The sequence below is a fragment of the Leptodactylus fuscus genome, chromosome 3, assembly GCF_031893055.1.
Source record: "Leptodactylus fuscus isolate aLepFus1 chromosome 3, aLepFus1.hap2, whole genome shotgun sequence".
NCBI lineage: Eukaryota > Metazoa > Chordata > Amphibia > Anura > Leptodactylidae > Leptodactylus > Leptodactylus fuscus.
In genome coordinates, this window is record NC_134267.1 from 109,002,520 (window position 1) to 109,142,424 (window position 139,905).

The window sequence follows — 139,905 nt, forward strand, 5'->3', positions numbered from 1 at the left end:
TATTGTGACTATCAATATATTATGTTATATAATGCTTATCTCAAAGAATAAAACATTAATAGATCAGTTTCAGCAAATTGAAGAGCTTTGATTTGGGGCTGTACTGATATTGCTCAGTCTGTATTCACAATCTACATGAAATCGTACAAAGATAGCAAGAAATAATAATAATACTACATTTTATTTATATAGCACCAACATATTCCGAAGCACTTTACAAATTGTAGGGTTCAAGTACAGACAAAAAAGATACATTACAAAGCAATAGTCACTTCACACAATGAGACTGAGGGCCCTGCTTGCAAGAGCTTACAATCTAAGAGATGGAGGGGGTGACACAAGAGGTAGCAGGGGTGACACAGGAGGGTACATTGCTTATACAGTGGTCCAGACATTTTTGTGAGTTTACTTTAATTACACATAAATAAAACTATATGAGCCGTCACCAGTCAGTGTCCTTTAATGTGCAGATGGTGCCTGGACATATAAAGTTCCATCATATCCTGTGGGGTCATGCAGGAGTGTGAACAGAGGAGGGTTTGTTTTAGGGATTCTAACTGGAAGGTTTTACATTAGGAGTTATGATAGGCCTGTCTGAAAAGATGTGTCTTTGGGAGGTTCTGATGATAGAGGATGTTAGTCTTCGGTCAGTGTTGGGTGATAGACAGAGATGAGGTAGAAAATGTAGGGAGGTACAGTATTATAGAGAGCCTTGAGGATGAGGGTGATAAGTTTATATTGTATTCTAAAATGAATAGGCAGCCAATGTAGTGACTGGCACAGACCCGAGGCATCGCTGTAGCATCTAGACAGATAGATAAGCCTGGCCGCTGCATTCAGGATAGATTGTAGAGGGGATAGTTTAGTAAGGGAAGACCGATTAGAAGGAAGTTAAGACTAGAGTGAATCAGGGTGACAATAAATGTCTTTAATGTATCTGTGGTAAGGAAAGGGTGGATTCTGGAGAAATGTACATGTATAATGAAAGATTATAAACCATTAATAAAACTTGTGTCCAAAGATGGACTATCCTTATGTCTTGTTAACACTTCGTTCAGACCTATTGGATTGAGGGTATTCAGTTTATAAATCCAGTACATCTCTGTTCTCCTCAAAGCGTCAAATCTATTATTATGAGTTATGGTGCTGTGATCTATTGGAATAACAGTGAAATCTTTGAAACTGCATATCTGGAGACACTATGTTGAAGATACCCATTAATGGGGTTAGATCGGGGTTTATTTTTTCTTTTTCTCTCGGACTCATGATGGTTCGCCCTACATATTGGAGTCTGCAGGGACATTCAAGAACTTAGATGACATAAGAAAATGAGCAATTGAGTTGGTTTCTAACACTGAAGGTTTCACCTGTAGAGCGGCTTTTTACATGTATTACAGAATGTTTAATACAAGCGCAACACTTACATTTCATATGATTGCATTTATAACTTCCTTTTCGGAGACTAAGTTTTTAGGTTTTTCTTGGATCTTAGTTTACTGGGAACTAGTAGATATTTTAAAGTGCTGGCTCTCCTAAAGGTGATCCCTGGTTATTTAGGTAAAATCATCTGTAAGTCTTGATCTTTCAGCAGAATGGGCTAATATTTCTGTAGGACTGAACGTCTCTCTCCATGGGCCCACTATCAGTAGTGATGAAATTGTGCTTGTATTGTGTAGTCGCTTCTTTCCATTTGGGGATAAGGCAGTCAATTCGAGTTAGTTTTTTAATTTGGCTGTTTCGGTTAGTTCTTTTCCTGAAACCATTTTGTCAGTATGTTGCTATGAGACAGAAAGTTGCTGTCTTTTGTACAGATGTACTGAACCCTTTTGAACTGACTTAAGGGCACGTTCTGTTTCTATTTTTTGTATTGCAAGCTGTGGAAGTCCAACAAGATATTCCAATCATTTTTTTGGGAAAAAGTCAGTGTAGAACTGATTGTTTACCCCTGCAAGGGTGAGGGGTGAGATTGAAATAGTCAATTTCTCTGGCATTGGATTTCTCCATGAATTTAATGCCCCAGCTTCCCATTCAGTTAATGTGTTAATTCTACAGATAATTCTTGTGGGCCGTTCCATTTGAAGATGCGATAATTGATGTATCTTTTGTAGTGTATGAGTTTCAGTAACCATGTCATATTCACTACTAAATTCTGAATCCCAAATGGCCTTTCTGCAAAAAGAATTCATACCCATAAGTATACAATTCATACTGGAGCATAATGTATATCACTTTGGAAATGAGATATACATTCAAACTCGGGGGACAGCAATGGGAACTAGATTTGCCCCGACTATACAAATCTTTTTATAGGCAAAAACAATTTTACAGGTTGGACAAAAACCATTCCAGTAAAATCTGCCCTCCAAAAGCCAAATGCCATTCTTTGTTTTCTTCTGAGCTACACAGTGAGCCCATACAACATTTTATGACCACATATGGAGTATTGCTCAATAAAGGAGACAATGTACAGTATAATATTGTAGTGTGCTTTTTATTTTACTACTAGCCTTTGCCCGTGACTTTGTCTGCGAGTTGTTGGAGTGGATGATCCGCCTATATTCAGCTGCCGTTGATGGTTTGCCTGCTCCAGCGTTTCGGTAGCTCTTAAGCTGTCCTGCTGCTGAACTTGTTCCTCGCACTGTTCCTGTGATTGTTCCGGCATCTCAGCAGCTCGCTGGGACGCCATATAATGAGTGTGTTGTTGGCATCGATGATCCGCCTGCTCCGGCGTTTCAGCAGTTGTTAAGCTTGTCTGCCGCTGAACTCGTTCGTCGCGCTGTCCCCGTGATTGTTCCGGCATCTCAGCAGCTAGCTTGGGCTCCTTATAATGAGTGTGTTGTTGGCGCTGATGATCTTCCTCAACTCTGCTTGAGGAGAACTCTGTTGAGTTCTGGCTACCTTCATAGCTCTCATTGTTTTAGAATTTTGCTACAAATTAGAGTTTCTTTTTCCCGGCGTGTTTAAAAGTAGCAAACTGCCAATTTGGATTAAAGGTGTTTTCCCATCCAGTGTGTCAGCACTGCCTGGAGCAGATCAGATAATATGCAAATACATGTATACAATGGACTCAGGGTTATCTGTGTGTTTACATAGAGAGATAACAGACCTGACTTTATCAGAAGCTGAGATAAGCTGCTGCAAGAGCAGTGTAATATAGTATGGGAATATAAATTCATAACAGTCATGAAGCCATGTCATTTACTGGCATAAAAAGTAGTGTTTATGTTAATCGAGGTTACAAACTATCTATGTGTCAAATTTCATTCAAATCCATTCAGCGTTTTTTGTGTGATTGAGGAACAAACACAAACTTTCATATTTATAATAGTAGGATCCATTGTGAATTTAAAAATTGCTGGATAAAGCAATGTATTATTGGTAAAAAAAAAATGTAATTTTCAGTTATAAACAGCTGTGGAATCAAATATCAGTCAAAAATCAATACCCCTAGATAAGAGTAGTGTAGTTTCCAAAATGTGGTCTCTTTATTAGGAGCGTTTTTGATATCCCAAGGCCTCTGCAAATCTGAAATGGAACTTGAAAACAATCTAATGAAATGAAGGCCCTAAAATCAAAAAGGTGCTCCTTCATTTCTGGTGGCACACACAAATTGGATATCCCCATGTGCATATAAGTTCCAACTATCCAAAAATAGCATTAAATATCCTGTACGGTGAACGCTGTAAAAAGATAAAAAAGATACCACAATGCGCAAATTAACGTATTTTGGTCACTTTGCTTTCCCAAAAAAATAACAATAAAAAGTGATCACAAAGTCCTACATACCACACAATGGTACCAATGAAAAGTACAACTTCTCCTGCAAAATAAAGAGCCCTGATATATCTCCGTCAACAGTATAGTTAAAAAGTTATAGATGTCAAAACTGTGACCCCAGGAGGTCAAACTTACAATGCATGCCTATTGGTGTGAGGCTGAGGCTCGTATAAACTTGCATTTTGGCTTCCTGTTCATATAGGAAACACTTTGTGGAGAAAAGAGTTGCATATCGAGGAGACCACATAACTTCACAATAATGCTCAAAGTTATTTAAAGCTATTCAATAGCATTATGCTGCACACAGGCTCATTTTCCAATGGAGTAACAACAATTTTTTTTTCACTGGATTGCTTCTTCAAAGTGTTAAGAGAAACCTTCCTTCGACTGGACTGGGGTCACGATGTTTGGAGCCTTAAACACCAGCATTATAAGTACATGCTGATGGTTTAAGGAGGCAATAGGTTCTCTTTAAAATGTAAAGTTCCCCATAAAGAAGGGGGTTTTTTTCCAGGTATTTTTTTATATACATTTTTAAATGTTGCAGTCCAAAATGTAGTTGAGCTTGACTGCCCACATTTCATCACTTGCCATGTTTGTTTGCACATTCTCTTTAATAAATACATGTGCCATGTATTGTAACTGCAGTTGTATCTAGGGAATTAGTGTAACTGCAGCCTTTGTGGCAAAGAGAAACCGCTTCTGACAGTACGGATACTAGATCTCACCAGGGAAAAACCCTACATTCGAGCAGTCTCAGTCACTGAAAATATGTCTTTTTCACATAAACATTGAGATAATGGCTTGAAAACCTGGCAGGAATTTACAGCATTGGCCACAGAGAGATACATTTACATTTCTCAGTTTAAGAAAGCATCCAACCAATACAACAGGTGAGATAAATTATATTTTTCATATTTGTTTTGAATGCCCTTGCAAGAACTAAACAAGGGTAATTGTATTTTATCGAATGTCAAACAGATTAAAAAAAGACAGACATTGTTAGTCACTGTCCCATATAGAGGTCGTTGAGAGAATTTAAGAAGCCTGGCTAGGGAGGAGTGAGGACGTACGCTGCCTCAGCTCCTGCCCTAGCCTCTGGATTAGTGCGGTTATCGCACTGACCGGCGCCTTCTCACCTGCCAGACGCATGGGCAAATCCCGGCGGAACACGCAAAGGTCCTCTTCAACCCCTCCCGGGGCCCTCAGAGATTCTTCTATTGAGCGGTTCCTGCAGTTCCCGCCTTCAGCTGTTGCGGCCTCTGGCGCGACTCTCAAAATGGCGGCCACCGCCTGCAGGTGATTCAGTAGCTGCTTCCAGCCCACAGACGGCCCTGGCTCTCCCTCCGGTGATAGGCACCGACTCTGGCTCTTCTCCCAGTCCTCAGACCCCATGGTTGCTCAGTTTAGCAGGCTGCCACGTGTCTGCACCCTCCCCCCTGTCAACAGGTGGCTCTGACTCTGCATGGCCGTCTCTCCCTCCGTCTTCTGCAGTTCCTCCGGCATCGCCCTGCTCAGAACTCTCCTCAACTGTTCTCCTGCAGTGGAGGTAGGTCATATACATCATCCTCCAGCTTTACCTCCCCCTGGATGCCCTTGCATCGCTGCCCCACTCAGGCACTCAGACCCTGGTGCCTCCTACTGCTCTTCCTGGCACAATGGACTCTTGCCCTGGCCCTGCACTTGGCCCTGTGGGTTCTTCTGCATCCTCCTAGCATGTTGCAATGTGTCTCTGCTCTCCTACCACCCAGCTGACACCTGCTGCGGGCTCATGTTCCTCAGGTAACTCCTCCTGGCACGGGTCCTCCTATTACTGATATTCCTGCATGTGTGCGTGCTCCCTGGGGCGATGCTGTCTCTGCTGCCTTCATTACTGATACCCTCATCGAGCTTCGCCGCCTTAGCGCTCATCTGGTGGATGTTCCTACTAAGTCTGACATGGAGGAGTATGTCTCTCAGCTGGAACAGTCCTACAAATCTGAACTCTCTGCGGTCCGCTCTGCTGTCCAACAATTGAAGGAAAAGTGGATGGTCTGGAATCTTCTTCTGCCTCCCAAGGTGCCCAGCTTACTGCACCTCTCACACCCAGCAGCTGCAGTACTTGACGAATCTTCTTGACGACCTGGAGAACCGCAACAGGCAGAACAACATCAGGGTGAGAGGTCTCTCTGAATACATTGAGCCCCAGCTACTCTGTGCCTCATCTTCAACTCTCTGCTGGGCGTCCCCCCAGATTCTCCAATTGAACTTGATCGTGCACACCGCTCTTTGGGCCCGCGCCCTCCTGACTCCTCAAACTCCAGAGATGTCATCTGTAGGGTCCACAGATACCAGCTGAAAGAGGCTATTATGCGCAAGGTGGTTCGGGAGTCTCACCTAGTCATGTTTCAGGAGACTGCTATTCAATTGCTCCCGGACTTGTCCTGCCTCACCCTGGCCAAGCGGAGGGCCTTGAAGCCACTCCTGGATATTCTAGTTCAGCATCAAGTACCATACTCTTTGGGCTTTCCAGGTGCGTCATAATGGCCGCTTGATATCCCTCTCTCATTCGAATGAGCTCCCATCATTTCCTGCTGCCCTGGGACTCCCTTCCGTTCCTGCTCTCTCCTGGCCCCGTTCTCTGGTGCTCTTCCCTCAGCTTCCCTCATGCTGTTTTTGTTTTTCATTGCGTGGTCTGGAGGTACGGGCGGGGTTATGGCTCCTCTGTTGAAAAGCCCGTTCCCCACCGGGGTCTCCACGCTGCTTTGTAGTGTGGGTTTTGGCACTTTCTCTGCCATCTTCCCCACCTTCCTTAATTGGAGATTATTTCTCCACCCCACTTGGTTGGTTTATTATTTCCTGTTTATATTTCTTTCTTTATTGCCACTTGTGTCTAGTCAGTGCCACACCTCCCATGAGGCGACCTGAAGCGAGCACTTCAGGCGGCGCTATGTCAGGGCCCCAGGGAGGGCGGCATTTTTTATTACCTAAGCCAGTCCAGGACAAGCTGTCCTGGACTGGCTTAGCACCGAGCGGTGGATTGGGGAGACCACTGAAGCAGCGCTGCTCTAGCAGCCTAACCTCACGCTCAGGCAGAGAGCAGGTCATCTCCGTGCCTGCTCTCTGCCTGCGAACGCCGCTAAGCCCCGCCCCTTCGCTTAGCCCCACCCCCTCCACTCAGCCCCGCCCGCTCCGCTCAGCCCCCTCCTCCCGGGGGGGGGGGGCTTTCTGTCGTTCACCTCGGGCGGCGAAAGGGAAGGTTCACCCCTGTGTCTAGTTCGTTTTTGTCTTTGTCCTCCCTTCGTTCCCTTTTGTTCTACCCCCTCTGTTTCTTTCCTTTGTGTTCTGTTTTCTTTTCCCTTTGAACATGTCCTCTCTTAACTTCTCTACGTTGAATGTCAGGGGCCTTAATGTTCCCCAAAAGCGTAGCCAAATTCTTTATCAGTTGCATAAGAAGTGCTCTTATATCCTTATCTTGCAGGAGACCATTTCAAGAAGGACCATGTGCCTGACATTCATAGTCATTACTACCCTCTCTAGTTCCACAGCGCCAACCCGCGCCCTCCAAGTACAAGGGGGTTTCCATTGCCCTCCACTGTTCTGTACAACACAAGGTACTGGACACCCTGATTGATCCTGAAGGTAGATATGTTTTCCTTAAACTGCGCATTGCGGACACTGTCCTCACTGTTGCTGGTTGTTATCTACCGAACGAGAACCAGCTAGCGTATTGTAAATCCCTGATCGGCAGGCTAGCAGACTTTTGTGAGAGCGTGGTAGTTCTAGGGGGTGACTTTAACTTTGTCCTGGATCCTCTAGTAGATTCCTCTCCCTCCTGACCCCCCCATGCCCCTGCTTAGTTGCGCCGTCTGGCATCCGCTCTTCACCACTCCCAGTTGGTTGATATCTGGCATATCCTGCATTCACAGGGTAGAAATTACACATATCACTCTCCAGCCCACAACTCCTATAGCCGCATAGATTTCTTTCTGACCAGTCACCATACTCTTTCCTGGTCTCCTGTTATCCGTATCAACTCGTCCCTTTGGTCGGATCATGCGCCTGTGTACCTGTCCTTAAAGGTTCCGGGCTTGGCTCGCCGCCCCTTTACGTGGAGGCTGAATGAAAGTTTACTAAAAGATTCCGCCTGTAAGGCTGCCATCGATATGGCCATCGGGAACTTTCTTCTCACCCACGCCCATGACTCTACCGCCCTCCCATTGCAATGGGAGGCCTTGAAGTGTGTGGTGCAGGGGATCTTGATCAACACAGCTCGTGCCTGAAGAAGGAACGTGCTGCCTGGGTCGCTGATCGCCTCCAGCTTATTCATTAATTGGAGTCTTCCCACAAACGCACCAGATCCCAGACAACCCTCACCGAGTTAATTAACGCACGGGAGGAGCTTTGCTCCTTTCTTGATGAAATGTATGTGCGGACTAGGGACCGAGTTAGAAAGCATTACTAAGAGTGTGCAAACAAGTGTGGTCGTTACCTGTCGCACCGTCTCCACTCGCGTGATTCTCTCTCATATATCCTTCGACTGCAAAACGCGGCGGGTCTGATGCTCCATAACCCCACGGATATCGTTGCGGAATGTCAGTCTTCTATAATGACCTATATAATATCCAGGGCCACTATGCGGACTTAGCTACTTCGGCTGTCTGCGACAAGATCTGGAAATATATCACTGACACGCCCCTTCCTACTCTCTCGAGCGCTGGTAGGGCGGCACTCGAGGTGCCTTTTTCTCTGGAGGAACTCTCCCTCACCCCTGTAACCTCCTTGCCCCTGTAATGACGCACGTTTTCAATAGCGTTGATGATTCGGCATCGTTTGCCTCTCCGCCCTGATCACAGTACTCCCCAAACCAGGTAAAGACTCTGCCATCCCGGCTAGTTATCGCCCGATATCCCTTATTAACATCGACGTCAAAATCTTTGCCAAATTGCTCGCGAATCAACTGTCCCCTCTTATGCCAGCCTTGGTTCACAACGACCAAGTCGGTTTCATTCTTGGTCGCGGGATAATGTGTGCACCACACATCCACCAATTCGCCTTTCTATTTGCTCTCGGTTGATGCCGAAAAGGCGTTTGACCGGGTCCACTGGAGTTTTCTTCGAGAAACCCTTCGTCAGGTGGAGGTGGGCCCCGGCTTCCTAAGTAAAGTATTCGCTCTTTATGGGGATGCTACGGCCAGGTCAGGGCCAATGGGGTCCTCTCAGACTCTTTTTTGGTTAGGAATGGCACTCGCCAGGGTTCCCCCTGTTGCCATTGCTTTATGCCCTAGTTATGGAGCATCTTGCCGTGGCGATCCGGCGCTGTCTGGAGATCCATGGTCTGTAGATGAGTTCCCGCATGGTTAAGGCGGCGCTATATGCGGACGATCTCCTTCTGTATATCTCACAACCGCGAGTGTCGTTCCCAGCCATCCTCCGTGAGTTTTCTCGTTTTGGCAAACGTACTAATTTTAAAGTTCATTTTTCCAAGACAGAAGCCCTTAACGTTTCCCTCCCTCTGGCAGAGGTCACTCTCCTCGCGCGTGACTTTTCATTCCGTTGGCAGTCTGCATTGTTCAAATACCTCGGGGTACATATCCCCCCCCCCCCGACCCTTCCCACCTATTTCGACTTAACTACCTTCCGCTCCTTGACAAGGTTTCCTCCGATTTACGTACTTACAGCGCTAAGTCTTTATCCTGGTTCAGCTGTATTCACGCCCTCAAAATGGACATTCTCCCACGGTTCTTGTACCTGTTTCAAACTCTCCCCATTCCAGGGGCAACATGGTGGCTCAGTGGTTAGCTCTGCAGCCTTGCAGTGCTGGAGTCCTTGATTCAAATCCTGCCAGGAACAAGATCTGCAAGAAGTTTGTATGTTCTCCCTGTTTTTGCTTGGATTTCTTCCCATTCTACAAAGACATGCTGATTGGGAAAAAAAAGTACATTGTGATCCCTATATGGGCTCACAATCTGCATAAAAAAAACTCCCCATTCTGCTATTGCGTGATTATCTTAAATGGGTCCAATCGTTGTTTGGGAAGTTTGTGTGGGGTGCCTCGTGGAGTAGACTCTCACTTGACGCAAGCAGAGGAGGGGAGTGGGCTTGCCTGATATTAGGTTATATTACCATTCCTCGGTGTTACTTCGTTTATTTGACTGGCGATTCCAACGCAGTGATAAACAGTGAGTCTCCATAGAAATCGACCTGATTTTGCCCTCGCTTTCCTTCTTATCGTGGATCCCGCCGCACTTCTGGCCTAAGTTTCCTGGCCACTCCATCCTCTCCCTGCATTTCCTTAAGGTCTGGGATCTGGTATGTTCTAACAGGAGGCTAGCTCGAGTTCCGGGCCCTTTGACTCATTTCTTTGATAACCCTATGTTTCCCCCAGGTCAGTCAGTAGCTAAATTTCTCTGCTGGGGTAAGGGTGATGATATTCACCTCCAGCAGGTTGTTTGTGACTCTTCCCTCCTCCCCTTCGCCCAGTTGTGACTGCAACAGTGCAGTGGTCAGCTTGTCACAGTAACAGTGGTTTTTATGTATGTGTCACCTCCTCTGGGTCTCTGATCATTATTCTCTGGGGTCTGAAAAGTAATAATAATAATAGTTTTTGGGAACGTAATACCATGTGCAGGGGCCCCTGTAGGCCATAATACCGTGTGCAGGGGCCTCTGTAGGCCATAATACCGTGTGCAGGGGCCTCTGTGGGCCATAATACCATGTAGAGGAGCCGTTTTGATACCATTATAGCATTTGCAAATGGGGTGTTATACTGTGTTGGGGCCCTCAAATCAAAAGTTTGCTGGGGGTACAGTCATTGCTAGTTACACCCCTGATAAGGGGTCATTAAGAAGGGGGAATTTTATATAATAAGGGGCATCATTTATATGGAGGGTCATAAGGGGAGCAGCATTTATGTCAGGGGAAATCAGTGGCACAATATAAGGGGGCAATTTATTAAAGGGGTTGTCCAGGACAACCTCTTTTCTAACCCCTTCCCGACATGCTCCGTAATAGTACGGCGCATGTCGGGTCTGTAACTATGGCGACCGCCCGGGAGCTGGGCGGCCGCCATAGCCGCCGGGTGTCTATTGCTTTAAGCAGTAGACAACCGGCTCTAATGCCTCCGATTGGTCCCCGGACCGATCGGAGGCATTAACCCCTCCGGCGCCGCGGTCAAAGGCGCCGGAGGCGCCATTTTCCTGGCGGCGCATGGGCGCCGCCATTTTGCCCGGGATCGCCGGCTCCTGGAGCATGCTCCAGGGCCGACCCCCCGTTGCCATGACAGCCGGGAGCCTGAACAAGGCTCCCAGGCTTGTCTGCAAATCCTCTCTTTTGCAGGCTGGTCTATGCAGCCTGCAAAAGAAAGGATGATTTTTTGCAATGCATTAGCATTGTAATGCATTGCATTAGTGATCAGACCCCCTGGGGTTCAACACCCCTAGGGGATCTAATAAATGCAAAAAAAAAAAGTAAAAAAAATATAAAAAGTATTAAAAGTTCAAATCACCCCCCTTTCCCTAGAACACATATAAAAGTAGTTAAAAACTGTGAAACATATACATGTTAGGTATCCCCGCGTCCGAAATCGCCCGCTCTACAAATCTATAAAAATATTTTTCCTGTTCGGTAAATGCCGTAGCGGGAAAAATAGTCGAAAGGGCCAAACCGCCGTTTTTTCACTGTTTTGATTCTGATAAAAATTTGAATAAAAAGTGATCAAAGCAATAACATTTCCCGAAAATGGTAGAACTAAAAAGTACACCCGGCCCCGCAAAAAAAAAACGCCCTATGCATCCCCGTACACTTACGTATAAAAAAGTTTTGATTCTGATAAAAATTTGAATAAAAAGTGATCAAAGCAATAACATTTCCCGAAAATGGTAGAACTAAAAAGTACACCTGGCCCCGCAAAAAAAAATGCCCTATGCATCCCCGTACACTTACGTATAAAAAAGTTACGGCCGTCGGAATATGGTGACTTTTAGAAAAAAAAAAAATTTAACACAGTTTTGGAATTTTTTTTAGGGGTAAAAATGTAAATAAAACCATATAAATTTGGTATCCCTGGAACCGTACCAAAACACAGAATATAGGGGACATGTCATTTTGGCTGCACAGTGAACGCCGTAAAACCAAAGCCCGTAAGAAAGTCGCAGAAATGCAATTTTTCTTCAAATCCACCCCATTCTGAATTTTTTTCCTGCTTCCCAGTACATTATATAGAATAATTAATGGTAGCATCATGAAGAAAAATTTGTCCCGCAAAAATTAAGACCTCATATGGCTCTGGGAGCGGAGAAATAAAAAAGTTATGGGGTTTAGAAGGAGGGGAGTCAAAAACGAAAATCAAAAAATGCCATCGGCGGGAAGGGGTTAATGTGAGACTAAGGCAAGTGATAATAAAAAAAAAAAAAAAAAAGAAACAGCAGCAGGGCTTGAATGCAATGGGAGACAACGGGGCACATTCGATGGTCTCATATTAAAAAAGTAGTTATTCTGGACAACCCTTTTAAGGCCCCACAAAGTGGAAATGCAGCTTTTTTTTGTTGAAGATTTTGCTACGTTTTTTTGAGCCAGGAGTGGACTTAGCAGAAGGTAGAAGTATAAGAACTTCCCATAGATTTTCCATTCTTTTGTAGCCATTCTTGGCTTTGACTCAAAAAAACACAACAAAATCTGCAACAGAAAAAGCTGCATTTCCGCAACGTGGGGCCCTAGCCTTAAGGTGGTATTTTATTAAAGGGGCTTTCCAGGTCAGGCACCTGGAAAAGAGAGGAGCCAAAGATGTCTGTGTTGCAAACTTTACAGAGACAAGTCATGGCTGTAAGAAGTGACCATGGTGGTCCAAAAGACATCAGCTGTAAGTCACCAAATGCTACTGCATTGTATTCTCCTAAATGATCCCAGAGTATAGTAATCAGAGGCCCAGGGATGGTAATTAAAAATAACAAACACTCATACTCACCTTGGCTCACCTTTCCTGGGCATCCTTGCTCCATCCTACTATCTTCAGAAACTTCGGCCCTCTTCAGATGTCACTACTGAGGCCTTTGATTGGGTCTCAGTGGTCATGTGGAGCGCACGGATGTCATTACTCCACGGCACCCCATGTGACCACTGGGACCTAATCACAGGCCTCAGTCACATGACGGAAAAGCACTGGAGAGGTGAATATATGTGTTTATTATTTTCCATCACCTCCACTGGGATGCCATTTATTGGAAAGGAACCTCGAAAATATGCCAAGGCCTCTTTCCATACAACAGTAGGTATAGTGGTCAGGGAACCAGGCTTTCCCCGACCGCTATCAAGGTGATTCGGGGCCCCGGCCATCTCCAGCTGACCACAGGCCAGGGGTTGCAACCACAATCTGGGCATGTCGCTTGGTAGATGGACGAACCTACACTCTCATTCACTTTGTTGAGAATGCCAATGCTATTCAAGAAAATTGGAAAGGAAATTAAATTTAGCACTGAAAGGAGTACCTAGTGAAAATTAGAGTAAAACACACTGCAAGTCACGGTCAGCTTGGATTTTTGCAGTGACAATGGCAGTTTTTCTGTATTTAAACACTATTTAAAAATTCTTAACAATAGAATTTAGCAATGAAAGGGTGGCCAGCTACATAAAAATTAGAGAAAACACTTTATCACAATCAGCTTGGAGTTTTAGAGTGACAATGGCAGTTTTTCTGCACACAAAAAATAAAATCTATTGCAAAAATAACTTTAACAAAACGAGATTTTACACTCAAAAGGAGACTTGTTTTGTTAAAATAATATAAGACTCTTTTTGGACAGTTTATCACTAATGGCAGATTGAGCACAGTGGACAATACAGTCATAGTAAAGTGCAGAGCTCATCCCCCCAACTCTCCTGTGCAAGGGAGTAATTACCGGAGTAGCAGTGGGGTCTTTTCAGACCCCCGAGTATAATGATCAGAGGCCCAGGAGAAGTGAGGGAACATAAAAGACACTGTTACTTACGTCTCCTGGCTCCAGGCAGGCTTCAGGACTACATGTGTGACATCCCTGATGTCACATGGCAAGGGTTTGTGTCCTTATTCGTTGTGATGCAAGCCCGGGTCAAGTGACGTCCCGTGCGTCATTGAAGATGGCCAACATCAGCAGGGACTACACCGGAGCCTGGGAGAGGTAAGTAACAATGTTTTTTATGTTTGTATCCTCCCCTAGGTCTCTGATTATTATACTCTGGGGTCTGAATAATTGTTCATGGGGTCCACAATGGGGCATAATACAGTGTGCAAGGGCCACTATATAGAGTAATACTGTGCGCAGGGGCCACTATGGGGCATAATACTGAGTGCGGGGGCCACTATGGGGCATAATACTGTGTGCAGGGGTCACTATGGGCAATAATACTGTGTGCAGGGGACACTATGGGACATAATACTGTGTGCAGGGGCCACTATGGGGCATAATACTGTGTGCAGGGGCCACTATGGGACATAATACTGTGTGCAGGGGCCACTATGGGGCATAATACTGTGTGCAGGGGTCACTATGGGCAATAATACTGTGTGCAGGGGCCACTATGGGGCATAATACTGTGTGCAGGGGCCACTATGGGGCATAATACTGTGTGCAGGGGTCACTATGGGCAATAATACTGTGTGCAGGGGACACTATGGGGCATAATACTGTGTGCAGGGGCCACTATGGGGCATAATACTGTGTGCAGGGGCCACTATGGGGCATAATACTGTGTGCAGGGGTCACTATGGGCAATAATACTGTGTGCAGGGGTCACTATGGGCAATAATACTGTGTGCAGGGGCCACTATGGGGCATAATACTGTGTGCAGGGGCCACTATGGGGCATAATACTGTGTGCAGGGGCCACTATGGGGCATAATACTGTGTGCAGGGGTCACTATGGGCAATAATACTGTGTGCAGGGGACACTATGGGGCATAATACTGTGTGCAGGGGCCACTATGGGGCATAATACTGTGTGCAGGGGCCACTATGGGCAATAATACTGTGTGCAGGGGCCACTATGGGGCATAATACTGTGTGCAGGGGCCACTATGGGGCATAATACTGTGTGCTGGGGCCACTATGGGGCATAATACTGTGTGCAGGGGTCACTATGGGCAATAATACTGTGTGCAGGGGACACTATGGGGCATAATACTGTGTGCAGGGGCCACTATGGGGCATAATACTGTGTGCAGGGGCCACTATGGGGCATAATACTGTGTGCAGGGGCCACTATGGGGCATAATACTGTGTGCAGGGGTCACTATGGGCAATAATACTGTGTGCAGGGGCCACTATGGGCAATATTACTGTGTGCAGGGGCCACTATGGGGCATAATACTGTGTGCAGGGGTCACTATGGGCAATAATACTGTGTGCAGGGGTCACTATGGGCAATAATACTGTGTGCAGGGGCCACTATGGGGCATAATACTGTGTGCAGGGGCCACTATGGGGCATAATACTGTGTGCAGGGGCCACTATGGGGCATAATACTGTGTGCAGGGGTCACTATGGGCAATAATACTGTGTGCAGGGGACACTATGGGGCATAATACTGTGTGCAGGGGCCACTATGGGGCATAATACTGTGTGCAGGGGCCACTATGGGCAATAATACTGTGTGCAGGGGCCACTATGGGGCATAATACTGTGTGCAGGGGCCACTATGGGGCATAATACTGTGTGCTGGGGCCACTATGGGGCATAATACTGTGTGCAGGGGTCACTATGGGCAATAATACTGTGTGCAGGGGACACTATGGGGCATAATACTGTGTGCAGGGGCCACTATGGGGCATAATACTGTGTGCAGGGGCCACTATGGGGCATAATACTGTGTGCAGGGGCCACTATGGGGCATAATACTGTGTGCAGGGGTCACTATGGGCAATAATACTGTGTGCAGGGGCCACTATGGGCAATATTACTGTGTGCAGGGGCCACTATGGGGCATAATACTGTGTGCTGGGGCCACTATGGGAAATAATACTGTGTGCAGGGGCCACTATGGGGCATAATACTGTGTGCAGGGGCCACTATGGGGCATAATACTGTGTGCTGGGGCCACTATGGGAAATAATACTGTGTGCAGGGGCCACTATGGAGCATAATACTGTGTGCAGGAATGCGGAGATGGGGGTCAGTTAGTCAGAGTCTTCGGCAAGGGGGAGGAGCCATGTCAAAAATTCGTGACGGGGCCCTACCATTCCTAGTTACACCACTGCTCCTGTGATTTTATTGCCTGTCTAGAATTGATTAAATCTAACTTAACTATACCCCAGAGTCATCCTCTCTTACAATTCATTACTACTATTTCAATGTTGTTATTGTTTTTTTCCTACTATAACTATTAGATATGAGCCAGTACTATTCGAAATGGCAGTTTCGAATAGCACGCACCCATAGGAATGAATGGACGCAGCCGGCACGCAGGGGATTAAGCGGCAGGCCGCCGGCCCCGTCTGTGTGCCGGCTGGCTCCATTCATTGCTATGGGTGCGTGCTATTCGAAACTGCCATTAGGAATATTACTCGCTCATCTCTAATAACTACACTGGAATTGCTTTAGCTGCACTGAGTGGTTTACCCTTGTTTGCTATATCATAAAATGGCTCTTCTGTTTCCTGCTCAGTATCCTATATGCTGTTCCATTCACTATGTATGATTGTCTGAGATGTCAGGTGATGTCAGAAGCCCGTCTAGGTCACAGAAATCATGTCATCCTCCTCTGCGTGTTACATGTGGCAACAGCCATTTTAGTTAGTCTGAGATGAATCTCAAAAATTTTGCTTTTGTCAGAAACTGAAACCTTTGGAAATGTTGAATAAAAACCATTATGCTTATCTCTAGTCCTAGTTCTAGATTAGACTGGGAAATATCTTGGTAGCAGTGGCAAAGCGGACCCAAACAGTCAGAGACAGTGACACAGCGGCTAATGAAAAATAGCTTTTGCCCTATTGTGTTTATTTTTTAAAAACAAAAAACAAATAAAATACAGCCCTGAGCTCAGGCAAAACAAAAAACTTGCTCATCTGAGCACTAACTAAACACAGTTGTTCCTCACTATTTGAGTGCCCTCCTACCAGTCACTCAGGTAAGCAAAATAAATGTAAACAATAGGAGTATGTTCACAAGGCGGAAACCTTTTCCGTCATGTGACTGTTCCGCGCAGCTACCGGCGACAGGATGCCGATGCAGGGCACCGAATGAATGGGCCTAATCAGGATTGAGTCTCGAGCCGCGGACGCTGCGACTAACCCAGCCACGGAATCCGCAGGAACATAGGGCATGTCACTTATTTTATCTGCTAGCTGAAAAAAATCTATTCCGTGTCAAAATCCGCCTCCAAAAAACTCTGTGTGAACATACCCTAACAGGTATTCTCACCTAAAAGTCAGGGCTTTCAGACAGACCCAGTCACTTCCTTTTCCTCCCAGGATCTGCCCTGAAGTGCAGGCTCTGCAGCCTTTTATGGCCCAGGAATGAGCCCAGGACCCACACCTGGGCTGAGGCCTACTGAATAGGAGAACCTGACCACACATAGGTGAGGAACCTGGGGGAGATATATCAACCTAATAATACCCTGCCTGTCATCTTCTCACACTACGCTCTTTTATGGCTCGAATCCTGTTCACTATCTCCTCCAAAGTCTTTGGATGGCATCCCACATCCCAGGCAGTGGTTTTGAGTTGTCTCACCCAATGTGAAATGCTATTTCTATGTGGAGCACATTTACCAAATTTATTCTCAAAGTTTTGTACTGTCACAATATTCTTGCAAATTCCAACATGCAAAAATCTTTTTCTTGCTTTGATGTCACCATCTTATGTGACACTGTGTAAGCGCCTTTCACATTTGTCTCTTGAAAAATGATAGCAGTGCTGTAATTGGATGCAATAAGCCAGTTTTGCTTTGATTTTCAGTCACTGGCCATTTCCCACTGATGTTACTTTAGCTACAAGACGCTGTTTAAACCACCATGTACATTAACTACCAGATTTCTGAAGAAACGCCCAATATTGCTTTCTTCTCTCACCCGACCTTCTATATATTTAATGTAGGTGCATCTATTGCCATCATAATATGATGAACACCTGTAAGAAATGTAAATGACATCACAAATAAATCTGAAATATTAATATGGAAAGCATGTTTAGTGTCCTAGATTCTAAAAATAACCAAAATGCTAAGGAATAGTACTTTACCCACACATTCAAAAATATGGAAGCTAAACTAAAGCTGGATACGCCAACAGATAGCAGGCTATGATATATGTAACTCCTTAATAATTCCCTGAAAATGGTCATGAAAGATCTACATCTAGGTAAACACCGATTTTAAGAGATTTTAAAGAGGACCTTTCACCATCTGGGGCACATGAGGTTTAATACACCGCTAGAAAGCCGACAGTGCGCTGAACTCAGCTTTCCCAATCTGTGCCCCCGCTGAAGAGCTATCGGTGCCGGTACCATAGCTCTTCACTGTCAGAAGGGCGTTTCTGACAGTCAGTCAGAAGCACCATTCCTCACAGCAGCGTCTATAGCGCTGTACTGTGAGAGCGGTGAGGGACACCTCCTCCCCTCCTGATAGTGCTCATCCATAGACGAGTACTGGGGGGTGTTCCTCAGCGCTCAGCGTCATAGCTGGGCGGTAAGGAATGCCCCCTCTCACAGTACAGTGCTATAGACGCTTTCAGCACACTGTCAGCTTTCAGTCCACTGTCGGTTTTCTAGCGGTGTATGCCCAGATGGTGAAAGGTCCTCTTTAACATTTGTAACATTTGTATATACACAATATATTCATGTAGAATTTTTTCTTCCTTTTAAACTTCTCGGCACACAAAAGAAACATGAAGAGGAAGAGGGAATTCGTTGAAGAGGAGAGGTACGTACAAGAGTCTATATCACTAAATCAATTCATGGGGTTGCCTCAGACTGTAAAGACAGGTATAATGTTATTCCAGAAACAGTGCCACACTTGTCCATAGTTCGTGTCTAGTATAGCAGCTCGAACCCAGTCACATAAATAGAGCTTAGCTGAAATATCAGACTCATCCCATCATTACTGTAACCAGTGATTTGCTGGACGGCATCTCAGAGCATTTTTTGTGATGTTCGGAAACACCAGAAACAGGGTTCAGTGAACATCTGGGAAGCCTATGGAACCTTTACTAAATGCCCCTATAAAGCACATTTAGCTATTTGGGGATGGAAAACCCCTTTAATTTATGTATGTTTACAACACAGCAGCACCTCATATACACAGCAGCACCTTTTCCACTTAATCTTTAGGCCAGCCCATGGGGTTCCGTAACTACAGATCTACCTGAAATGCTTGTACATACTAGTGATGCCTCTGTACAGTTCTAGATTTTTCCCTTAGAAGAAATAAATATTGGGGTTGAGCCAATCTTGACTTTTCAGGATCGATTTTAAAATCCGATTTCCGATCATTTTTCCTTCGAACCCGATCTCGATCCCAATTCCAATCCCAATGGGATTTTTTTTATTAATCGGAGATCCGATTTTAAAAGCAATCCTATTCACTGTACAGCATGGAATCTAACAATTGAACGCTTTAATTGTTAGAATCCACGCTGTGTTATTTTTTTAATCCTCTGGCTACTTAGTCCTCCCTGGTGTCCACTTACCTGCAGAGATGGCTGCTCGGGTGCCCGGTGTTCTTCTTCGCCTCGCTGCCGCTCCACGCTGCTCTTCTCGCCTCGCTGCCTCCTAGGTTAGGAGAGTGTGGGCGCCCTGTACCCACCCACACTCTCCTAAGCCACAAGCCCCACCTTCCTAGCTCTTTAAACACTAACCTGGGAGGCAGTAGCAGCGAGGCGAGAAGAGCAGTGTGGAGCGGCAGCGAGGTGAAGAAGAAAACCAGGCACTGCAGACCAGCCATCTCTGGAGGTAAGTAGCTACTAGAGATGTTAGTTTAGTCTCCCATTAGAATGAATGGAGGCAGCCGGTGTGCAGGGGGTTAAGGCTGTGTGCCGGCTGCTTCCATTCATTCCTATGGAACCGCAGTGGAGCCTTCACACTGAGTATACACTCTGCTCAGAATGAGTGGAGCGTATACTCAGTGTGAAGGCTAAGCAAAGCATTGTGGGAAATAGTACCGATCACGATCCCACCTAAAAAGATCGCTTAACCCTAATAAAAATCCTTCTAAGGCATACAATCTCCTTAATATGTATAGTACCTATCTCTTCTATCACAGTTCACAGCCTATCTCCCAGCCGGCCCAGTCTGCCACCCTGGAGCCCAAGAAGAGGAAGACGGATGACGACATCCTGCGTAAAGAAGAACCGACTGAGTTCTACAGACTCCTGTGTAAAATATTTTGTCCACAACAGACAGGAAGTATATTGTATCACACAGTATTGTGCATTTAAGGGGTTATCCTGATAGAAAAATAATAATTTTATTGTCCATACATCACTATTGGCCCCACTCCAGATTTGATTTAGTTTTTGTTGTTTAGGATACTGAAGAGGTAAATTCCCTAATGATCTAGGATAGTGAGACACTGGTGGGTCTTGTAATGCAGGGGTTATTGGCAACTCTCTGGGAGGTCTAGGGCAGTGCAGGGGTTATTTATAACTCATATTCCCTGGGTTGTTTTTTTTTTTTTTTTGGCCATACCTTCTGTAGATGAATACTCTGTCTACTGAAACTGAAGTTAGAGGGGAATACTCTCAGGAGGTCCTGGTGTCTCATATATAGCATAGATTTCATTCTTTTCTTTTTTTTTTTTTTTTCTTTTTTAAATGTAGATTGTGAGTCCCATATAGGGCTCACAATGTACATTTTTCCCTATCAGTATGTCTTTGGAATATGGGATGGAAATCCATGCAAACATGGGGAGAACATACAAACTCCATGCAGATGGTTTTACAGTCCTATGAAAAAGTTTGGGCACCCCTATTAATCTTAATCATTTTTTGTTCTAAATATTTTGGTGTTTGCAACAGCCATTTCAGTTTGATATATCTAATAACTGATGGACACAGTAATATTTCAGGATTGAAATGAGGTTTATTGTACTAACAGAAAATGTGCAATATGCATTAAACCAAAATTTGACCGGTGCAAAAGTATGGGCACCCTTATCATTTTATTGATTTGAATTCCCCTAACTACTTTTTACTGACTTACTGAAGCACAAAATTGGTTTTGTAACCTCAGTGAGCTTTGAACTTCATAGCCAGATGTATCCAATCATAAGAAAAGGTATTTAAGGTGGCCAATTGCAAGTTGATCTCCCATTTGAATCTCCTCTGAAGAGTGGCATCATGGGCTACTCAAAACAACTCTCAAATGATCTGAAAACAAAGATTGTTCAACATAGTTGTTCAGGGGAAGGATACAAAAAGTTGTCTCAGAGATTTAACCTGTCAGTTTCCACTGTGAGGAACATAGTAAGGAAATGGAAGACCACAGGGACAGTTCTTGTTAAGCCCAGAAGTGGCAGGCCAAGAAAAATATCAGAAAGGCAGAGAAGAAGAATGGTGAGAACAGTCAAGGACAATCCACAGACCACCTCCAAAGAGCTGCAGCATCATCTTGCTGCAGATGGTGTCACTGTGCATCGGTCAACTATACAGCGCACTTTGCACAAGGAGAAGCTGTATGGGAGAGTGATGAGAAAGAAGCCGTTTCTGCACGTACGCCACAAATAGAGTTGCCTGAGGGATGAAAAAGCACATTTGGACAAGGCAGCTTCATTTTGGAAACAAAAATTGAGTTGTTTGGTTATAAAAAAAGGCGTTATGCATGGCGTCCAAAAAGAAACAGCATTCCAAGAAAAACACATGCTACCCACTGTAAAATTTGGTGGAGGTTCCATCATGCTTTGGGGCTGTGTGGCCAATGCCGGCATCGGGAATCTTGTTAAAGTTGAGAGTCGCATGGATTCCACTCAGTATCAGCAGATTCTTGAGAATAATGTTCAAGAATCAGTGACGAAGTTGAAGTTACGCCGGGGATGGATATTTCAGCAAGACAATGATCCAAAACACCGCTCCAAATCCTCAGGCATTCATGCAGAGGAACAATTACAATGTTCTGGAATGGCCATCCCAGTCCCCAGACCTGAATATCATTGAACATCTGTGGGATGATTTGAAGCGGGCTGTCCATGCTCGGCGACCATCTAACTTAACTGAACTTGAATTGTTTGTCCAAAATACCTTTATCCAGGATCCAGGAACTGATTAAAAGCTACAGGAAGCGACTAGAGGCTGTTATCTTTGCAAAAGGAGGATCTACTAAATATTAATGTCACTTTTCTGTTGAGGTGCCCATACTTTTGCACCGGTCAAATTTTGGTTTAATGCATATTGCACATTTTCTGTTAGTACAATAAACCTCATTTCAATCCTGAAATATTACTGTGTCCATCAGTTATTAGATATATCAAACTGAAATGGCTGTTATAAACACCAAAATATTTAGAACTAAAAATGATTAAGATTAATAGGGGTGCCCAAACTTTTTCATAGGACTGTATGTCCTTGGCGGGATTTGAACACCAGGACTCCAGCCACTGAGCCACCATGTGGCCCCTGATTTAATTCTTTTTTATGTTGCAGTAATGTCAAATGCAAATATCATGTGAAGCTAGCCTTAATCTTTTGCACATACAGCACTCTACACTCCGTAGTTGCTATATTATATAACTATATTTAGGAATCATAGATGCATCCACCGTTGCAGTCCAGCTTCTCAAGTTAACCTCATTCTTCTTTCTCACGCGAAGTCTTCACATATTGTTTCTTTCATGGCCAGTTTTCATATTTCTCATTACTCAAATGATTTGCAGATGACATTTCATTTATTTTTCACTAGATTCTAGATTTAGCCATATTTTCATAGGATATATGAAATTACAATGAAATAAAAATATTGAAAACTGTATCAAAATCTGGTGCCTGAGATAACATAATGGGGTACATTTATTAAGACTGCCATAGAAGGGATGATGAATTCCCCCATTTGGTGCTTCTAGGCATGCTAGACACTTTCCTCTACCCTACACTACCAATGGCCAGCATACATGCACATCAAACATTTGCTCGCAAAATGGGTACACGTCCTGAGGTAGGTGTGATATTTACAATAAAATTCTACACATTTTCTCTCTACACTTCTTGCAGGTTCTCAGCTTTCTTAGTAAATAGGCGGAAGTGAATACCTATGTGCGCCTCATTCATTTCTGACTTATGAGAGAGGACACCACTGCACAAACCACATTTGACAGGACGGAAGAGGTGAAGAAGTGGCTGCGAGCTCTTATGACTGTAGAGATAAACAAAGTGTTCTTCTAACCCAAATCAACAATATTTTACATATATAGAATGTATGTCTTATTACAATATTCCACCACATTCCCATATCACGGTGTAATAAAACAAGTATACAGTTATGGTTTATTGTGTGTTTTGTTGGCAGATAAATCTGGTGGTGCAGACGAAGATTACTATTAGGTGGAGGAGGGGAAGATGTAGAAGGCAGCAGCAGTGTCTCTCCCCCCCCCCCCCCTCTAATAATATTAAATTCACAATCACTTAGGAAGAGATTATCCCAATGATGAATTTTCTGTCTGCTGATTGAAAGGCGGTCTAATATTCCTGTAGCACGACTACATATGCATACATAATAATCTCCCAGGCTCCCCGTCTACATGTAGACAACAACTGCATGCCAATAGCACAAACCTCTTTGTATGTACATGTGAACTGCTCGCTATAAGCGTGCTAGTCTAGGAATATATATTTGGGTGTCATGTTTGCGGTGTAGAGCACTTGGCTGCTGCATTATGAGGACAAAGAGATGTTACAGTCTGGTTTCTATGGCAACAGAAGGAGATGTATTTAGAACCCAAATTCTTTATAATAGCCAAAATGTTGTGATGTGTGTATGTGTATTGAGTGTTGTGGGGGATTGTGATGCAGAAAATGTCAGCCAGTGATGCCAGTGCAGAGCAGGGAGGGGGCATTCTGTCTGTGGATCTGCACTACATTTCTACTTTTCTAGAGTGACATTTTTTGGCTGAGCAGTTTAGAGGAAGGGACACAACACACAGGCCCCGTTTTGTGCATGTAAAATGTGTGTGTTCTGTACAAGTCAGTGGTTGGCTGCTTTTCCGGACATGATGTGGTTGAATCTGTCATCGTAATGGAAATTCATTGCTGTAGCTATGGTAAATGGAGTTTTCTGCCTGTGCTGAATGCATTAGTCTAATGAGATGTTTGCAGCTGGAGAGCTGAGCTGCTGGAGGAGACTTCCAGCTTGAGAGCAGACAGGGAGAAGATGGCTCTGCTGTATGTGCATGCCCTGGCAGACAGCTGTCCTCCCTGTCACAACACCCTGTGAAGGCACTGACAACTGCTCTGCAAGAAGGCAAAGGTAAGGAAGATCTGCTGGCTGGCATGCCCTTCTGCCATGCCACCATTTGTGTAGATACCAGAGCTGCAGCTCTACACATGCACTGTGCAATGTGGATTTGTGTAGATAGGGATAGACAGTAAACATATCTGTCCTCTAGTTACAGATGATGGCTATGACATATTTACATGGGATTTTCTTAGCAGAATGAAATGGAGTAAGCAATGCAGTACATGTTATTCTGAAGAGTTTACACAGATTCATATACCTCTTCTACCACAATATACTACACATATAGTCTGTATATATACATGTATACTATTAGCATTAGGGTACTGTATACAAGCTAGCATTTGTAACTCTGTATTTATGGTAGTAGTAAAAATAATAACAGATCCCTAATCTTATATAGTTCTTATTGTAAATATTATATATAGTGATGTGCAGTAGTAATAATAGAGACCATTAGCAGCCATGTGTCATGTATACATTTGCTGCAGAGACTGTATTCTTTATATTGCTTCTGGAAATACATTTGTGAGTGCACTGTCATGGGAAGGCTCCAGTTCTTCCAGGTGAATGAGCTTGTAAACTGACCAGCCTGAGCTGTAATAGTAGCACTTTGCACAGTCACTTCTACTAGCAAGTGTCAGACTCATGTTAGAGCTGCATGGTTAGTCCTGTAATAGACAGAATGGCTCTCCCTGGACATGGCCTTTTAAGGGGATTGTATATCCTGCTGGTCATTTGATTGTTTCCTTGTGGACTTCAGTGTAATCTCTACTAATACAGCTTTACTATCAGCTCCGTGCTTTCATAAAGCCATGCAGAGTGGGCTATGTTTAACCCCTTCAGAGTGTCACACAGCTGTAACCGCATCTGCTTTTACATGGTTACTTCCATGCACATTATAATAAGAGAAGTTTGGGGATATCTTGGTCAGATTCATCATTGTGTTTGTTATGGAAGTTACCTTTTAAGATTGACTGAACTTCTGAGCAATGGTAGTAGAAGAGAATGAAAATGTTATTGAAGGTAAAGAAGTAACCAAGTCATGAAAGTGTTAATGTACATTTTCATATTTACAAATGTGTATATGGAATTAAATCCAATGTGTCTGTTTGCTATATATATATATATATATATATATATATATATATATATATATATATATATATATATATATGCAAATAAGCATCCATAGATGCATTGGTCTCTCTGTTTAGATTCCGAAATGACTAAGCCGCTCCAGGATTGTTGTCCTTGCTTGTGGCACTTGGCTGTATATTACAAATGCGTATAATATAAACTGAATATGCAAACTCACATCTAGTAACCTAGCAACGTAAATAGCATAATGTCATCCTGGTAGTAATGTGCTTCATACAAGCACGTATAGAGCAAGATGGATTTCACTCATTCATTGTCAACAATGAGCTTTTGTATTTTTAGTACAATATGTTTTACAGCGATTGTTATGAGATTTCATAGCTGAATCCACAACCCACAAGACTTGCGTTTCATGACAGGTTTTATATTTATTAGCTCCCTACTATAGGAATATTTTCTATCAATGCCTATTTGTTGTCCTGGGTATAGACAGCAGGTGCCATTGAGGCCTATTCGTATTCCCATCTATACTGCCCATTCCCTTGTGTTGGTTTCTAATAGGCCATTGTGATTTCCACATATAATAAGATTTATGAGATGGCTGCTCTTATTTTTTGTTTTTGGTGTTAGACGCTGTATATGGTCTTCTGAGGGTAGTGAGGCGTAGCAGCAGGGTTCTCTCTTCTAACCACAACCTTTTCCATTTGGACAGCCACATTCTGCAGTGCTTTCCTCCGGTGACAATATTACTTCTCCCCCTCCTTCCTGTCAAGAGGAAGAACAGAGGAGCCTGGCTGATATACAAAGGAAGACCTCAGTTAGCCTCTCCTGTGTACTCAGATCACCAGCCTCATTTGTAATGTCTAACATGTTAATATTTCTTTTTAATTGCCTTTTTGCTTTTGGGTACGGACATGTTTGGGGATAGACAGTCACCACAGGCAGGAGACATATCTGTTCTTCGCTGATGGGTAAGACATATTTACATGTGATTTTCTTAGCAGAATGAAACAGAGTAAGCAATGCAGTATATGTTATTCTGAAGTCTTATATGGAGGACTTTTCTCTCCACCGATTTCAGTATAAAAACGGAGGACACCCTGCGGACCCCATTATAGTGTATAATGTCCGCCAGTAACCGCTGTATTAGGAGACTGGCACAAGTGTGAAGCTTTTGCAGGGTAGATATTTCAGTGCTATTTCCATATGCCATAATATTGTGATTGGTGGGATATGACATCTAGGACCCCTGTATATTTTTAAAGTGAAGGGACTGACTGTATAGAGTTTATTCCTTACACCACGCTGTGCAAGGAACAGCAGCACAGATTTGTTTACGTAAATGGGGTTGTGTTGCAGTTTAACATTGGGGCTCTTTCACTAAGGACTATTGAGGATCATACTATTTGGACCCGATCAGGATGTGATGCCATATATCTTGTTTGTAGGTATGAACTGCCACACTGCCATATTGTATCATACATAGGAAATTTTGCAATTCTGAACTTTAGAAAAGCAGTGACTCCTCTGGGAGCTGTACTGGTCGTAACAGTTAGGGCTAGTTGACACAGAGCTTTTTGCAGGTTTGAAGCAGAATCCGTGTCAAAATCCGCCTGCAAAAAAGGCTCCCATTCATTTGAATGGGGGCCACTCACTTTTTTTTTCCCGTTTGCATTTTTTTTCCACTAACGGGAAAAAGAAGTGAGATGCCCCTTCTTTCCACGGCTGAGAGAGCCACGGCGTTCATGGCACGAGACTTCCTTCTCATTAGGCCCATTCATTTCGGCCTAATAAGGAGCGGAATGCCGCAAATGAATACCGGTGCACTGCAATGGCATCCCGTTGCGGCTAGCCGTGTGGAGGGTCACAGGGTGGAATTTGGTTTCCACCATGTGAACATACACTTATTGTCTACTAACATCTACACTTGCACCATCCTCACATTCTTACATTGAAAGGAGAGGCCTAAGCACAGCTGATCTCTGGCAGCCCCAGTAAGCAGCTGATTTTACTGGGGGAATCTAAGGTCATTACCATCCATGTAAAACCAGGGTAGCTAAAGTCTGCCAGAATTATAGGTTTCATATAGAACAGCTCCATGTACTAACTCCTAGAAAGGGAGCCTTGAGTGGATGATGTAACATATTAGGACAGAAAATCTCCAAATATCCTATATACCCTAATACAGACCTCTGGTCTAAAAAGCAGACCCTCAGTTCTCCTTACAAGATCTAATAGCAAACAGGAATGTGGCAGGAAAAGTGGAGAAAGCACACAAACTGCTTGCAGCACTGCAAGGCTACAGAGCTAGTCATTGGGTTAGAGAGGACCTTTCACCAGGTCTACAAAGCCCAATAATAGGTTCTGTACAAGAAGCACTCCCCCCCCCCCCTTCAAATATGAGAGCAGGTATGGTATGGGGCCTGCAGCCAGCTGGAGATAGCCAGGGCCCTGCAGCACCATGATAGTGATGGGGAAAGCCTGGTTCTCCGACCGCTGCACATATAGTCTTTTCAGGGCTCTTTTGACCTGCGATTGAGGTCACATCTCTCAGGGGTCACTTTTTGGCCTGTGATTATGCCCAATCAGTCTCGTGGGGTGCGCCAGCGTAATTACATCATCATGCCCATGTGACCACTGAGGCTCAATAACAGGACCTCTGGGGAACGTGACTTCAATCACAGGCAGAGGAGGACTGAAGAAGATGCCAAAATAACTAGTTAGAACAAGGATGCCCAGGAAAAGTGAGTAGAAGTGTTTATTATTTGTAATCGCTTCCCCTGAGCCTCCGATTATTATACACTGGGGTCTGAGAAGACCTCAGTGTATAATAATAGCATTAGGCCACTGTGGAGCATATTATACCTTGTGGGGAACTTATTGTGGGGAACATATTATACCTTGTGGGCCACTTTGGAGCATATTATAATGTGTGGGGAGCATATTGTACTGTGTGGGGGGGGCATTGTGGAGCATATTGTACTGTTTGGGGAGCATAATGTACTGTGGGGGAGCATAGTGTACTGTATGGGGACTATTATGGAGGAGCATATGGTACTGTGTGGGGATCACTGTGAGGGTAGCATGTTGTACTGTGTGGGAGTATATTCTACTGTATGGGGCCACTGTGGGGAGCATATTGTACTGTGTGGGGCATGTTAGAAGAAGAAAGTCTGTGTCACATGTATGTGCCTCCATCACGTGACTGGTGTGTCCTCATTAACATAGGCAAATTCCACTGCAGGGTCACTGTCAATGTGGCCCTGCACCTGTTGCAAAACTACAATTCCCATCATGCTTGATCAGACTGGGATGACGGGAGCTGTAGTTTGGTAACAGCTGCAGAGCCACACAGGTTGTGCAAAACTGCTGTCCCATACAAGAGTGTTGCACAACCTGTGGCCCTCCAGCAGCAAATTCTGTCATAACAGTGTCAACAGCAGATCACCTTTTTTTTTTACCCTATTTTCCTCCTCTAAAACCTAGGAGCCTCTTATGGTTTGGTGTGTCTTTTGTTCTAAAAATGATGGTAATCACTTTTATAATAATGCAAAAATGGGCATATTAGCCAAATTTGAATGACATGCATCACACACTGAAAAACCTGGTGTTACCGCCCACTTGGCTAGTATACTTTACTTTGAAAGGGCATTGAAGGGTCTTATATCTTTGGAATGTCTGAATGCATTTGGATAAAACACACAAAATGCTCAAGGTGACACTACCTATCAGATGATGCATGTCACAAAGGTTTTCAGACCTGGTGAGGGGTCCTCTTTATTACCTGCACGATTTTTTAGGTAAACTGTTTAAAGTGGGGGCCCCATGTGATGTGAATGCTGCGGTTTGGCCATGGCGGAAACGGCACAGAAAGAAACTTAGCATTTTACAGTCACTGCAAGGTGGATGGGATTCTAGAAAATCCCATCCGCACACTACGGAAAAGTACACATAGTGGACACGCTGCAGTTTACAAAATCATTGGCGTTTTGGAAATCACAGCTTGTCAGTTGTACCTACAGAAACGACAGCGGTTTCCCTATAGGTATAATAGGAACAAAAAAAACTTTCTGTGAAAAGTGCTGCGTGAAAAAACATGATGCGTTGCTGCTGCAGTTGTTTCTGCAGCATTTTTTTCCTGCAGTGTTTTGTTTTCGCTACATGGGACCTTAGCCTAAAATTGTGTGACCAATGGCCACCTTAGGTGGGCGGGGGCTTTGTCCATGTTTAGCAGCCCCTCTGCAGGTTCTTAAACTTAGAGATATTAACAAAGGGAGGAAGGATGTTGTACAGGTAGTAGGGGACACAGGGCAGATCACATTTTCTTATATTACAAAAGTAAACAAACAAGACAAAAAATCGTCTGCCATGTTTTTATACATTCTAGTGAATGGTAACGGACGCAGAGAGTGGGGCTCCATCCGTGTTCGTTATTCCACTACCGTTCATGGCCGTGGCTGTCGTCCTATGACGGATGACAGCAACGGACTGTAATAATGGTAGTGTTACGATAGCCGTACAAAGTAGAATATTTCTCTATGAGCATTGAACCTGGTCTTTTGCTATAGTCTGACAAATTCACACTATAATTTATAGCAATGGTCAAAGCTGCCATATCAGTTAGATGCAATTATTATTTAACCTGTATTAATAATTTATGATTTATATCAGCACTGCAATGTACATTTGTACATAGCGATTGGGGTTGGGTAATAGCAATGCTTTATATTACTAGGCTGGGAATAATATCCATGGCAATCTACCAGTGCAGATAAAGGCAGAGCTCAGACTCGCATTCAGATCATTCATTTTCTGGACATCCGTCTGATTGGATTCTTTTATCTCTATGTAAACACGGCCTAAGATGAACGCCCTCAGTTCCATATTGTAAATATTGTTTAGGAATAGTAGGAGACGTTCATGATACCGGCAGCTTCAAGGGATGTGCTAAGGGATTTCTCCATCCCCACCTTCTGTGTGAGTTACACATGAAGCTGTGCTATTTTATGATTTGCAACTCTTTGGACTAAATGTATGGAAAGGTATCAAGTATTATCCCTGTTTGCCAACCCTGCAGACAGTGCAGTATACTGAGGTACAGTTCATATTCTGGAGAAGTGAGAATACAAAGGCCTTGTCAGTGCACATGATACAATCCTATATAAACATGTGTGTTCATATATCTAATGTCATCTATCATTGTCTGTCTATCCTGATCCAAAGACTAGTGCCTGCTGTCCACCCAGGGGTTTCCGTCCTAATCCCCAGACAAACTGGATAGGGGACGGCTTGCTGGTGGTCAGTTTTAAAGCAAACCACCAGTGTCCGTATGCAGCCTCTCCGCCTGGTAACTTTTTTTTTTTTTTGCATGGACACAAAGTTGAATATGCAAGACTTTGTGTCCATGCAAAAAAACAACAAAAAAACTGGACATTATTTTTTCAGTCCGTTGTTCATACTGACTGAACAATGTAGTGTAAGAGGAGCCTAAGAAAAGATGATTCAGAAGGATTTCATAAGGACCGCAAATGTTAGCAAAATGGACACGCCTGGCGAGAGCCCCTTCAGAGAAGCTTTATTTTGGGGGTCTCAACCATATATAAAACGGTTGCTTATTGACTTATATGTATGTGCGTTAATTAACATCTGACACCTAGGAACTAAAGGAGCGGTGGAAAGTGTGGATGAGATAGTTACACATTGAATGCTCACATTTGGCGCAGTGCTATTTGTGGTACAGACTTGTTATATCAGTTGTGTGTAATGCCTTTGTAGAACGTGTCATAGACATATCTTCTAGGCGTCCTTGTGACTCTAGGAAGGCCGTGTCACAGGTTTGCATGATGACACATGTTTCCATAGCAACAGCCTGAATGCAGCGACAGTCACTTCTCATTCATGGACGTGTTACTCAGCGCACACTCTGTTTAGGGATTTTAGTGACAGATCAGTTCACTTCCTTATCTCTGGCATGGTCAGACTGACAGATCTGTGTCCTGTATGGAGTATATGCTGCTGGAATACCAGTCTCGGTGTTGATGTTACCGATCACTAAAATTAGGATCTTGCATATACAGCTTGTCCACTTAGATGCTGCCAACTTTGTTTGTACTCTAAATAGTACATTAGACCAAACTGTGTAGGATGAATTAATATGTTTTATTTTCAGGAGACTTACTATGGTTTGTTATGGGACTATGCAAGGGAAACATATCCTCTAAGCTGCAGTGTTCAATGTTACTCGAGTGGGGAACCTAAGGCTGTTCTTTGCCTTTAACCCTCATAAGAAGGGTCACAGGTTACCTGCAGGTGAGACAGAAGCATAGATAGGAACGTTGCCCAGGTATCTCCAGGAAACCAACAAGGCAAGAGATGGAAATGCAGTCAGATGCTGGCCTGAGGTCAGTACCAGTGGAAAGACAACAAAATCCAAAGGCGCTGAAGGTAGAAGAATCCAGAAAAAGATTCCATTAGGGCCAGAAACAAAACAATATCAGGCTGATATGGTAGAATCCAAGAGAATATACAGTATTTCTAGGCAAGGAAGGCATGGCTGAGTTCCCTTTCAGTAATCTACCTGGTTGACATCAGCATAGAGTTCCGGTTGTCATGGCAACCAGACGTTCCAGGAGAGCCACCACTAGAACAACTAGAGTAGCTGAGCTGTGGCTGGAAGCAAAGCCACATAGCACTGAATCTTAGGATACATGCACACGATGCAGATTCTACGTGCAGATTTGTGTGCTGAGAATCTACAGCTTGATACGACAACATTTAGATCAATAAGATTTTCTTAATCTCCTGTACACATTGCTGATTTTTTTTTTCTGTGCAAAAATGACAGCATGTGCATATTAAAATCTGCAGCATAACAATTCATTTCGCAGATTTTCAGTTCAGATTCCATATATTCAAATGAGAGGGGTGAAATTATCAACAAAATCCACATTAAATCCTAGACAATATTCATATGCAGATTTGGTGTGGATTTCCGCCACGTAGACTTACGTGTGCATGTACCATTAGGGGGTTAAGAGTCAGATTGTTGACGGAAGGAACAATGGAGGGCAGCTGGGTCCGGCAATGGAACTCAGAGCGGTGTGTAATCGTTGTTTCAATATGACGCTTTTAATTTTAAAGGAGGCCACCCAATTCTATCGCCTGAAAACCAGACCTCTACCAGGGAGATGTAATATTACATGGCACCCATGGCTTAAAAAAGACACAAGTCCATCTAGTATATTCAGTGTTGATCAAAAGGAAGGCAACAATTCCTATGAAACAGACCCCAATTACCCCATACCCCTTCATAAGTCCAAATATGGCTTTCACAATACATTCTTAGGTCAACATTCTTTTTCATTTGTATAGGAGTCAAGGTTCAAGTAATGTGACCTGGCCACTGCACAATATACACAGCCATTAGCTTCTCGTTCCAAATAACATGTGGAGAGCCACTGATCAGTGTGGGTGCCAGGTGGCAGACTAAGATCAGTGCATTAATATCTGGTCTTGGATAACCTTGGGCAGTACAGTGGCTCATTTGCTTTGCAGCGGTGGCTTGAACACAGCTAAGGACAATACTAATGGGAAAGTTAGATTGTGAGCCATACTTGTGAAAGTGCGTCATATCAATACCTTTAAAGTGCTGCAGAATTTATTCGTGATATGTAAGTGAAAGGAAGTCTACCACTTCCCTCAGGCATATTCAGCTTTCACCACCAAATTACAGTGATTAACAATATACCTTTGTTATGTATTTCACTTTTGTAAATTTGGAGAAAAACATCTTTGAAGTTGTATGCAGTTGATGCACTTGGGATGGCCTTTAGTTCCCTTAAGTACTCAGGCCCCTACCTTCTTGTACCTGCACCACCCTACCCTGTGCTGTGGGAGTTGTTCCTACTCTCTGTGACAGGGGAAGGCAACCTTCAGCACTCCAGCTGTTGTCAAACTACAACTCTCAACATGCATACTTGTGCTGCTGTTCCTGGAACTCCCATGAAAGTGAATGGAGCATGTTGGGAGTTGTAGTTTCTCAGCAGCTGGAGTGCCGAAGGTTGCGCTGACCCTTGCTCTATGACAGTGCACCAAACGTCTCTTTTTGATAAGACTTCAAATTTCAAATAGATTTCTCCAAATCTACAAAAGTGGCATACATACATAACAAAGGTATGACTGTGATGTACTCTTTAGGGCTAGTTCACATGTAGTTATTTGGTCCAAATTTTGATGTCGGAAGCCACATCAGAATCCGGACCAAAATGCGCCTGCTGCGGATTCTGACAGTCGTGGCTTTCTGCTTCGGGCTAGGCCCAAATGAATGGGCCTAGTCCGGAGGGATTGTCTTGACACGTCGAGATAGGGCAGGTTGCGCTATAGACGCTGCTTTGAGAGCTCCGATACTGGCACAATAGCTCTTCACCTGGGGCACAGAACGTGAAAGCTGATAGTGCGCTGAATTCAGTGCACTGTCGACTTTCTAGCGATATATTACATTGCATGTGCCCCAGGTGGTGAAAGGTCCTCTTTAAAACAGGAGCCACTTTTTCCTGCAAAATCTCTCTCCTGTATGATATAGGGAAGCACAAGCAAGGGACCCATCTCTAATATCTAAATAACCTAAAAAAGGAATATGAACCTGGACTGTCTTGTTACGACGACACCTTTATTTTGGATTTCAAATTTTAATTTATACTTCAGTCAGTCAATGTAAATTTGGCATCTTTATATTATATCTTCATTATCTTTTGCTGTTTTATACTCTTATTTTTTAGTTGGTTTTATATTGTTCATTGTAGGAAACCTGCCTGTTACTATCTGAAAACCATAAAACAACTACTATTAAGAAATCTTCTATCCTTTTAATATATTTTTATGGAAGACTAAGGCTAAGTTCACACAGGAGTTTTTTGGTCAGGATTTTGATGTGGAATCCGCATCAAAATCCTGCTCAGAAAACCACCTCTCATTCACATCAATGGGAGCTGGTTAATTCCTTTTTCCGCGAACTTTTTTTTCCCGCTCACGGAAAAAAGAAGCATCATGCCCTTTCTTCAGGCTGAATCAGCCGTGGAAGTCCACCTCGTGACACTCCCTCCCAACTAGGCCCACTCATTTGGGCCTAATCCGGAGCGGAAAGCCCCGACTGGATGCCGGTGCACTGTATGCACTGCATCGGCATCCAGTCTTGGCTAGCCGTTTTTTGGACCGGATCCTGAGGCGGCTGGTCCAAAAAACTCCTGTGTGAGCCCGGCCTAAGGGTCAGTGCACACAGAGTTTTTTGGCGCTGATTTTGACACTGAATCTGCCTCAAAATCAGCCTCTAAAAAAAGCCTCCCAATAGAACTAAAGGTAAGTTCACACGAGGTTTTTTGATCAGGGTTTTGAGGCCGTATTGAAATCAATGGGAGCCGCTCAGGTCTTTTTTTCCAGGAGCCGTTTCTTCCGGCTCCCAGAAAAAAGAAGCAAGGTGCTCATTCTTCAGGCTGAGTCGCCTCACGGTTTCGACCTGAAGACACTCCCTCCTCCGGACTAGACCCATTCATTGGCCCTAATCCGGAGCAGAGTGTGCAGCTGGATGCTGGTGCAGTGCACAAGCTTTCAGTTGCAGCTACCTGGTTTTTGGATCAGAACCTGAGGCGGCCCCCGCCTCAGGTTCCGATCCAAAAACCTCGTGTGAACTTACCCTAAGACTTTTCAAGGAAGTAATCTGATATTCGGTCTTACTGATTTATTAAAAGTGTTTTCCAATGAAAGACATACATGTATCCACAAGATATGCAATAAATATCTGATGGATTCAGGTCCCACCTCTGGAACCTGCACATGTCTGTACAATGTCCCCCCCCCCACCCTCCGTGGCCTGCTACTTTCCCAGCCCCAACTCACTTAAAAGACAGTCAGCTATGGTTGGTCTGTACAGAAACATCGTAATACTGAGCTTCATTGTTTCTGTAACGCCCACAGAAGTGAATGCCAGTTATGGAAATTCAAATTCACTATTACTATTACTATGACCATAGCTAAACAGTCTTCTCAGCTAGGATGTGACCAAGTAAGTAACAGGACATGAAAACTTGGGGGCTCATTTTAGAGACCACATCTACCTATTTATTCAGTGGATATGCTACAAATTCTTTATTGGGAAAAACTCTAGTGCCTCAAAGGGGTTCTGTAAATTTCTGTAATGCCATAAATCTGGAAACCCCTTTGTTATATTCCAATTCCTCACCGTTTTCACAATCTTTGTCGTCACTCAGTGTAAACATTATTGTTCACATCCAGAGGCTGAAAGCGTCCACAACTCCTAATATTTTGCACAGCTGACACTTTGTTTCAGTTGTTTCTGGAATGATACCATTAGAGATGAGCGAACAGTAAAATGTTCGAGATTCGATATTCGTTTCGAGTAGCCCCTCAATATTCGACTACTCAAATCGAATATCGAACCCTATTATAGTCTATGGGGGGAAAATGCTCGTTTCAGGGGTAGGCAACGTTCGATCAAATTATACTTACCAAGTCTACGAGTGAGGGTCGGGCTGGATCCTCCGAGAAGTCTTCTCCGTGCAGCGTCCCCGGAGCATCTTCCAGCTCTGAATTCACTCTGCCAGGCATCGGGCCTGGGCAGAGCTGACTGCACATGCCCGCACTACAAGCGGGCATGCGCAGTCGGCTCTGCCCAGGCCCGATGCCTGGCAGAGTGAATTCAGAGCCGGAAGATGCCGCGGGGAAGCTGCACGGAGAAGACTTCTAAAGGTAGGAGAAGAACCAGTGTTGATTGGCCGACTGTATAGCATTCGGCCAATCAATGCTGGTTCTGCATCGAACTTTTCCATTCGAATAGCGAGTGGTGCTCGATTGAGTATGAGTATTTCGAATACCATAGTATTCGATCGAATACCTACTCAATCGAATACTACTCGCTCATCTCTAGATACCATCCATTTATAGCTCTTACATAGCGGTCTTGTTAGTCATTTTGTCAGTTTTTTGTTATACTTACAGTTTGTCTTATATATATATATATATATATATATATATATATATATATATATATATATAATTGTTTGAACACGTCAGACAATAATTGGTCAGTCTTGTGATCTGAATGTTCACATGTTAATAGCAAGGCCATAAGGCATCAGCAGCACCTTGCTTGTTGACACCATCCAGATAACAACCTGTTTTTCATTAATGCAAAGAAAAAATACTTGAAACAACAATAAAAGACCAAACAAATACTAAACAGTCCATGGATTTTATAGATTCTAACTATATAGCCAATTTTGGGAAAAGGCCCCACTTTGTGGAAAAGCAGCGTTTTTTGTTGCAGATTTTGCTGCAGTTTTTTTTAGCTAATGTCATAAGTGGATTTATGTTTGAACAGTAATGTCTAATCACAGGGTTCCCCAAAAATCACAAGAACACAATTGTGGCCACTTTACGGAAATCAAGGGTGAGGGTGAGAAAGTATTATTGTCTTTGGGAGACACAAACAGCTAAAGCTGCCCATACACCATCAAAAACTGTCAGACAAATGATAGCTGTTCCTTCTGACTCTCCTAAATACATCTATGCTTAAAGGGGCTCTATCAGCAAAATCATGCTGATAGAGCCCCACATATGCGTGAATAGCCTTTAAAAAGGCTATTCAGGCACCGTAAATGTTATATTAAACTACCCCCCCCCCCCCCCCCCCCGTTTTAAAATAATACCCTAAAAAAGAATGTGATCAACTTACCCATCGTGCACGGTGGGCGGGCATTCAGGGTCCGCCGTCTTCTTCATCCACGCCTCTTCTTCCTCCGATGTCCTCCGGTCCTGTCCTCCTCCGGCGCTCGTGAGCTGACACTGATATAAAAAAAATGGCCTGGGCGCATGCGCAGTAGCATGCGGCTTCTACTACGGCTACTGTGCATGAGCCCAGGCCATTTTTTTTTTTTAGCAATATCAGTTCGCGAGCGCCGGAGGAAGACGGGACCCGAGGACATCGCAGGAAGAGGAGGTGTGGATGAAGAAGACGGCGCACCCTGAATGCCCGCCCACCGTGCATGATGGGTAAGTTGATCACATTCTTTTTTAGGGTTTTGCTGATAGAGCCCCTTTAAGATATTCGAGTAAGGTGCCGTCAGACACTTCTGGCAGTAGCTTATCTCCACACAGAACAAAAGAAGTAGGCAATAAAATTCAGCAAGCCAAATCTTTACTTTCCCTAATGTAATTTGTGGAAGGAAAGCCCCTATTCACATTCATAATTGTTGGTTGGCAATTTCCTGTAATGTGAATGGAGGCTTTAAGTTAGCATTCAGAGACCTATAATGGCTATGTGCCTTAGTCATCCTAATGCAGGGGTCACCAGTCTTTGGCACTGTAGCTGCTGCAAATTACATCTCTCAGGATGCTCCATTGACTTTTATAGGAATTCCATGAAAAGTTGAGTGAGTAGTACATGCTGGGAGTTGTAGTTTTGCTATGACTCCCAACCATCCCGGATTCTGCAGGACAGTCCTGGATTGTGGGTCCAGTCCTGCGGTCCTGGTCAGTATGTCCCGGATTCAATTCATCTGTGTCTGAAAAAGACAAAGATGAGTTGAATACATGGTGAGCACGAGCCATCCGCAGATAACTCTTGCTTCACCACTGTGACGTCACTCACATCGCGCCTGCTGCTCCCTGAACAGTCCGGGAGAAGACAGAGCAGCAGTGGAGCGAGTAGGGGTAAGTATCAGTGTTTTTATTATATTAAACTTTGGGGACATTTGGGGAGAGATAAAGGGACATTAAATTGGGAGCAGATGAAAGTTGGATATTAAACTGTGGTCAGATGAAAGGGGTGAATTAAATTGGTGGTAGATGAAGGGGGACATTATATTGGTGGCAAATGAAGGATGCATTAAGCTGGTTATGGAGAGGGACATAAACTGGTAGCAGATGAAGGGGGACATTAAACTGGAGGCAGATGGAGGGGGAAGATATAAAATTGGTGGCAGATGAAGGAGTAAATTAAACTGTGGACAGATGGAGAGGAGGACATTAAACTGGGGACAGTTGAAGGAGTGGACATTAAACAAGGGGGGGGGGCAGATGGAGAGTGACATCCAACTGAGGGAAACTGGACAAAGACATTAAACTGTGGGGGTAGCTGGAGGGGGACATGTCTCCCTCTAGTTGCCCCCAGTTTAATGTTTTTATTTTACATATCCCCAGGCTGTCCAACAAATTCCTGGGCAACGCCTTTAAGTCCATTTAAACATTGTGTTACAATAGACACATTTTTACTATTTTATTTTTTTTATTAGATGTATGCAGGAGCTGCAATAGCAGTGTGTGCTGAGATACAGAATCTTTGCTTTGATGGCATTAAGATTCATGGACTTTAGTAATACTTATAAATGGCAGCAATAACTTCTAGTAATTGCAGCTGATGAAGATGTTTCTTTAATATAGTCAGCTTGCAGTCCAATAAATCATCGCTTTAACATTTTTTTTTATCAGCTTGTATTTTGTTGACTCAACAGAGACTAGGAAACTGATAAATAAGCACATTAAACTTCTGCCACCTGCTGAAGTCCGCATGCTGTTATAAAAATGAAAATATATTAATTACAGAATATTTGTCTACAATGAGTTTGTTGCTACTGTTCAAGCTCACTTCTCCCCCACATTCTGTAGGTTCTTTTCAACTGCAAATTTTTAGCAATTTAGCCGTTTCTACAGAATTGGGGCTTAATTATCAAAACTGTCCTTGTCTGTAAGAGTAGGTTCACACTACCGTTATTAATGTCCGTTGCTTTCATCCATCATAAGGTGAGAGCGACAGACATTGATTGTGGAATGCTTATGGAGCCTCTTCTGTCTGGTGTCCATCTTCTTTTACTCCCATGTAAAAAGCTTTCTTCTGTCATGTTTTTTACTTCTCTTCTGTAACAAAAGTAAACAAAGCTTTTATCATATAGTTTATATTAGAGTCAGTGGGAATAGACAAACTGGAGGATGCTCTGTCTGTGTTTGTCTTTCTATTGCTGTAAAAGTCTGACGCTTTCATCCTGTGATGGATGAGAGCAATGGATTTCCACAACAGTACTGTGAATGTCTCTTAACAGCCAATCAGAGCTTAAAGGGGTTGTCCAGGTAAAAATGTTATGTTTTAAATAGGCCAGGGGAGCTAAAAATTTTTTTGATAAAATCATACTCACTATTGCTACGGTGCCTCCTAGCGCGGTCAGACACCTAGTTCTTCCACTGATCAGGTGTTCTTAGCAGGAAACAGACAGCTTAACCCTATATTCACACAAGAGTGAAAATCGGCTGCATTACTTTGAAATTCTGTGAATGGGGGCTATTCATATGACTTATATTTTGGCGGTCGATTGTCACAGACTGTCAAAATATAGGTCATGCTCTATTTTGGTCTGTTTTCACGAATCCCTTCATTACGACCCTCATTTCCAAAACACACGTGAAAAATGGATGTTTTTCACAGGCAGTTTGTACCACGGTCGTGTGAATGTCAGCTAGCTCATTCAAGTGAATGGGAGCTACTCTGCAGGAACCTGAATCTGGAGCTTAGAGAAAATTAACTATGCTGTGATTGGTTGCTATGGGTAACAAGGACAGCTTTCTAGCCAGTCTGGAAAAATGAGGCACACTTATATTTTGTAAAACCTCTTTGTTATAATGGCATAAAAGAGAGACTAGAGGTGTTAACACACCTTAGATAGCTGTCATCTGACAACTGTCCTACCAAATATATGCATGCGTCTGGTGGTGGCTTACCTCCTTTTAAAATTAAGGATCAGACATGTTGAAATCCAAGTCTTCTTTCCCCCCATGCCTGCCATCATGAGTGAGTCAAGACAATCCCATATATATCAGATGGATGGCTGGCCGTGCCAAAGCTGGCAGATGTTGCCAACATTTGTCTAGTATATACAGTATATGGCCACCTTACATCTACATTCTATCATATCTCTATTTATTGTGTCATCAAAGTTGTCATTGTGAGAAGCTAGTTATCAGATATTTATAAAAGCCAGAAATCTAGCCATGCACTATGGATGTTACATAGCTAAAAATACTGTAATAAACCATTTTCTGCTGTTTGTTGGCACTCTTGACAGATACCAAGTAAAAGCAGAAATCTGTTAAAGAATTGACTTGAAACGTTGGATTTTTTTTTTTTCAGCCATTGTTAGGTGGTCTATATGAAAGTTCTTTTTATTCTAAACAACAGATCCATATGTCATCAATGGAAGGCGGGATTAGGCCACAGATCAAAGCAGAGAATGTTTAGTGATTTGTTAATTTAAAGGGGTTGTCCCATGAAAAGCATCCTATCTATACTGCTAGTTTATGTGGATTTAAGACTTTTCCTAAATACATTGCTTTATCAAAACTGCTTTGTTTGGCCGCTAGGCTTATCTGCTCAGTTCCCAGGTGAGGAAGCTCCCTGCTCTCAGGGAGGGAGGGAGGGACTGAGTGCTCAGCAGCAGCTCTGAGCTGTTTCTGTCTGACAAGTAACGGAGCTCCTCAGATAGGGGAGGGGGGAAGTGAGAGCTCCAGCATTTCTGATTCTGGTTTAATTGAATTTTGCTGATAAGGGCTGAGATAAGGAGTCCGTTACCTCTGTATTAGAGATGAGCGAACACTGTTCGGATCAGCTGATCCAAACAGCACGCTCCTATAGAAATGAATGGAAGCACCTGGCACGCAGACTTTGCCGGCGGCCGGCCGCTTAACCCCCCGCATGCTGGCCACTTCCATTCATTTCTATGGGAGCGTGCTGTGAGCGTGCTGTTCGGAACGGCTGTTCCGAACAGTGTTCACTCATCTCTACTCTGTATGTAATTGACTCAAATCCAGCTCTGCTACATCAGCTTCTACATCAGCTTCATACTGTGGTAATGCATTTACAACCAATCCATCATTACTGACTGCAAACATAGCAGATAGCGGAGCAAGTGAAACCCCGCCCACCAATGTGCTGAGAAAACCAGGAAGTAAAGAGAGCACACAGCCTGTAGATTGGTGAACAAGGGTTATGGGAATACCCCTTTAATGTGTGAAGTTGTAATCCAAAATTACCTCTTTATCAATGACGACTTCCAGTTCACTCAGAAAACCGTCACTAGTGTATGGCAAGCTTAGCTACAGCAGTAACAGTACAACAGTAACTCTTTTGGATACTGAGTAAGGTCAGGTAGATGCTCTGCTGGAGGAAATTCCACAATGACACTCTCACGGTGCAAGAGGACACACTTGGGAAGGAATCCTGGCCCCTTACAGTGCATCTCAGCAGCTTACAGTCTAGGGTCTTTCCTATGAGGATGTCCAGCAGTTCACTGTATGTGTACCTTCGGGTGACAAATATCTGAGCTGTTTTGTTTGTACATGGCTCATACTAAACATTAGTTTATACAAGCGTCTGAACTGTTTATTTTTCACCAAATAATTCAGAGAAGACCAACTGTGTGATCTACTATGACATATTCACCCAGGTCATGGCTTGTATCTTTCTGGTAAGTAAAACCAGCTGTATTTAGCATGTTGATTCGTGCCAGTACATGGACACCTTTCCGTACCTCCTACGATTTGTTAGAAATCTATGTATGCTATGTCCAGTTATATAAACAACATAAATGAGTCATTTGTCAGTGATGCTATTTGCGTCATTGAGTATTACTATGGAGTAACAACTTCATAATGATGATACAGGCCGCGTCGCCCATAGGCAACCTGTATGACAAAGCAGATTGAATCTATACTGAAAGAATATAGCACATTGTACTACACACTGTCAGCTTTGCCGGTATGTGCCCCAGTTGCAGAGATATCAGAAGCGCCGCAGCAAAAGATGCCGCGTATTAAGGTTCCTGCAAAGTGGATGGGATTTTGGCTAATCCCATGCACAAATTACAGAAAAAAAAATCTGCAGCGGAATTGCTGTGATTTCAAAAACTGTCGCAGCATGTCAATTATACCTACGGAAACACTGACAGTTTCCATATAGGTATTATAGGGACATCATTTCTGAAGAGGAAAATTCTGCACTTTCTGTGAGAAGTGCTGCAGAAAAAATACAATGCGTTTCAGCCACAGTCTTTTCCACAAAGCCTTTTGGCTGCGGCTCGCTATGTGGGGCTAAGGGGGTTATCTACCTTTGAAAAATTCATAGCCCGTTATTATAATAAGCAGTCCATTTTAGATTGGGAGGAGTCTGGCTGTAAGGAACCTGGCAGACCTGCTGTTTCCCTGGCATGTGGCTCCTGGCATTGTTTACATACTAGGCGCTGCAGTGCTCACTTGCACTGAAGTTGCATTGAAGTTTATGGGACACTGCTGAAGTACCCACAACTGCATATATCAAAATATGGTGATGCACTGCAATACAAGCAAAATACAGTCAGACCCACACTGATCTAAAATTGATGGCCTGTCTTATCAATAGGTCATCAATTTTGATAAGATGGATAACCTCTTTAAATATTTATAAGGGCGGCCATGGCATACCTTTTAGTGAGTCCAGTAATGTACAATAAATTCTTACTATGCTCTCTACCTGTAGATATGTGTACTTGACCACTTTAGTGGTCCACATCATCCAAGTTGTGATTGCAGATCTACAAGTACGTTAAAAGTCTCTATTGTAACATCTCTGCTTGTAAATAGAATTGTCCATGGTCTATCACTTTGCAAGATTTTGATGCTGAATTTTCTTATATATTATTTTGGACACCAATATGGCTGCCATTACCGTTTTCAAGGGGTGGCTTGGAATGTTGATTTGGGAAACCCTGCAAAACTGGGAAGATTTGCCATTAAAAAATCTAGACTCGCTCTCCCAAAACAGATTTATTGTAAAAAAAAAAAAAAAGAAGTTAAATGTTCCAACAGAATATTCAACAAACTGACACAAGGGAACAATCCAAGGAATATTATTTTCAGGAATACTGTTGTAGTCAGGGATAACAGGGATCCAGTTATTCAGATTTGTCTAGAAATCGCCTTTCCTTCTATCTCTTCCAATAGACATAGACTTGATATAGATGAGACATTGTATTAGGTCTGATTTTCAACTCTCTAATGCATATTGATTTTTTTACTGGAATAAAGACCTTGCCAGACAGAGGAGCTCTTGCTTGGAAGCATTTTTTCCAGCCTGTGTTATTTATTGAAGAATATATAGGGCTGTACTTGTATATCCACCTCATAGTAAATCAGCTGTAGATTCATGTTGAACGATTGTGGCAGAATAAATCCACAGCTTATTCCAGCAAGGAGCTAATATAGTTTGTATCCACTGTATCTAGCATATGTCATACTGCATAAGAGGTGCCACTGTCTGCGTGCACATAGATCACAGGACAGGAACAATACTTTAATATCGTGTTGCAGTTTTGTTTTTGTTTTTTTTTTTTTTTTTTTTAAAGTTTCAAAAACCACATGAATAAAAATGTATCGCCTGAAGATAGGTCATGTTGCTTTTTTTTTTTTTTTACTCTACCTGAAAAAGTCAGCTAGCGGACAAAACTGCTACTGACTGTCATTGAAATGAATGGGAGACCTTTTTTTTAAGGCGGATTTTGCTTCAAAATAAGCCTGCAAAAAACTCTGTGTGAACATACCCTAAGGCCCGGTTCACATCTGCGTTTGGGTCATTCCGTTCCCCTCATGAAAAATATGGAGAAAAAAGCAGCACTGCAAGCAGCACTTTTCTCTCACATTTTTCATGCGGAAACCACACGAACCCCATTATAGTCTATGGGGTCGCGGGTTTCCTAAGGTGACCACTTTATTATGTGGATTAGGTTTCTATTCAGGAGGTCCCCAAGCGGACCCCAGAACAGAAACCCATGCGCAGATGTGAATTGGGCCTTATTCAGTCTATTATATCAGTGTTTAAATATAAAAAAAAACCAAACCTGTATATCTGCCTGTAAGTAAGCTGAGTCATGTCAACACATAGTAATCATGTGGTTGGTAAATTGGCACTTTTTAGATCATTTTGACTTTTGATTATAAAAACCATCTCAAACATTTGTGCTCCGCATGCTGAATACACTGACTGTAATTTTTCCTCTCTTTCATATACTCTTTTTAGTTTTTAGATGCAGTCATGTACCTTAGAATGCATAAGAATTCTATATTATTAATACAATTCACATCAATATTTTGTATTGCTATGTAAGCCACATAACTCCTAACCAGTTAAATGGGGTTATATGAGAGGTTAAAAAAAAAAAAAAAAAAAAAAGAGTAGTCACAAACGTTCTAAATGTTCACACCTGCGTTCAGGTTTCCATCCTTCAGGTCCTCTTGGGGACCCAGAAACCCTATCCACTTAAAAAGTGGTTACGTTATTATGTGTTCCACTGGTTTTCTGCCAAAAACACCGGAGAGATAAGTCCTGCTTGTGCCTAGCGTAACCTATTCAATCACTTGAGGATCCAGTCTAGATGCAAGACTTGGTGATGCTATCTCCACTGTTTAAGAGCGCCTGATAAATTAACATGTGGTAAATCACATTTTTGGCGTATATTGTGACTTTTTGCATTCTTTATCTGCCCTGTACTTTATTTGTGAAGCATTTGCACCTTTTTATCCAGATTTTATGTTGCCCTTGCCACTGTGGCTTTTTGTCTTGAAAATGGGTGCGGCCTACATGGAGATCTATTCACACTGTATTTCTGACTTGTGCCTTTTCAAAAAAGGCGCAAAAAATGGTGCAAATGCACTCGAGTACATGGACAGTGTAAAAAAAAATAGTCAAATCAGACAGTATTATAAAGGGGCAGTTGCTCCTTTTAGAACAAAAAAAAAGGTTAAAGTGTACATGGCTTATAAAGGTGAATCTTTTGATAGGCGCATCTAAACCAACTCATGTTCATAGCATTTAACAATAAGGTGATTTCAATGTATCTATTCAGATGGCCATTTTGTTTTGTTTTTTTACCTTATGGATGCAAAATGGTCAGTTTTTCTTTTTTTTTTTTCTTTTTTTAGGCCATGTTTTCCAGTGTTTGTATTCAAATAACCTACGTGTTTACACGTTCATGTCTGCAGATACCGCATACAGATTACCACAAATTTTTGGGGTGCACCTGTACTTGCAACTTGAAACGATATCAGCCTGGTTCCCTGACCACTATACCTATTGTGGCCACCCACACCTATTGTGTGGGGGCCACTGTGACCATATGATACTGTGTGTGGGCCACTGTGAGTGTATAATAGTGTGGGGGGGCCACTGTGGAGCATATAATACTGTGTGGGGGCCACTGTGGATCATACAATACTGTGTGTGGGTCACTGTGAGCATATAATACTGTCTGGGGGCACTGTGAGCAATTAATACTCTGTGAAGACCACTGTGGGCATATAGTACTGTGTATGGGCCACTGTGCAGCATATAATAATGTGTGTGGGCCACTGTAGAGCACAAAATACTGTGTGGAGCCACTGTTGATCATATAATACTGTGTGGGGACCACTGCGGAGCATATAATATTGTGTGAGGGGACCACTGCAGAGCATATAATACTGTGTGAGGGGACACTGCAAAGCATATAATACTGTGTCTGGCCTGCTGCGGAGAATATAATACTGAGTGGGGGCCAATGTGGAGCATGTAATACTGTGTGGGGGAAACTCTGGAGCATATAATATTGTGTGTGGAGCATATTATATTGTCCCAGTATGTGCTGCTCACTCACCATATTCCTGATGACTGCAGTTGTGGGTATTACAGCTGTTTCCCTTTCTAGTTTCTGAGATATTGGTGCAACACTTGTAACTGTCACTATCAAGAATTTGCTCTAGAGAGGGGGTAAGAGGCCCCGGAGAAATGTTTGCATCGGGGCCCACAAGAACTTAGTTACGCCACTGCCAGTATGCCTCAGGGTCATTTCCACTACCATACACTTACAATTTGAGAATATTTGGTAGTAAGCCCAGATTGTTATCAGTGAGAAAAAAATCTGGGATAACCATAGGCTACTCTCTTGCTAAGGAAGTCCAGGAGTTACCTTCACATTAACATTTCTTATGTTGTTATAACAACGTGATAAATGATTCAGGGAACCCAGACCATTTTAACCCTACATTACCAGCGTACCCACATGATCATCTTTGAGACTCATATCATACTGAGCTGCACAGTATAACAGCTTCTCAAGCAATTGTGTCTACCCACACAACTTGTGATTGTAAAATTGTACAGCTAGTAACATTCTGCCTCATCTACATCTGGATTGTGTCTATGGAAGTAATAATGATCATATTCTATTGACCTTCTCACTAAAAGTCTAGTTACAGATGATACTTTATAAAGCAACACTTGAAACAAATAGTTAATTCTAAATTGCCTACTAATGCACAGGAATAGATTGACTGTGTCCTAATTACACGCAAGGCATTGACATGTAGTAGCCGACTCAGCAATGTGTCAGATGCGGTAGTTTTCTAGAAATACTGGCAGCAATAGATCACTGCAAGACACACCATTATTACAAGCCTGTGTCGTGGCTGACCTATTTGAATGGTAAAATAATAGCAGCAATTAAATTAAAATCCACTGGGAACTGGTGTCCATTTTTACACCTCCTCCATCACCTCCTATTTATTGCAGTGTCCCCAAAGTATATTATATGGAGTCACCAATAAAGGATCTGCCCATCACCAAGTTCCATCAAAATTCAACATTAATAGTTTATTCTGACCTATGTAAATGCAATGAATAAATCATACCCAGCAGACGGCTGTATGGCAGCACTGTATGATAGTGGATATTTTCCCTTAGAGGTCAGTAGTGTCCGTTGCTATTGTTCGTTCCAAGATTTTATCAATGGACACTAGCAGAACCGTCACAAACCCATTAAAATTTAATTTCAGTGGGATTTTATCTTGTGTCCATTAGTGACTGTTAGTGTCCGTTTTTTGCCAAATCCTCATGTCTACTATTTTTTGCGGACAAAAAATCAAACATGCAGGACTTTTGTGCCTGTGAAAAAAAACGGCTTCATGATGGACGTCAAGCATCCGTTATTTTTTAACATCAAAGTCTATAGGTAATGGGGATCTGTTTTTTTTTTTCTGCGCATGCTCAGAGAGCAGAAACCAAAAAAAAAAAGAAGCAAAAACCAGACAGTATATAAACTGATACTTCGGGACACTGCTGTTAGGCGTGAATAGCTGTTAGGCTGGATAAATACATAGTGTTTTGCAGTGAATATAAGATCAGAACAATTGTAGCCACATGTTAGGAAGTGATTAAGAAGGGATTCTACGTAGATACCATATTTGTTTGTGGTGTTTTGTTGAGGTTTCATGAACCAGCTTCTCTGTAGGACTTGAAAACCAGAAAAAATGCGTTGCTATTCAAAAGTGCTTGTAAAAACACTGGACATTTATAGCCATGCCGTATGGTAAAGTTTTCTTTCTAATTGGGGTCCATTCACACGGAGTAATGTGGCACTGATTCTGCCACAATAACTCGCAGCAGAATCAGCGCTGATAAAAAGCCTCCCATTGATTTCAATGTGTTCCGTGCGGAAGACAAAACCCATTGAACTCAATGGGAGTCTTTTTTTATCAGCGCTGATTCTGCCACAAGTTATCGTGGCAGAATCAGCGCCACTTTACTCTGGGTGAATGGGGACCCTAATATGTTCACAATCTAATGGAATTAGAGGCATGTGTAGGTACAGAAGTAGTCTAGAAGTTTCCATTTTTGGCTTTTTACAATTCCGAGCCTCAGTGGTTGAACCAAGAAATCATTTTTATCCCTTAATAAATTTGTCACATCTTATTCCAGTGTACTTTAGATTAAGACAAGGCATACAAAGCATCAGTCTTAATAATTTCCACCATTTTCATTGTCCAAAATAATAGCGTTTCATAAAAAGAAAACTACATAAATTGTGAATTTCTTACTTTGCAGACAGGTTATTATTTACATATGTAAAAGGACAATTGTGTTATTTTTCTCCACAAAACCTTGTGTGTATCTGATTATCTGCAAATGCAAGGAAAGAATATCTGGTCCAAGGAAAGAATAAATTGAAAGCAGCAGCATATCCTAGTCAAACAATGGCGCACGTAGTATAGAGTGAGGCGTGACAAGACATATTTAAAGACGGTAATAGAAAAGAGATGAAGGCTCTGTCTGCTATTGTGCTTATAAATTTAATAGGAGGCACTGAAAGGAATCTCCTCACTCAATAGCTCATCAGTATACATTCTGCATGCCTTCATTTGGAAGTAGCCATATTGATTTCCTGGGATTTATAGAAACAGGTTATGTAAAGCTTTTCCAATGATGGTTTTGGAGCACTAGACCTCACTATACTCACTTCTTTACTCTTCTTGCTTAAAACGGACATGAAGAAATGCAGAGTTTTCTTGTCACATTTGCTGAAATAATTCTAAAGATTACATGTGATGGTTAGAAATATCATATAGATTGTATACTAACATACAGGTTGTATAGCTAGGTGAATGCAGTCTAGTCTGTAGATAGCATGGTGTAAAAGCAGAAGGAGCTGAGCAGATATAGTTTTGTTGGGAAAAGCTTTAGAGTCATTCATTGAAATTCCTGATATTTATTTAGGAACGTCAAGTGATATAACTATAGAGGGCGCAAAGCTTTCTGTTGTTGTGTCTAGGTGGAGGGCTGAAATGCTTCCACTGTTTGGTACTATAAATAACGTGATAGTTAAGGAGCCCTGCTTTAGGGCATTTGAGCGCCTGATTTTTGGGATCTTTTGAGCTCATGATTTTCAGTTTACTAGTTCACTTCTTACCTCATAACATAACAAAATATTGGTCAAATAGGACATGTTTATTTTTAATATGTCTATTTTTCAGCACGGTCATTTGTACATTAAAGGGGTTGTCCCATCACAAGGATCCTATCTATACTGCTTATTAATGTGGATGTAAGACTTTTCCTAAATACACTGCTTCAGCAAAACTGCTTTGTTTGTCCACTATATTACTTTATTCAATTCATTGTTGACACAGCCCTTGACTTATCTGCTCAAAAGTCAAGTGATGTATCTGCTGCTCTCAGGGGGGAGGGAGGAGGGGCAAAGTGCACGGGTGCGAGCCTGTGTTTTTAGCTATTCCTGTGTCTACACCACGTGACCTAGGTCCTGCACTCAGAAAGGGGAGAGGAGCTGCATTCATTTCTGAACTCCCAGTTATCAGGCTAGCTAACTCATTTGTGTTCATTATGGCAAAGACAGGCAGTCTCTGTATGTAACAAAGAATGGAGTTGCTGCCTGTACTTCATAGTCCAATATGGGTGGGCGGAGCTACACGTGCATTTGGGGGCGGAGCTAAACGGCAGGTTGCATGTGAAACCCCGCCCACCAAATGATGCAAGAAACCAGGAAGAAAGAAGATTTTACAGCAGTGAAGACTGATGAGTATGTGAGGTGGGAATACCCCTTTAAAGGGATTCTTTCATTAGAATCTCTTTTTTAACTAAGTACATGTCAGAATAGCCTTAAGAAAGGTTATTCTTCTCTTACCTTTATTATTCTGATCCGCGTCGCCATTCCTGAGAAATTTCTTCTTTCTTCCATATGTAAATGAATTTTCAGATAGCTCAGGAGGGGGGGGGGGGTCACTGACATCTCCATCTTCTTCACCTCTGCCTCTTCTTCCTAGTCACCGTTGCATCTTCATCCGAAAGGATGGGCTTTAAAGCCGACCGCTGGCAAGCCATCCCCTGTCCAGTTTGCCCGGGGTTTAGGACAGAAACCTCTGGACAGACAGCTGTGGTACTGTGAATGCCCCCTTCATAGCGGAATTGCCAATTTAGAGCCATTTCTGTACCTCCCGTTATTCCAAAGTAATACTTCTTCATCTCAGGAAACCTAGACTCTTTAGTAGAAACATGTCTCGTACTGTAATAGATTATGCATGAATTATTGGTATAGGCAAAGACGTAATGCTTGTGTAGGCTATGTAGCCATTGCACCCAGACCACTACATTACTACAGATATTGCATTGGCTTCCAAGAGTTTACACAAACTAATTAAACATTTTCAATTTTCATTTTCAAATTTTGTAACATTTTTCTTGTCATATTTAAATGTACTTTTTTGTTCATTTATTTCCACAACTGCCCAGGAATGTATAAAGCTTATGTTTTTTTATTCACAATAATAAGTCAACATATTTCTGATGTGCTGGCATTTTGTCATTTCTTGATATTATTCAGTTCATTAATGTAATCATTGTCACCAGCGTGAATATGCCAGAGTCATCTCCAGTATTCGATTAATCCAATTACACTGAGTGATATTTTTGTTGTATATTTCATGAAATTAGCCGCTTCATTTTTTATCTAACTACTTTGAAAATACATTAAAGCTGCATATCATTTCTGGATCACAGAGTATGTTAATACTCACCTGCACCAGCCATGCATAATGTATTTTCTGACTGCGGTGAGGTTTAATTCTTTTTTTTTTTTCTATTAATATAAGAATTTTGACTTGCATAGAGGGAGCACAAAGTGAAGCTGAGTGTTTGTGGCAGACATTGCCATGAGCCAACAGAGACCTTTTTCAGCAGAGGTATCCCTTGATCACTGTGATATCAAGGCTGCTAAAAGGCCAAGGGGAGATCATTTGTCACTGTGTCCCAGCTGCTAAAACTAATACAGCTAGGTATACAGAAGTTAGAAACAATGAATGTTGCTGCTCTATAGATTGTTTGAATACCTTTCTTGTGTTATGTATTATTGTGGTTCTATGGGTCACCCAGATGATTGATAGATTTTAGATATGGGCCTATCCAAGCAGACGGTACAGCTGCTGGTGGAGGGCGCTCTACACCACCGTACTGGTTGGTCCCTGTTAGTATTGTACTTCTTTTTGTGTATTTTGTATGTTAATACTCACATGTATAGCACTATGGAATAAATGGTGCTTTAAAAATAAATAAGAAAAATAATTTTTAGTTATTACTATTAGTAACGCCAGACAAATTTTCAGAATTAGCACAAGAGACCCACTAATTTATTTTGAAGGGGTTCTCCAAGTCATCATGGGCAGCAGATTGTGGACTTACTGTGCTGCAAACTGGTTTGGCCTGGAGTCACCTATAATGACATTAGCCCAGCAGACTCTCTGGTTTTCACCCTTGATCTTCAAATGGGGATCTGGACTTCTGGTATGGTAGCAGCTGTCCATGGTAGACAGAACTGTGGCACCACGGAAACATGATGAAACACATAATAAGTACACAGACTAAAGCAGGACAGACAAGGAACATGGCAGGACAAACAGGTAGCAGGTGGCACACATACACAGATAACTGGGATACATGAACATCCACAACATGACTAGGATGAAACAGAGGAGCGCTCATGGCTTAATAACACTCCACACACCTAAATGGTGGTTCTCTCCTTATGGAGTGACGATATTCCCTCAATCCTGTCTAAGCCTCTCACCTCTGCCAGATCAGTCCTCTCTGCGCCAAGCTGATGAGATGCAAATACATTGAAACAGCTGTCCTTGGCTGAGAGACTGTATCTGGTAAAATCCCAACATCATTGCAAACAAAGGCCTCTGAGAAGGTCGGCATGATGTTAAAGGGAGCGCCCTCTATAGGGTTGTTTGACTGAGACTCTGTCTTCCTAATTACATCATGGAAGATAGACTTGCACATTCTCAGTCAGTGCCCTCTATCGGTGTGCATACTCGAGACACTGGCATCCTAATTACATCATGAAAGTCAAATTTGCATATTCTTCCCATGTTCCTTTGCACAGTGGAGCGCTCATGGCTTAATAAGACTCCACACACCTAAATGGTGGTTCTCTGCCTATGGAGTGACAATATCCCCTTAACTAGGATGAAACAGGACAGACACTGACTCTGGAGTGAAACAAGTGAACAGTATGCATGCACACAGAACACAACCATAGAAATCAGAATCTACATATCCAACAGAACAGACAGATACCAGGATAAAATGTATGCAAGCATGAAACAGAATACAACAGACACATTGCCCAGCCACTGTGCAAAGTGCATAACAGGCATAAGTAGCCGGAGATCTACCAGAGCTAGGCCTTAAGGTTGTAGAAAGGAAGGGCATGGCAGGCCAATGGGCTGGACATGGTGCAGCAGCAGAAGAAAACACAGCAGTCTGGAGAGTCAGAAACCGCATAGTGTGAAACAGCAGCAAGCTGATAGCTTCTGCGTTTCCTTTGAGAGTATGACAACTTGCACAGACCATTACAATGAAAAAGCCTTAAGATAGGTCACCGTTATCTGTAGGGGTTAAGACTCCCAATAAGCTATTTGCCATACATTTGCTGGCCGCCACAAAATGTATAGTGCTTTATTGTTCTGGTACTCAAAGTGCTACAACCAGCTGATCCCCCAACACCCCAGACAATATCAACTACTGCTCTATGTTATTGAAGTGTACAGTTGAAGCTGTGCCCCACAGACTCCCTGCTCTGCCTGACCCCTGAATGCACATAACTCTCGAAATAAGGCTAGGTTCACACCTGTGCCCTGTCTCCGCTCAGGGATTCCGTTCCCCATTCCGCTTTAAATATGTGCAGAGAAAAGTCCTTTTCGGGCGGAAACCCGGCAGACCCCATTATAGCCTAGGAAGTCCATAGGTTTCCACGGGTAGCTGCTTTTTTAAGCAGATTAGGTTTCCGTTTGTGGGGTCCCTAAGCAGACCCTACAAATGGAAACCTGAACGCAGATGTGAACCTGGTGTCAGTGGAGCATTGCTCATCTTCAGTTATTTCCCTCTACTTTCTGTCCCAAATGTAATATTACAAAATGAACATGTATAGCAGTGCTAGATTTGCTTCTGGTATAGATTCACCAAGAGTAGTATATAAAACAGTATATGATTGAGTTACATAAATAAGAAGACTCCTCTCCAGATGGGGGTCTTACCAAATTTTCTGCCGTTGTTGCTTTCTTCAGCGTTTCATTGTAAGTTAAGCTTAATTATGGTCTGTAATAAGAAGGGATATCATTAATAAATGAAATACTCCAAGTACTAATGTAGATTATCTAATATACTAAATGCAACAGAATGTGGGTTACTGCAAAGTCCTATTCATTATATTTTATTTAGGGGACTGTACTGGCAGCCCTATAGCAGTGAATAGATTGTTGAGCACTGGAACATTCAGTGGACCTTTTGGGTCACTGGGGGACTAAGCGGTTGGACGTCTTATCTTCTGTCCTGATACAACCCCTTTGATACAAAATGCTTGTTCATAGCTGTCCTCTAATAATACTATTCCATCCTATCATATATGTTTTCCTACTCATCATCTAAAAGATATTTCTTGGATTGTGTGATCTCCAGCGGTGAGCACAAAGCATTATAATACACATACTTTTAGCAATTCACTTTCAGATGTTCTTTCATCAAAGAGCTGAGTGGCGTCTGCTTCAAATATTCTTTGATAGCAAGTTCATTGAGCTACATCTTTTATTAAGGGCTCCTGCACTGCCAGACCATGGCGAATGTTCAACACCACATAGCAGAAATTAGCAGAGTAAAGCTGAGTTCACACAGGGTTTTTTGGACCGGATTATGACGCAGAGACAGCCTCAGAATCCAGTCCAAAAAGCAGCTAGCCGAACACAGACATCCAGTGCAGCGGCATCCAGTCGCGACATTCAGCTCCAGATTAGGCCCAAATGAATGAGCCTAGTCGGGAGGGAGTGTCACGTCGCAGATACTGCGACGGATTCCACCGTGGAATCCGCATCAAGGTAGGGCAACTCGCTTCTTTATTCCTTGAGCAGCAAAAAAAACGTTAGTGGAAAAAAGAAGTGAACGGCTCCCATTGAAGGCGTTTATTGGAGGCAGATTCCACATCAAAATCCGGACCAAAAAACCCTGTGTGAACTAAGCTTAATTCTTATAGTGTTGAATATCTCTATACTCCTAATGGATCAGGGACAGTTTTCAAAATGTCCATGCTTTTATGGTTGTTTGTGGATTTTTTTTTTTCCATTAAGAAACAATTGGAGAGCTTTTTCAATTTTACTAAAAATTTGCAACAATGTAAACTTTGCCTATTAGTTATGATGTATACATGTAGGCAACACTAACCAAATAGTATGAAGCTACATTCACACAACAGTGTTTAATAGCCGTGTGATGTCCGCTAACGGTAGTGTTAGATTCAATGTCAGTTATTGGGGGCTATTCACATGACCGTTATTTTTATAGTCTGTTATAAAGGACCATCGCAGTGAATAGATAGTTGAGCACTGGAACATTCAGTGGACCTTTTGGGTCACTGGGGGACTAAGCGGTTGGATGTCTTATCTTCTGTCCTGATACCGTTATTTTTATAGTCTGTTATAAAGGACCATCGCTCGGGTGCGTTGCACCTTGGTCATCTGAATGTAGCCTAAATGGTAAACTTTAGCAAAAGCGATATCTACTGTGCTATAAGTTTGTTCATTATACCTGTGGAGCCATAGAACAAATCATATGCTTTTCATGTTCTGAAATCACTGCTGAAAGTGGTAATCTTGGAGTAAAGTGCTATTGCTCCCCATGGTTACTTCTAGGATCCTGATTGTGCCACCTGAAGAAACCCTTTCCATATGTCCTCTTAAGTCAAAATGCTTGGGACCTCCTCTAGTAGCAAGAGTAGAAAGCTGATGAAAGTAAGCAGCAAAGAGTAGCTATGTACCCTCAAACATCTTAGCAATAAGAGCCACGGTGATGAGCTGATCAGAGGGATGGCTGCATTTCCATTCCTTTCAAGTCAGTCCTCACATTGGCTCAAAAAAACAGAAAAATCTGCAACAAAAAATGCTGCGTTTCCGCAACATGGGGCATTAGCCTTAATGTGGCTCAACAATTAAATGAGATTCTTTTGCTAAAGTTGGTAAAATAGAACAAACAACCTAGCAAATCTTCACTAGTAGCTGCAAGGTTGTTGAAGTCATGTATTGTAAGAACACAGTGCCATACTGCTACATGATTCTTTTTCCTCTAAATGATTTTTTTTGCTCTCCCCTAAAGTGAAGACTCCAATATGTTGTTAGATTTCAATGTGCATTTCATGATTTATTAAAATATATATATAGGTATAATAATTATGCATTTATAGGAATCAGCCTGAGGTATAAGCTACCAATTACTTACGTACCCCCTTCACTATTAATGCTTATCGTCAATTTGAAGATGGCTTCTTTATTAACCTTGCTTCTGAAGTATTGCCTGTACAGACCAATGTCATTTTATTATTTTACAGTTTCCAGTAAAAATTGTACTTTCATCCAGGCATCAGAAATAGAAATTGTGCAGTAATTTACCATTTTGTAGCGAGCAGATGTCCTTTGGAAGATTTTACCAGATATCAAAAAGTATATGACACTTAAAACATATATCAGTCCAGTATTCGGGAATATCAGGAAGATATGCATAGTGATTGATGGGTTTATCGTATCTGGAAACCTTCTTAGGGTATATTCATATGCAGAACATTTGTTCCAGTATTTTTGCCTCTGTCCCATTCATAGAAAATAGTGACAAATAAATACACGTGCTTGCTGCCCAAACTACCCTATTCATTTCTATGGAAAATTACTGTAACAAATCTGCAGCATGTGAATCCACCCTGAGGCTATGGCACCATGTTGCAAAAACGCAGCTTTTTTTGTTGCAGATTTTGTTGTGTTTTTTTTTTTTGAGCCAAAGCAGGAGTGGATTGAGCAGAAGTTAGACATATAAAGACTTTCTATACACTGTATTTCTGATTTTATTTGTAGCCATACTTGGCTTTTACTCTAAAAACTGCAACAAAATCTGCAACTAAAAAAGCTGCGTTTCCGCAATGTGGGGCCTTAGCCTTAGGCTGGTCTTACACAACCGTGTTGATTTTACAGTCCACTAGTTGCTGATTGGCAACATAGAGACCGTAGACGCCCCTGTCCTGCCGCTCTCGCCCATAGAGTTCTATGGGCGAGTCCGTGCAGTGCCGTGAATTGAGGCCATTACGGACATGTTCTATAAAGTGCGGATCTCAGTTGCGGCCCGGCACACCACAGATAAAATATCCGGGGGTGTAAGAGGCTGCACTGAATATAATGTGATCGCAAATGGTTCGCAATTGAAAACCCTCAATTGTGGACCATTTGCGGACTTACATTACGGCCGTGTAAGACCAGCCTTAGGTTAAGGCCCCACATTGTGGAAACGCAGCATCTTTTGTTGCAGATTTTGTAGCGCTTTTTGGAGCCAAAGCAAGAATGGCTAAAAAAGCAATGGGAAATATCTAAGAAGCTCTTATACTTCTATCTTCTTCACAATCCATTCCTGGCTTTGTCTCAAAAAAAGGCAACAAAATTTGCAACAAAAAACACCACGTTTCTGCAACATGGGGGCTCAGCCTTAAACATTTAAAAAAAAAAATATAATAAACAAGAGGAGCTATGCTTTTCAGATGCATAAAGCCACTGTCCTACTTATTGTTCTTGTTACACGCTCAACTCTGCTACTTCCACATTTCCTAAACACCCAGTTCTACAGTCTCTATGTTCAACATACCCACAGCCAGGGTTGATTCCAGCTTTTCTGCCCCCTGAGGTGAAAAAACAAAATGCTCCCCCTAAACCCCCCCTGAAGAAAAGTATGCTTGACTACCACTGTGCATGTGCACCACTTAACACTGAAGCCACCTGACAGATACAGCACTGAGCTGCTAGTGCATGCACAGTGATTGAAAGAAGCCAGGGACACACAGCTTCAGTTTAAAGGGGTTGTCCAGGAATTGTACAAACTCTGAAGGGGCCCAGGGCAGGTGTAACATACACTTTCGAAGCTGTAGTGGATGGTGAGATATTGAGCCTGAAAGTCAAAAGTTCAAAACATTGTTATGCTTTTGCTCGTCAGTGTAAAAAAAACATACTCCGTTTTTTTGCCGCCACAGCCCATTTGGTTGCACTCTGTGCCTTAGATCCCGGAAACCCTGCTACCCATGTGGCCACTGAGGCCAATCAACAGTCACAGCAGGGACTGGTGATGTATGTGAGTTACTTCATAGGTACCTCTGCTGCGACTGCTGTGGGCTTCCAGGGACCAAAACAAGGTGCACAATCAAATGGGTTGCAGTGCCAGACATTGCTGTTTTTTTCATATTTTGCACCTACCCCAGGATTTGTCCAATTCCTGGAAAAACTCTTTAAGAATAATATGCCATAGTGGCCCATTTACACAGTATAATGTCCCATAGTGGTCTCCATTCAATATAATGTGCTATAGTGGCCTCTATACAGTAGTATGTTCCATAGTGGCCCATATGGTTTACTTTACCAATTGTCCAAAAAATGTTGTGTTTGTCTCATGGCAGATGCTGTCCTGCCCACAGCTCTGCTACCTTCATGTTTTCCCCTCCACAGACAAAATACACACACAAACCTGCTGTCCCCATGATTTCCTTCCTGCACACGCCTTTGCTACCTCAGTGCTTGACCTCTATAACCACAACTCTCCTGGTTCCAAGTTTTCACTCTGCGTATAGCCTGCTATCACCGTGCATTCAGTTGTGTTGCCTTCATGCGCCCACACTCAGCTTTGGTACATCTACTTTCCCACCACACACTTCTTCAGCCACTTTCCCCCACATTCAGCCCCACATTTATTTCCCTCACATACTCAACTTTTCTACATCCACTTCTCCCCACAGCTCTGTTACATCCATCTTCTTCAAACACACTCAGCACTGCTACATCCAAGTCATTTCTACATGCAGCCCTTCATATCTTCTAGCATACATGGAGCCATTATATAAGCTCTATCCCTGTATCTGACTGGTCACTTGACCGTTGACATCTTTAAAGGTTCTTTTGCAGTACATGCAATGAATAGAATTAGTATTGTTGGCAGTTTTCAGTGCATGAAATTTGATCTTATGTATAGGCAATAGTTACACATATAAAGAGCCAAAGCATTCTTGAACAGCGATTTTGCTGGCCATGTCACGAGTATATGAAATGTATAGAAACCCACAGCAACAACAAATAGACAATAATCAAACACTATGAAAAAACAAAGCTACTGGCACTCAAAAATTATGGGTGGCTGAAAGGTAAATTTATTTGGAAAAGCATGTGAATCTATGTGAAAAAAAAAAATCAAATGTGATATTTCAGTCCAACATTGATCTACTTCAGACAAAGGCGGTAAAATCTGTGTTGGAAGATGGTCTACAGCAGTTTACCTCTCATTGATATCAAATGCCAAATAAATTTACCTCCCATTGGCCCACAATATTTCAGTGCCAGAAGCATCATTCTTGCATGAACTCGTTCCTCTATGACAGGGGTAGGGAACGTACGGCTCTCCAGTTGTTGCAAAACTACAACTCCCAGCATGCATACTTGCTCTGCTGTTCTTGGAACACCCATGGAAGTGAATGGAGTATGTTGGGAGTTGTAGTTTCACAGCAGCTGGAGAGCCGAGGGTTCCCTACCCCTGCTCTATGAGCACCAGCTTTATTGGAGCGCCTTGTCACCTTGACAAACCAATACTCAGGCATTGGTCATTAAATACAGAGACAACATTGATGTGAAAATATAATGCACACATTCAGAGTGTTCCTAATATCTCCTGAGATGTATGGAGGCTGTAATTGAGGGACATTGATCGGTTAAAAGACGCTGTGTGTACTTCTTTAGGATCCCACATCACAGCTGAGAAGTCAAGTGGAGTGGCTTTTTCCATGATTGATTGCTTGCTCCCCCTGGTGTTCTGAAATTGGGTCCATTTTCCGATAATAGAAAAGCTATTGTCAGAGATCAGCAGCTTTTAGGGTTCACTTATGCAGAGATGGTGACACTCTGAACCTTTAATTAAAGTAATGTAATTGAATGTCTCGCTCACACTCAGTAATGGCTCTTATGTGGCTTCTGAGGGGATGAATCTGTTTTTATTCTTTTATTTTAGTGGAAGATCAATAAGAACTGATAAGTGAGGATGTGTGTGCCCTTGTTCTAGGGATTAGGGCAAATAAAATTATAAAAAAATAAATGGGTGGAGATGAGGTTTAACTAACAAACCACCACTGCCCTTTGTTCTAGAACTCCAAATTTGCTTCGTTTGCATTTTCCTAGTATGGTAAATTATTAACCACATAGATACAGCATTGTTGTAATGAATAACCAGGTATGCTGGCATATGGACACATAGAACTACACATTTGTGGTTTTACTCCTTAGGGCTAGCTCTTGATGTTGTTCATAATGTAGAGGTTATGCTTACCATCCAGCAACCTCGTTTTTTCTTTTTATAATATGTTTTGATATCCATTAAAAGTTAAGTTTTATGAAGAAGTGGACTGCTGGATTTTTACAATCTATAAATGCTGTATTACTTGCCTTCCCTGGGCTCCAGAGCTGCTCTTTTGGCCTCTTGCGGTCTCAGAGACGTAATGAATGATGTCAGAGACTGTGATTGGGTCTCAGTGGTATAAAGGCTTATGCTAGGTTCACACTAGTCTTCAGGTTTCCATTCTTCGGGTCTGCTTAGGGACCCGAAAAAACAGAAACCCAATCCGCTGGAAAAGCGGTTACCTGCAGAAAATGGTGGACCCCTTAGACTATAATATGCACTGTAGACTACAGCGTGTGGACTATAATGTGAACATGCTGCAGAGCTTCTAAGTGTAAATTCTGGGCAGTGCTCTTCTGTTAACTGCCTCAGTAATAACGCCCTGAAATCCGACTACCTCAGAATGTGTATAGTCACAGACTACAGCTCTGCCCTAATGAAGCTAGGGTATGCAATAAGTTCTGAAGAAGAATAAATAGTGGATAATCATCTTCTGTAGGTACTGACTTACATGTCATTGTAGAGCACTTGTCTGGGCAGACACTTGAAAGACACATACGGTATAAGCACCTGAATGCTGGGACCCTCAGAGATCACAAAAACTGAGGTCCTCAAGTGCCCCATGTCAATGACACAGTGGTGTGCATGTTTATTCATGGTGTGCATGTCTATTCATTCACTTCTCTGATGTTGACACTGTTGAGCATAGCCCCTACTATTGTTCTGTCACTCGTGTAGCACTGCACAGTTCCTATGGGGTACTCTGGGACCTCCATTCTCCTGATGGCTGGGTGTTCCAGCACTTAGACCACCAGTCATCAGACTCTTCTAGATAGGCAATAAGTGTCTTTTGAGGGACCAGTCATTTATGACCTTCACACAAGATGATAGCACAATAACATATCTCCAAGTGTTTTTGGTTTTATTAGAGGATGAAATATCTAACATACCCCAATAAATCATAAGAGAGCCATTTATTATGTATAATTTTTTATTTATGTCCTTTCGGCTGAGGCCCTGTATTGCGTAAACACAGCTTTGTTTGTTGCAGATTTTGCTGTGTTTTTTTGGAGCCAGATCCAGGATTGGCTACAAACAGAACGACATAGAGGAAGTTCTTATACTTCTTTTACCTTCTGATCAATCCACTCCTGGCCTTGGCTCAAAAAACTACAGCAAAATCTGCAAGAAAAAGAGGTGCATTCATGCAACATGGGGTCTTAGCTTTTCTTTTTTCTAGGGAATACTTACTTGAGATTTTCTATATATCAAGGTGCTAAAATGCTAGTACGGTAATAGTATTTGGATAAATGTGATATGGCTATTTTTGCTATAGACAATGATTCCTTAGGGAAAATCTGGTAGTAAAAATAAATATGAGTCATGCTGAATGTGCGGTGTTCCAGCACAATGGAGCTCTCTGATCTTCACAGTCAATGTTGGTTTTCTTTAAAAAGAGAGAACAGGTTTTTTTTTTTACAAGACGCTACTTCCATTTTTATTAGTGTTTTACAAGAAGAAGGAAAGCAAGCATTAGAAGCATCTATCTATATTAAGATGCTAGATGTAATGTTATACTGTTAGTGGAGATTTAGGTTTTTCTTCGATCAGTTTAGTTTGATGTGTGTGCGCGTGCGTGCGTTTTTAATCTAAAACCAGGTTTAGAATTAGACCCAAAAAGTAAAGTGTATGGCCCTACTCTTGTTTTATTTAAAGGTTATGTGCACCTATACATCCATATTTTGTAATTGTTCCAGTACATCTAAGAGGAAAGATTAAGCACCTTTGTAAATAGTCCATAGATTTGTGTTTACAGCTTCAATGCATCCATCGCTTACTTCTTACTAACCTAACAAATGAATGTTAGTAAAAGTAGGGAGTATAGACAGCAATATGACTGCAGAAACATCTATATATATATATATATATATATATATATATATATATATAGTGTATATATATATATATATATATATATATAGTGTATATATATATATAGTGTGTATATATATATATATATATATATATATATATAGTGTGTATATATATATATATATATATATATATATATATATATATATATCAGAGTTTGAATTCCACGCATAGAGACGCTGACACCTTTATAATGACTTTATTAACCAAATTGTATTTGTATAATGAATCTTTCCTTATTTTTCTTTCAGGTCTTTTCTGGTGGATGAGCCATTCTATACATACCATAAGAGAACACAGTGAAGAAATGCAGTCTCCTAGAATACCTGGCAGGAAACGAGGGAGACCCCCACTTCATTCCAACCCCTTGAAAATGACCGTCCACAACTTATATTCGGGGACAGCTGGATCCATTCCAACTGTAAAAATTCCAAAGAAGAGAGGCAGAAAGCCTGGCTTTAAGGTATTGCTCTGAACATCTCTCCATGTAACAAGGGCATATAGTTTTATTATATTTCTGATTAAAGTTGTAAAGAGAAGAAATAAAACATTAAATATGTTAGAATTTTATGTTAGGTTAGAGATTTCCAAAAGTAACTAGGGAAAATTTGAATTAAGTTGTAACTCCCATTCTTTCTTTTTTTTGCTATTGTTTCAGGATTTGTTTGGTGAACATTTTGGAATACACTTAATAAACCTATCTAGCTTTCTTTTAATAGAAAACAGGCTGTAAAGTTACCACTAGCAGTGCTCTAGGCCAGGGGTATCAAACTCATTTTCATCGAGGTACGCATCAGCCTTATGGTTGTCTTTAAAGGCCTGTTAGTAATTCTGTACTATATAAATGGAGCCATCCTAGTTAGGTTTAGTTACATTTATAGCACCTTGAAGGCAGTCATAAATGATATTACTTGCACAGGTAATAGTTAATAGGTAATGCTATTAATTATGAGTAGATAATATCACAGTAATAGTGCCCCTACAGTGCCCACCACAGGTAATAGTGCCCCCTTCCACAGGTAATAGCCCCTGCACATAAGTAATGCTATTACCTATAGGGTTCACTATTACTGTAATACCCAAATAGCACCCCATCCTCATTTAATAGTTCTCCCCCATGCACACATAATTAATGGTATTAACTAGGGGGGAGTTTTACAGTAATAGTGCCTTACTAGCACACCCACAATAATAAGTAATGCTATTAATTGTTAGGGGGCACGATTACTTTAATAGTGCCATAATAGTGCCATCTACCACATAAGTAATGGTATTACTTGTGGGGGGCACTATTACTATAATAGTGCCCTAACAGCGCTTGCTTACAGGTAATAGTGCTCTCACACACAATACTAACACAATAACACACACACACACACACACACACACACAAAATACTATTACCCCTGAGGGGGAACTATTATTGTAATAGTGGCCTAATAATGTCCCCCACAGCTAATAGCTCCCTCCCCCAAATACCATTCAATGCTATGTAGCACTGTATAATTGTATTACAATTACAGCGTAGTGACCCAGCAGGCAGAATGTCCTCTGGCACACATTGTGTGCACCTTCTATTTTCCTCCCGTAACCTTGACTCCTAGTCTATGGTATTCCTGGGTGGAAAATAGAAGATGCACAGACTATGTGGAAGGGGGATTCCATTCCGTACAGTTCAGACCACGTGCAGAGGGGCACCCGAAGGCATCCCTAGCACTGTGTGGGGTGCAGGGGAAGATTTACAGACTGCAGCTCAGGGGCAGACAGTAGTGCAGGTTTGCACTCACTGTGCACCAAACTCCTTGCCAGTGCTGAACCCTCAGAAATTCACTTCAGTCCAGAGGCAGCCCTGCCGACGGGCCACAAAACACAAGGCTGTAGGCTGGATTTTGCCTGTGAGCCTTGTGTTTGACACCTGTTCTTTAGGTATTGCCAGAAAGAGTTTGTTCCATACAGCTGTACTCAATGCAGTATGTAGAGCTGTAACCTCTCCAAAGGGGGATGTCACAAAAGGCTGTATCTCCGGTTTTATACAACCTAGAATAATGGATCAAGTATTACATGAACGTTGAGGTTCTCCCAAGATTGCAGTTCTAGCTATAAGAAAAACAGAGATTTCACTACTGCTACAGATAAAGCTTAAATTCCTTACTGTGTGTTTAACTGGTGATATCTCATGTTATTTAATAGCTAATACTGCAGTCTGAAAAAGTCAGCTTTCATGTGATACCAGAACCATTTTTCTAGGGTTCATAAAACCGGAGAAATTTCATAATACTGCCATTTAAAGTGATCATTCCCCATTTTGGCAAATGGCACTCAGTTAGGTGGTTGCTAGGGAGAATTGTAGAGTCTGTTATCTATCAAAAGGAATTTAGATAGGTTAATTAAGTATAAATTCACCATAAATTACACTTTAAGTACATGTAAAAAGTAATGAGTGATTTATTTCCCGCACGAAGTTACCATTTGGAGATAGCATCTGTCTTCAAATTTGGATGCACATTTATGTGGAGATCATAAAAACTGTAGCTATTAAACATCAGTTAGTCTTCCAAGAATTTTGGAATGACAGCAACAAGTGCAAGACAAGCCATTTTAAAGAGGTATTCCAGTAACTCCCAGTTTTAATATTTTAAAATTTGAATAAAAAGAGAAGAAAAACTAACATATATCCATAATATTACCATGAAAAATGCAAACTCTGCAAAAAAATTAAGAAAACCTTACATACCGTAGCTTTGTAGATGGAAATCTAAAAATGTGTAAGTCGAAATATGGCAATTCAAATAAAATGTTGGTTGAAAATGTTTTAAAATTTGTTTAAAGGTGTTACAAAATACAAAACAGGAACTATAAATTTGGTATCACTGTAATTATACTGACCCAAAGATGATAGGTAATGTATCATTCTTACTGCATGGTGAATGGAAAAAGACCCAAAAATCCTGTAGGAAAAAGGGCTGATTTTTTTTGTTTCCATTTCCCCTTCTGATTTTTTTTTTTTTTTTTTTTTTGCAATCTTCCTGTACATTGCACAGAATTTAAAAGCAAAAAGATGCAGAAACAAAAATTTTTTAAGACAGGAAGGATTTAAATATCACATGTTTTTGTTTGTTCTACAGTTTCCCTCCCTGCTTTAAACAAGAGACTCAAGAATATGAGGCTCCATTCTCATGGAGTAACGCGCCGCTCATTTAGATACGTATACACATGTCAGAGCGCGTCGCTTCAAAACAGATCCCATTGATTTCAATGGGTGCCGGCTTACGCGTAAGCCAGCACCCATTGAAATCAATGGGATTTGTTTTGAAGCAACGCGCTCTGACACGTGTATACGTGTCTAAATGAGCGGCGCTTTACTCCGTGAGAATGGAGCCTTATGTGAGAAGCAAGCTAAGGTAATGCTCAGATCTCCTCCAGGTGTCAGATTTAATAAGAAATTGCTGGACAAAAAAAGTACTGCAAGCTCAACTTTTATGGCTGGAGATTTCCGTTTTTTTTTTTTTGTCAGGATCTTATTGGCAGTCAGTTTTCGGGTTCTTCTAGTTCTGCAACTGATCGGAAGAACCGATATTAAACCACAGATATCAATGTAGTGTTAGGCTACATTCACATAACAGTGAAAACTGGTCATGTAACATTTGTTTTTTTGCGTTTTTTTTATTTTTTTTAACAAATGTCACATGGCAGCATTAATTTCAGTAAATAGGGGCTATTCTCATCTCATTACTTTTATTTAGGCAGTCAAATTACAGGTCATATTCTATTTTCTGCCGTTTTCAAGGATCCCTCCATACATGGGGAAAATGGCTGCCCCCTCCCATAGGTGTGTAGGTCCTGACTTGTTATTAGATATCACTAAGTATTGTGACATGGCACACAGCATTGCAGGACAAGATGACATGGTTCTGTTACTACATAATGTAAGAAGTGTGAGAGGAGGACGGTGTGTATTGTGACAGTATACAGAGTGAGGCTGACCATGTAAAACAGACGGGACGCAGTGGTGACAGCAAGTATGGTAATCATATACTAGCACAGCAGTAAAAGGAATCTCTTACATCAGCATGAAGGAATAAAGTCAGCAGAGATAAGTAGTAAAACTGGAACAATATTTTATTGAAACAGAGGAGAAGACAAAGATTTGACCAGATGGCTGTTAGCTGAGGAGGTCATACTTGTAATACCATCTGCAGCTATGTTTTATTACAGTCAGAGGCGTAGCTCGGGGTTCAGCAGAGGGGGAGCAAACATGTACAAGAGGGACTCCATCTTAGGTATACTCTTATTATCACTATACGGTGACTATATAGTGGTAGATATCAGCTCTACACAGGGCTGTACAGACGATTTAGGTGAATACAGTGCAGTAACATATAGTGACTTACAGGTGACGTCTCTGACTAATCGTTCACATTCTCTGCCTCTTCCATCTGGCCCGCCATAACCACTTCTTCCAGTCGCTGTAAAGTTTGCAGCACAGAAATCTTTGGCTCCTTACTTTTCCAGGCACTTGACACGCATTGGTTTTACCAGCACACCCATTGTGCTGCTACCCTTAATTATAAAATATATGATATAACCCCCCCCATAATGAATAATACCCCAAGTGTATCTTTAAAATAATAACTTCCCAGTGTACCCCATTAAATAGTGCCCGTTATTAATAATGCCCCAGGTGTTTCCTAATTAAAAGGTTTTCCAGGTCATCAATAAAAGTGAGTGGTGCTCCGACACCCAGGATCAGCTGTTTGAATGAACCGTGGTACCTGTGTACGTACCATGACCCCTTTTCTGTTTATATAGTATCATACATCTCATAATGGCCATCTGTGCCAAGAAGCAGACTCATTCAAAAACCACTGAGGCGATTTACATACTAAAGGTAGGTGTGGAATAGCCTTTCTAAAGGCTATGCAAGTATGTGATTAGTTAAAAATGACTTTTCCCAATGATAGAGTCCCTTTAAAAAATGTATTGGTTAGAACATGCTATCTATATATAATGTAAGATATCTTATGAGGTTCCATGCAGGCATCCACCATGTCTATCTAGCCGTCCCCAGTATAACTATCCCATGTTGTTAGGACGTATGTTTGTAGGAAGACAGGTCGTGTGGTCTCTTTAAGCTCTAAAGACTTGCTCACCACACCACAAATGGCTATTAGCTAAGGTTGAGCCGATCTTGAGATTTCAGGATCATTTTAAAATCCGATTTCCGATCATTTTCCATCCGAACCCGATCCTCATCCCAATTCCGATCCTAATGTAAGTCAATGGGATTTTTTACTGATCGAAAATCAGATTTTAAAAATGATCCTATTCACTACACAGCATGGAATCCAAAAATTGAATGCTTAAATTTTTGGACTCCACGCTGTGTAGTGATTAAAAAATCCCCCGGTCACTTAAGTCCCCCTTGCTGTCCACTTACCTGCACAGAAGCGCTGCCCCTGCCGCTCCACGCTACTCTCGCTCCTCTTCTTTCTATCTTTCTACTTCGGATGTCTGCAGAGCACCGTTACTGATGCTGGGAGTAGGCGGGGCTTGTTGTGGCATGCAAGGCGGCACGCATGGCGCTCTACAGAAGAGGAGCGAGAGCAGCGTGGAGCGGCAGGGGCAGCGCTTCTGTGCAGGTAAGTTGAGCAATCGGGATCGGAATTGCGTTCCTGATCTTTTTTAGGGACCCGATCGAGATCGTGACATTTTCTCGATCGCCCAACCCTACTATTAGCATAAATAGCAAGGTATATTTTAGACTCATGATTCTCTTCAGTACTTGTATTGTTCTAGAATTCAATGGCATCGGTTACCTAACTGAGCGCATTTTGTCAAAGTTCCTTAAGCTTTGACATGCCATGCTTGTTTTGTACAGGTGACTGTCAAACACTGTGCAAAGTATTATGTGATACCTGTAAAAAGCTAACTATAGAATATATATATGGATTAAATACAGTGGCCAAGGCCAGATGTCTGCACACAGAAAGAAACACAGGATTCCTGTAGCAAATATTCATTTCATTTGTAAAGGAAAATGACAATGGCAGACATTTCTAATGCACTTTTCTCACAGTGACTCAAAGTGCTGGCAGCATTGTGGATTATGGGGGTTAGTGGCTGCCATACAGGTTTTTTTTTTAAAATAAGATAACTCAAAGATGGTCAAAGAATGAGTTAGAATCACACCAGAATATAATAAAATAATAAGTATTTAATAAATTACAAGAGATAATACGTAGCTGGTGTTACAAATGATGTAATAGCTCAGCGGATAAGGAGCCCCATTATATATCATGCACTCATATTGTCCTATTACACAGGCGCTCATCCCCAACACCCACAAGGGTTCAGCTGTTTGTACTGTATATGGAAAAGAACAATTGACAGGACTCCCTGTACCCAAAGGCCATGGGGAACCTGCTTCAGCTGGGTATATAATATGTTCATCCCCAGCAGCAAAATCTAGCTACATTAATTTCATCAAGTCTAATTTTTTATATGATCACTTTTAGATTTTTTTTCTAAAGTGTATCCATTTATTCGTGAACCCAAGAGCTTTGGGATTTTCTATATACTCACTCGATTAATTTAGTAAATTGTTTCTACTTTTACAACACCCGCTCTGACAATTTTGACTGTTATTAGCCATTTCTAAATGTCACCCATTATTCAGGCGTCTTATTAGGACTCATCAGGAGTAGGCAATCCATGACGCTCTCAAGACTCTATCACCATGGCGACTAAATTTAATCTAGAAAATCAACATTGGTTCTCTAAGGTCTGCTTTCTCTTAATATTTCTCTTGTCATTTCTGTGATCTAATCTCTGTGATCTGTGTGTATAAACCACACAATTACACATAAACAGGAAACAGTGCAGTGCAAGAGGGAGTAAGAGAGGCTGCTACGTGTCCCTTGTGAGTGGAACCAGAAGACACAATAAAGGCCTTTTAGAAAATGGAATCTTCTCATCTTAAAAGAGTATTTTTTTCCGATAAGAAATCACTAAATAGTTTGGCACAAAAGCATTTTAAATTACTACATAATTGACTTGTCACTATTTGTCACCATGCGTTTTTGTCTCTTGAAAGGTGGCACCCAATTCTCCAGTCTAAAACAATTGTTCTAGAGAGCACTGGGTGATGTGTGCATGTGTGTGTGTATATATATATATATATATATATATATATATATATATATATATATATACTGTGGGGAAGGTAGCTCGGTGGAAGCAGTGGTGCGGACCCAACCAGTCTGAGACAGGGACACAAATCTTGCAGCAAAAAACGGTTTATTAAAAAAAAAAAAAAGCAAAATAATAAACCTTTATATCAGGGACAGGATCAGCAAAATAAAATACAGCCTTAACTTCAGGCAAAAAGGCAGAACAAACCCTGCTCGTCTGAGCACTAACCAAACAGTACATACTAACTGTACATGTCGCTTACTACCAGCCACACAAATCAACCAAAACAATACTGTACAGTAACACAAGGCTCTCAGTGTCAGGACAGACCCAGCCACTTCTTCTCCATCCAGGATCTGCCCTGAAGTGCAGGCTCTCTAGCCTTATATGACCCAGTAATGAGCCTCAGGACCCACACCTGGGCTGCAGCTTATTGAAGATCCACCCTGGACCACACATAACTCTACTTTACGAGAGTACTACTCTATTCATTCTGAGAAGCTGGTGGTCATTATACATAAATGAAGAAAACGGTGAGAACTGGAGAAACTGCATCAAAAATATTACTTCAAGGAACTAGTTATTGTATTGCATTGTGCATTGATTGTTAAATTTTTATACTTGTATTGTGTGGGGGGGGAGGGGGGAGATCATATACTGTTTGGCTGAAGACTGAATATACTGTAAGTTCACAAACCTTTACGTATTACAACCTTGGGCATAATATACTATTCTTGTTATTTGGTTTGACACTGATCTACAGCAATGTTTTAGAGTGCAATGTTTCTCGCCATAATGTGTCAATATAGTAAAACAAGCAAATTGCCCTATCAAAGTATAAACTCATTTTTGGACATTAGTTTAAAGGGGTTTTCCCATCTCATCATTTCAGCATCTTTGCCTGCAGTCTCTTCTCAATTCCTGTATTTCTCTCTCTCCCCCTCCCTCCTGCTGAATGGACACACAATACTTATGCACATCAGATAGTATGCAGATGCTTGTACAGATGCTTGTAACTCTGTTTTATCTATGTGTTTACATAGAGAGATGACAGACTGGGCTTTCTCAGCAATCTGCAATTAGCTGAACAATTGTCCTACTAGCAAGAGCAGTGAATAAGTGATGTAACTTGTCCTATAGGTCTGTGGTTATAGTAACGCTGTGTAAACAATGGGAGAAATAAGGTCACTTCACAGGCAAACAAAGCAGAATTTCTAAAGCAATATATTTAGGAAAAGTCTTCAATTTACATAAGCTACCAGTATAGATAGGATCCTTGAGATGGGACAACCCCTTTAATAATAATACAGTTAAGGGCTCGTTCACATCTGTGCTGGCACTCCGTACTTGAGGTTTCCGTTTCCTGCCTAAAACAGAGGCAGGAGACGGAAACCTGCAGGAGTCTTTCTCACCCATTCATTTGAATGGGTGAGAAAGCTATCCGGCCGTGAGCGGCAGTGAGCGTTTTGCGCTCTCCGCCACGAAACCGGGTTTTATAATCCGGACACAGAGTCGGACATGCAGTACTCTGTGTCCGGATAAAAAAATCCAGTTTCGCGGCGGAGAGCCTAAATTGCTCACCGCCGCTCATGGTCGGACCCGGTCTATGGTTTCCGTCTTCTGGCATGCAGAAGACGGAAACCATAGAACGGAGACCCTGAACGCAGGTGTGAACCTAGCGTCAAGAAGCATACTCGGCTCTGCATCAATATAATCCTATTATGACATGGGAACTGCATACTTCGTCATCCCTGTCTGCTTCATTGCATAAAAACTAAGGGACTTGAAATTGGTAAATGAGGCTCCTTTACTCATATTGTGTTGGTGACATGGGTTGTAAAGTCATGGTCAAAAGTTTTGAGAATGACACAAATATTGTATTTTCACATGATCTGCTACCCTCTGGTTTTTATGTGTGTTTGTCAGATGTTTTTATCACATACAGAAATATAATTGCAATCATATTATGAGTAACAAAAGCTTATATTGACAGTTAGAATGAGTTAATGCAGCAAGTTAATATTTGCAGTGTTGAGCCTTCTTCTTCAGGACCTCTGCAATTCTCCCTGGCATGCTCTCAATCAACTTCTGGACCAAATCCTGACTGATAGCAGTCCATTCTTGCACAATCAATGCTTGCATTTTGTCAGAATTTGTAGGTTTTTGTTTGTCCACCCGTCTCTTGATGATTGACCACAAGTTCTCAATGGGATTAAGATCTGGGGAGTTTCCAGGCCATGGACCCAAAATCTCTATGTTTTGTTCCCTGAGCCATTTAGTTATCACCTTTGCTTTATGGCAAGGTGCTCCATCATGCTGGAAAAGGCATTGTTGATCGCCAAACTGCTCTTGGACGGTTGGGAGAAGTTGATCTTGGAGGACATACTGGTACCATTCTTTATTCATGGCTGTGTTTTTAGGCAAGACTGTGAGAGAGCCGATTCCCTTGGCTGAGAAGCAACCCCACACATGAATGGTTTCAGGATGCTTTACAGTTGGCATGAGACAAGACTGGTGGTAGCGCTCACCTCGTCTTCTCCAAATAAGCTGTTTTCCAGATGTCCCAAACAATCAAAAAGGGGATTCATCAGAGAAAATGACTTTGCCCCAGTCCTTAGCAGTCCACTCCCTGTACCTTTTGCAGAATATCAGTCTGTCCCTGATGTTTTTTCTGGAGAGAAGTGGCTTCTTTGTTGCCCTCCTTGAGACCAGGCCTTGCTACAAGAGTCTCCGCCTCACAGTGCATGCAGATGCATTCACACCTGCCTGCTGCCATTCCTGAGCAAGCTCTGCACTGCTGGTAGCCAGATCCCGCAGCTGAAACACTTTTAAGAGACGGTCCTGGCGCTTGCTGGTCTTTCTTGGGTGCCCTGGAGCCTTTTTGCCAACAATGGAACCTCTCTCCTTGAAGTTCTTGATGATGCGATAGATTGTTGACTGAGGTGCAGTCTTTCTAGCTGCGATACTCTTCCCTGTTAGGCCATTTTTGTGCAGTGCAATGATGACTGCACGTGTTTCTTTAGAGATAACCATGGTTAACAGAAGAGAAACAATGATGCCAAGCACCAGCCTCCTTTTAAAGTGTCCAGTGCTGTCATTCTTACTTAATCATGACAGATTGATCTCCAACCCTGTCCTCATCAACACCCACACCTGTGTTAATGGAGCAATCACTGAAATGATGTTAGCTGGTCCTTTTAAGGCAGGGCTGCAATGATGTTGAAATGTGTTTTGGGGGATAAAGTTCATTTTCTAGGCAAATATTGACTTTGCAAGTAATTGCTGTTAAGCTGATCACTCCTTATAACATTCTGGAGTATATGCAAATTTCCATTAGGAAAACTGAAGCAGTAGACTTTGTAAAAATTAATATTTGTATCATTCTCAAAACTTTTGGCCATGACTCTACATGCAGAAGTCCTAGCAGGACTAATATGAGTTAGTATACCCTTCTCCTATAACAGAAAAAGCCATGAGTAGACTTGAACTTTGGAATTTGACATCATATTTTATGTTCATGTGCATCTCTGAACTAACCACAAAAAACATTATGTAACATGTGTATTAACAGCAGTGTGCTTCATGTCTATGCATCATTTGTAAAGACGAAAAGGGTGGTGTATCCAAAATGGGAACTGATAGTGCTGTTCTCCCTTATGTTTTAGTATATAAGGGCTCCTGCACCACTGTTCACCTTACCCGATGAAGGGTCCATAGCCAACTCGAAACGTTGTTACTCTCTGCATGCCCTCACAATAAATCTTCAAGCATTGCATCTTCAGAGTGTGAGTATTTGATTTTTTTTTTATTCATTTTTTAAATTCAGGATACACCACCAACCTTTTGTCTTTACATGCATACGTTTTTTTTTCTGGGGCAGAAATATGCCTGAGCTCATTTGTCTTTTATTTTTCATTCACAATAACCAGAATAGTAATGTCAATCCTATCCAATTCTAATATTGCTTACAAGAAGGTAACCTTTGAGTTGTAAGCTCAGTTGAGCATAAATTGATCATCCAAACACCAAGCAATAGAAACATATTGATTTCAATAGAAATGTACAAAACAAATGTTATCTGCTAAATCTTTAGCCTATATATACCCCATCACAGAAGAAAAACACCAGTTATTGTACAAACTGTACTACAATATGTATATAAGTTGTCAGTGCTAAGTATTTACCCCCTCCCTTCCAAATTCTGTTATTTTTCATCCCAGCGGTTTACAAATTTATACAAAACTTAACATAGGCAACCTAAATAAAGGCAAAATGCAGTTTTTCATCCATAACACTAATCTATTACAGATTTAGGAGTAGATATTACCCTTCGGGATTTTATGGTATAAGATAATACTGGTCCTGATCCACACCAACATTATCATGCTACCAGCTACCTGTTTCACAATTGCTATGATCTTATAGAAGGCTGTGTTACAGGACCTATAGTATGTATTCCATAAATCCCATAGAATAGTCCATTGTACATGACCCCAAAAGCTTTAGAGGTTCTTTTATATGGGCTATGACATCGGTAATAATGCTCCTCTTGGTGAGTGGTGGTATTTATTTCCAACTCACCTTTGGGTATTTTGCCCAGTCACTTATTAATAGCAGAATCATGAATGTTATCTGATATAAGAAAGGCCTATAGTTTGCCTAAATTGTTTTGTGATTTTCTTCATGAGTTTTCAATGTGCTCTTAGGCCTGGTTCACATCTGCGTTCAGTAATCCGTTCCCCCCCTGAACAGACTACCAAATGCACTGGCAATCGGTGTGCAGTAAAAGCCCATGGACCCCATAGACTATAATGCATGAAGTACTTTTCTGTCTGCATGACTCGTGCGTACACTGTGCGGAAAGCACACGGACCCTATTATAGTCTATGGGGTCTGTGTGCTTTCACTGCACACCGATTGCCAATGCCATCCACGGATTACCGAACGCAGATATGAACTGGGCTTTTGAGATGGGCCACTTGTGGGAAAAAATACTACTATTCCAAGTCACCTCATTTTGTTCATAGTAACTAACTGTTGAGTGACTGAAAACCAGAACACTAGAAAAGTCTTTGTAACCCTTTCGCTTCATGGCTTTTTTTTAATATAGCAAAGATGAGACATTTTAATCTCTTTCACATTATATGTTTGATATTTAGCTTCCATAGGGATGGTAGTAACAAAGCCTGGGTGTTTCTAGTCTAAGTGAGCCCAATTTTCAATGGCATATTATTAAATGGTTGTCTTATTAATTGTAAGAACGCATGCTTTGGCTGTCACATACCGCCAATGATCAGACAGTGGTACCTGCAAAATCCTGCAGCCATTAGCAACCATGAGTGGGTGAGAATTTGGCCATGTGTGGCAACCAGGACGTGTTCTCCCCCAAACTAGGGGGCAATTACTTTTTTTTACATACGATCATTTTATCTTGGCTAACATCTTTCCATCAGTAAATGAAATGATGATTTATAAACTGCATTTTGCATTTAGTTTGGTTTTCTATATCTTATATCACATAATACATGACACTTTGATTAAATTAACGGTGACAAATATGCAAATACAGAATAAATAGGAAACACTTTTCACTGTGTGCAGTGTAAACTATAAGTGTTTTGTAGAGATAGATTTACTTTGGAATAATTTACTGTTCCTATACTTCTAAAGCACAAACTACATTACTAGATTTATATTCCACTAGAAAATAAGTATGCTTTTAGATGCGGATGATTTAGTATCCCAGGCACCTAAGCACACTGGAGGCAGCCATTTTGTGATTTGCATCAATATTTCTGAACACACAGCCTATCAATCTCAATCAGCTATGTCTCAAGGATAGCGCCATTGAACACAGCACCTTAGGACACCTAGTTATTAAAGATCTTAATGACCATAAATACTTTACTATTTTTTTTTATTATTAAACAACTGACATTGGCTTTTGTTGCTGTGTACACTAGTGAGCCTAATATAATCTTATGATTTAATTAATATTGATCATTCTAAAATTTGTAATAAATCTCTCAACCTGTTTATTCATAGGGATCACTGCGAAGATGGCCCAGCACTAATAACATTGCTGTCAAGACAATATTGTAATATATCACGTTTCTTATACCTGCAATCTCACTTTATTTGATTTATTGTTCTCAGATGAGAGATATAAAATCTTGTATAATAATTGGTCTTGATATAATCATTTAATATGTAACCCAGATACAAGCAGATATATTAGGAAAGTCAAAAAGGTAAAGAAAAATATTTGATAAACACTGAATATTTTTAATAGGATTCAGAACAAAATGAAATTAAATGCAACATTAAATTTACAAACGTTTGCTACTCCATGGGCCATTCCTTAATATACTTCTATTGCTTTCTTTAAATCACGGTTCAATTCTCGGTTTTGTTGATTTCCTGCATTTGTGGTTAATTTGTATTTCCATACAAGTTGCATCTAAATAGGTAAAGATACAATTCAGTTGATTCCTAAAAGTTCCAAGTTGCCTACTTAGATTTGATACAAGCCAAGTGTTACTATTTTTTTCATTGGATCATTTATTGCATAGATCTGTAAAATACTTGGCTACAACTATGGGAAGAGAACTAACGTCAGACTTTTAAGATTCAGTGGGGTAGATGTTTTATTTAGACAGCTTACAAGTACATTAGGCAGGCAGATAATGCATCTAATTAGAGATGAGCGAACACTGTTCGATCGAATACTGTACATATTCGATCGAATATCAGGCCGTTCGAGGTATTCGATTGGAATCGAACACCACGAGGCAAACGCAGTAAAAATTCGTATCCCCTCCCATCTTCCCTGGCGCTTTTTTTGCACCAATAACTGTGCAGGGGAGGTGGGACAGAAACTACGACAATGGAGGCATCGAAAAAAAATCGGAAAAAGTAATTGGCTGTCTAAATCAGGTCACCTCCAATTTAGACGAATGGTGGATTTAACATTCGATTAATTTGAGACTGTGAACAATGTGACTGTGAGACAGGGACAGATGTACAGGCAGGGTTAGCTAGGGATTAGCTTTATTTAGGTGGGAATGTTACTCGCACAGCTCTTTAGGGCTCTATCTTGTTGGGATCCCTGTCAGCTTGCGATATGCGCGAGCTGACTTTTTCCCATAGTTATGCATTGACCAGCATTGATTGGCCGAATGCCATATAGAGTACAGCATTCGGCCAATCAACACTGGTTCTGCCGGAGGAGGCGGAGTCTAAGATCGGTCCACAGCAGTTTCCATTGTGGTCCAATCTCAGATCTCAGCACACACAACAGAGATGTAGCAGAGCTGAGTGTGCAGCAGGGTTCAGCGCACTCTCAGCTCTGCTGCATCTTGTAGCAGTGCTGAGTGTGCGTTGAACCCTGCTGCACACTCAGCACTGCTGCATCTCAGATGTAGCAGTGCTGAGTGTGCGTTAAACCTTGCTGCACACTCAGCTCTGCTGCATCTCGGGTGTAGCAGAGCTCAGCGCACACTCAGCACTGCTACATCTCCAGAGTAGTCTAGCTGAGCACACGGCCAGCTCTGCTTCATCTCCGATGTAGCAGTGCTGGCTGTGCGCTCAGCCCAGCTGCATCTCCGGAGTAGCTGAGCTGAGCACACGGCCAGCTTTGCTTCATATCCGATGTAGCAGTGCTGGCTGTGCGCTCAGCCCAGCTGCATCTTCGGAGTAGCTGAGCTGAGCACACGGCCAGCTCTGCTTCATCTACGATGTAGCAGTGCTGGCCGTGTGCTCAGCTCGAAGGCATCTTTGGAGTAGCCAAGCTGAGCGCACGGCCAGCTCTGCTTCATCTCCGATGTAGCAGTGCTGGCCACACACTCAGCTCGGCTGCATCTCCGGAGTAGCCAAGCTGAGCAGACAGCCAGCTCTGTTTCCTCTCTGATGTAGCAGTGCTGGCCGTGCGAGTAGCCAAGCTGAGCGCACAGCCAGCTCTGCTTTATCTTCGATGTAGCAGTGCTGGCCGTGCGTTCAGATTGCCTGCATCTTTGGAGTAGCCAAGCTGAGCACACGGCCAGCTCTGCTTCATCTCTGATGTAGCAGTGCTGGCCACGCGCTCAGCTCGGCTGCATCTCCTGAGTAGTCGAGCTAAGCGCACGGTCAGCTCTGCTTCATCTCCGTTGTACCAGTGCTGGCCGTGCGCTCAACTCAGCTGCATCTTCGGAGTAGTCGAGCTGAGCGCACGTCCAGCTCTGCTTCATCTCCGATGTAGCAGTGCTGGTCGTGCGCTCAGTTCAGCTGCATCTTCGGAATAGCCAAGCTGAGCGCACAGCCATCTCTGCTACATCTGCCATACAGTGTACATCATTCGGCCAATCAATGCTGGTTCTGCCGGAGGAGATAGAGTCTAAGATCGGTCCACAGCAGTCTCCATTTTGGTCCAATATTAGACTCCACCTCCTCACAGACGAGCCTCCGGCAGAACCAGCGTTGATTGGCCGAATTCTGTACTCTGTATGGCATTCGGCCAATCAACGCTGGTCAATGCATTCCTATGGGAAAAAGTCAGCTTCCGCATATCGCAAGCTGACAGGGATCCCGACATAATACAGTGACTTGGGCTTGTTAGATGCCCCCAGGCATGCTTCCCCTGCTGTCCCAGTTGCATTCCAGGGTGTTGGCATCATTTCCTGGGGTGTCAAAGTGGACTTGGTTACTCTCCTGAGTCGAATGGTGGGATCTCCTGTAGCGAAGCATTTTTCCCCATAGACTATAATGGGGTTCGATATTCGTTCGAATAGTCGAATATTGAGCGGCTATTCCAAACGAATATTGAATATTTTACTGTTTGCTCTTCTCTACATCTAATGTATTATTACAATGGCTCATGCAATGATAGATTTGGCACATTCTGACAAATATGTTAGATATTTTTGTCTTTTTCACGCCACCTCTTGCTTGACTGACTTAATATGAATATTTTGTTCCATAACTTTTTCTCTAAAGCACACCACCTTTATAAGGCAATTTAGTGAGATGCAGAAGTGTCAAAACTAAAAAGTGCTAAAATTCCTCTACATTTTGCTTTCTTTGCTTTCTTTCCCAAAGGAGGGGCATTATGAGGGCGTGCAGGTAGCGGGTCCATCATTCCTGCCAGATTTATTATCATTTATGCCAGAAATATGACATAAATGAAGCTGAAAATTTACACCAGATATGAACTGACGTATATTTCCTTCCAGTTGCCTTATCATATATGAGGTGCATACTCCACTGGCTCTGAAGACTAGCATTGATAGCTACATAAATCTACTCCGATGAGACTTTAACGTTTAATATCAGGTATTCACTTTACTAGTACAGTAATTAAAAAAAAAAGCATTCCTCAAAAAAACCCACCACAAAGTCAAGAAGCTACCAAATAACACCATGTTCAGTCAGATTCACATGCTACAACTTCATCCGTTGTAGATGTCAAAGTATATTTCATGACCTCCTAACTCAGTCTTTGGTACATATTCTTCCCCTTTTTGTCATTAAAAATTTTCTATCTGTTTTTGCAGCTGAAATCTCGTGTTGTAATGACCCCATTAGCAATTTCGCCTCCTCGCAGCACTCCAGAACCAGACATCAGTTCTATTCCTCAGGATGCGGCAACTGTTCCCAATTCTGCTGTTCCACAGGCACTTACAGGTATAATAACACTGTTCTATCTAGTCTGTTGTATACATGGGTATATAGAAGTAAGCTGAGCTGAAGTGCTCTGTGTTGTTTTTATAACGGTTATCCAACCAAGACAAAATAAAATGATTTAGGCTGAAGCCCAACGTTGCGTAAACGCAGCTTTTGTGGTTGCAGATTTTGCTGCAGTTTTTTGAGCCAGAGCCAGGAGAGGATTGAGCAGTAGACCAAAGTATAACAACTTCTTGTACATTACCCATTCCTTTTGGAGCCATTTTTGGCTGTGGCTCAAAAAAACACAGCAAAATCTGCAACAAAAAAAGCTGCGTTTCCGCAACGTGGGGCCTCATTCAAATTTTTATACAGGTCACATTCATTTATTTCCTACTTCTCTTGTTCCAACACTTCCCGGTCCTACATAGGTCTCTACTCCCTGCTGCAGCATTCATGTATAGAAATGTGCCAGCTATAGCCACTGACTGTTGTAGGTCACCGCTGTAGCCGGTACATGTCCTTGTGTTGGGACATCATAGATGCCATAGGAATCAGAGACCAGTTGAGTACTAGTTGGAATTAGAGCGGCAGGAGATCAGTGAAATGACTGAATTTAAAAAAAAAAAAAAAAAAAAAGTTAAAGATTATTCTAAGCCATTTTAAAAAAATAATCTTCCAACAGTGGATAACACCTTTAATATTCTAATGTCCTCAGTGGATGCAAGAAAACCAAATATCATCTACTTTATTTCCTGATGCATATACATCAGTGGTGCCCAATACATCGATCGCGATCTACCGGTCGATCGCAAAGGACGTATGGGTCAATCGCGTGACATTTTTTTTTGTTTGAACCAGCACAGCGCTCTCCTTGCGCTGGCTCAGACATTTCAGCGTAGGCGGCATCATCATGCTGCCTACGCTGATACACAGACGTCTGCCAGGAGAAAAGGATGCGGCAGCGGGAGCAGCAGCAGCATCGAGGTTGGTAAGTATGAGAACTTTATGCTTGTTTGTTTAATAATAGGCCGCTACCTGCTGGAGTATTCCCAGCAGGTAGCGGCCTATTTACTAACCTCCCCGGACCTGTTCACTGCCGCCCCCTGTACTCTAAGCTGCGGCGGGCGGTAGTGAATAGGCCCAGGCCAGGCCGCGATCCCACTGCCGCTATTATTATATTCGGGGGTCTTTTCAGACCCCCGAGCATAATAATCAGAGCCCCAGGAGAGGTGAGAGAACATAATAAACAATGTTACTTACCTCTCCGGGATCCAATGTCAATCTGACAATGCTGCGGCCCAGGCCACGCCCACAGGCCCCTCCCACAAGAAGTGGGTAGTAGATCTTTTGACTGGGTCATTTTATAAGTAGCTTGCATGCGGAAAAAGTGTGAGCACCCCTGATACACATAATACAGCTACAGACATATAATGATTATCAGTAGAGCCTGCAATTTCACCAAGATCCACCAATAATCTGATATGTTTAGGCGAATGGTCAATGATCTCTCAATGTCTCCTGTATGGAAAACACGGAGCAAACAGGTTAGATTTCTACTAGTCTGATTTTTGGGCCAAGCTGCTATGCTGAAATGTTGCTTGTCCGTAGGTTCTCATATTCATGTTGACACCATATAGCAGCATGCGACATAGAAGTTTGGTGCAATGGAGCCAGCTTCGGTGCTCCAGAGTCTTCATTTGCTTATTGTGAAATAAATTAATATATCATGGCCAAAAAGGTGTTACACTCCTGTGAGCCTGACCTACTGAACTGTGTGGTTGGTTTGATATGCTTCACCCTGGTGACAGACTCCCTTTTAGGAGATCTTAGTGTTTTAGCAGAAGACTAATAGAATGTTCTTTTTCTTTCCATTTCAGTTTGTATTTATGTGAACAAACAAGGTAACACTGGACCCTATCTTGACAGAAAAAAGGTTCAGCAGCTCCCTGACCACTTTGGACCAGAGCGTCCTTCCATGGTGCTACAGCAAGCAGTTCAAGCCTGCATTGACTGTGCTCATCAGCAAAAGAGTGTGTTCTCCCTAGTAAAACAGGGTTATGGAGGAGAAATGGTTTCAGGTAATAAGGAATGAATACGTGTCTCTATGTAGATTACACAGTATATTGCTTTTATTCCTTCATTCCATATTGTAGCTGCTAATATTTCAGCCAGTTTTTCCAGCTCACCTCTTAGCAGATAATCAGAAATAACAAAGAAGAAGCATAACTTTACTGCTGGAGCCCCAATTCCCAATGAAGTTGGGACGTTGTGTAAAACATAAATAAGAACAGAATATGATAATTTGCAAATCCTTTTCAACCTATATTCAACTGAATACACTACAAAGACAAGATATTTAATGTTCAAATGGATAAACTTTTTTGTTGACTGTTGAGCAATTGAAGTTGTACATCAACTGAGAATGGGAAAGAATTCCACTTACAATGCTTCAACAAATCGTGTCCTCAGTTCCCAAATGCTTATTGAGTGTTGTTAAAAAGAGAGGTGATGTAACACACTGGTAAATATGCCCCTTTTGAAATGTGTTGCAGGCATCAAATTCAAAATGAGTGAATATTTGCAAAAAAAACAATAAAATTTATCCATTTGAGCATTAAATATGTGTTAATTAAATGTGTGACATTAGTTGGAGGTCTAAAGAGAATGCCAAAGACAACCAAACGCTGTGAGGATGCCCAGACGTAAGGCAAGGTGAGTATAACTACTTGTTATTTTTACTTACCTTCTCTGGGCCTCTGCCTGTTATACTCTGGGGTCTGGAGACACCAGAATACAATAACACCACTGAAATGAATCAGGAGGCCAATCCTCACTAATTTCGTGAGGGTTTTCTGAAGCGGTTTGAGGCTTCCAGAGCTTATCATAGTGTAAGGAGGAGGCTCTTGGGAGCTTTTTCTATTGTGTGGGGTCACTCTGTAGCATTATACTATGGGGGGCCCTCTGGAGAGCATATTATACTATATGAGGCCTCTGTGGAGCATTATACTGTGAAGGGGCTTGGGGAGGGGGGCATATTATACTGTGTATGGCTACTGTGGGGGGCCTAAGTGGAGCATATTATATTGTGTGGGGCAACTGTCGAGCATTATACTGGGGGGTTCGGTGGAGCATATTATGCTGTGTAGGGATACTGTGGAGCATTATACTGTGTATGACAACTGTGGAGTATATTATACTGTGTGGGGCCACTGTGGATCATTATAGTGTATGTGAAAACTGTGGAGCATTATACTGTGGGGGCTTCTGAGGAACATATCATACTGTGTGGGGCCACTGCGGAAAATTATACTGTGGGGGAGAGCTTTTGGGAGCACTTTATACCATGCTTTGCCACTGTGGAGCATTATACTGTGAGGGGGGCTTTGGGGAGCATACTATATTGTGTTTGGTTACTGTGGAGAAATATACTGGGGGCCTATGAGGAGTATATTATATTGCATGGGGCCCCTGTGGAGCATTATACTGTGGAGGGTTCGGGGGGGGGGCATATTATACTACTGTGTTGGACCACTGTAGAGCATTATACTGGGGGTGTCTCTGGTGAAGCATATTATATTGTGTGGGGCTACTGCAGAGCATTATACTGTGGGAGGGTTCTGGGGAGCATATTATACTGTGTGGTACCCAATAAACTAATTAGGCTCTCAACTGTTAGGTGGGCGGCCATGGGCCGGAGCAGACGGACAATACAAGTACGCTTGGTAGAGAACTTTATTAGTATATTATGTGCTGAAAATGACAGCACTAATTGCTCAGTAATGGCAAAGGCTATTGAAAAAAATTCAAGTGTGCCAGAATCAGAACATAGCCTATTAAAGAATGCAAAGAGCTAGAGTTTTTGGAGGTGGAGAAAAGACCTTGTTAATACTCACTTAGCCTGTGCAATGGCAGGATGTAACGTTTATGGACATTTAAAAGATTATTTCGCAAGGGGATTAAAGAGAATCAGTCTTAAATGAAAGAGAGATAAAGCAGGCATGGCTTGGAGTAGAAAGTGTGTATAAACACTGACACGTCTGATGGGAAGACTTTCATAAGGAAAACACTCTTTGTGAAATTGCTCAGCCATTCATGGTTTGGTGGCTGCTGAGATAATTAGTAAGCCGTCGTTCTAACAAAGAGAATTAATTAGAGCAAGAAGAGATCTAGCATACACTTTAAAGCGTGCCGACAAACTTATGAATACTATAGTGGATGGCAGAGCGGCAGCTAATGTATCATCATGATCCACAATTTACGACACCATCAGTGAGTGTCATAGACAAAAATGTATTCCTGCAGACAAATTGCCTGACATGGGAGGATAATTGGAACTGGTAAAGAAGAAGAAATTCTTTTTTTTCTCATTTTCATTCATTTGCACAGAATGAGATACATTCAGACGGTTTACGTTAGTGTGTACTGAACTGTTTTAAAAGGGTAGTTTACTATGTACATTCACACAAATGTCATAATGGCCATCACATGGCTGCATTAAAATCCATTCATGTGAATGGGGGCCATCTAAATGACCAAGATTTTCATGGTCCGTTTTAATGGACTGTCATAAAATAGGTCATGTTCTATTTTTGTCTGTTCATGAGGGGTTCATGTTTTCATGAACCCCTCAAAACACTGAAATATATGAGGGATCAATAAAAACAGGCAACCTTCGGATGCAAAACGACCATCATAAATGTACATTATTCACAGCTGTTTTGCACATATTCTTGTGAATCCAGGTTTAGTAATACATATCTCTCTCTTTATGTACATAAATACAGGTTTATCTTCAATGGGTATCAGTGGTGGTCATTTGCATATATCTGGTCATCAATTTAATGATAAAACTGTTCTGCTAAAAATAGCCCTCAAGCATTGTGTACATTACGCCTAATTCTACTACTATAATACATTGATAAATGTACCCTATTATGCTTTTTCCACAAAAAAAAGAGGAAATACCTGTTGAATATATTTATTCCATACAACAGCTTGTATTACAGTATCATTTCATTTTAAAAAATGACATTTCTCCACTTTGTTTTCAGTTTCTGCTTCATTTGAAGGAAAACAGCATCTTCTCAGCCTTCCTGTGGTTAATAGTATAGGATATGTACTGCGATTCCTGAAAAAACTGTGCCGCAGCCTTATCTGTGACAATCTGTTCAGCAATCAACCTTTTGTACAATACAGCACCACTTCAGACAATCCCAAGGAATATGATACTGGAAGGATGGAGTCAGGTAAGAGTTAACTTTCTACATTCTATTATGAAACTATTGATAAATATCAATGTAGACACCAACCATAGGTAAAACATATGGACCATATTAGAATGTGACATGGGTACGACTGTCAGGAGTTAGTCCACTCCACTCACTCAGCTTTGCACTCATCCTTCACTTAGGCAGCATAATTCATATCCCAACACAGTCCATGCACCTCACAGGCTGCCACTACCTACTGACTTTAGAGGCTAGTAGGAACCCCACTCAAATATAGGCAGTGGATCTGTAGAGCATATGCAGACTACCATTAAATTGAATGCTTTAATACCAAAAGGCTCAGTGTTTATATAATAAAAAAAAACAATTTTGAAGAGACAAGCAAAACAGTTCTAAAATAAAAGGGAGGAAAAAACCTTGTAAGTTACAGTCTTTTTGATACTATGGGAAGAAACCAAAGCACGCCGTTTAGTGATGCAAATGGTCAGTGCTATGGTTTCTTCTCTTGGTTGGATTGGGTACCACACTAGCATCACATCTCCAGAGAATACAAGAATAAAAAAACAAACTAAACAGTTATACAGAAGTATATATTTGAGGAGGGATTCTTTTTTTTTTTTGTAGATTGTGAGCCCCATATGGGGATCACAATGTACATTTTTTTTTCTTATCAGTATGTCTTTGTAGAATGGGAGGAAATCCATGCAAACACGGGGAGACAACAAACTCCTTCCAGATGTTGTTCCTGGCGGGATTCAAACCCAGGACTTCAGCACTGCAAGGCTGCAGTGCTAACCAAAATGGAACATGGTTACTGTTTGGTGGCATTGACAGGGGATGGCAATAGTGGGAAGCTTGTGTGCAGAGACATGTATATGAAGAAGGAAAGGGATACTCTATCAGGTAGCGGCCTATTAAAAAAAAACAAGAAAAAGGTATCCTCGCCTACCTGTGATTCCTTAATGGAGCCATTGCTGCCTCCTCTTCTTCACCAGCACATATGATGTTTGCGTCTTAGCGCAGGAGACGCGATGACGTCTTAGCATCGCCACCTGCACCAAGACACAGAGGTCTAAGCCAGCCCAGGACAGGTCCACTCAGTTTTGTTTTCAGAGTGTTGGGCTAGTTTAGGGGAAAAAAAGTAAAACAAATGGTAAAATTGCCGCAACTGTGTTAGTGCCGCCTGAGGCAGCCACCTCACTCTGCCTCATTAGTGGTGCGCCCCTGAATGAATACCTTGGTTATATCTACATTGTTACACACTTTCTACACTGTTAGTGCATGTAGTCTATGTATAGGTTTTGCTTATTGATGCAGACTGATGCAGTCAGTAAAAGGGGCTGTCCAAGTCATAGGAATGTTTTCAAACAATGAAACAATCCATTTTTACAAATTCTCCCCAGCAATAAACTCTTGTTTTCCCCATGGGGATGTGTTTAGATAGAAAGAGGTGTCTGTATACACACACATCACTGCCGCAGCCATTCACTGCCCACATGGTTCTTGCCATACATTGTACTTTTCTAAATGTTATGATCAGTTCAGGATAGAGAGTATCTCTGCCAGGTCTGAGTGTTCAGACAGTTCAGGACTTGGATTACAATTATGATGGATGATCGAGTAGTGGCCAGTGAAATGCATAAAGGGCCATACATCTGAAAATATGTTTCAGACGCTACTTCCATCACTTTATAATTGAAGCTCCTGAAAATTTTTTATCATGTACAGAAAATGCCTGCATGTGATTCTAGATATGTGAGCATGTGTGTAGCTATGTATACAGCTCTTTTAAGATTTTAATACTTATTTAACCAAACATCAATGTAATGTTAAAATAATAAATTCTGTTTCTCATATCTTTTTATTTTACTTTAAAATACCAAAGTGTATTATGCACTGTATGCTCAAGCACTTTCTTTTACCTTACCAGAAACTGTAATTCCAGAAGATTACTTGGTTGATCCTGTGAATACAAAACGATACAGTGTTGATCCTTCTGATTCTGCCTACAACTATATGGGTTCTCTATACCCTGCGAGACAGAACAACGGAGAAGGACGGCTTGGAGGTGGAAGTGGTGGAAGTTCCTCTTCTTCATGCAATCATAGGTCCAGTCAGATGTCTTCAGGAGGTCAATCCTCAACAGGATTAAGGCGCCAAACATCAAGTCCTACAAGAAGTGGAAGTTACCTTGAGGGAAACAGAAGTGGTAATGCAACTAAATATATTACTTCCTATGATAATGAGCTTACCATTGGTCTGGATATTATCCAACCAAGCATTCCCCAAAATTTTTCAGTGTATTAATGACATTGCTTACAGTCTAAGAGCATGATTTTACACTTTTCATGTTAAACATTACATGCAGATAAACATAATTTATAAATGTGAATATAAGATACATTAATTCCTAGCACGTCTCTCTTTCAATAAAACCCATCTTTTTTTTTAAACATCCACCATCACATAACAGTAAAATGGCAGATATGAACAGGAAAATTCAGTGTCCCCCTCCTGACGCGTTTCTGGCACACAGCCCTTACTGCTAGGGAAAAATATATGAATAGGAGGTGTGATAAGTAAGAAGACAGCATGACTAGTCTGCATAGGAGATGTAATAAGTAAGAGGACAGTATGACTAGGCTGAATAGGAAAAGTGCCAAATAAAGTTGTCTTCTGTATCCATCTTGGGTGGGCACTGGTTTTACTGCCTGTCCCCCACAAGGCTGGTCCATTCTTCTACTCATTTAGACGTCCCCATGACAGTGACTAGCAGCTGCCCTCCAGTATTTCATTGGGCTCTTGGTTGATACGTCTACCAGTTGTTGTGTCCCAGACATCAATCACCTGTTGTCTTTTTATTATTCTTTCATATTTTGAGGGTGTTACACTAGGAATGGCTCGGTGCCGTGTTTTCTTTCTTTTTTTGTCATTTTAGGCTGAAAAGGAGGTATGATAAGTAAGAGGACAGTGTGACTATACTGAATAAGAGGTATGATAAGTAAGAGGGACAGTATGACTAGGCTGAATAGAAGGTGTGATAAGTAAGAGGACAGTGTGACTAGGCTGAATAGGAGGTATGATAAGTAAGAGGACAGTGTGACTAAGCTGAATAGGAGGTGTGATAAGTAAGAGGACAGTGTGACTAGGCTGAATAGAAGGTGTGATAAGTAAGAGGACAGTGTGACTAGGCTGAATAGGAGGTATGATAAGTAAGAGGACAGTGTGACTAAGTTGAATAGGAGGTGTGATAAGTAAGAGGACAGTGTGACTAGGCTGAATAGGAGGTATGATAAGTAAGGGGACAGTGTGACTAAGCTGAATAGGAGGTGTGATAAGTAAGAGGACAGTGTGACTAGGCTGAATAGGAGGTATGATAAGTAAGAGGACAGTATGACTAGGCTGAATAGGAGGTATGATAAGTAAGGGGACAGTGTGACTAGGTTGAATAGGAGGTGTGATAAGTAAGAGGACAGTATGACTAGGCTGAATAGCATGTGTGATAAGTAAGAGGACAGTGTGACTAGGCTGAATAGGAGGTATGATAAGTAAGGGGACAGTGTGACTAGGTTGAATAGGAGGTGTGATAAGTAAGAGGACAGTATGACTAGGCTGAATAGGAGGTATGATAAGTAAGAGGACAGTGTGACTAGGTTGAATAGGAGGTGTGATAAGTAAGAGGACAGTATGACTAGGCTGAATAGCATGTGTGATAAGTAAGAGCTCAGTGTGACTAGGCTAAATAGGAGGTATAAGTAAGAGGACAGTGTGACTAGGCTGAATAGGAGGTATGATAAGTAAGAGGACAGTGTGACTAGGTTGAATAGGAGGTGTGATAAGTAAGAGGACAGTATGACTAGGCTGAATAGCATGTGTGATAAGTAAGAAGAAAGTATAAACTAGGTTGAATAGGAGGTGTGATAAGTAAGAGCTCAGTGTGACTAGGCTGAATAGGAGGTATAAGTAAGAGGACAGTGTGACTAGGCCGAATAGGAGGTGTGATAAGTAAGAGCACAATGTGACTAGGCTGAATCTTTTCCCCGCCTACCGTGTCTGCTTAGCTTAATTTAAATGTAACTTTTTATGCTTTCATACAGTTATTACTTCACTTTGCTACAACAGAAAGATTACAGAGGGTACCAATGGAAAGAGAATTACTTTATCCTGCACATGATGGGGCCAGTTTATGGTGGAAAAAACACCTAACAGGATTCCATTAAAATCCTCCATCAGTGGCATAATGATCATGGTCACAGGGAGTGCGACTGCGACCAGGCCTGGAGGGATATGGGGCTCTTGGCCAGCTGGAAATGGCCGGGGTCCCAGATCATAGTGGTCGGGAAAAGCCTTGTGGCTTAATGGAAAGGTGGTTGACTGGGCCCGTTTCCCTTAAATACCAGCCCAGGGGAGGTGTATAAAGCATCCGCTTCGGTGCTCTTCCTGAGGTAGATGCTAAATCCTAGTGGGCTAAAGGACCTTTGATTATGTCAAAGGTCCTTTAGCCCACTAGGATATGATCAGACTCTTGTGTGAGTCGAGCAATTCTGGATTGTACAGGACAGTGTGGAAGCTGCTAGAAATGAATTTGATGGAAGGTAATGAAGAGAGAAGAGAATATGTGTGAGCAAGAGGGGGACATGGGGGTGCAGGCTGTGTGTGAGCAAGAGAGGGGAATGGGAGTGCAGGCTATGTGTGAGCAAGAGGGGTGAATGGGAGTGCTGGCTGTGTGTGGGCAAGAGGAGTATATGGGGGTGTAGGCTGTGTGAGCAAGAGGGGGGAATGGGGTGTTCAGGCTGTGGTGGGTGGTGTGCACTGTTAGCACATAATACTGTGTGGAGGCCACTGGTGAGCATATAATACTGTGTGGGGCCACTGTGAGCATATAATTCTGTGTGGGGACCACTGTGGAGCATGTAATACTGTTTGGGGGTCACTGTGGAGCACATAATGCTGTCTGGGGTCCAATCTAGAGCGTGTAATACTGTGTGGGGTCCACTGTGGAGCATGTAATACTTTCACAGTATTGTTTACATAAAGGACGCTACGCTGCTCACTCACCGTATTCTTAATAACTGCACTTGTGGGTACTAAAACTGTACCCTTTTCAAGTATCTGAGATATTGCTTCAGTGACCGTAACCGCCACTATCAAGAATTTGCTATAGGAAGGGGGTAGGGGGCCCTGGACAAAAGTGTGCACCCGGGCCCACAAGACTATGGTTACGTCACTGTCCCCCATTATACATTCTGCCATAAAAATAAAGTCCGGGCTGTATCTACACCATAGACTGAAATCACTGAGTCAATGGTGTTTGAAGTCAGTGAAATTGTGGCTAGGAAGACATTAATTGAGGAGTAATAAGTGTAATAACAACCATAACTCAGTGACTACTCAACTCCAGCATCTCACCAGTGATTTCTGTATGGTTAAATTCCTAAAATAATACAAATAATTACTTTATTTGCTGTACATATAAAAATGTATCTATGCATAAATATATATATATATATATATATATATATATATATATATAAACAATACCATTGTATAGTGCACATGTGAATAACACTGGTGATATAATGTAGATATAGATAATATCACCATATATGTGCATATTTAATTTCTAATAAAAAAGTAATGCATTAATTTCCAATTAATAGTACTGCTATGTTGTAATACCATACTATAAAGTACATATGAATAGTGGCACTATACTGTACACTTTAGTTTTTTTGTTGTTTTTTTTTCTCTACAGCCTCAAGCCCTTCTCCTGAAAACCAGGATACAGTCAGACCATCTAGCAAAGATCCATCCAATTGGACTGTGGAGGATGTTGTTTGGTTTGTGAAAGATGCCGATCCACAGGCATTGGGCCCACATGTTGACCTTTTCAGGAAACATGTAAGTAGGGTTTTGGTTTCACAATACTTAGGGAATGAATGTGTCATTAGAAAATGGCCTATTGTTTAAATAAAGTTTTCATATGTTAAATGTATTGTATCCCTTTAATGACATCCGCTGTACTATTATGGCAGATACCGGTTCTTTAAAGATGAGAGTCACCTTTACTGTTGCAGGGCAGCTTCCATGCAGCGAGATCGCAGGAGCCCAACCTATTCCTCTGATAGCCAAGAGCCTACTGAAGGCTCCCAGGCTTGTCATAGGCATATTACTATTGAGGATGGTCTTTGAAAATGCAGCTATTCCATTGTGGATTATTTTCTGCAATGTGTGAATGGGATTAGCTAGATTCCCATTCACTATGCAGCGTTATGTGCCATTGGTGTTCAATGATGTCCAAAACCCAGACCCTCTAGATCTTCTGTTCAGAAACCGAAAAGTGCAGTGTTCCTTTCCTTCGGAGTCCTGCTATGTACCCAAACAGTAGTTTATGCCCACATACATAACTTTTTTTGCATCCAGCATAACCTGCCTAAAATATTAGCAGTGTTTCTATGACACATGCTGGAAACAACATATTTGACACTAAAATGGAAAAAAAAATTAAAAATGACACCCACAGGATGTCTGTCATGTTTTTGCCATTTTTATACCTAAACTTTTCAGCAGATTCTCCGGATGCAGATGTGAACCTAGCCTTATAAATTGTACTGCTACATTTATGATAGGTCTATGATGTTCCTACAAAAAAAAAATGCATTTGATAAGCTTGAGGAAATGTGTTTATATACTTTAAAGTTGTGAGATGTTATAGAGTAGCAAAAGAAGATTCTAGACATGATGGCATGTGTACTCGTCTAGGTTATCCCGGTAAGGACCTTTCGTGGATAGGGCGTGTGATACCATTACAAGGTTGAGAGCGCTCCGAATTCAACGTGCTTTCCAGAGATTATGTTGCCATTACTTTCAGCTACCATATCACTGTAACAGGGGGTCTGGCCTTACAGCTCTGCATCATTGCACAATGGTGGGGACTGGCAACCTGATTGAACACTTGCCTGGTCTTATATTGTGAGGGGGGCGTTCCTCACCGCCCTATAGGACCCGTTTTAGGGTCAGTTCACACGTGAAAACCGCCTAGCTTATTTGTGCGAGGTAAAAAACCTCGGGGAGTTTTTTTGACGCTGTTTTTTGCATTCCACGCGGTTTTTGACGAGGTTTTTGACGCGGTTTTCGCTAGCGGTTTTCGCTAGGGTTTTTTTTCCTATATGTGCTATAGAAACTGCAGGCGAAAACCGCGCGGTTTTTTGCAAAAAACCGCGCGGTTTTCTGTGCAAAAAACCGCGCGGTTTTTTACCGCGCGGTTTTCGCCTCCCATTCACTTCTATGCAATTCTTCAGGCGTTTTCCGCCTGAAGAAAGGTCATGTCGCTTCTTCAGGCGGAAAACGCTAGGAGGAAAAAAAAAGCTAGTGGTTTACATAGACCACCATGTTAAAGGAGAGGTTTTTGAAGCGAATTCCGCTGTCAAAAACCTCCCCTTTGCCCACGTGTGAACTAGCCCTTAGTGATTGATGTGGGTACCAGCGGTTGCGCTCTTAGTGATCAGCACTGTGTTGGGCAGCCTTACAGCTTAGTATCATCATACTGAGTATCAACATGCTTATGTTTGAACTGATATCTGTCTATACTATGGACGTACCACTTTATCATATGTTCTACTAAAACTGTCTGACTGTAATGTCTCTTTTACCTGTAGGAGATTGACGGCAATGCCTTGCTTCTTCTGAGGAGCGACATGGTTATGAAGTATTTGGGACTAAAACTGGGACCTGCTCTTAAACTTTGTTACCATATCGATAAGCTGAAACAAGCCAAGTTCTGATCAGTAATGCGTGAATACTGTAAGATGGTTTCGTTGTGACATGTTGCCTTATGAAAGGCCATTCTGACACCTTTTTTATTTTTCATAGGCTTGTGTTAAGAAATAGTTGTGTCATTTTCATATTGGCCTATCTCTATTACTGAAGAAGTGTGCAGACCATTGCTCTGAATGTGAGTGACATAAATGTAAATGGCTATTGTAATACATTTGCATACGTAGCATGGCATCACAAGCAAAACACCAAACTGTACGGCAGGTGCTGCAAGATATTATGTTGAAACTGGTAATTGCCATAGGAACATAAAAATTCTCAAATAACTTGAAGTATTTTAGCTTTGTATTGCAAATTTATCACATTTCTCTGACATAATCCATTTTTATAAAGCTGACATACAATGCTTGTAGGGATGGTTGTAGTTATCCCAGTAACTATTATCATAACCAGTGATGCGTCCCTATGTAGAAGCTTGCTATATGCAGTTATACTGAGGTCTTTATGTGGAGTGGGGCAACATTGTATTCCAAGAATATACATTTATTTTTACTAGGAAATCAGTTATAATCATTTTTTCATGCTAACATTTTGTAATAAGCTTACCAAACACGGGTGCCCCCACGCTTTTACTTATTTACCCCCCCTTATTCCAGAGATCCTACAACTGAAGCTTCTTCTTGGCCTTTAGGGTATAAAAATTATAATGTGCATCAGATCTAATATTCTGCATCAAAATTAGCAGTGAAATCTGCAAGTGTCACACACAAATTATGTTGCTTAGGCTAAGGCCTCATGTAGCACGTTGCAGCTAAAAAGTGCTGTGGGAAAAACCGCGGCGGAAACTAATCACGATTTTTCCTGCAGCACTTTTCACAGAAAGTTTGAAGAGTTTTCCTCACTGGACTTTCTGCTTCAATTATACCTATAGGGAAACCACCGGTCTTTCTGTAGATATAATTGACATGTTGCAATTTCCAAAACTGTAACGGTTTGGGATATTGCAGCATTTCTGCTGCTCATATTTTTCGGGAATGTGTGGAATCCCATCCACTTTGCAGGGACTGTAGAAAGCTGCATTTTTTTCTGCTGCAGCCAAACCGCGGGATTTACGCCATGTAGGGCCCCGACGTTAAGGAGTTTATGGGACTAAATATTGATGACCTATCTTTGTGATATTAATTGATTGGGGGTTCAAACCCCCCCCCCCCCCCCCCCAATTCAGCTGTTCAGCACAAAACTCCAGTGAGCTCTGCTTCTACTTCCCAGCCAATGTTCATCGTCACATGACCTGTTTGTAGCTCAGTCCCATTTAATTGAAGGAGAATGAACTGCAATACCAAGCAGTCACTATACATTGTATGGTACTGTATTTGGTTAGTAGTAAAGAGTCCTCAGCACTCTTCCAAATGCTGTGATCTTTCCAAAAAGCTGATTGGTGGGATTGCTGGGTGTCAAACCCTGAGAATCTGATATTGTTAACCTATCCTGACGACATATCATCAGTATTTTATTTTTGAGAAAACCCCTTTACAGATTTGATAACGTGGTGGAAAGTGAACAGGTATTTGAGGTGGACTTCCACCTCCAACTCCCCTCCACTTTCTGGTCCTCTGGTTTTCCGTGGCAGGCTTCCTTGCATTGCAATGAACGATTGAATGAAATTTAGTATCAGTATGATGCAAATGCTCTGTATCTCCCATATATGTAAGTTTCCTAGTCTCTGGAAAGTATGAGATAGGGTCGGGTGGGGCTGAAAACTGGTTAAATGCAGTCACACCTGAATTTTGTGCAGTTATGCTTTAGTGTTTCACTCTTATTGTGAATAAATAGAAGTTGAACATTGTTTTTACATGAATAAATTGTATTTTTTTCTTTTAAAAAAAAATCCACAACGAGAAAATACATTTGGGGGCAATTACAACAAAATCATGATTTTTAATAGTTTTTACTAGTGGAATAAGCCAAATAATGTAACAAAATATCATACATAAGACTGTACAAATATAAAATTATCATACCATATACATATCTGTTTTTTAATAGCATACTGTATACACAGCAGTACTGTAATAATATATATTACAGTACCAGTACTGTATTACTGAAAGGTTCAATGGCATGTGATATGCACAATACAGACATTAAATATTTGACGATTCAACCAAGTGCTTCTTTGACAAAATGATGACCATAAATTAAGCGTTCAACATAAACATATCCATCTTGGTGCTGTATCTAACACTGATGGCTTATCGTTTATTGGCATATGAAATAAAAGGTAGGATCTTTTTTATTCTTGCTCGTACAGTATTTTCCTACTGCTGTAATGCTGGTGTAGTTGTACTATCGTGACCCAGGAGTAGATCTTCAACTAATTTCAGGTGAAATGACTGACCATCTAGTGTGGAGTTCCTGACAACAGAATCTGGGGGAGAGAAGAATCAGGCAGCTGGATTGATAGTTGGATGGAAACTGCTAGCATCAGTGCCTGGGATAATTCTTAAAAATAAAAGTTTGATATACATCTTCCTTATTGCCTAAATATGCATGTTACATGTTCAACAGTTTGTTCCTCAAGAGCAAATCTTCTAAGCTCTAGTTATATAAGAAGCACTCATGCTTATCAGTGCCATGTCTATTAATGTGGTTTGTAGCTTTGTCTAGCTCTGGCCTCTGTAATCTACTCTTGGGACCAAATTGCTTATGAACATTTTATTGGGAGCCCTTAAGAACCCCTTTAACTTCAAACATAACTAAGGCCGGGGCCCAACGTTGAGAAAACTCAGTGTTTTACAGTAGCTAAAAAGTGAATGGGACTCTGGTTAATCCTATCCACACAATACAGAAAAGAATCTTTATTGGAAAAGCTGCGATCTCAAAAACTCACCTTATCAGTTATTCCTGCGGAGATACTGGCGGTTTTTGTATAGGGGCGCTTTTTTTTCACTTTTTGTGAAAATGTGATGTGTTTCTGCCACATCTACTGCGTGGGCCTTTAGCCTAAGGATAACTTTGAAGGTACATTTCCTTACATGAGTACACCTTAAGGTAGCCTGCACATGGAGTTTACGCTCGCTCATTCTGAACGTAAAACTCGTTCAGAGTGAGCGGCGTAAAAAACAGATCCCATTGACTTGAATGGGTGCCGGCATACGCGCGTGTCACAATGAAAGCAATAGGTAAAAAAGCCTCCCATTGATTTCAATGGGTAGCGCGCGTATGCCGGCACCCATTGAAGTCAATGGGATCTATTTTTTACGCCGCTCACTCTGAACAAGTTTACGTTCGGAATGAGCGGAGCGTAAACTCCGTGTGAAGGCACCCTTACAGAAAGCAGTTCACATTTTAAACAGTCTTATTAGTAAGCAAATGTATTTGGATAGAGAATGAGCTCTAAATTCTAGAACATTTTATAATGATAACATGTTATGTAAAAAAAAAAAACATGTTTTGTTATTTTTTTATTGTTTAGATTGTATAATTTAATTTTCTTTATTTGTTGCATTCTGTTGAATTTTGTTGGGTTCTTTAAAACTACCTATAATAAAAAATGTATAGTTTTTCAATTTTCTTTCAGGCACCCATAGCCATTAAGATGACCATAAGACGAAAAAAAATAAGTATTTAATAATAATTTGTAGTGATGGTAAATGCAAACACAAGCGGTCAAAATCCATCTGTCACCCTTCTGCCATAATTTATAAAATGAATGCAGTGATATGATGGGTTGCTATAGGCAATGCTGTACTTGTTGTCTGCCTTAGTTTTTGTACACAAGATGTATTGTGTGTTTTGCACAGATACAGTATATTTTCAGACAATTGGGCACGTTCTTCTTGGCACTATTGGATACTAATGGAATTTAGTACCATAGTAAGTTAAAATCACAGTATTCCATATCAGTCTATATGTATACATTATATACTATATGTAACTATTCTATACATGGTGCTAGCTCCGAGTAATACAATATTGAATATTCATTGCAGTCCATTCCATAGCATTTATTATATCTTAAAGTTGGAAAAAATAAAATAAATTGTTAAATGAGGTACTGGCAAGTAAAAGCCATAACATAAGGCATTGCTAAAATACAAGCATAAGCAGTTAGTCCATTAGTAAACAATTCTATATACATATACAAGATGCACAGCACAGTTTTCTGTCCTTGTACAGCTCAGGCAATATAGCTTTCCATATCAATATTCAGTACTGTGCACAATTTTCCAGTGTTAACAAATGCTATAGCTTGCTTTTATCTTGGCAATAAAGAAATTTCATCTGTATATATATAGATGGCATAATCATTTCCATGGATATCAAACAAAAATCCAATTTTGCATTGGTTCGGATAATGACAATGGAGTCTCTCCCTAAGTCATTTGTTGGCTCATTTCATAGGAACTTTGCTTAGCTGAAAATATGTCTTGTTAGCAAACCACTTAAAGGAGACCCATGGTGTGTTTTTTCCACCAGAAACTGGACCCATCATGTGCTGGATAAAGTAATTCCCTTTCCTTTGGTGCCCTCTGTAATCTTACTGTTTCAGAAAAGTCAAGTTATAAATGTCTAAAGGCATAAAAAGTCTTATACACATTAACCTAAGTAGTCATGGTGGGCGGGGGGCATCTTCAGCCTAGTCACAGTGTCCACTTGGGAATCAGACCTCCTAGACATGACAAGAGGGGCAACAATGGAAAGGAAATTACTTGATCTTCCACAAGACGGAACAAGTTTATGGTGTAAAAAACACCTGACAGGATCCCTTTAAAGGGGTATTCCAACTTTAAATATGTATCGCATATATACAGTCCTATGAAAAAGTTTGGGCACCCCTATTAATCTTAATCATTTTTAGTTCTAAATATTTTGGTATTTGCAACAGCCATTTCAGTTTGATATAGCTAATAACTGATGGACACAGTAATATTTCAGGATTGAAATGAGGTTTATTGTACTAACAGAAAATGTGCAATATGCATTAAACCAAAATTTGACCGGTGCAAAAGTATGGGCACCTCAACAGAAAAGTGACATTAATATTTAGTAGATCCTCCTTTTGCAAAGATAACAGCCTCTAGTCGCTTCCTGTAGCTTTTAATCAGTTCCTGGATCCTGGATAAAGGTATTTTGGACAAACATTTCAAGTTCAGTTAAGTTTGATGGTCGCCGAGCATGGACAGCCCGCTTCAAATCATCCCACAGATGTTCAATGATATTCAGGTCTGGGGACTGGGATGGCCATTCCAGAACATTGTAATTGTTCCTCTGCATGAATGCCTGAGTTGATTGGAGCGGTGTTTTGGATCATTGTCTTGCTGAAATATCCATCCCCGGCGTAACTTCAACTTCGTCACTGATTCTTGAACATTATTCTCAAGAATCTGCTGATACTGAGTGGAATCCATGCGACCCTCAACTTTAACAAGATTCCCGGTGCCGGCATTGGCTACAAAGCCCCAAAGCATGATGGAACCTCCACCAAATTCTACAGTGGGTAGCAAGTGTTTTTCTTGGAATGCTGTTTCTTTTTGGACGCCATGCATAACGCCTTTTTTTATAACCAAACAACTCAATCTTTGTTTCCAAAATGAAGTTGGCTTCTCCAAATGTGCTTTTGCATACCTCAGGCAACTCTATTTGTGGCGTACGTGCAGAAACGGCTTCTTTCTCATCACTCTCCCATACAGCTTCTCCTTGTGCAAAGTGCGCTGTATTGTTGACCGATGCACAGTGACACCATCTGCAGCAAGATGATGCTGCAGCTCTTTGGAGGTGGTCTGTGGATTGTCCTTGACTGTTCTCACCATTCTTCTTCTCTGCCTTTGTGATATTTTTCTTGGCCTGCCACTTCTGGGCTTAACAAGAACTGTCCCTGTGGTCTTCCATTTCCTTACTATGTTCCTCACAGTGGAAACTGACAGGTTAGATCTCTGAGACAACGTTTTGTATCCTTCCCCTGAACAACTATGTTGAACAATCTTTGTTTTCAGATCATTTGAGAGAGGGCTGTCCATGTTCGGCGACCATCAAACTTAACTGAACTTGAATTGTTTTGTAGAAAGAAATGGTCCAAAATACCTTCATCCAGGATCCAGGGACTGATTAAAAGCTACAGGAAGCAACTAGAGGCTGTTATCTTTGCAAAAGGAGGATCTACTAAATATTAATGTCACTTTTCTGTTGAGGTGCCCATATTTTTGCATCGGTCAAATTTTGGTTTAATGCATATTGCGCATTTTCTGTTAGTACAATAAACCTCATTTCAATCCTGAAATATTACTGTGTCCATCAGTTATTAGATATATCAAACTGAAATGGCTGTTGCAAACACCAAAATATTTAGAACTAAAAATGATTAAGATTAATAGGGGTGCCCAAACTTTTTCATAGGACTGTATATATAGCAAGCCTTAATATCTAAAAGGAAGACAGTGGATGGGAAGTGGCCCCTGCTTCTAAATATCACTATCTCCTTTCTTTCTTTCTTTCTTTCTTTCTTTCTTTCTATCTATCTATCTATCTATCTATCTATCTATCTATCTATATCATATTTGCCAACTTTTCTATAATCTGGGAGGCCCGGCATGTAAAGCAGATCACAAACGTTTTCGGGTAACCACAACTCCTTTTTTTCACAGCCTTATCTCCTTAAGTGTACACCACATCCCTTTTTGTGACATGAACACAAAAAGTGTCAGTCACATCCCTTTTTTGCGCAAAACCAGCACATAAAGTGCTCAAATCACATAAATATGACCAAGAACCCAGCATATGTTGGAACATTCCACCAGGCCTGGAAGATAAGCCCCATATTTTGGGATCCTCGCGGAACCTCCCATTGGAACCCCCGGGATGGATAGATAGATAGATAGATAGATAGATAGATAGATAGATAGATAGGAGATAGATAGATAGATAGATAGATAGATAGATAGATAGATAGATAGATAGACATGAGAAAAATAAAGTACACTCCCTGTGAATTCTATGGTTTTCTGTATCAGGACATAAAATTAAGTAAAAACAACCTCGGCTGAACAACAGCATACAGATTCTACCATTTCATTATTTATTCAATAAAATGAAGCCAAAATGGAAAAGCTATATGTGAAAATGAACATCCCAGCTTGCACAACCATGCCTGGAAGCAGTAACTTGAGGAAACAGTCTTCTGTATGACTTTATGAGGCTCTCACGTCATTCTGGAGTAAAGTTCATTGAGGTTTGTAGGTATGCGTTTATGCAAAGCTTTCGTAAGTTCCCACCACAGCATTTTATTGGGATTGAGGTCTGGACTTTGTCTGGGCTATTGGAACTATATCTTTTTCTAGTCATTCTGTTGTAAATGTTCTGTTACCGTTGGGTTTGTTGTCCTGTTCCATAAATATTTTAGATAAGAATTAGATGTTTGATAGAGGGCCTGAGATTTCACTGTAGAATACTTTGGTACATCGATGAGTCCATGGATGGACTGCAAGTTACTCAGGTCCTGTGGATGGAAAACAAGCCCCAATCCTTCCATCATTGTAATAGATAGTTAATATGAGGTGTTTGATGCTAATATGCTTTATTTGGTTTTGAGCAAATGTGGCAGTGTGCATTATAGCCACTTTGCGCTTGTCAAAGGAAATTGTTCCAGAAGTCTTGTGGTTTGTTCAAATGCAACTTTGCAAACTTAAAGTTATATTTTAAGCTGTGTTGCCATTTTCTTTTCAGGAACAAGAGGCTTTCTACTGGCAACCCTTATAAGTCATATTTGTTCAGTCTTCTTCCAGTTGTATTGTCATGAACTTAAACATGCTAACTGAGGTCTGAAGAGTCTTACATGTAGCTCTTGGGTTTTTGCAATTTTTCTGAGTGTTACACAGTCTTTTCTTGAGGTGGATCCGCTTGGATGTCCACTCCTGGGAAGATTCTTAAATGTTTTCCTCTTGTGAACAATCTTTCTCACTGTAGAATGATGGCCTTTAAATTGTTTGAAAGTGTCCTTATAACCCTTCAACAAGCAACACTCGCCTCTGTAGGATCACGAAACAGTGAAACCTGGTAGGTGGCGTTGTTCATCCGAGGTTGAGTTTACATAACATTACGTTAAGACTTTCTAAGGATCTTTTTTTTTTTTTTTTATTTATTAAGCCTTGAAACATAAAACCATACAGTAAAAAAAAATGTACTTTGTTTTAATCTGGACCATATATACAGATATATATATATATATATATATATATATATATATATATATATATATATATATATAGTCCTTTTACTCCAGCCCTCCAGCCATAGATGCAATGTCATAATGTCTAAGCATAGTTAAAGCAATCTTGAAGGAATATTAATATTTCTATTACCATGTAGCTCTACTTTTACCTCCATAGTCATTATGTGATTGTGTTTTCTCCATCTGGATATAAGTACAGTATGAACTAAGATACACAAGACTACCAGCATAATACCACATGTGTATTGAAACTCTTTGTATATATGAACCAGTCTATCATGCACAATGTAAACCACTCACTGCTGAGGATTGCAGAACAGCATGTTTTCTATGGGTGGTGCCAATTCGTACATGTCTCCAGTGTTTTAGGACAAATACTACCAAATGTACAATATAAAAAGTGTCAAATGTGCTTTCAGTTTTTCATATATTTTATTTGTAATTTATTAAAGTGTATGATGTCACTATTTAGAGGCATGTTTTGAATATTGTAATTGTACATTGATTGTTATGTGTATTGTATCTCTGATGTTTGCATATTAATTACAATGGAATATACCTGGCCTTAATGTTTTTAATTATAATTCAAAGTAACTTTTTAATTTTCTTTCATATACAATGCTTTATGTTTTCAATACTGTCAAATGAAATAATTGTGATTAAACACAACTATATAAATGTTATCATTCACTGTCATTATTGCCTGTGATTTAAATCCTTTTATGTAAGGCCTGGTTCACATCTGCTTTTGGTATTCCGTTTGGGGAGTCTGCTTGTGGACCCCCAAACAAAATACTGAATGCATTAAAAAGCAGTGAGCAATGAAACCACATGAACCCCACAGACTATAATGGGGTACATGTGTTTTCCGCACAAATCATGCAGAGACAAAAGTACTTCAAGCAGTACTTTTGTCTTCACATGATTCGTGCAAAAACTGTGCAGAACATACACGGACCCCCTTATATTCTATAGGCTAGTGTGTTTTCATTGCTCACCACTTTTTAATGTGATCGTTATTCTTTTCGGGGGATCCCCAAGCGGACTCCCCAAACGCAGATGTGATCCAGGCCTAAGACCTCATGTACATGGCATTAAGTTTGTACATTAGCATATATAGTCCTATGCAGCTCATTTTGCCACCATATGTTGCTCTGTACAGAACTATTCTGCCCTAGAAGCATTGCTTCAATGCTTCCTCCATATTATAGCAAAAATGGTATGTGCAATTTTTCTCTTTCGGATTTTTTTGAATGTGAAACAAAAATCCTTTAGAGATTTATAGGCTGTTGTAAAAGTCCTGTGCACTTCCATGGGGCCCGATTAGGGCTGACTGCAAAATGAACCCATAATAGAACCATGTGCATGAGGATTAGTGTTAGTAAACAAGTATGGGGAATACAGCTAAAGGCTAAGGGCTCGTTCACATCTGCGTCCGGTCTCCATTCTGCAGGTTTCAGTTTCCTGCACAAAACAGAGGCAGGAGACGGAAACCTGCAGGAGTCTTTCTCACCCATTCATGAGCGTGTTATGAGCTCCGCCGTGAAACTGGGTTTTTTCATCCGGACACACAGCCAGACATGCAGTACTCTGTGTCCGGATTTTTAAAAAAACGGTTTTGCGGCGGAGAGCATAAAACGCTCACCGCCGCTCACGGCCGGACCCGGTCTGTAGTTTCCATCTTCTTGCATGCAGAAGACGGAAACCACAGAACGGAGTGCCGAACGCAGGTGTGAACCTAGCGTAAGACAACCTTTATCTTTGGGAAAAGAGGCAGAAGATGGTGCAATGATAGCCGTTCTAGTCTTGTCATGGTGGTATGTGATGGCATGACATGAGCAACTAGAACATGGCTTCTCAATCTTTTTTGACTTGTAAGGAAATACTACCACAGAGTACCAAAAAATGGCGCTATGCTGTACACGTGTTAACCTGACCATTGGTAAACATACATCACACATAGCAACATCACATACCACAGTGCAGCACAAAATACCTCTGCATTGATAATGCAATCCTGAGAATACCAACTGACTTTAGCATTAGAAACATTTGCTAATCACTTTAACTCAACTTTTTTCCATGTTGTCAGTTATATTTGTGTGGCGAGTTATCAGATTCCAGGATTTCTGAAATATTCAATGATAAATATGTTTTTTTGACACTATGTCCTCTTCCCTCACATATGTTAAATAGTATTCTTCTGACATCTGGGATATTGTTTTTCATCATGGATTCTTATGGATGAATCGATAATTTGTGCACCATTGTATGTATTAGATGGACATTGCAGAGACTGTATCAGAAGAGTTTTACATTGGTACTGTAAATACTCTCATGCAAGTGGCTTAACTTGAAGTAATATGGCTGCACATTTCGAGGACAGGTGACCTTTCCTAAATTGCTAATTGGAGCACATAAAAAGCTTCCCGAGATCATCTAAACTAAGCATGGCTCATGTCTTCAGGAGCTATCAGTCATGTAAGTATTATTCCTATTAAATTGCTGACATAACTCACTATTTATGGTGCCTTGATATGGATCTGACCTTCCTTTGCAATAATCAAGGGAAGATCTACAAATCGTCTTTTCTCATCACTTTCATCATTAACAATTAACTTTCTCCTTGAGCACTTATATGATGAAAATCTCAAACTATTAAATACACATTTAATTTAATGAATAGTTGTCAAATGAAATAATTACAATCATGATATATGACAGACTGACTGAAGTCTTTCTATATCAGATATGAAGGAACAATGCAAAATAGCGTAACCCTGACCTTCATCCTCAAACACAGAAAAATTCCAACCAAAATCGCTTTGTATCCCCTGTTCATTTAATTCTGTATTATTATATTATATACACAATTGCCTGGTTGCAATCTTATTAGCAGGGTAGAGACAGGATTGAAAGTATGTTCCCCAACAGGAATGCAAATTTTTGTGTCCAGACTCCATACAGATGTGTTCACCCAAATAAACTAGGGAGCTTTTAGGCTAATTCAGAACCCTCTATTGAGTCAAATCTGTCACAAGAGTGATAACAATTATATAAACCTATATTTTGAGCTGTAGTGTTATAAAATGATGGAAGATTCACAAAAGGCATAATAGGAGCTTTGTCCCAGTCTTTCTTTAGTGTAAGGGAGGATTCAAAAAGTACCTGGATGAGCACAATACAAAACAAGGACAGACAGCACAAAAAAATATGAATGCAGTGCTTGCAGTCCAAAATGAGACAAAAAACACTTACACTTACCTGGATGAGCCACAATGTTATATGATAGAGGTCAACCAGGGGCAAAGTACATATCCCTTCACATACCAACCATTCATAGAAGAGGTAGCTGCTTAGTGTTGTAATTGCAGTGGAGTAGAGGAAGAATTTGGCAGCTTCACTGGCATTCAAAGATGATATATTATAAATGTATGTTTATTTCTGTTGAATACTGATAACAAGAGGTATAGATGTTGCATTTTGGATTATTCCCCTTTTTCAGACCATACAAACCATACAGTTACATCAATATAAATACATTGTTAAGATACCAAATCAATTTCCAAACTTCTGGGAGAAGTTAATGATGTGTCATAGAGGTAGTAATTAATATCAATAAATAAGTACATAAGATGATATGTAGCATACATAAAAAAAAACTTGTGGGGAAGGTAGCTCGGTAGAAGCAGTGGTGTGGACCCAAACAGTCAAGACAGGGACATAAAAATGTGCAGCAACCAGGTTTATTTACAAAAACCTGGAAAAATAAATAAACCTTCACTTCAGGCACAAATAAGCAAAACAAAATATAGCCTTAACTTCAGGCAAAAATAAAACAAACTCCTGCACCTAACTAAACAGAAATTATAATCTAACTATACATGTGGCTTACTATCAGCCACACGAAAAACACAAGCACAAATTGGTTTCACTGGACTCAGGGTTACAGGACAGATCCAGCCACTTCCTCTCCACCCAGGATCTGCCCTGAAGTTTGCAGCCTTTTATGGCCCAGTACCGAGGCTAGGACCCACACCTGGGCTGAAGCCTACTCCAGACCCACACTGGACCACAGATAAGTCAGGAATCTGGGACTGATATAGCATGATTAGGATGAATGTTGATAACACTGGCCCCTCCATAGACAACAATTCCTTTTAGAAAATAGCACCGTGTAAATATCTCTTCTAAGAGTGGGTGCAATCCTCAAAAACGACATCCTTTGAGTGGTTGTGCACAAGCAAGGGGTACATAAAGCATTCCCTTTCATGCTTGAACCAACTTTTGAATTCACCTCAGTAGACTCTATGCCACTCTTCATGTCAAAGTGGGAGTGTGACGTAGGCCTCTACCAAAAAACAAAATAAAAAGAAATACTCCTGCTGGCTCACAAAACCTCCATCAGCAACTCCTACCAGGAGACCAACTATATATTTTTTTAAATAAATTCTTTATTTCTATCAAATAAAACAGAAAAAGAAATAACAATTCAAAACAAAAGCTGGCCCCGAACGAAGAGAGGGGGCTGACAACGGCCCAGACTGATGAGAAGCGCAGCTGTGCAGCGCAATACAGCATTTCAATAATGATCATAACTGTGTGGCAAAGGGACAGTTGAGCAATAAAGAATGGAAGCCAGGGAAAAAAAGGAGAAAAGAAAAAAAAAAAGAAAAAATTCAGAGAAAATACAGAAAAAGTAAAAGAAAGAAGTAAAGAATAAAAAAAGAAACACAACAACATCACCCAGTCAAAGCTAGCCTAAGAGCGGGGAAACATCAACAGTGGGACAACCCACTTAAACAGATCTCGAGGGCACACCGCATTATACCACCAGAGAGCTGCAAGACTAAATCTATCGGGGGGGAGTAGAACAACAATGAATTGCTACCCACTACCCGAGCGAGATGAATATTGGAGAGATAAACTGGACGGGGGTCAGAACTACTAAAAAAGGGCAGGCCCTGAGGCCTACAGGGGTAATAAAGCACCTTGGACATGAAGGAAGGACTAGCCTAAAGAGCGGTGGCAAGGATGGGAAGTCTACATGAGGGACCGAAAAGTACCAGTGCCTCACTAAGAAGGGAGGCCACAAGGCCTCAGCGAGCCAGTGGACACGGGAGAATCTCACCAGCAACAGCCATCACAAACCAGAGGCCAAGGGGAACCAAATTCAGGTAGGAAACTCATGTCACAGACGAAGGAGGGATGAGTTATGGTACCCTAGTGGAGAACAACCAGGTAACAGGAGATGGGACAACATGCAAGGAAAATTAGGAGGCAATGACAAAAAGAGTCCAGGTAGAAGGCTACAGGTAGAGGAGATAGCTCGTCAAGATGATGCCGACAAGGCAGGGTGGGGGAGGAGGGTAACCCAGGCGATGTGTCAAGTGGCAGAGAATAATCCAAACAGTCTGGGAGAGTCAGTTCAGGAAGGTCCAGGAACTTTGCCAATAGGGCCGCTTGGTCAGGAGAGTGGAGAGGAAACGATGCATCGGTGCGATGAACCTGGAGGTGGAAGGAATGGCCCCATCTGTATGTAGCATCCGCATCGCGGATAACTTTTAGAACTGGTTTGAGGATTCTGCGCGTGGCAAGGGTGCGCCAGGAGATGTCAGGAAGAAGCTGCACCTGAGAGTCCATAAATTGGGTCGGACCTTTCTGCCAGGCTGCTCGAAGTATGTCCTCCTTCTCCCTATAAAAATGGACTCGACATAAAGCATCTCGGGGCTTTGTGGTGTCTTTACATCTGTGGCCCAACACGGTGAACTCTGTCTATGTGGATCTCAGTATCCGCAGGGCAAGAGAGGACTGTATTGAAAATGCAAGTGACAACAGAACGAAGCTCAGCAGGGGGAACCTTATCAGGAATTCCCTGTAGCTTGACATTGTTTCTTCGACCTCTGTTCTGGTTGTCAACTTGACGACCTGTAAAGATCTATTGAGAGCTTGTTGAGTAGTCAGGAATTGCTCCACAGAGGAGAGACGTTGGTCAATGGAAGCAGTCCGCTGTTGTTAAGTAGAGATCTGTTCAGAAAGAGAGTGAAGCTCTGACTTCAAAATAAGACGCTCTTGTTTTGCCTCAACCCTGCAGACGATAGTTTCCAAGTCCGCCTCAGTGGGCAGAGAGCTGAGAAGGTTCCAGATGTCCGCCAATTTAGGACATTTAGATCTGCAATCCGTTGAAGCTGAGTCCTGGAGAGAAGAGTCTGACACGGTAGAGGAAGGCAGCGAGCAGAGAGCAACAGTTGGAGTCACCGAAACTCCTCCAAGAGAAAGTGCAGACATACCAGAGTCCATCCTAGAAAGGGCAGCAGGGTCCAGGGGCTCACAGGTTGAGGCAGAAGCTGAACCCCTGAGTCCAGTTTGGGGGGGGGGGGGTTGAAACACTTGAAGTTGGAGCAGTGCTGCAGCAGTACAGGCTTGTGATGTCTGGCAAAGTGCCTCAGATAGGACTGTCGGTGAGGAAGACGCATGTTGCAGATGCTCAAGCGTTAATAGTCCCAGGGTAGGGGGAGCAGGCAGTAGAGCATTCACAGCATGTGGGCTGCTATCTTGGCTGGGGGAGGGGTGAGAGGCTAAAGTTTGCTGAGAAACAGTTGACTCCCTGTCAGTTGCCGACTGTAGTAGCGGGAGGATGTTGGCAGTGAGCCAGAAGCCAGGTGGGATAGTGAAGGTGCCAAAACTTATATTTGGTTACCCCTAAACAGTGCACAGAATCCGTTGCAGTGAGCCCAGACAAACAAGGAGAATAATTTTGAAAACATTCTTGTTTGCTGATATGTGCTAGATGATCCAGATGGATGGAATGGTGCATGGTTGGTGGATGGCTACCATGTCCCAACAAGGCTGCAACATTAGCAAGGATGTGGTGGAGTCATGTTTTGAGTCGGACCCATAGGGAGAGAGCTGGTTAGGCCCTTTAAGGTCCCTGAAGTTGTGAATAGCCGCTTCAACTAACTGTATAGTTTCTAACTGACCACTTTCTCATGTGGTATAAAAAGAAGAACTGTGCATTCCATAGCAAAATCATCTTCATGTATGACAATGTACCATCTCAAGAATACCTCTGAGTCATTGGCTGCTATGGACATATAAGGAGACAAAGTCATGGTGTGGCCATAATTCTCCCCTGACCTCTGGGAGGCTATTCTGTGCAGTCGGCTCTTCCATTGAGCATGGGCAGAGCCAACTGCGCATGCCCACGGCCATTTTCCTTTGGCCACTTACACAGTAAGCTGGTGTAAGTGGCCACCGAAAATGGCCGCAGGCATGTGCAGTTGGCTCTGCCTGAGGCCCAATAGAAGAGCTGACTGCGCATGCATAGAAGTTTGAAACCCAGGAAGGAAGAAGACGCAAAAAGAAAAGCGTTCCAGACGAAGATAGAGGTGTCGCTGGAGATTTCTCTCGCACCATTTTGGACACCCCAGTGCTGTTTGAGTGCTTGGGACCACCCCTAGTGCTGCGGGAGAACTAATTTGCTTACAATTGCTATTCCTACATGTTAGGGAGAAAAGAAGGGATTCCAATGATTGGATACCTTTAACCCCTTCAAGCCAAAGACAATTTTCGTTTTTGCATTTCCGTTTTTCCCTCACCCATTCCATATTTTTTTCATTTTCAGTTCACACAGTCACATGATGGCTTATTCTTTGCAAAAACAAATTTGCAAACAAGTTTGCGAACAGCACCATTCAATATCTTGTACAATGTACTGGGAAGCTGGAAAAAATTCAGAATGAGGTAGAATTGGAAAAAAATCACACTTGCACCAGTTTCTTATAGGTATAGTTTTTACAGCATCTGGTAAAAATGATATATTACTTGTATTCTGTGGGTCAGTACAATCACATCTATACCAAATTTATATAGTATTTGTAATGTTTTACATTAATTAAATTATTTGTATTACATGAATTCATTACATTAATTAAAAACTTTTGCAAAATAGAAAAACATGTTTGTGTTGCCATATTGTGACACTTGTAACTTTTTATATTTCTGTGTGTGGAGCTGGATAAGGCTTCTTTTTATGTGGAACAAGATGGCGTCTATATTGATAACATTTTGGGGAAGCTCTGATGGTTTGATCACTTTTTATTCCATTTTTTAATAGAAGGCAAAAAGTTGAAAAAACAACCATTTGGCCATATTGCTTTTTTCCTTGCTATGCCGTTCACCGTATGGGATAAATATTTTTTTTTTATTCTTATAGTTTGGGCATTTTGGAGCACGGGGACACCTAAAGTGTTTATGTTTACTTTTGTCTATTTTTAAATGTGATCTAGGGAAAGGGGATGGGAGTGATTTAAATTTTTATATTTGTAGTGTTTTTTCATACTTTAAAACACTTTTATATATCTTTTACTTTTAAGACTCCCTTAGGACCTTTAACTCTATGGGGTCTCATTGCTCATACTATTCAATGCAATACTAATACTGGGAGCCTCCAATGACATTCTGGAGATTGAGTAAAGATGGAGGTGCCCGTGGTGCCAGCACACTTTAGATGCCACAGTCACATTTGACTGTGGCATCTAAAGTGTAAACTGAGAACGGTGTCGGCACCGTAATTGCGGCTGTTAGCGGCAGGTGCTAGTGCCGCAACCCGGTGTAGGAAACCAGAGGATGGGAGTAGTAGTGACACTGCTTATGCCACATGCTAGTCTGGGGACACTCCACACACGCTCCAATCCCACTCCAGGGCTGGACACCTGATGGTGGTGGTAGTGATCTTGTTTCCCACGGGGCACTCCTAGTTGGAGAGGGGACCTCTCTACTCTGAGTCGGTGTGGTGATGTTCAAGAGGGCCCTGATGGTAATGCAGGCAACGATTCAGAGTCCATAGTTGCAGTGAAACCATGAAACCATGTTTATCTAACTGGAACCATCTGGTATAACCAGCAATTTTGCAGATAGGGGCATCAGTTGCAGTTCAGTCCCACTACGTTGTTCAAAGGAGGCTGCCCAGGGATGTTGCAGGCTCTAACATGAAAGTTCTCCACTATTCCTCCTCTCGTGCCACTCTTGATCTAGTAAGTTGGGAAATCTAGTAGGGCAAGGAGTTGCTGACAGGGACGCGTACCTCCTGTCAGTTCCTCCGTTGCTCCTCCTGGTACAGCTGGTAAACATCTCCCAGAGATGCTTAAGTATATTCCCTGTCTCTGGATGAGCCTGGCACAATGAATATTCCTCCTAGAGGCTGTGCTGGTAACCATTGGGATCCAGTCTTGGTCTGCCTTTACACAGCTACGTAACAAATGTGCAGGATGGCTGCTGACACTAGACTGAGGACCACCAGGAGACTACTGACTCCTCACAACCCCGCCCAATGGCCTGTGATTGGCCAGGGCTGAAATAAGCCAATGGTCTGAACTGCAAAGGGAAAAAAATAACAGGGAAAACCCATATACAAATTACATATAACATAAAACACATAGGACGGGACATACCAACATAACCTTGAGGCACAATGGATTAACATAAGAAACAGCAGCTACTCCAGGATGCTGCACTGGCTATATAATGTATTGAGTGAGCTCATCATGTACGTGATTTTGCATGAAGGGTTATGGAGGCATACCAGAGCATCAGAATACAACACAGAGTTCAATGAAAAGATGCTGCAGAATTGTTATTCCTGTGGAATGCAAGTATTTACTAAGACAGACTTGTCAGGAGAAGTGACAGATCCTCTATAATGTATACTGTAAGACAATTTCTGAAAAACATCCAAGCTTTAGAGGAAAACATGTTGCCCTCATTCCAGCAAAGTAGACTGAAAAATACAAACACTAAACTCATGCAAATTGATCAAGACTCAAGAGAAATTTCTTCAAGGATGAAAAGAATCTGATACAAGACAGAGAACTAATCCATGTATCAGAAAAGTTTCCCTTCTAATCCTCAACATTGTTATAGCCTTTGATCAGATAGATAAGGTATTACATAGTATTAGCACTAGGCATGTACTCTTATAAGACTCCTTTTGAGTGTACGGTTTCTCTGCGTCCCCCACAAGTCTGTTTAGGCAGCTTAGATATTTCTATGGGATGATGTTTGTTACTTACTATAACTAATGAGCAGAGCAAATAAGAATGAATAACTCAAGAACTACCTTAAAGGGGTTGTCCACTTTCAGACTAATATTGAGAAACAAATGTTATTGTTTGTATAATAAAAGGATATACAATTTTCCAATATACTTTCTGTATCAATTCCTCACGGTTTTCTAGATCTCTGCTTGCTGTCATTCATTCTGTTACTTCTAGTGGATAAAACTCTGACCATGGTCATGTGATTTACGGTCCATGGTCATGTGATGTACACACAGGTGCACAGCTGATTACCAGGCAGATGTCTGATTACTGTGCTGTGACTGTAACGAGCGGCACCTGTGTACTCATCACATGACCATGGACTGTAAATCACATGATCATGGTCAGAGTTTTATCCTCTAGAAGTAACAGAATGAATGACAGCAAGCAGAGATCTAGAAAACCGTGAGGAATTGATACAGAAAGTATATTGGAAAATTGGATATCTTTTTATTATACAAACCATAACATTTGTCTCTCAATATTGGTCTGAAATTGGCCAACCGCTTTAAAATATAATATAAACTACTTTATAAAAACAATCTCTCTATCTTATAAAAATGAATTTCTGTCTGTCTGTTCTTTATGCGTGACCAAACAACTGGACCGATCTTCACCAAATTTGGCACACAGATACTTCAGGTGTCCGGGAAGGTTTAAGACGAGAACCCAACTCACTCGGACGTACTGTTCTGGAGACACAGCTTTCCCAAGACTCTGAACCCCCATTAACCAAAACAAACATGCAAGTCTTTCACTCATATTCCAACCGCAATACATACAGTCACTGCACATGTACAATCCAACACTGATAACCAAGCTGAGATAAACGCATCAGAGGATTATATACACATCTGCCCCAGTGCTATGCCATGCCGTTCTCCCCCCTTCATCTGCCCCAGTGTCATGCCGTTCTCCCTCCCCCCTCATATGCCCCAAGTTTAATAGGCCCCCTACATTGCGTTTCCCTCAATGTTTAACACAAACAAATACTTATACTCACCTTCCAATGCTCCCCCACCGCTCTCTCACTCCACTCACATAGTTGTAGGCCCAATGTGACGTCATCATATCGCACCTACACACGCCGAGGCGCAGAGGAAAGGCAGGAGCTGAGCTGTGACAGCTTCTGCTTTACTCGCTTATATGTTCAACTCATCGGCGTCCGGAGGACACCGATGAGTTGAAATCGGGACATACCTCCCGCCGACTGGGACCACAAGACAAGACACTGAATTTGTGAATGTCCCGCAGAAAGCGGGACGGTTGGAAGGTATGCAATGCATCCAATTTTCATGGCTAAGAAATGGATGAAGTTTTATGAATATAGACAATATAGGTAACATGAGAATGATGGAAGCTGTCAGGTCCCTAGATATTCAGCCAGACATACAGGATTTACCTTAGGACCTTTTCTAAGTTTCTGTACCCCTACCGTAAGGTGTTAGTATTTCTCACTATTGTTGTGTGAACCTGAACCTGACTATCAGTTGATCTTAATCAGGGGTAGGGAACATACGGCTCTCCAGCTGTTGCAAAACTACAATCCCCAGCATGCATACTCGCTCTGCTGCTCTTGGAACTCCCATGGAAGTGAATGGAGCATGATGGGAGTTGTAATTTCACAGCAATTGGAGAGCCGAAGGTTCCCTATCCCTTATCTAAATGCTTGAGGTTCTGATGTGTCTTTAGTATGTAAATGATATAGTTTAGATATACTGTGTGTTATCACATTATTTAATGTCTTATTGATGTACAATAATCACATTTATATGGATTGGATGTCTTTAGAAAACTTGTTTGGTCAGAAAATCATAGTTTCTATATGTAACATGCCTGTATGCTATGAAATCAGTGCAGTTTTACATCACATCAGTTATGTTCATGTGCCTACCATCTAAATTCCAGGGTGCACAGTGATCCACTGACATCTAGTGGTGGAAAAGTAAAAAAGGAAATTCTTTTCATCAAAATTCTTCCTAAACCTAGGGTACTCTACATATTCTCTAAATTTGGTTCCACAGAACTGATTTAGGCCTGACTATTACAGATGTAATAGGGATGCTATAATGGAATGACTTTATGGCTGTCTGAAAGTAGGCATATAAGAGGAAAGAACCGCTTAAAGGGCTTGTTCAGCTTAAACAGCAATGCAGCAGTGTGTTTAAGTACATAAAAAAGCTTAACTCACCCTTATGTTTCCATACTGGTCCCGTGGTAATTGCTGCCACAGTTCTGTTGTCTTTTTGTGCTGTTAAATAGAATTTGAGGACAGGTCACCGTTGCACCAACTGCAGGCCCAGGGTTATCTTTAAACAAACCGCGTGTCATTACTAAGGCCAGGCAATCACATGCCATTTGCATAGAAGTCACTATTACGGCAGTGACAGTAGTGGTGACCTCTACACAAATGGTGTTTAACAATAGGACAATGTATTGCACATATATAATATTCCCAGACAGTCACGATAGAAGGGGGTATACTGGTCAATTGTCCAAGGTCCCATCCCAAAGGGGCCCCCAGGATCTGGAACCTGATGACTCCAGATCCCGGAATCAGGCCCCGCTGTATCAATAACAGAAAGTGATTCAGCGTCATGTAGGTCCCTTTCAAAGGTCAGTAAGAATCACATTTTTACTCACCTGTCCTAGGCATCCGAATTCATCTTCTGGCCTTTAGATGACATCACATGATCCGCACGTGAGGCATGGTGACAGGGTGACTTCCAGAACATATATGATGTCAGCCAGCGGTGGTGGGGACAGTGGAGCAGCGCGAGGAGACCCAGAAGAGGTAAGGCAAGGAGAGTATAACTTTTTTTTTATTTTACCTTCCCCTGTCTCTGATTATTATACACTGGGGGCTGAAGAAATCCCAGGGTATAATATAATAATAACACTGAGGGAGTCTGTGCGGTTACTGTGGAGCATTATACTGGGGGGCCCTCTGGCAAGCATGTTATATTCTGTGGGACCACTAGCATTATACTAGAGGGGCCTTCTGGAGAACGTATTATACTGTGTGGGGTCACTGTGGAGCTATATACTGGGGGAGCAGCGCAGGGAGCCTATTATACTGTGTGGAGCCACTGTGCAGCGCATTATATTTGTGTGGGGCTTCTCGGGAGCATATTATATTCTGTGGGGTTAATGTAGAGCATTATACTGAGGGGTTACTGTGGGAAGCATATTGTATTGTTTTGAGCCACTGTAGATTATTATACTGGGGGAACCCCTCTGGGGAGTATATTATAATGTGTAGAGGCCATTGTGGAGTATGTTATACTGGGGGGGAACACTGTGGGGTGTATATTATACTATGTGGCGCATATTATATGCATACCTCCCAACTTTTGAAGAACTGAAAGAGGGACAAAATGTGCGGCGCGCGTAGCGCACCACAGCAAATTTAGCCCCGCCCATTTTTGTGTTGACTCCGCCCACTCATTAATTTTTCATGTGCCCGCACACAATATAATCCTCCTACAGTCACCCGTAAATTATAGGTCCCCCCTCTATCTCTCCCCCAGTTTCATATACTCCTTCATCTGCCCCCAGTTTCATGTCCCTCTTCCATCTCTGCCCCCAGATTCATGTCCCCACATCTCTGCCCCCAGATTCATGTCTCCTCCATCTCTGCCCCCAGATTCATGTCCCCCATCTCTGCCCCCAGATTCATGTCCCCCCATCTCTGCCCCCAGATTCATGTCCTCTCCATCTCTACTCCCAGATTCATGTCCCCACATCTCTGCCCCATTGTCATGCCGTCCTCTCCATCTCTGCCCCCAGTGTCATGCCGTCCTCTCCTTCATCTGCCCCAGATTCACGTTCCACCTCCACATTAAACTTACCTTCTCCTCTGCTCCCTCGCCGCTCTCTGCCCGCCTCTCTCGCTGACACATGCGGCTGAAGGAAGGAGCTGACACAGGTCAGCTCCTCGCTTCGCCGCTGCGTGTCTCTCTCACTGACACATATGCGGCTGAAGGAAGGAGCTGACACAGGTCAGCTCCTCGCTTCGCCGCTGCGTGTCTCTCTCACTGACACATGCGGCTGAAGCGAGGAGCTGACCTGTGTCAGCTCCTCTCTTCGCTGCTGCCGCCGGCTCCTGGCTTGTAGACGCGATGTGACACATGTGATGTGACACATCGCGTCTACAAGCCAGGAGCCGGCGGCAGCAGCGAAGCGAGGAGCTGACACAGGTCAGCTCCTCGCTTCAGCCGCATGTGTCAGCGAGAGAGACACGCAGCGGCGAAGCGAGGAGCTGACCTGTGTCAGCTCCTTCCTTCAGCCGCATGTGTCAGGGAGAGAGGCGGGCAGCGGCGAAGCGAGGAGCTGACCTGTGTCAGCTCCTTGCTTCAGCCGCATATGTGTTCAACTCAGATCTGTGTCCTCTGGACGCAGATCTGAGTTGAAATCGGGACATACCTCCCTGCAACCGGGACCGCGGGACATGTCACCCAAATCGTGACTGTCCCGCGGAAATCGGGACGGTTGGGAGGTATGTATATGCTGTGGGGCTTCTGGAGAACATATTATACTGGTTTCCTCTGCAGACTTTGTGTTTCAATTAGACCCATGGGTAAACTGCCAACATTTCTATACATAAAATTGATATGCTCCAATTCCCAAAACCATGCCAGGTTTGGAAATCGCCGTGTGACTGTAGCGTAGTTTTTACTACAAAGTGGGCATGGGGTTCACTTTGCTCTTACTGTAAAATGACACAATTTTTTCCATGGCGTTTATGCGTTGGGAACATCATGGCATTTTCGCCACGTGGGGACCCTGGCCTTATACTGTGTTACATCTGATGCAGGGCCTGAAGGGGCAGATAATCACAAGGATTCTCTACTTTGTGATTTTTATAAGTGTCATGCCCCTTCCGCTCGGCATTGCACCAGTTATAACATAGTGAGTTTGCTTTGCCTGGAGTGTTACTTTAATACATTTTCTGATATGTATATGTATTTCTGGCTCCTAAAAACATCATCTGCAACTCTCTCAATTCATGTGGCTTGTAACTACTGGCTCAAGAAAATACTGGCTCAAGGCAGCCAACACTATACTGTACATAGAAAATGAATATTTTGATAACATGTAAAGTTGTGCTCCTTCTCATCAGTCATTCTCAAATAAAGCGTGTCCTGCGACACAAGAAATGTGAAATGTATTATTTTGTTTTATGTCATTATTTTAGTTTGTTTGACTGTGGGCAGAATATAAAATTAAAGGTATTGTGCGACTAATTTTTTTTTTCTTTTAAGAAATAAAGGGTAGCTATGATGTTAATGGCTTATCTTTAGGATAGACCATCAATATTAGAGTCTGATATACGGAACCCCCAAGGATCTGCTGTTTGGATTGCGTGCAGTACTTGGCTATGCCCCACTTTCTCTACTCAGGCCAGTGACATTACATCCATTGGTCACATGGCCGTTCTGCAGCTCATTCCCATTCAAATGAATGGAGGAATACCAAGTTCACCCACTATACAATGTACAATGTGCATTGTGCCTTGCAAGCAGTGAAGAGGTCACAGAACTTGTCTGAATGTAACTGATCTATTAGGGATCTGGGTGTTTCAACAGGGCTGGCGTCATCACCCGGTAAACTCGGGCAAGTGTCAGCTGATTCTTCCCTCATTCTGACTCCCATTGAAAACAATTAGTGCAGAACGCTGATAAAAAAAAAGTGTCCTGCTAAATCTTGCCGTGGATTCTGCAGCTGATTCGGAAGCCACGTCTTGAGACTCCCCACTGATTATACCCATTTATTATTTGGGCCTAATCAGCGGTGGAAAGCCACAAGGGCCTGATGATGCTCTGTATCCACCACTGTGAGATGGGGGGGGCAGAAAATAAAGAGGAATCCGAGGCAGATGTCTGCTTAAAATTCCTCTTAACTTTCTGATGTCTGAACAGGTTGTATCTACTTGTATGGAATGGACTATATTACAGGCCACTAAAGTAGGTCCTACTCAGCAAAAAAACCCACCCAATTTTGGTTGTTTTTTTCCTGCAGTGTGCATGGGTTGCTCCAAAAGAGGCCCACTGAGGCTCTGTCACCCAAGGGCCCACACAAACCTAGAGCTGGCCCTGTGTTTGAACCCCACTCATCTGATATTGATGACCTGTTCAAAAGTCTGGTGATTGATATCATAGCCTGAGAGAACCCCTTTAACGTTGCTCCTAATGGGGCCATTAACATAAAAACTCTCCTCAGTCCTGGTTTCCAGCAGTGGCAGGTCTGGTCTTCCATTTACAGGCACCTGGTCAATAAAGAAAAGTTGTGCACTCCTCAATATTTTTCTCCCATTTGGAGTGGGTGCTCGTGCACAAGTAACAGGTAGTAAAGAGAATCCACAGCACTCCCAAATCATGCAAATTCCAAACCTGCCTATTTTGATCCTAACATAGGTAAAAGAGGAGTGTCAGTCGGCCAGTCTACTTTTCCTATTTATGCTACTAATCCTGTGATATTGCCTCTTATGTCAAGTTATGGGAAAAATGAATAGTATTATTAGTAGTATTTGGGAGTGCTGTGGATTCTCTTTACTGGTTGTGGCAGGTGACTGCTGCAGCCAATGACCTCTTCATGAATGGCTTGTCACAGCTGTCACATGAAATTTGTGAAGAGGTCATGGCTGAGACATGTGATTGTCTGTAGTAGTCACCTAGCACAAGCAGAATGTCACTGCTGATGTCAGTTGTAGGGCTTGTAAATGAAACAGCAGACCTGCTGCTGCTGGAAACTGAGGAATGGAGAGAAGCAAGCCATTTTTTTATGTTATTGGCCCCATCTCCACACTGTTAAATCTTAACATAATAAGGCTAGGTTCACACCTGTGCCTGGTCTCTGTTCAGGGAATTCCAGATCTGCTTGAACAATGCAGAGAGAAAAGTCCAGCAAACAGCAGGGTTTTTTTTCTGCATTTTTCAGGTGGAAACCCAGCAGAACCCATTATAGTCTATAGGTAGCTGCTTTATAAACAGTGTGAACCTAACATAAGATGGAAAACCTTTTAACCTTTTTGATATGTGGAAACCATTATCAAGTAGCTCCACTGCTCTTATTATTTATTTATGTTTTCATTTTGCCAATACAAAAGTTTAAGTGTCCATCACATATGCAATTTCAGTTTATTGTAGCTCTTACCTTTTGGGGAGGTGGAGGCCAAAATTTACTAGAAACCCACATTTTTTTCAGAAATCAATGTACCTTCTGACATGTCAACAATTCTCAGACTGTGCAATATGAACAATGACAAATACAATATTTCATAGCAGAAATCAGATAGATAATGCCGTATTCTTGGCAGTTGCAGCGCAAGTTACAGATGCCAAAGAACTAAAATAACAGCCTGCACAAATACACATTGACAGTGTGATTATTCTGTGTTATAAAAGGAAGCAACCAAGGCATACGTGAAGGTGTCTGCAAGTAGTAAGTACAAGTAGCATTCTGACCCTCTGAATACAATTACAACTGCAGTATGTATGTATTGCTTGGTGCCGCACTAGTACATGAGTGCTAGAACATTACTAGTAGCATTGATATAGTAGTATGAGTCCAAAATACATTCCTTCTAGCTTCAAGATATTTGATACAAGCCCAACAGAAAAACATTGGAAGACTAGTAACTCATAAATTATCAGGCTTGAGTAGAGCCAGAAACATGGAAACCAAGTTGTGTGCCAGAGAAGTGTGTCATCATTTCCTGCAATGAATTTCAGGGAAAGTGTCCATACTTATGGAATGGGTAGATAATATAAGAAATATTGAATGGGTCACTTATTGGAAAATGCCTGTGTTATGTACAAAGTGGAAAAAAAGACCTATACGCCTGTTACCAAACATGTTGTTATTGAAGGCTGGCTGCAGGTTTTGTTGACAAAGCCATAGTGGAACTTTTCATACCGCGGCAATGCGTTCCTTTAAAGCCTGCGCAGCTAAATAAAACTTGGGTTGGGTATTAATGCAGCAGACCTGCTACAATGGCTATAGGTCTTCTGTAACTTTCAATCTTTGCATTCCAAAGAGAGAAAAACTGAGGATGAGATCTCCGGCTATATTTGACATGTCCCTACATCTATAATATTTCATTTATGCCCTCATATAGTTTAATGGCTCTTATATTATGTAACCATATAATGGTCTCCTTATGCCCTATACAGTATAATGGCCCATATTACCCAAAAAGATTACAGGGCTTGACTTTTGGCACACGAGGCATATTTATTTGGTACAGGTTCTTGAATCCCTAAGTGGACTCAGCAGTTTGGACAAAACATGGTTGAAATGAAACTATGATTATTATTCTCTGGGGTCTCTTCAGACCCCAGAGTGTAATAAGAGAAGACCCAGAGAGGTGATCAAACATAAAAGACAATGTTACTCACCTGTTCTGCGCTTATTATACTCTGGGATCTGAAGGGACCGCAGAGTATAATAATAGCTAGTGAGTGACGAACTTCAAAAATACTAACGCTAACATACAAAGCCATCCACAACCTGTCCCCTCCATATATCTCTGAACTAATCTCCCGCTACCTGCCCACACGTAACCTCAGATCCTCCAATGACCTCCTACTCCGCTCTGCCCACATCCGCTCCTCACACAACCGTCTCCAAGATTTCTCGGTGCATCCCCCATACTCTGGAACTCCTTACCAAGACACATAAGACTGGCCCCCACAATCACAGGCTTCAAGAAGGCCCTGAAGACTCTCCTATTCAGGAAGACCTACAACCTCCAATAACACTATCACCGCACCACCATCTGTACAGTCTCCCCCTCTCCTTCTGTCTCTACCCCCCTTCCCTCATAGATTGTAAGCCCTCGCGGGCAGGGCCCTCTACCCCACTGTGCCAGTCAGTCATTGTTAGTATTATATCTACCTGTATATTCTGTGTATTGTATGTAACCCCCAAATGTAAAGCACCATGGAATTAATGGTGCTATATAAATTAATAATAATAATAATTTCAGGTTTGCCTGAACCCAAAATTTTTGGAAAATTCATTAGGATACTGAACTGTGTGGAGGAGCCACTATGAATCATTATACTGCGTGAAGCACCCTCTATGAATCATTATACTGTGTGAAGGGGCCGCTATGGGACATTATACTTTTTGGAGGTGCTCCTGGATACATACATTTACCACTAATTGGGGGCTATACATGTGCTTTCTTTGCTTATAAAGGAAAAGTACAGGGAAATAGCAGTAAACACATGTGTGCAGAAGCATCTCATGGCAGCACTTCAATGGTATGTGGTATATGACTTTAGTATAGGCGTCGTCAACCTTACAATTATTGCACGGCACTCAAAGTAGCTCAACTTTGATTTTTTTTTATTTAAATTGGCATGCCGTACAAAAAACATTGCTAACCCCTTATTAACCCCATATTTCACCATATACTATAATGGCCAACCTTGTGCCCACATACAATATCCCTTTATGTCCACACACAGTGCAGTGCCCCCATATAATGCCCCTTTATTCCTCCATATAATGGTCACTTTTGCCTGCCCACCACCACTTCCTTTCTAATGCTTTGCACTTTTGCAGGGCTCCATGGAGTAAGAGTTCATTCTTACGACTTTTGGCTCTTTAAACTCCCCACCCTTTCCCTGCTCTGGCATGAACACACTTAACCCTGTAAGTGCTGGAGCAGTGAAGGAACAGGAAACCTGAAGAGCTAAGAGCGGTGAGTGAGAATGGAATCTACACTTTCTAGTTGCTCCTGTTATCAATGCAATGAGTGTTTCCTTATGCATTGATGGAAACACTCATTGCAGAGGCTGTGTGGGCCACACTATTGCTGTGGGCCTGACACTCTTCCATGTTTGCCTGATGTTGGTGCCAGCTCTGTTGTTGTCCCTTCTATGACATTATTCCTTAACCCCTTCCCGCCGATGGCATTTTTTGATTTTCGTTTTTCGTTTTTGACTCCCCTCCTTCTAAACCCCATAACTTTTTTATTTCTCCACTCCCAAAGCCATATGAGGTCTTAATTTTTGCGGGACAAATTTTTCTTCATGATGCTACCATTAATTATTCTATATAATGTACTGGGAAGCAAGTAAAAAAATTCAGAACGGGGTGGATTTGAAGAAAAAATGCATTTCTGCGACTTTCTTACGGGCTTTGGTTTTACGGCGTTCACTGTGCAGCCAAAATGACATGTCCCCTATATTCTGTGTTTCGGTACGGTTCCAGGGATACCAAATTTATATGGTTTTATTTACATTTTGACCCCTAAAAAAAATTCCAAAACTGTGTTAAAAATTTTTTTTTCTAAAAGTCGCCATATTCCGACCGCCGTAACTTTTTTATACGTAAGTGTACAGGGATGCATAGGGCGTCTATTTTTGCGGGGCCGGGTGTACTTTTTAGTTCTGCGATTTTCGGGAAATGTTATTGCTTTGATCACTTTTTATTCAAATTTTTATCAGAATCAAAACAGTGAAAAAACGGCGGTTTGGCACTTTCGACTATTTTTCCCGCTACGGTGTTTACTGAACAGGAAAAATATTTTTATAGATTTGTAGAGCGGGCGATTTCGGACGCGGGTATACCTAACATGTATATGTTTCACAGTTTTTAACTACTTTTATATGTGTTCTAGGGAAAGGGGGGTGATTTGAACTTTTAATACTTTTTATATTTTTTTATATTTTTTTTTACTTTTTTTTTATTTATTTTTTTGCATTTATTAGACCCCCTAGGGGTGTTGAACCCCAGGGGGTCTGATCACTAATGCAATGCATTACAATGCTAATGCATTGCAATGCATTGCAAAAAATCATCCTTTCTTTTGCAGGCTGCATAGACCAGCCTGCAAAAGAGAGGATTTGCAGACAAGCCTGGGAGCCTTGTACAGGCTCCCAGCTGTCATGGCAACGGGACGTCAGCCCTGGAGCATGCTCCAGGAGCCGGCGATCCCGGGCAAAATGGCGGCGCCCATGCGCCGCCGGGAAAATGGCTCCTCCGGGGACCGATCGGAGGCATGAGAGCCGGTTGTCTACTGCTTAAAGCTGTAGACACCCGGCGGCTATGGCGGCCGCCCGGCTCCCGGGCGGTCGCCATAGTTACAGACCCGACATGCGCCGTACTATTACTATTTTTTTTTTTTATGTCTGTTAGTGCTATTAATGGGTTAATGAATGCACCCATATACCTTTAGCCATGTTTTGAGTGATCTATGGGTGTCTCTGGGAGATTCTGGTGTCTCCTGCATTTGTTTACAAGCTTCAGATTCCTGCTATGTAACTTCCTCACTAATCCCTCTGCTTACAACCCCCTCCTTTCTCATTCCCCTATTTCCTCACCCCTCCCTCCAATGCACCCCCTCCCTGTCTCTCTTGCTATCCTGCTCTTCCCTACCTACTCAGCCCAGTTCCCGACCCATATTATATACTTACCATCCACGCTTCTTCTGGTGAGACGTCTCCTCCTGTACTCCTCCTTCCTCCCAACCACAGTCAGGCTGTATAATCAACATCAGGCTAAGCGAAGATCACTCCACACAGAGAACTAAATGATCCTGAAATTTTTCTTTATCTAGTATCTTTTTTCTATCTGCTATTCTGAGCTTGTATGTGTTGTTTTTTTTTCTTGTAATATATTACTGTATTATCCATGCTGCTGTAACACACTGAATTCCCCCATGGCGGGACTATTAATGGATTATCTTATCTTAAACATATTGTTTGCTTGCCTTAGTGAGCTAGAAATTGGATACACAGAGTCCTAGAGGCTCTGACAGTGTCATACAATTTAAGCTCTGGTTTGTAATGAACTGAAACCCAAAACAACTCTTTGGACCAAACCACCCAAAACATATCTTCAAAGGTTTGCCCATCTCTAATTGTAAGCTCTTGCATGCATGGTCTTAATTTCTACTGCTTGGAATATTAATTGTCTTATTCCCATGTGATGTCTGATATTGGCTGCTTATGAACCCTTTGAACCCATTTTTACTATTATAAACGTTTCTTGTGGTTCTGTAAAGTGTATTAGTGTACAGTGGCGTAACTACCACCATAGCAGCAGAGGCAGCTGCCACAGGGCCCGGGACATTAGGGACCCGGTGACAGCTGCTACTGCTGCTATCATTATTCTCGGAGGTCTTTTCGGACCCCCGAGTATAATGATCGGGGCCCCCTGTTGGTGGAATACTTTCCACCAACAGGGGGCCCCGAAGCTGCAACAACGGCTGACATACAGGAGCTGCAGGTCTGGCTCCTCTCAGCGCTTCAGGACGTTCCCCCTCTCTCCCCCCTCCCTTTCTCTGTCTGTCCTCTGCCCACGAATGAGAGGGCTGAGGAGAGCCCAGGAGGCGGGGCTTATCCCTGCCGAGCTCCTGCCGTCCTGCACTCAAGAGGAGAAGAGGAAGAAAGGAAGAAGGAAAATGAAACTAAAGAAAGAAAACAGGTACACAGGTACATACTGGGGTTACTAGGCTTATTAATATCAGGCATTTGGGGTGATTACTTTTGTTTTAGTAACTCCATGTGCCTCATATTAATAACAGTTAACCCTATCATGTCCCTCACATTAACCCCTGTGTGCCTCACCATAAGAGTTACTAATATGTGAGACATATGGGGGTAATAATAATGAAGATACTTTATTATTACCTCCATGTCTCTCACATATCAGTAACTCTTATGTGAGGTACACAAGGGTTAATGTGAGGGACATGATGGGGTTAACTGCTATTAATATGAGGCACATGGAGTTACTAAATTGTAATGCACATGACCAGATTTTTTATCCACAATTGTCCTGGTATAGCGGTCAGTGGGTGACGTGACAGTATTTAGTCCTGTAGGGGCCTCTAAGGGACATAATACTGTGTGCAGGGGCCACTCTGGGACATAATACTGTGTGCAGGGGCCTCTAAGGGACATAATATTGTGTGTAGGGGCCTCTAATGGACATAATACTGTGTGCAGGGGCCACTAAGGGACATAATACTGTGTGCAGGGCCACTAAGGGACATAATACTGTGTGTAGGGGCCTCTAATGGACATAATACTGTGTGCAGGGGCCACTATGGAACATAATACTGTGTGCAGGGGCCACTATGGGACATAATACTGTGTGCAGGCGCCACTATGTAGCATAATACTGTGTGCAGGCTCCACTATGGGACATAATACTGTGTGCAGGAGCCACTATGGGACATAATACTGTGTACAGGGGCCACTATGGGACATAATACTGTGTGCAGGGTCCACTATTGGTCGTAATAGAGCACACAGGAATGCGTAGGAGGGACTCGGGCGAGATCTTCAGCGTCGGGGGGGGGGGCATATCAAAAGCTCGCCACGGGGCCCCGCCATTCCTAGTTACGCCACTGTTAGTGTACTAATATATACTGAACATTTGACATATATCTGTACAGTAGAAGCTATAGGTCTTTAGTATATCTATTGTAAGCCGATGGCTGGTCAGATAATGGAGGGGGTGTACATCTCACCCAGACTACTCAGGTGGGTGAGATGAGAAACTCCAGAAAGAATGGTTCTCAGCAGATAATTCTGTCTGCTGAGTGTTATTTCAAAGTTCTGTTTATTGGGCTGGATTTTTTAGGAATGACAGGTAGGTTGGTAGTGGGACCCAACCATTCCAACCCCCTCCAGTCCACACTTTGTGGTTGTTCTTGCAGCAACTCAGCTGTTTAGAGTTTAGTCGTCAAGGGAGCTTAAGAAGTCAGCTCCAGCAGCAGACTTTGGGCAGAGCTGGGCTGGAGAGCCAACAGAGAGGTCATATTTTTGGAGCTGTGTTCTGAATGATTCTACTGGCTTTTTGGATTTCTGTGATTCTAGGTGAGGTAACCTATTCTATGTTTAGTTAGAGCCTAGCCGGGCAGGTATTTATTTTTGTATTATTTTCTTTTGTTGCTGCACTACCTTTTTGAGTGAAAATGAACTTTTACTTTGTTTTGGACTAAAGAAACTGGACTTTTGTGTCTATGCCACCCCACCTAGAAACCCCAGACCCTGACACTATATACCTTCTCTGTAGACTGTGGTGCGGACAAAGACTTACCTGAATTTTTATTATGTTTTTGTGTCCACATCAAAATCGAAAAGCAAAAGTCATCTTTAAATCATCTAACGTCTTGTGTTTTTACTTTACAACTCAAGAAGCAATGTGATTTGTCCCTATCCCTAGAACATGATTTCAACAGTAGGTTTTATTTTTCTGGTGTAACCTTTCTGAAACACTATATGGTATCTTTATAACATCTCCATGCAAAATGCTTATGTCATGAGATCATATACCAGGAGGATAAATAGGACTTCATTCCACATCTGCTGTGTAAAACTAACGTATTTGCAACTAGAGGATTTAGCTGTATATTATGCATTTATGTGAAAATATATATTACCATAGTCATATTGTATGCACACATAGAAAATGTTTTTTTAACTTCCGGGTTATTACATAAAACTTTAAGGCATGATCAAGAGAAAGAAAAATCTCCCTGGTGGCAGGGACAGCCATAACAAAACAAATACTGCCATACATACCCACTTACTACTCTACTGCAAAGTGGCAGCTCCCGTTCTCCTTCCTGGTCCGTGATGCCAATGCTTCAGGATGATATCAAAGACTCCAGCTTCAACCAATCATTCATTTTTACGGCGTTCATTCTGCAGCCAAAATGATATGTCATCTGCATTCCATGTATTGGTACGATTCCAGGAATACCAAATTTAAATGGTTTTATTTACATTTTAACCCCTTAACAAAAATCTACAACTTTGCAAAAAATTTGTTTCTAAAAGTCACGATATTCTAAAACTCATAACTTTTTTTATATTTCCATGTTCCAGAGATACACCATTTCAGTGCCTGATCTGTTGTGCTTACATTGTGACAGCAGAGATATACACACCAAAAACTGTTAAGCGGGTTATCCTTGGTACGGCAGCCCTTAGAGCAGGGGTGCTCACACTTTTTCAGCATGTGAGCTACTTTATAACATGACCAAGACCAAAGATCTACTACCCACTTATTATGGGCGGGGCGGGGCGGGGCTGTGGGCAGGAATGGGCATGTGGGTGGGGCGGGGCGTTCTGTGGGCGGGGCCGGGCGGAGTATGAGAGCAGGAGACAGCGGCCACCCAGGGATCCCCGCTGTCTGCTTGTTCACAGCGCAGGCTGAGAGTTATCTCTGGACACTGGCAGGCTGGGGCTGTGGCAGCCCCGCCTGCCAGTGTCCATAGATGACTCTCAGCCTGCGCTGTGAACAAGCAGCACCCCGGCCCCCTCCATCCCTAAGAGCAGGGAACGCTTCATCCCCCAGAGCTGCTGCTGCTGCCCGGCCTGCAAGTGTCTGGAGTGCTTGTTCACAGCGCAGACACCGGGGATCCCTGGCTGCATCCCACGATCAACCCATACGTCCATTGTGATCGACCGGTAGATCGCGATCGACGTATTGGACACCCCTGCTTTAGAGTATTCCTCTCTGACTCAAGCTGGGCACAACATATTGTGCACTGAAATGACGCATTTCTGGAAAATTTTCATTTTCACTTTGTGCAGCTGATGGTGCCTTCATTTCTGGAAAATAAATTAATGCAACACTTGAAAGACAAACCTTTTCATAATCCAAATAGCGCTGCTTCTCTTCTGTACCCTGCTGTGTGCTCAAACAGCAGTTTGTACCCTCGTATCCCGGGAACAACAATGTCATATATATGGGCATAAAATTGCTTTATGGGCACACAAGAGAAAAAATGCTCAGTCACAGGCCAGAAGAGCCGTTGAAAGGATTCTGTGCAGGAAAGTGAGTATAAGTGTTTATTATTTTTTAATAACCTCCCTTGGGCAGGCATCTATTGGAAAGCTTCTTTTCGCATGGTGCCGGGCCCCTTTCCATTAATAATAGATATGGCAGTTGGGTAATCAGGCTTCCCCCAACCGCTATCAATGGTGAAGGGGTATAGAACCCGCAGCCAGCTGATAATGTCTAGGCTCTGTACCTTCTCTAGGCACGGTTGCGGTCACACCCACTGCGACTGCGATTGTTATGCTACTAGTGGTCGGCCAAGATAAGCAAGGGGCAGTTTTAACTGTGAAACCAGGTCTGTGTGTATGGCCCTGTTAAAGCCACAAGCCCAGGCACAGCTGGTAATGCTCTTACATGACTGTGTCCAGGCTGTGCCTTGTATTTTACACAGGGAGGGGGTCAGATGTTTAAGTGGAATTTCATGAATGCCTGGCAGCGTCACCCTGCCAGTGTTTATCATTCTTGTCTGTGGAGGAAACTCAGTTGGGTGAGCCTGGTCAAGCTATATAGAAGAAAACTTTGGCATTGACCAAATAAAGCAATTTTTCTGTGGTCCAGTGACTTAAACTGACAAAGGAACACATATGTAAGGCAACAAAATATGTTTGTTCCCTTTGTCATATCTGTGCTGTAGATTGAATACAAAAATAGATCAATATTTCTTGTTGTCTAGCTTGTCACTTTACATCTATTTTTACTCAAATCCGCCTAAGGCTCATGTCAACAGGATGTTTTACCTGCCTGTTTGATTCATTGTACATGGATCTGACACTTACATTCTGGATATAACACCACACTGCAGAAATTGTGGTGCAACCCCCATCAGACCTTGTCAAAAATATAGTGTAAAGACTTTGCAAAGGCAGAGTGCAGTGATAATGGGCAAAAGGTGGCAAAAATTCTGGTTACATTGGTCACTATCCTGTGTATAATTACCAAGAAGCTCATATAGTCATTCTTTGTTAGGGCTCATGCATATAATCATATTTTTACCGTTAGCACACTGACCCATTCATTTCTATGGACTCCTGCACATGACCATAATTTTCATAACATCCATTAACCCATGCCACAAAACTCTGTGTGGGTCACACGGAGGAACGGAGGAAAGTGGCGCGTTATTTGGCGCTTAATTTTCAGTGCTTATAAAAAAGCCTCCCATTGATTTCAATGGGTTCCACTAGCTTTTTTCCCACTAGCTGAAAATTCTGGATTCATTTATTCAAAAGTATAGGTCCATGCAAAACATGGGCCTACACATACATTTTTCACAGACCTGTACACATGTACCATAATGTGTTAAACGTAGGCTAACAGTTGGTAAAACCAATCCATCTGACATGGCAATAATCATGGCATTCTTATCAAAATTAAAATGCAGCCTTTTCCTCCTCTTGTGGGTCCTTGATCATCAATACAGACCCCCTTTAATCCAGACATATCCACAAGTGTCCATTGTTCCATAACCCATTGTCCACAGATAAGCTCCACAGATGTGTCAATCTTGGGACTGATTCAACAGAGAGAACCAGTTTGCAAAACAGCTGTCAAATTATACTTATAGATCTGGCTTAGTATGACAACAGGACCCTTGCACCTTGAGCCCTTATCAGTGGCGTAACTAAAGCTTTGTGGACCCCGATGTAATCTTTTGTCCTGGGCCCCCTACCACATCCCTACATCGAATTCTTGATAGTGATGGTTACGGGTGCTAAGGTTTAATCAACCTTAGGGCCCCTTCACATGGCGTAAGCGCGCCGCTCATTCAGACACGTATACACGTGTCCGAGCGCGGCGCTTCAAAACAGAGCCCATTGATTTCAATGGGAAGCGCGCGTATATGCTGATATACGCGCGCTTCCCATTGAAATCAATGGGCTGTTTTGAAGCGCCACGCTCGGACACGTGTATACGTGTCTGAATGAGCGGCGCGCTTACGCCGTGTGAAGGGGCCCTTAGTGTGGTTGGCGTAATCTGTGAGTCTCCTTGGCTTATGGGCCAGATGGAAGGTGGAATCTCAATACTGATGTCAGTGCTTATGGCCCTGGTGTGACTGCACCCTCTGCACCCCCTCAAGTTACGCCCCAGACCCTTTTAGGGTTGATATGTCAATAGCATTAAGATTGTTTATGACCTAATGAATACATACCTCATAGATATAAGACCTTGCGGGCAGGACCCTCTATCCCACTGTTCCATTTAGTCATTGTTAGCAGTGCACTTGTTTTGTGTGTTTTATATATGGTATGTAAACCCTCAAATGTATGGCACCATGGAACTACCAGTGCTCTATAACTAATAATAGAGATGAGCGAACACTAAAATGTTCGAGGTTCGAAATTCGATTCGAACAGCCGCTCAATGTTCGTGTGTTCGAACGGGTTTCGAACCCCATTATAGTCTATGGGGAACAGATACTCGTTAAGGGGGAAACCCAAATCCGTGTCTGGAGGGTCACCAAGTCCACTATGACACCCCAGGAAATGATGCCAACACCTCTGGAATGACACTGGGACAGCAGGGGAAGCATGTCTGGGGGCATCTAACACACCAAAGACCCTCTATTACCCCAACATCACTGCCTAACAACTACACACTTTCCACATTCAAAAAACCTCTATCAAAGTGGGAAAATACCTGGAAACCTTCTTTACTCCCCAAATGGATGGACACAAACCCCAATTTAAGCTCAACAAACAGTAACAACCACCCCTTTAAATCACGTTCCCCATGACAACCACAAATGGAATAGGCAATGGGAATTCCAAAAGCCCTCACCCTTAACTGTCATTTTGAGTGTGTGTGTGTGTGTGTGTGTGTGATGTGGTAAGACCTTCCAAAATTCACTTTTCTAGCCCTTAACATGAGCCCTTCCAAACAAAGTTACAGGACCTTAAGCTGAGCTACCAGCAGAGATTGAGGCCCTTGGCATGAGTAGAGCCTTGCACCAGCAGTGTTTTTGGCACTTAGGGTGAGTTGAGCCTTGTACCAGCGTGTGTCCCTTAACATCAGGCGGGCCCTAAGTTCTGCGCTTTGCACAAAAGTTCCACATTAACTAGGCTGAATGGTACAAAGATTAGTAGGCCCGAGAACCAGGAACAGGTCTTGCAATGGCTGTCGGATAACGCTTAAAGCACATTGTCCACCAGCCAGGCAGCCTCTACCTCCTATTACCCAACAGTCTTGTCCTCCTTCCACCCAAAATTCCCAATCTTCCCAGAACAATAACCCCAACTGTCCCTGCTCCCCAGAGCTGTTCTCCCTTCCTTTGACTGTACCGCAACCTGCCCCTCCATTTCGCGATTCCACGGACCTAACAGACGAGTATCTGTGTCCAGATGCTCAAACACTAGAGTCTCCTCCATTCCATCTCCGGTCGATTTGGTGGCAGATGACCAGCAACCCACCCTCATCGACGACGATGAGACGCAGTTGCTGTCAGGGCAGCCAGTTGACATGCGCATTGTGCAGGAGGAGGAGGCGAGACAGGAGTTGGAAGAGGAGGTGGTGGACGACGAGGACACCGACCCCACCTGGACAAGGCAGATGTCAAGCTGGGAAAGTAGTGTGGATGTTGAAGCAGGTGCAGCACCAAAAAGGGTAGCTAGAGGCAGAGACATGTCCAGAGGCAGAGGTCAGCTGCTTTGCCGAAGCCAGGCCAGACCCGGAATGTCCGAAGATGTTCCCTTTTGTACCCAGCCCAGAAAAACTCCCCCATCGAGGGCACGTTTCTTGAAGGTGTAGAGTTTTTTCAAGGAATGCGCCGAGGACAGATATAGTGTCGTCTACACAATTTGCCTCTCGAAATCGAGTAGGGGCCCTGAGAAGAGCAACCTGTCCACCACTTCAATGCACCGTCATTTGGAATCCAAGCAATGGAATCAGTGGCAGGCAGCAACGGCAGGACAAACGTCGCCCGCCGTTCATGCCACTGCCTCTGCTCACAGTGCTGGCGATGCACTCCAGAGGACGAGCCAGGACATCACTTCATCTGCCTCCACCACTTTGTTGACTTCTCCCTCATCCTCCCCTGTTTCTGTCTTATCTCCTTCTCCTGCACCATCAAAGGCACCATCAGGCGCTTCTTTACAACAACCCACCATCTCTCAGACATTGGAGCGCCGGCAGAAATACACCGCTAACCACCCACCCACGCAAGCCTAGAACGCCAACATCGCTAAACTGCTGGCCCAGGAGAGGTTGGCGTTCCGGCTTGTTGAAACTCCCGCCTTCCCGGACCTGATGGCAACTGTGGCACCTCACTATGCCGTCTCTAGCCGTCTCAACTTCTCCCGGTGTGGCGTCCCCGCCTTGCACCAGCACGTGTCACTCAACATCAGGTGGGCCCTTAGTTCCGCGCTTTGCTGCAAGGTCCACTTGACCACCGACACTTGGACAAGCGCCTGTGGTCAGGGATGCTGCAGTGCTTATCTTTAATGACAGGCAGGGTGAATGTGGTGGAGTCTGTTCCCCGGGTGCAAACTGGGGTGGCCTATCTCCTCTCCCAGGCCAAAATTCATGGCAGGAGTAGACTGAAACCCTACGACGCTGCAACCTCCACCACAGCTACTAGCGGCAAACGCTAAAACACTGGTGTGGGGAGACGTCAGCAGGCGGTGCTGAAGCTCATCAGCTTGGGGGACAGACAGCACAGTGCCTCCGAGGTCAGGGATGCCATCCTGGCTGAGATGGCATTTTTTTTTCCCTGCTACACCTGGGGCCTGGCATTTTTACGCCTGTGATAATGGCTGGAACCTGGTAGCGGCTCTGGAGCTTGCCAGCCTCCAACACGTTCCATGTTTGGCCCACGTCTAACCTAGTGGTGCAAAGTTTTTTAAAAACATACCCAAATGTACCGAAGCTACTGTTGAAAATGCGGCGCTTGTGCGCCCACTTTTGCAAGTGCACAGGAGTCGCTGCTAGCCTAAAAACACTCTAGCAAGGCCTACATCTGTCCAAACACAGGCTGTTGTCCGTCATTCACACACGCTGAAACCCTACAATACCATATCTTGAGCAGGGCGTGTGAGCTGCACAGACCTTTGATGGAGTTCCATCTACAAAACCCAAGGGTTCCTCAAAGTCAGCTCCCAAAGTTTCTGCACCATGAGTTTCCAGGGGTGGCAGAGTTATGGCTAGGGGCAGAGGCATGGATAGGGATGATGTCTAGGGGCAAAAGCAGTGTGGATGTGGAGGCAAGCTAAGCAGGAAAAACTGGGGGTACAAGCTAAGGCATGGACTGGGGTGATGTCTAGGGGCAAAAGCAGTGTGGATGTGGAGGCAAGCTAAGCAGGAAAAAATTGGGGGTACAAGCTAAGGCATGGACTGGGGTGATGTCTAGGGGCAAAATCAGTGTGGATGTGGAGGCAAGCTAAGCAGGAAAAACTGGGGGTACAAGCTAAGGCATGGACTGGGGTGATGTCTAGGGGCAAAAGCAGTGTGGATGTGGAGGCAAGCAAAGCAGGGAAAATGGTGGCTAGAGGCAAAGGGATGTCCATAGGCAGCAAGGGCAAAGATGCAAAACTCTCCCGTTTCAAGAATTTTCCTGACTTGTCTCCCCACAAAACATTCCTGGGAGGAGGGCTGAAACACCACCCTCCTCCTCCTCCGCTGTTAGATTGACCCCAGCTACGAGCTGAAAACGCTGCAACACTGGTGTGGGGAGACGTCAGCAGGCTGGGCTGAAGCTCATCAGCTTGGGAGACGGACAGCACACTGCCTCTGAGGTCAGGGATGCCATCCTGGATGAGATGGCAATTTGTTTATCCCCGCTGCCCCTGGGGCCAGGCTTTTTTGTCTTGTTGGAGGGCTCTGGAGCTTGCCAGCCTCCAACACGTTCCATGCCTGGCCCACGTGTTCAATGTAGTGGTGCAATGATTTTTAAAAACATACCCCAAATTAGCTGAGCTAAGGGTGAAAGTGCGGCACTTGGACACCCACTTTCCCAAGTCTACAGTACCTGGAGCTAGCCGCAATACACTCCAGCAAGGCCTACATCTGCCTGAAGCACCTACTGTTGTGCGAGGTCACCACACGCTCTAACCCTAGATACCGTATGTTCAGCAGGGTGTGTGAGCAGCAGAGACCTTTGATGGAGTACCAGCTACAAAACCCAAGGGTTCCTCAGAGTCAGCTCCCTCACTTTCTGCACCATGAGTTTCCATGGGTGGCAGACTTATGGCTAGAGGCACAGGCATGGATAGGGGTGATGTGTAGGGGCAAAAGCAGTGTGGATGTGGAGGCAAGCTAAGCAGCAAAAACTGGGGGTACAAGCAGCCGGTGACATCATCACTGACAAGCACAGCTGTCTGTCAGCTGACAGGCTGACTTTCACCAAAATGAACAGACAATGGATAGACTCATCATATACATGTCAGTTACATGACAAATTTAGTGCAATTTGCAAGTCCAAGATGGTTTGGAGATCTGCGGAGAGGAATCTCACCACCTCTTGCGGGTGCCATCATTTGGAAGGCAAGCCCTGGGCTCAGTGGGTGAGAGCAAGCGCAGGATAATCGTCGTTTGGCCTGGCGGCCACTGCCTCTCCCACTGTTGACAGGGCTGGCGCTGCAGTCCAGACCAGCAGCCAGGACACCTCCACATCTGCCTCTGACACTTTGGGGAGTTCACCCTTATCCTCACCTTTTCCTGCCATTTCTCCTTTTGCCCGCGCCATCATGCGCCTCTTCCCAGCAACTCCCCATCTCCCAAGCCTTTCATTTCATGCTAAAGTACAGCGCAACCCACCCACATGCCCAAGGCTTCAACGGCCTCATCTCAAGAAATCTGGCCCAGGAGATGTTGGAATCCCGGCTGGGGGACACTCTGCCCTTTTTGGGCAGAGTGTCTACTGCGCCACCGCACTGTGCTGTCCACACCAGCACTTTCCCCCAAACATGAGGCGGTCCCTAAATTCAGCGCTTAGCCCTAAAGTTCCATGTGACCAGTTACGAATGGACAAGTGCATGCGGACAGGGACGCTACCTTTCAATTTGGGCACAGTGGTTGAATGTAATTGAGGCGTGGACCGGGTCGCAAAATGTGGTGGCCTGACTTGTCTCCCCACACAACATTCCTGGGAGGAGGGCTGAAACACCACCCTCCTCCGCTGTTAAATTGACCCCAGCTACGAGCTGGAAACGCTGCAACACTGGTGTGGGGAGACGTCAGCGGGCCGTGCTGAAGCTCATCAGCTTGGGGGCCAGACAGCACACTGCCTACAAAGTGAGTCATGCCATCCTCGATGAGACGGCAATGTGGTTTTTGCCACTGCACCTGGGCCCAGGCATGTTGTCATGTGTGATAATGGCCGTAACCTGGGATTGGCTCTGTAGCTTGGCAGCCTGCAACATATTCCATGCCTGGGCCACGTTTTTAACTCATTGCTGCTAATCTTTTGAAAAAGGTACCCCAATGTTCCTGAGCTACTGGTGAAAGTATGGCGCTTGTGCGGATAGTTTTTAAAGTCTATAGTTGCCGCTGCTAGCCTCTATGCACTCCTACAACGCCTGTACCTGCTGGAACAACGGCTGTTGTGCGACGTCTCCACACTGCTGGCACTAAACATATCATGTGTTGAGCAGAGTGTGTGAGCAGCACAGACCTTTGATGTAGTTCCAACTCCAAAACCCTCGGGTTCGTCAAAGTCAACTCCCTCAGTTGCTCAACCATGAGTGGCCATGGGTGGCAGACTTATGTGAAATCCCTTCCCATCCATTGCACTGGACACGAAACATTAGCATGCGCTCAGCACAACTTCGGATATGGCAGCTGCGTTAAGCAGGGTGCAGGGTACAACACAGACCAGGCCCGAGCACCAGGAACAGGTGTTAGAAATACTGCAGCATCTGCCATTTCCTTCCAATTTTGGGGTTTTGGACCCGCCACCGACTTGTCTGGACCTAAGTGGGGATCATGAGACACAGTTGCCATCAAGGCAAGCTGTGGTCATGTGCGGTTTGCAGTAAGGGGGCAGTGCGCAATTGGAAGAGGAGTTGGTGGATGACGAGGCCACCGACCCCACATGGACAGGGGTGATGTCTAGGGGCTAAAGCAGTGTAGATGTAGAGGGAAGCTAAATCAACAAAAAACCTGGGTAGAAGCAAAGGCATAAACTGGGGTGATGTTTAGGGGCTAAAGCAGTGTAGATGTGGAGGGAAGCTAATTCAACAAAAAAAAAAAGGGTAGAAGCAAAGGCATAAACTGGGGTGATGTTTAGGGGCTAAAGCAGTGTAGATGTGGAGGGAAGCTAATTCAACAAAAAAAACAGGGTAGAAACAAAGGCATAAACTGGGGTGATGTTTAGGGGTGAAAGCAGTGTAGATGTGGAGGGAAGCTAAGCAGCAAAAACAGTGGGTAGAAGCAAAGGCATGCAAAACTCTACCCTGTTGGAAGACTTATTCCTAGGTCTGGAACACGTTAATGGCCCCCCTGGACAAATTACTGCCACTCAGGGGCCTAGTGTCACCAGGAGGGACAAGTATAGGCGCATGTTGTGGGAATACCTGGCCGACACCAGCTCTGTCCTCTCCGATCCCTCTGTGCTCTACAGCCTACACTTATTTTCTCATCTTTTTTTCTGAACTGCACATCTCTTGCCTGCTTCCTTTGGGATCTTAGAAATGGTGGTCCACTTCCACAGATGGTAACTTCAATAGACAGTGTAACGGGAGTAGCTGAGGGATCGCTGTCTTAACCACTTTTTGGCACAAAATTAACTTCCAAAGCCAAATATGGTGCAAGTATATAATGCAAGGACACCTACACACCTATCTCTGACACATTGGGGAGTTCACCCTCATGCGCCCTTTTGGCCTGCACCATCATGCGCCTCTTCCCAGCCACTCCACATTTCCCAAGCTTTTCATTGCAGGCAGAAGTACAACACAACCCACCCCCATGCCCAAGCCTTTAACAGCCTCATCGATAAACTGCTGGCCCTAGAGATGTTGGTGTTTGTTTATGCTTCTGGAGACCCAGGCCTTCCGTCAGCAGATGGCAGCTGGGGCACCTCCCTATGCTGGGCCTAGCCGTTACTACTTCTCTTGGTGTGCTGTCTCTGCCTTGCGCCTGCATGTGTCCCATAACATCAGTCGGGCCCAGAGCTCTGCGATTTGCTGCAAGGTCCACTTGACCACCGACACATGGACAAGCGCCTGTGGTCAGGGATGCTGCAGTGCTTATCTTTAATGACAGGCAGGGTGAATGTGGTGGAGTCTGTTCCCCGGGTGCAAACTGGGGTGGCCTATCTCCTCTCCCAGGCCAAAATTCATGGCAGGAGTAGACTGAAACCCTACGATGCTGCAACCTCCACCCCAGCTACTAGCGGAAAACACTGTAACACTGGCATGGGGAGATGTCAGCAGGCCGTGCTGAAACTGATCAGCTTGGGGGACAGACAGCACAGTGCCTCCGAGGTCAGGGATGCCATCCTGGCTGAGATGGCATTTTTTTTTCCCTGCTACACCTGGGGCCTGGCATTTTTGCGCCTGTGATAATGGCTGGAACCTGGTAGCAGATCTGGAGCTTGCCAGACTTAAACACGGTCCACGCATGGCCCACGTTTTCCAACTTGTTGGTTCCATGTTTCTTTGAAACCTACACCATTGTGCCTGATATACAGGTCAAAGTGGGGCCATTTTCGTAAGTGAGAACTAGCCTCTGCTAGGCAGAAAACATTCAGAGCACACTCCTCTCATCTTCGCACCGTTGGCTGGCGGAGGAAGACGAGGGGGTTGGAGTGGCATCTGATGTCCCTGTCCCACACGAGGCTAGAGGGTGCACTTCAGTGCATCCCATTGCTTCACCACAAATGGTGTGAAGGGGAGTGGAAAATGGAGGAAATGGAGAGTGACCCTTACAGTTGGGGCCAGCAAAGGCATGCCAAGTAACACACTGGCACACATGGCTGACTTCATCTTGGGTTGCTTTTCAACACATATTTCACATCATGAAGATCAAATAATACTGGATTTTTACAAGCCTCGAACCCCGGTCTAGGTCTAATGTCTGTTCCTTTCTTATATTAGGGGAGAGGGAAAAAAAATTACTTCAGTGATACGTTTAGCGTACATAGACTGACTATTAATGTGTATCCCACTTAGTGTTGTTAGGGTTACACACCGTCACAACCTGGCTAAAGCTTCTATAGCTGTTAATAAAGTCAACATAACTTTACGGTATCCAAAAAGACAGCTGGTACCGACAGAGAGCAAGACAAATGTCAACCAAAGCTGTGAGCTCTGAACACCCACAGTGACTTTGGCGTCATCATCATTATAAGGGAGCGGGTGGTAATAAATAACTTGGCAGTGCCTAAAACCCAAAAAGCTTATACAACTATATTTACATTAAGATACACAAATGACACTTTTCAGTAGCATGTCATGAGACAAGCTGATAAGCTCTTCCTTTGTGCAGTGCTATTTGAAAGTTAAACGCTGCCTTTATTTTAATTCTGGAGAAGGTGCAGACATTAGATTTAGAACATGTTGTCTTCATTGTCCAAATCCTCTATATAGGTAACGTGTTTTTCGGGCCGAGCTGTCTGGGAACGAGCTGGTGCAGCACTGACAACCTGGGTGAATATGGCAAGAGCCTGAGATGTAGGGTGAATGAATCCCCAAATTATTTGTGGAATTCCCAGTGAGACAATGGCACTATCTACCAGTAGCAAAAATTGTGGGTGCACGTAACCCCAATATATTCTTTGAATTACCAGTCAGAAACTGGCACTATATGGCAGTAGCAAGAAATGAGGGTATTTGTAACCCCAATATATTCTTTGAATTCCCAGTCAGACAATGGCACTGTATAGCAGTAGCAAAAATTGTGGGTGCACGTAACCCCCATATATTCTTTGAATTACCAGTCAGAAACTGGCACTATATAGCAGTAGCAAAAATTGTGGGTGCACATAACCCCAATATAATCTTTGAATTCCCAGTGAGACAATGGCACTGTATAGCAGTAGCAAAAATTGTGGGTGCACGTAACCCCCATATATTCTTTGAATTCCCAGTCAGACAATGGCACTGTATACCAGTAGTAAAAATTGTGGGTGCACATAACCCCAATGTATTCTTTGAATTCCCAGTGAGACAATGGCACTGTATAGCAGTAGCAAGAAATGAGGGTATTTGTAACCCCAATACATTCTTTGAATTCCCAGTCAGACAATGGCACTATATACCAGTAGCAAAAATTGTGGGTGCACGTAACCCCAATATATTCTTTGAATTCCCAGTGAGACAATGGCACTGTATAGCAGTAGCAAAAATTGTGGGTGCACGTAACCCCCATATATTCTTTGAATTCCCAGTCAGACAATGGCACTATATACCAGTAGCAAAAATTGTGGGTGCACGTAACCCCAATATATTCTTTGAATTACCAGTCAGAAACTGGCACTATATAGCAGTAGCAAAAATTGTGGGTGCACATAACCCCAATATAATCTTTGAATTCCCAGTGAGACAATGGCACTGTACAGCAGTAGCAAAAATTGTGGGTGCACGTAACCCCCATATATTCTTTGAATTCCCAGTCAGACAATGGCACTATATACCAGTAGTAAAAATTGTGGGTGCACATAACCCCAATATATTCTTTGAATTCCCAGTGAGACAATGGCACTGTATAGCAGTAGCAAAAATTGTGGGTGCCCGTAACCCCCATATATTCTTTGAATTCCCAGTCAGACAATGGCACTATATACCAGTAGTAAAAATTGTGGGTGCACATAACCCCAATATATTCTTTGAATTCCCAGTGAGACAATGGCACTGTATAGCAGTAGCAAAAATTGTGGGTGCACGTAACCCCCATATATTCTTTGAATTCCCAGTCAGACAATGGCACTATATACCAGTAGCAAAAATTGTGGGTGCACGTAACCCCAATATATTCTTTGAATTACCAGTCAGAAACTGGCACTATATAGCAGTAGCAAAAATTGTGGGTGCACATAACCCCAATATAATCTTTGAATTCCCAGTGAGACAATGGCACTGTATAGCAGTAGCAAAAATTGTGGGTGCACGTAACCCCCATATATTCTTTGAATTCCCAGTCAGACAATGGCACTGTATACCAGTAGTAAAAATTGTGGGTGCACATAACCCCAATATATTCTTTGAATTCCCAGTGAGACAATGGCACTGTATAGCAGTAGCAAAAATTGTGGGTGCACGTAACCCCCATATATTCTTTGAATTCCCAGTCAGACAATGGCACTGTATACCAGTAGTAAAAATTGTGGGTGCACATAACCCCAATATATTCTTTGAATTCCCAGTGAGACAATGGCACTGTATAGCAGTAGCAAAAATTGTGGGTGCACGTAACCCCCATATATTCTTTGAATTCCCAGTCAGACAATGGCACTATATACCAGTAGCAAAAATTGTGGATGCACGTAACCCCAATATATTCTTTGAATTACCAGTCAGAAACTGGCACTATATAGCAGTAGCAAAAATTGTGGGTGCACATAACCCCAATATAATCTTTGAATTCCCAGTGAGACAATGGCACTGTATAGCAGTAGCAAAAATTGTGGGTGCACGTAACCCCCATATATTCTTTGAATTCCCAGTCAGACAATGGCACTGTATACCAGTAGTAAAAATTGTGGGTGCACATAACCCCAATATATTCTTTGAATTCCCAGTGAGACAATGGCACTGTATAGCAGTAGCAAGAAATTAGGGTATTTGTAACCCCAATATATTCTTTGAATTCCCAGTGAGACAATGGCACTGTATAGCAGTAGCAAAAATTGTGGGTGCACGTAACCCCCATATATTCTTTGAATTCCCAGTCAGACAATGGCACTATATACCAGTAGCAAAAATTGTGGGTGCACGTAACCCCAATATATTCTTTGAATTACCAGTCAGAAACTGGCACTATATAGCAGTAGCAAAAATTGTGGGTGCACATAACCCCAATATAATCTTTGAATTCCCAGTGAGACAATGGCACTGTATAGCAGTAGCAAAAATTGTGGGTGCACGTAACCCCCATATATTCTTTGAATTCCCAGTCAGACAATGGCACTATATACCAGTAGCAAAAATTGTGGGTGCACGTAACCCCCATATATTCTTTGAATTCCCAGTCAGACAATGGCACTATATACCAGTAGTAAAAATTGTGGGTGCACATAACACCAATATATTCTTTGAATTCCCAGTCAGACAATGGCACTGTATAGCAGTAGCAAAAATTGTGGGTGCACGTAACCCCCATATATTCTTTGAATTCCCAGTCAGACAATGGCACTGTATACCAGTAGTAAAAATTGTGGGTTCACATAACCCCAATATATTCTTTGAATTCCCAGTGAGACAATGGCACTGTATAGCAGTAGCAAAAATTGTGGGTGCACGTAACCCCCATATATTCTTTGAATTCCCAGTCAGACAATGGCACTATATACCAGTAGCAAAAATTGTGGGTGCACGTAACCTCAATATATTCTTTGAATTACCAGTCAGAAACTGGCACTATATAGCAGTAGCAAAAATTGTGGGTGCACATAACCCCAATATAATCTTTGAATTCCCAGTGAGACAATGGCACTGTATAGCAGTAGCAAAAATTGTGGGTGCACGTAACCCCCATATATTCTTTGAATTCCCAGTCAGACAATGGCACTGTATACCAGTAGTAAAAATTGTGGGTGCACATAACCCCAATATATTCTTTGAATTCCCAGTGAGACAATGGCACTGTATAGCAGTAGCAAAAATTGTGGGTGCACGTAACCCCCATATATTCTTTGAATTCCCAGTCAGACAATGGCACTGTATAGCAGTAGTAAAAATTGTGGGTGCACGTAACCTCCATATATTCTTTGAATTCCCAGTGAGACAATGGCACTGTATAGCAGTAGCAAAAATTGTGGGTGTACGTAACCCCAATATATTCTTTGAATTCCCAGTCAGACAATGGCACTATATACCAGTAGCAAAAATAGTGGGTGTATATAGCCCCAATTCTATTGCTAGGGGACTTGCAGGGTATTTCTGAGGTGAAGGTGGGGGGGCACACCGTTGGAACGGGGATTTGGGGTGTATATATGGGGTATACGGGAATACACTGTCAGTGTGTTCCATTCAGGATCCTGGGAAAGCTGGGTTGCGGCGATTGAGCCCGTCAGTGCCACGTTACACTGACAAGCTTCTCCCTGGAATTTAGCTCTTCCAAGAGCTGTTGTGGTTGTCTTCTCCTTCCTATCCTAGCCTGTCCCTGCCTACCCAGAATCTAACCCCTAGCTAACTGGACGGAAACCTCCGTCCCCGGTGAATTGCAAGCTCAGAATGACGCGAAGCTGGGCGTCGCTGTTCTTTTAAATTAGAGGTCACATGTTTTCGGCAGCCAA

The 139,905-nt window shown here is 42.5% G+C and overlaps 1 protein-coding gene across 2 annotated transcripts; it reads left to right on the plus strand.

Moving 5' to 3' along the window:
* The first annotated feature begins 23,566 nt into the window (after nt 1–23,566).
* SCML4 (Scm polycomb group protein like 4) lies at nt 23,567–91,790 on the plus strand. Of its 2 annotated transcripts, XM_075268158.1 has the most exons (9): nt 23,567–24,170; nt 61,800–62,011; nt 72,405–72,524; nt 78,267–78,396; nt 80,256–80,456; nt 83,430–83,624; nt 85,537–85,815; nt 89,362–89,507; nt 91,265–91,790. In XM_075268158.1, exons 2-9 carry the CDS (start codon nt 61,814–61,816, stop codon nt 91,388–91,390), a joined length of 1,395 nt encoding a protein of 464 aa, XP_075124259.1. In that variant the 5' UTR covers nt 23,567–24,170; nt 61,800–61,813; the 3' UTR covers nt 91,391–91,790. The 2 variants fall into 2 exon arrangements, with proteins under 2 accessions (XP_075124259.1, XP_075124260.1); XM_075268159.1 differs by lacking the exon at nt 72,405–72,524.
* The last annotated feature ends 48,115 nt before the right edge of the window (nt 91,791–139,905 follow it).

Coding starts and splice junctions, on each gene's coding strand:
- SCML4 (XM_075268158.1), top strand. CDS start 61,814: ATGAGCCATTCTATACATACCATAAGAGAACACAGTGAAGAAATGCAG. Junction 78,397..80,255: donor TGTTCCACAGGCACTTACAG/GTATAATAACAC, acceptor TTTCCATTTCAG/TTTGTATTTATGTGAACAAA. Junction 89,508..91,264: donor TTGACCTTTTCAGGAAACAT/GTAAGTAGGGTT, acceptor TTTTACCTGTAG/GAGATTGACGGCAATGCCTT.